The sequence below is a fragment of the Balaenoptera physalus genome, assembly GCF_965194825.1.
Source record: "Balaenoptera physalus genome assembly, chromosome: 5".
Classification (NCBI taxonomy): domain Eukaryota; kingdom Metazoa; phylum Chordata; class Mammalia; order Artiodactyla; family Balaenopteridae; genus Balaenoptera; species Balaenoptera physalus.
This window is the reverse complement of record NC_138884.1, coordinates 75839744-75983922: the sequence shown is the minus strand read 5'-3', so window position 1 is coordinate 75983922 and position 144179 is coordinate 75839744. Positions and strand designations below refer to the sequence as shown.

Here is a 144179-nt window from a genome sequence, read left to right as displayed (position 1 = left end):
TAGAGATTTGCTCTTCAGTGAATTGACCTGGAGTATAAGGGACTAATTAATCATTTCCTCTTCCCTCTTCAAGTCAGCCTTTGACATTCATCAGAACTGTGGGCGCCTGGATCAAAATGCTGGGGGTGGGATTGGGGGAGGGGCCATGAGATTGGCCCTAGATCAGCTCATCTTCAAGGACGGTCCTAACCACCACGTGCCAGAATTTCAATACATCCCCATCTCCCGGAACCTGACTGCAGGAAACCAAGGGGAAAAAATTAACCTTGGGCTGAATCCAGTCCGCTTGCAGCTGCAGCCCAAATGGCCTTTTTAAAAGCACATGTTTGATCATGCCACTCCCCAGCTTAAACCATTTCAAGGACTCAGGATCAAGTTCAACGGCATCTCAGGACTTACAAGGTCCCTCAAAGTGGGCCTGCCTCTCCAACCTAAGCTGAAGCCCCTTCCTCCTCCCCACTGTCCTGTTGCCTATGCTCGGGCTGTGCTTAGCTCTTAGTATTTCCTAGGCACTCCATGGCTGCTGGACTTTTCTTTACTCATGCTGTTCCCTCTGCCAGAAACACTCTCTTCCTATACCTCCCACCCCGATGTGCCTGCCTTGCTAATCTTCCATCCCCAAATGCCTGCTAGCTAACTTTTATGGCTCCTGTTAGACATGACTTTTTTCAGGAAGACTGAAATGAAGAAAACTGCAACCAGTACTACAGTACTGGGGTATAATTACATGTATGTACATCTTGTAAGCAGAAGCACTCATTGCCCTTTATTCCAGGCTCGCTTTTCAAGAATGTTTGTATAGCAAACAACCTAAGAAGATAGAGATAGTGACTCCCTGCAAATCAAAGAGCAGGTACACTTGTTGCCCATTTGAAAACATTCGAGGGACTTCCCTGGCCGTCCAGTGGTTAAGACTCTGCGCTTCCACTGCAGGGGTCACAGGTTCGATCCCTGATTGGGGAACTAAGATCCTGCAAGCTGCGTGGCGTGGCAAAAAAAATAAATAAATAAATAGAAATTTTAAAAAATAAATAAAACATTTGAGTCCCCTAAGTTCAGGGCTCCTCTCCTGTAAGGCAACCCACTATGCATGCCTGCAATGATCTGAGCTTAGCCATGTTGCCCCCATAGGACCTGGAGATAAGAAAAACTGACACAAACATGTTGTTCCTACAACTTGCTGCACAATGAGTAATTAAGTCCTTTGTCTCTGACCCAGGAGTCTTATGACTTCCGCCCATATCCGTGAAACTGACACGCTAACATGTTGACTTGCAAGGAGGATAAAAAGAAATCCCTTTTCAATTCTTGAAAGTAATATACCAATGTTAATAGCCTGATTTAGGTGATTGTACTGTAGTTTAATAGCATTATGTCCTTGTTTGTAGGAAATACTCACTAAAGTATTTAGGGGTGATGGGTCACCACATGGGAAAGTTACTATTAAGGAACAAAAAAAAAGCTTTATTTTTCTAACAGGTAAACAGTGGTAACTCATTGTTTTAATTTGCAATTTCCTAATGATGTATAATGTTGAGCATCTTTTCATATGCTTGTTTTCCATCTGTACATCTTTGATAAGGTATCTGTTCATTCTAAAAGCCACTCCATTTCCACAAATAGGTTGGCCAGATTCAACAAAACAGTTGTTTCTCTTCTTCTCAAGAAATTGACTTATATTTCTAATACTACAGAGTGAGAATTTATTGTTGTTAAGTTTGTCCACAGATGTTGCTCTTGCATACATGATGTAATTGCCATTTTCTTTTTGTCCTAAATTCTTAGATTCTCCTGGAGTGCCCTCTGTTCCAGAATCAGAACAGAGTCTTTTGCCCATTTTTTTAATCGAGTTGTTCATTATCAATAAGATAAGTTGAGTTTTAAGAGTTTAAGGGTAGAGTTTTGAGGTTTAAGTTGAGTTTTGAGGTTTAGGGTTCTTTGTATATTTTGGGTAACAGTCCTTTATTAGACATGTCTTTGCAAATATTTTCTCCTGGCCTGTGGCATATATTCTTATTCTCTTGACCATTAACTTTTTACTTAATGGTTTTGGCATCCATTGAAGATTATTGCCTAGACTCATTATTTCATTAAAGATTCCCCAAATGATGATTTTCTAATTCAGTTATCCCTTCTGAATTTATTAGCTGTAATTTTTACATAAGGAAGAATTTTTCCTCATCAGGTATTTGGTTGCTCTAAAATTAAATTTATACAGGAAAAGCAGAAAAACTGCCTGACTTTGTCCCTTTATTTTCAAAGTTCTGATTTGTTGCCTTAGGGAATGACCAAAGAAATTTGTTTTTGATTGTTTGTTTGCTTCAGATGGGCTCATAATTTTTATGCATTTAATGTTTTCAATTCATTGCAGTCATTTTTCCTTTTGATATTCAAATTTCCCATCTCACATCAGTGAAAGCCCCTTCAAGATTAATCAAGTGGGGTTCCCCTGGTGGCGCAGTGGTTAAGAATCCACCTGGCAATGCAGGGGACACTGGTTCTAGCCCTGGTCCGGGAAGATCCCACATGCCGCGGAGAAACTAAGCACATGTGCCACAACTACTGAGCCTGTGCTCTAGAGCCCGCGAGCCACAACTACTGAAGCCCGCACGCCTAGAGCCCGTGCTCCGCAACAGGAGAAGCCACCGCAATGAGAAGCCTGCACACCACAACGAAGAGTAGCCCCTGCTCGCCGCAACTAGAGAAAGCCCACACTCAGCAATGAAGATCCAATGCAGCCAAAAATAGATAAATATAAAAATAAATAAATTTATTAAAAAAAAGATTAATCATGTCTTTTTGTCATGATTTTATTCGTTTTTTATTGCTTCCTTGCTTTGGGCACAGTAACATATTACAGGTTCATCTTGGACATTTCTTGCCCAGCTCTGAAATCAGCCATTTCTCTAAGAAGCACTGATACATTTTAGTAGGGAACTGGTGTTTACAGGTGGAACTCTAAGAGCTACAGGTGTTTGTTGCTACTGAGTTGTCATTAATTCCTGCCTTTTCAGTGGGCAGAGCTAAGACATATGCATTAAATCATGAGTCCATGATGATACCTACAAGGTTTATATAACTTCTTTGATTTTATCCTTTTTCCTACATACTGAAAACCCTGGTTCCTAACAATCTTAATTTATGTATTTATTTATATATATTTTTTGGCTGTGTTGGGTCTTCGTTTCTGTGCGAGGGCTTTCTCTAGTCGCGGCGAGCGGGGGGCCGCTCCTCATCGCGGTGCGCGGGCCTCTCATTATCGCAGCCTCTCTTGTTGCGGAGCACAGGCTCCAGACGCGCAGGCTCAGCAGTCGTGGCTCACGGGCCCAGTTGCTCTGAGGCATGTGGGATCTTCCCAGACCAGGGCTCGAACCCGTGTCCCCTGCATTGGCAGGCAGATTCTCAACCACTGCGCCACCAGGGAAGCCCCCTAACAATCTTAATACAATTATTTATTTATCTTATACTACACAATACTTTACTTATACTACAAGTATACTACAATGGTTTCAGAATAACAATACTTTAGAAAACACTAGGTCTACAGATGCAGTTAAATATTTCTTCCTGATTCTTATTTGTCCTTAGAATAGATTTCACTAGGGATGTACAGTCAAAATATTGGATTTCATCATCACTTGTTATGGACATCAACAGCCTTGTTTTGCCCAGTACTGAGGGGTTTCCCCAGATCCATTCTAAAACCTGGTCACACCAGGAGGGCTGTTCACCTTACTTGGAGTAATTCTCTACTTTTCATGATTAGCCACCAACGTGACATAGAGTTAAGCTCATTTGTTTCAGATCGTTGTCAATTGTTGAAAAATTCTTTTTTTAATTTATTTTTTTAACATAAAACATTTACATTGTTCCAAACCCAAAATCATATGATGAGTCGCATTCAGAGAAGTGTTGTTTCCATGTCAATCTCCTTCATTTTATTCTCTCTCTCTGTCCCCTTAGAAGTATCATTTTCATTAGGTTTCTTGTTTATTTGTTTATTCTACCGTTATTTCTTTTTTGAAAATATAAGCAAGCACATAATATAGTGGTATCTCCCTTTCTTACACAAAAGATAACATTCTATAAACACTGTTTTCATATACCGTTTTTAAAAGTTTCCCCCAATTGGCATCGAATCTAGAACTGCAAAGCCATATACCTAAATAATCACACTTATCCTCAGAACGACCCTCAACCTAAGATTCCAGAATTGGGGAAGAAAATCCAAGCCAGGGACTGAATGATATAAATAAGGCAGGTTAACTGGGATAGAAAATGCCAAATTTTTTCTCCTCACCAGACCCCTAGCATTACCTACTCAACCCCAAATAGCTTTTTAAAATTATTGCTGAGCTCAGACCTAGGGCGTGTAGGAATTTAATATAATGATGAGTCTTAGATGGTGAGAGGAATTGCTTTCAGCTTCCAGCTGCTGGGGATGGTAAACAGGTGACGAGAGGGAAGCAGGGAGGGCCCTCTCGTGTGGTCCAGTGTTGGGGCACCAGCGCCCAAAGTCAAAGGCACAGGGACTGCTTAGCCTTCTGCTGTGACGGGGCCCACGAAAGCTGTCAGGAGCATGTGTGAGCTGCTTGCTTGGCTGTGTGAGATTCCACACTGGAGCTCTTTGTATGGTGTATGCACAAGAGCATCACAAGTGAAAGATTTTAGGGGCTGGAAGAGGAGTCATGGATGAGATCCAATGATTTCCTTGAGCGGAAAAGAAGAACAGGCTCCCATTTTTTGAATTTGTGAGGAGCCATGCTCACCTCTTTGCAAATTGGGCCCTGCCGCCTGCAGACTGAGCACAGGCCAACTATGGCTGCCAGTGTTCTAGGCAGGGCTGGCATGATCTGCGGGCCTAATTGGTGGCTGTTCTGGTGTAACTTAAGGACAGCCGCAAGCTCCTCCTGCCCTCTCAGCTTTCCTTCCTACCAAGGTCTTTGGAAAGGACACAGTCTTCTGAGCTCTTTTTGACAATAAAAGGAGGATATCATCTCTTGAAGGTCACTCTTTAAACGCACTTTTGCCAGTAGGGAGAAGGAGATATGGAAGCTCTCACCAAATCCAGTAGGAAATTCAGATTCATGTGTGGAGGTGGAGGAGCAAAATGGTTAGAGCCAAGCCCCTGGAGATTGACTGCATGGGTTTGAATCCTAGCTCCACAATCCTCTTTAGGGACCCTGGGCATCTTTTTTTTTTTTTTTTTTTTTCCTGTGCTTTGGTTTCTCACTTGCAAAAAAAGGAAAAAACAACGGCTTTTCCTAACTTACAAAGTTGCTATGCTCCTACAGCGGGTTGAAATGTGGCCCGCAAAAGATGTCCACTGAAACCTCAGAATGTGGTCTTATTTGGAATAAGGGTCTTTGCAGATGCAATTAAGTTAGGGACCTAGAGATGAGATCATCCAGATTTAGGGTTGGCCCTAAGTATAATGACCAGTGTCCTTATAAAAGGAAAGAGAGGGAGATTAGAGATACAGAGAGACAAAGGGAAAGCTCTGTGAAGACAGAATTAGAGACTCGACTGATGCATCTACAAGCCAAGGAATGAACGCTACGGATTGCCAGCAAACACCAGGAGCTAAGAGAGAAGCGTGGAAGGGAAACTTCCCCTGAGACTCCAGAAGAAAACAGCCCTGCCGACACCTTGATTACTGTCCTCCAGAGCTATGAAAAAGTAAATTTCTGTCATTTCAAGCCAAGCTGATGGTAATTTGTTATGGTAGCCCTAGGAAACCAATACAGAGCCTAAGAGCAACAAAGCCTGGGAAGCAGTTCACAGAGCAAGAGCTCAGTAAATGCTAGCAGGGATTACTTAGCTCAATTGAAACAAAGCAAAATCGGCTAATGGGATACATCAACTGGATGACAGCGGTGGGAACAAAACAAGGACCAGGCAGGGAGGAGACGCTTGGATCATCCATTCATTATCCACTGCTGCTCAAGTATGCGAAGGAGAATACGAGCTGATTCTGGGCTTTGACGCGCTTGTTATCGAATGGACAAAAAGTCTCACTATGGTGTGGCTTTCATCGACGTACTGGTGACTCTCAAATGTTTATCTCCAGTACAGACCTGTTGATTGATCAACTCCAGAGTTATGGGATCCTGTGAAGCTGGGTTGGAGCGTCCCATCCTCACTTTCCAGCTGGCAAGCTTGGGTAAATAATTCAACATCCATGAATCTCAGTCTCATCAGGTCTTAAAATAGGCTGAGGAATATCTGCTTCTCAGGTTTTTAAATGAGAACACCTATTCAGGGCACCCCGCTGGGTGCTTGACACGTGGAAGTGTTCAGAAACATTCATCCCTCTGACTATCCCTATGCAAATTCTTACAGGATACCCAATAGGAGCTTCAAACTCAACACAGCCCAAAGTGACCTCCTTTAGGAACTTCTCCCTTCAAAACCTGCCCTGGCCCTTAATTTCCTGATCCAATTAATGGCATTGTCACCCTACTGTCTTCCAAATCCAAACTTAGAAATTATCCTCTCCTCTCTTCTCTTTTCTTAGCCCTTGCATCCAGATAATCATAAGATCCTGCTGATTTTACCTTCCAACGAGCTCTCACATCTATCACTTTCTTGCCAGTTCTGCTGCCACTGCCTTCGTTTGGGTGTTTCTCAATGTCCTTCCAGGGGTCTCCTTGCTCTATTCTAACAACCAAATCCCAGCCCCCAGCCCCCGGGTCCTAGTCTTTCCTCTGCTTTACCATTGGACCTATGGTATAGCTATAGTCTTCACATCTGATCTTGTTATTCTGCTGTTTTTAATCTTCCCATTGTTCCTGTTAACCTAGATGGCAGAGGTCAGGACCAGCATGCACTCTGAGAACATGGGAACCCTGGGAGAATTAAGAGCTGATGTGTTAAATCCCAGACACTCAGATGCCCAATGAGACAGGAAATAAGGGACAAAGGTAAAGCAGGGCAGCCAGACTCAGACAGACTCACGGTCACACCTGTCTTCTGCTTGCAGGGCTGAGTCTTGAATTAGTTGTAAGGAACGGGGCTGCAGGAAAACTCAAGCAAGATTATCCTCTCTCTCTGAATCTGGGACTGAGAACCACAGAGTCAGGCTTAAATAAAATGAACAGGGGAATGTTCCAAAATTAGAAAGCTGCTGTGATTTTCCGGATTTTCTGAAGCCTTAGCCGCAACAGCTGTACATGCAATAAGAAGTAAGAAGATACTTTCCTGCCATTCTCCCACCTTCCCTGAGTAGGACACTCCAGCCACAATTCTTTCCAAATACATCACACTGTTCTATGCCTCAGGGCCTTTGCACATGCTACAGTAAGTCCCCCACATATGAACCTTCAAGTTGTGAACTTTCAAAGATGTGAACATGCGTTCCCATGTCCAATCATGTAAGTTAGTTCACATGTCTGGCATACATTGTCACATGCGTGCATCCTCTACAAGTGGTTGTGCTTTTGTGTACTTTACTGTACAGTACTGTATAGAGTACAGTAGTACAGTATCTTTATTTCAAGCCCAGGATGTCCGGAAGCAAGCGTAAAACAGCAGATGTAGCTGGTACTACTATACTTTTCAAGGTACTGTACTGTAAGATTAAAAATGTTTTCTTTATTTTGTGTGTTTGTTTTTTATGTATTATTTGTGTGAAAAGTATTATAAACCCATTACAGTACAGTACTATATAGACGATTGTGTTAGTTGGGTACCTAGGCTAACTTTGTTGAACTGGACTTACGAATACGCTCTCGGAACTGAACTCGTTCGTATGTAGAGGACTTAATGTATCCATATTTATTTCTTTAATTTGGGACTGTCTATCTCCATTAGAATGTAAGCTCCAATGAGACCAGGCCTAGAATAGCGCCTGGTACATAGCAGGTGCTCAGTAAACACACAGTGAAAAAATGATACTCTTCCTTCTTCTTGGAGTACCCACCCCCTTGTCTGCCTAGGGAACGGCCTACCTATCCTTCAAGACTCAGCTTCTACATGGCCTCGGACAAATCTCCCTGATCCTGCCTCACTCCCCCTCTCCTAATTCACTCCCTCTTGAGGACCCTTTGGGTTTCGTCAGTGATCTTTTAGAATTGCATTTGTCCTACTATTTACAACATCTAGGAGATCATAGACCACAGAAGGCAGGGACCAAGTCTTGCTGACAGAGGGCCCCAGTGCCCGCCCAGGGACAGCCATTGCGCACCGTTCAACATGGATGTTTGGGAAACCAGGAAGGGGAGTATCCAGCTCCGTCTGAAGGGTGTGGGGAGGTGAGGTAAGAGAAAGATTGCCAGGAGAGGGGAGGTTGGCAGAAGAGAGATGGGAGATGAGTCTTCAAGGGGGACAAAGGGACATTCCACGAGAGAAAAGACATCCCAAGGTCTACTCTAGGGAGTCTTTTGAGAAAAATGCTACTAAGGACTCCTGAGCTGTCCAACCTGAGTCCAAAGAAAGGGGGTTTAGTGGGTGACATCACTGCCTAAGAAGCAGCATTCTGTGTTTTCCCCCTGAGCCTACAGTCTCCTCAGCAGGCCCCTATTCCCAGCCTGGGTCAGGAGGCAGAACAAGAACTTGAAAATTGCTATTCCAGCGGCAGTTTTGCCTGCAAGCAATTTCGGAGACCACTCAATAGAAGTTTTCAAATAGGAGGTTTCAAGTAGCCACGGTGTAATGAGATCAAGACTGCCAGCATGTAGCATGACAGGAAAAATATCATTTATGGACGGCTTATGAATCCTATTTGCATAAAACTTATGAACCCGAGAGCGCACACTCCCTACGCAGGGAAAATCAACAAGAGCTCTCCTGGCTTTTGTTTTGTCTGGATGGTGGCAGCCTATCAGGTGAATAAGCCTTCGTGAGGAGAGATTTCTCCAAAGCTGAACAATGCTACTCATAATAGATTCCTAAATACACGAATGCATTCATTCAGACACTTCCTTTACTGCTGCATTGTAAAAATAAAGTTTTTCCGCTTAAACTGTTTTACAACTCTTAAATCCCTGCCCACCCACTGACACACCCTTCATACCCCACCTTCATATCCACCCACCCATCCAGGCACAGAGCGTCACACAGCCTGTACCCAGTGTATCCAGAGTATGTGCATATCTACAGAGGCTGGCCAGGGTGCTGAAAATTGTCTAAAGCCCTCATTCTCCTGGGCTGATCTTGAAGCTCACAAGGGCATAGTCCTTCAATCCTTTTAGAAGAAAAACACCCTTAACAGGCTCAGGTGAATTTTTTCCTAGGTAAATTGAAGCGGTTGAATTATATGAAGTTTGAAGTCCCTTCTCACCTTTTAGAATTCTCAATTCCCTTCGCTCCACACTTCTCAACCTCACAACACAGCATAATACAAGTTAGCAAAGAGTAGGCATAGCGTCTAACATGTAAGGACCTTCCTGTGCCTTGAGGGGGCATGAGCTTTTCTGCTAAGTCCCCCCAAACCTTGGTTTTCATTGGTCCCAGTTGCTACTGCACTCAAAGAGTCAAATAAATAAAAATGAATTGAAACCCTACTCTGGACACTTAAGATAATGCCCTTTATGAGTGTTTCTAGACCCAATGTGTCTTCAAAGCCCCTTGGTTTGACTGACTAATGGTGAGGACTAAAGGGAGCCAGTATTAAGATGGGGTAACATTTCTGGACCTCAGAGGTGGTTAGGACCACAGCCAACAGCATGGCTCTGGCGGGTGGATGGGGGCCAGGAGGGTAGACTGGAACCTGTAGAAGGCGGGAGGGTCTGCAGAGAGCTGAGCAGGGAGCCAGGGAAGATGCGTTAGGGCAGAGAGGAGAGTGAGGACCTGAACGTGGGCTCCTCCTGTGCAGGGCTTGCAGTACCCCCTGCCCACAGACAGCAGTATGGTTTAAAACTCCCTAGCCTAGTTGGGGCCAGAACAGGGATTGTAGATTCAAAAGCTTACCAAGGGATGGTGGCATAATCGTGGGAGACCTTGCTCCCCAGGGTGGGGAACAGAGCAGGGAGAGAAGGGGACTGTGTAGAGAGCAGGCACCTGGCTCTAGCCAATTGTTGATTTTAACACACAGGGACTCAGCATCCCAAGGTCCATCATTTGATGTGAAATTTGCACATTTCAAATATTAGCAACTAGAACAAATTTAGAATATTTTGTGTTCCAGACAAAACAACTCGGTGGGCCGATTTGGAACTCCAGTGGGATTTGTACACAGGCCAGAGTAATCAAAGACATTTCACCAGTGATGGGACATGAGGGCCTGGCCTGGGGAAGGGCTGTAGGGACCTCAGATAATCTGTGAAAGGAAGACAGGTCACCATTGCCAAAATAAACCTCAAAGTGAGGAAGACTAAGAATATTTGGAGTAATGGAAAGCTTGGCTTCCTCAGGAAAACTGTATAATCAGGGTCCGGGGACCCATGCTGTCCCAGGATATATATACCTGTGGTCAATACTGGTATCCCAGGAAACACTCAGGGGAAAAAAAAGAAAAAGAAAAAAGTAAACCTCACTTCTGGAATACATGAAGCTTAAAAGAAATTGCTTCCAATTTATACCAGAAGAGGGAAATGAGGTCAGAAAAAGGTGAGAATAAATCAAAATACTTACATTATAGAAAGAGCTACACCCACCTGTTTCCTGATTGCAGGAAACTGAGCAATGCTTTTGGGAGGCCGGACTGCAAAGCACAAACCTGTTTAGCTACGGCTTGATTACAGGCAATTCATGGCCCGAGATTCCCCTCTCACTATAGTTCAAAGTTTGCGTCCTTTAAACGGTGAGCTGATGATGTTGTATTACTGTGAGTGCAGATGGATGTTACAAATAAAGTGGGGTTGGGAAATCAATATTTTTTGAGCACCTACTATGTGCCAGGCCCTCCGGGGGTGCTTCAGATATGACAACCACTTTTGTTACTCACAGCATCTTTATGAGATAGGTCATTTTCATCATCCCCATTTTATAAATGAGCAAACTGAGGCACAGAATGGGAACATGACTTATTCAATGTCAGGGAGCAAATAGTAAGTGGAAGAACTGGAATCTAAGCCAATTCAGTATAATAATAACAGCAGCTAATACTTCTTCTTTCCTCTAAGGGATCTCTGAGCTACCTCTGACCTGTAACCTTCCATGATTAACTCCAGCCTGTCTTTAGAGGACTGTGAAGCTGAAATGAGATGGCACATGTAAGCACTTAACACACTGACCTGCCCAATAAATGCGATTAATAGTTGTTATTATTAATAGAAGTAACTGGATCTGGCATTCAGAAGGCTCTGGTGACTGCAAGGGAGAGAGACAGGAGGGACAGAGACAGATTCATGGACTGGGAGGTGGCTGGAGATGAAAAAGAGGAAGCAGCATGTATAGACCGCTCTATGGAAAAGTTTGGTGTTTGAAGTTTGTTTTCAAGAAAGTTGATTTACCACAACTGCTATGGACTGAATTGTGTACCCCCCAAATTCACGTGTTGAAGCCCTAACTGCCAATATGATAGTATTTGGAGATGGCCTTTGGGAGGTGATTAAGTCATGGGGTGGGGCCCCATGATGGGATTAGTGCCCTCATTGAGAGAAGATCTCTCTCTTTCCATGACCAGAGGACACAGCAAGCAGACGGCCACCTGCAAGCCAGGAAGAATGCTCTCACCAGACACTGAATCTGCTGACAACTTGATCTTGGACTTCTCAGCTTCCAGAACTGTGAGAAATAAATGTCTACTGTTTAAGCCACCCAGGCTATGGTATTTGGTGACAACAGCCTGAGTTGATTAAGACAATGACTGTAAGTGGAAGAAGAGAGGCTGATGCTGCAAAGGACAAAGGTGCTGGTAAATGAAGAACAGCCCCAGGGGCTGGAGGGAAGGGCACCAGGAGCCCAGACAAGGTCAGTCCTGGAAAGGGGGAAGGATGTATATTCCCCTGAAACAGGGGAAAGAAGAAAGTGGGTAGACGACCCTGATATATTTTGATGTGAAAGGAAGAAAATTGAGGCACTAAAGTTTGACCTAATTCCAATGGAAGTGGAGAAAATGCCTCTCTTCAGGGAGGAGAGAAGGAAAGTGCTGGGCGTGGAAGAGCTAGGAAAAGGTGGCATGGCTTCCATGGGGAACCGTAACCAGGGTTCCCTAGATTTTCCAGCACAGCCCTGATTTTAGGGTTCTCCCCCATTACCCTCTGTAAGTACATTCATATGGACACGCATACTTGCCAGACCTTATGCCCAATTTGAGATTCAAAAAAATAGTCCTATCAACCAAGGGTGAATAAAAGTAATGATGAGCAGCCTGAAACACACATGAGATTAGACTGAGCAAATGTGCACTGGATTCTATCAGTCAGGCTGGGGGACTCTAGCTCCACAGAACAGTCCAGAGAACCAGAGGCAGGGAAGGCTTTGCAAGGGGGACATGGTGGAAAACCAAAAATGATAGGATTCTATGGCAAAGATGAGAAGCAAGGCATTAGGATGGGAGCACCTCCTTCCCTGTCCTGACCCAAAGTAAAGAAAGCTTACCTTATACTCAAGATTTCTCAAAATGCATTCCCCTTGGTCAAACAAACTTAGGAAGCAGAGTGTATTTTCTCCACAGAGGATTTATATTACAAGTCACTGCGTTAAAGTCTCTGAGAAGTCCTGCAGTGAAGAAACTTTGTGTCTGATAATGAAACATGCATTTTAATGAAACTGATCTCTGGGAAAATACTAGAGGTACTTGGAAGGACTACTTTAATCATCTACTAAGGGTTGGGGTGGCATTGAGTCGGTAAGAAACCTGCTTAAGAAACAACAGATGGGCCCTAAATGCCTGCTATGGAGAGTGGGACCAGTGAACCACAGGAGTTTTGTTTTATTGAATGCAATATGCAGGTTTGGGGCCAAGACAAAAATTTTCTGGACAAAGAAGAAGAAGTTGGATTTGAGTGAGGAAAGGACAGGTAGAAGGACTTCCATGTGTGCCAGGAAAATGGAATCTTGGAAAAGAGGTACATCTAGTGAGGATATTTAAGATACCTTTCTATGAGTATGGAGGACAAAACTTCTTCTTCATTTTTTCCAAGAAAATTTCAGCAAAGGTTGAAAAATAAAATCACAAAATAGCTGCATGTAGTTGAAAGTCCCTTTGAAAATGGTAAGGGAGCTGAATGCCACATGGCATGGAGTTGAGATGGCAGCGTATGAAGATGGGGTAGGGGCGATGCCTGTCCAACTGGGTTCTCTCTGTTCAACCCAGTATTTCCCAAACTTATTTGTCCAAGAACCTGTTTTCTTTTCTTATAACACCTATTGACATCTCAGAACTGGCATTCCTCAGATCCAAATTTGGGAACACCTGGTCTTACTCATTCCACTTTCATATAATCTGACTAAAGTAGGGAGCTTGAGAAAGTTCTAAATTTGACTGCTGGCAGAAATAACCAAGGATAATATTCAAAATACCTAACAAGTCCAGCATGAGTTCCAATAAATGAGTGGGTAACTGTCAGACCTGAACATTCAGGCTGAATATCAGCCCTACAAAATCCTATTCTTTTCTTAGGCTACATTTAATTCTGGCCCTGGAATTTAGACTTATCTCTTAATAGAACTGGAAGGGACCTTGGACACATTATTCTTCAACTACCTCCTTGGATACAAGAGATAATAAATGGCAGGTTGGTGGCATAGTTGGGGCTGAAACCCCAACCCACTAATTATGGGGAACACTAGGAGTTACTCCATGAACTGCAGTGAATAAACCTCTACTAGAAATCCAAGACCAAAATCATCATATGCTGCCCTCTTCCTCTTCACCCACCCTCCTCACCTACCATCTGTTTCGGGGCTACAGTTATGCAGAAACCCTGCATTTAGGATCAAGACCACAGCAGTTGGGCTTTGCTTGGATGTGGAAGAAGGAACTCTTTGGACCTGTGTTAGGCTGCAGTCATAAATAGATCCATACAGGTTATGGCTCAGCACAACAGAAGCTTATTTCTTGCTCACATGATAGTCCAGAATGGTTCCAGATCCGGGGAGCTGAGGGATGGCGGTGGGAGCTCTTCAGTTATTCAGGAACCTAGGACGTAGGTTCCTACGTCACCTTCAGCATGTAGCTTCTGAGGTGGCTCAGGGGTTCTCCATCTCAGTCAGCAGGATGAAGGAGGACACATGGTAGCATGTGAACTAGATTGGAAGCAACACACATCACTTCTGCTCCGCTCCCATTGGCTGGAACTCAGTTACGTGGCCACAAGAGAGGATGGGATTGAACCGAGGAAAGCGAAGGAAGACATTTTGGTGAGTAGATCCTTTGACCTTCATTTTCCCATTAACTTATGAAGCATGAGGATTTAAGACATCAGCTTCTCCATCTGTAACTGTGAATAAAATAGAAAGAAATGACAATCAGCTTCACTGGTGTCCTTTTTCTTTTTAACTTCCTAATGTTTCCGGTAGCCTGGTTTATGTTTAGGACAAAAACTGGCAAATGCTGATAGTAATGTAGAGTTCTTCTCCGAATCCTTATATGTTCTGATCGCCCTCCTCCGTCTCCTCCATTCTATGAATGAAAGAGAAGTGCTGGATACTAGAAAGCCTATTGATCTAACAGACAGAAGATTTAGGTTCAAACCCTTCCACTTCCTAGCTGTATGACCTAGGGCAAGTCCATTAGCTTTTTGGAGCCCCAGTGTCCTTTAATTATAAATTAAAAATGTACATAGGCGCTCCACCAAGATATCTAGTCCCAGAAAGTGTAAGAGTCCCCTCCATCAGTTCCCGTATACATTCATATTAGGGTCCTTCTTGGAGGATTCATTTCATTGTTCACATAGGTTGACAAGTGCTCTATTTTGGGGCTGTGGGGGATGGAAGGCTAACCCAAAGATGCCATCGAAGTGTCACACTTGAATGGGGCTATTTTAGTGAGTCATCTGTCTCTCCTTGAAAGTAAAGAGAGAGACCAATTTTTCCATAAACTTGGTTTTGTTTTTTGGGTTTTTTTTTTTGCCATTTCCAAGCCACTGGTAGTCTGTCTAAATTTATAGTCATTTTGTGTTTGAGTCAGTCCTTAAATTAAGATACAATGCAGGGGACTTCCTTAGCGGTCCAGTGGTTAAGAATCCGTGCTCCCAATGCAGGGGGCCTGGGTTCAATCCCTGGTCAGGGAACTAGATCCTGCATGCATACCGCAACTAAGAGTCTGCATGCCGTAACTAAGACCCGGCCCAGCCAAATAGATAAATAAATAAATAAATATTTTTTAAAAAAAGATACAATGCAGAACATAGACTTGGAGAACTGGATTATGCACAGAAAAATCAGTGAAACTCATATCATGAACTTGGGGCACATTTTTATTTTCCAAGATACATCAAGGTTCAGGATAAATTTTTTTGTACTTGTAGTATCAGTGATGATGATGATAATGATGACAATGGTGATGATTTATGATGATGATGATGATTTTGCATTAAGGATATAGCACTGATTTAATAAGAATACAAATAAGGGGTGGTGGTTGGGTAGAGATGGTTGTGGTTAGACTTGTCAAAGGGGAAAATTATGAAAAGATACATGCACCCCAATGTTCAGAGCAGTACTAAGTACAATGGGCAAGACATGGAAGCAACCTAAATGTCCATCAACAGATGAATGGATAAAGAATATGTGGTACATATATGTACAATGGAATATTACTCAGCCATAAAAAAGAACAAAATAATGCCATTTGCAGCAACATGGATGGACTTGGAGAGCATTATGCTAAGTGAAATAAGGCAGACAGAGAAAGATAAATACTGTATGCTATTGCTTATGCATGGAATCTAAAAACTACAACGAACTAGTGAATATAACAAAAAAGAAGAAGACTCACAGATATAGAGAACAAACAAGTGGTTACCAGTGGGGAGGAGGGAGGGGCAATATGCAGGGTGGGAAGCACAAACTATTGGGTGTAAGATAGGCTCAAGGATGTAGTGTACAACACAGGGAATATAGCCAATATTTTCTAATAACTGTAAATGGAAAGTAACTTTAAAAATTGTATAAAAATTAAAAATTTTTTTAAAAAGAGGACAATTATGAACAAAATAGTAGAAAGGCAGAAATAGACATAGTTTACTAAAAGACAGTGGAAATTGATTTGGTTAATGAACACTTCTTTTTTTTAATTAATTAATTAATTAATTTTATTTTTGGCTGTGTTGTCTTCGTTGCTGCGCACGGGCTTTCTCTTGTTGCGGAGAGCGGGGGCTACTCTTCATTGTGGTGCATGGGTTTCTCATTGCAGTGGCTTCTCTTGTTGCAGAGCACGGGTTTCAGTAGTTGTGGCACGTGGGCTCAGTAGTTGTGGCGCACGGGCTTAGTTGCCCCGTGGCATGTGGGATCTTCCCGGACCAGGGCTCAAACCCGTGTCCCCTGCATTGGCAGGGAGATTCTTAACCACTGCGCCATCAGGGAAGTCCCTGACCACTACTTTGGTAGAAGGAGCAGACAAGAGGAGGGAGAGAAGGTCAAGAGAGGCAAAGAAGGAAAACCGACAAGGGCAGAGGAGACGAGGGTCAGCCGGCATTTAGAATCCATTTCTATTGCCTGCTGGTATATATGAGCACAGCAGAAGCTAGAAAACAAAACACGACATTCCTCAGACATTTTCCCTCCCTCCAAAAGTGGGGTTGTGGATGTTAGCTGGGTTCTACCAGCAAGGGCCAGCCTGCTCTGAGCATGCAAGCTGTGTGAGCAAGGGCCCCTTGCTCAGCAGGGCTCCAGGTTCAGTTTAATGCTCTGCTGTCAAGGTCTGGAAATCCTGAATAATTTTAGCTTTGAATTTGTGTTTTATAAGTGAAGTCCAATGGGACAACAGAGCACGTGTGTGAACAGAGGAGATACACACCGATGTGGGTGTCTGTTACTGTTCCTTGCTGCCCATTCCCATGTGGCTTTAGGGGGACCCCATGAACAAAGACTCTACGTAGGAGGACATTTCCCCCTCCTCCAAGCCCCTGGCAGCCACTAATCTACTTTCTACCTCTATGGACTTGCCTATTCTGGATAGTTCATATACAAAACTCAAAATGAGTACCCAGGAAGGACATTACCTACACAACTGAATAAGCAGGGCTTTCCACTTAGGCAGAACTTCCTTGAATACAGAAAGAAGGTAAAGACATTTTAAGATACATGAAGCACCAAGGTACCGTTATCATATCGTTTCTTATTTGCATATTTTTTACTTTCCTATAATTAGGCAACCACTTATGCTGAAAATGAGGGAAAGGGAAAGCTATGGTAACCCATAGTTCCTTTTCTTTCTGTCTGTCCTTTCTCACCAGTAAGCTGAAGGCACAGAGTATTGATGGAATGTGTACATGTCAAAAAGTGAAATAAAAACAGTTGAGTTAGGGAATTCCCTGGTGGTCCAGTGGTTAAGACTCCGTGCTTCCACTGCAAGGGCCATGGGTTCGATCCCTGGTCGGGGAACTAAGATCTCACATGTTGTGGCATGGCTTAAAAAAAAAAAAAACACTTGAGTTAGTTATGTGCAGTGTTTCCATTGCTCTGAGAAGAATAAAATATATATGCATATAGAAGCTATAAAATACAAATTGTGTGATTTTGGTGATTCTACATGCAAATTAAATGCTTTTATATTTGTATTTGAAACTGGCATTGCACAATGTAAAGATGAATGGTAAAACACATGCCAGTAAATTTTTAACTTTTTCTCTCTGAGAAAGACATGAAATAGCAAATAAAAAACACCACAATTCAAGAGAGAGACTGCAGAAGAAAGGGAAAAACTTTTTATTTTAGTACCCATAACAGTACTTTTTTTCCTTCTTTTTGAACAAAGGGCCCTGCGTTTTCAATTGCACTGGGCCCCATATATTATGGAGCAGGCCTTGTCTGTCAGTTTGATTTCCTTATGTGAGATCTGGGAGGCAAAATAGTGTGGAGGCCATCTTCCTTCATCGCCACTGCTTTCCACGCAATTGCCACTGCCTGACGCAGCCATGGCTCATGGTTTACGCTACTTTCATCACAAGATGAAAACAATAAGAATCCTAGAGTAAGGTTTAAATTAGGTAGGGTTCCTTCCCTATTTCAAAGGTAATTCAGGGTTTTGAGTCTAATACTATTTTTGAATTAATTTTCATTTTTATCGAGGTAATACTTTTAAATAATGGAACATTTCAAATAACATATGATTTAAAAAATTGAGTTGTAATTTGCATACCATAAAATTCACCTTTTCAAAGAGTACCATTCTGGAGTTTTTAGTATAGTCACAAGGTTATGCGACCATCACCACTATCTAATTCCATAATATTTTCATCACCCCCAAAAGAAACCCTGTACCTCCTGGCAGTCACTCCACATTGCTCCCTCCCTTAAGCCCCTGTCAACCACTCATCTCCTTTCTGCCTCTGTGGATTTGCCTATTCTGGATATTTCATGTAAATGAACTCATACACTATGGTCTTTTGGGTCTGACTTCTTTCACATAGCATAATGTGTTCAAGGCTCGTCTTAGTGTCAGCAGCTATCAATACTTCATTCCTTTTTATGGCTGAATAATATTCCATGACATGGATATGCCATGTTTTGATTATCTATTCATCCACCGAAGTATGAAGTTTAAATGAAAAGAGTAATCCCTTGCTCCAGTCTTTCCTTCTCCTCACTCTTACTCCCCAAAGGAAACCACTTTCTACTCTTGAGTCATTTCTCCTGGTCTGTACCTCCCTGTTTCCACATATCCTCTTTATACTGCTATTTATTTGTAATTTTTAGATATTTATTATATTCCTACTTGGGAAGATATGTCACTTTGACACCTCCACACAGACCTATTTTTTCTTCTTCCTTTTTCTTAATACAGTTACATGGACAATTTTTGGTTAAATCAGTATGTATTTAGTGGTCAGATTATCGTGACCATGTAAAATGCTGTTCACTGCTGAGCCAAGAATTATACCATTATTCCTTCTACTTTTCAGAGCCAAGAGAGTCATCTCGCTTCCTGATCTCCACGTGCTGGAGTGCCGCAGGCTCAGGCCTTGGACCGCTTCTTTTCTCTATTTATACTCACTTTCTAGCCACCCTCCTGGTTTTCAATATTATCCAAATGCTTATGACTCCCAAATTTATATTGTCAGGCTCATCCTCATTTGCATTCCAGACACATGTCATCCATTGCTGACTTGACATTTCTACTTGGATGTCCCACAGGTACCATATATTTAACTTATCCAAAACAGAATCCCTACCTCCTTTCCTCTGGAGCCACAAAATTCCCCATTTCAGGAAATGGCGCTTGCATTCTTCCAGTTGGTTAGGTTCCAAACCTTGGAATTATCGCTGTCTCTTTTTTTTCCCCTTTCATACCCTCTATCCAATCCACAGATAATTTAGTCAACTCTACATCAAAATATATAAAAAATCCAACCACTTCTCATCATTCCCTACTGTTACCATCCCAAGTCCAGGACACCGTCATCTCTCACCTACACTATGGCAACCACCTCCTGACTGGTCTCCCTACTGCAATCCTTGCCCCCCGACAGTTACTGTCTACACAGGAGCCGGAATCATCCCTTTAAGACGTGAGTCATGTCACGTCACTCCTCTGTTCAAATCTCTCCAATGGTTTTCCGTCTCACTCAGATAAAAGGTGCTGTAAGATCTGGCTCTGCTGTGTCTTTGACCTCATTTCCTTCCACTCTTCCCCAACTTACTCTGTTCCATCAACATCGGCTTCCTTGCCACACATGGAACACTTTAAGTGCATCTAGCCTCAAGGCCTTTGCACTTGCTGTTACCCCACCCAGAATGCTTTTCTCCCATATAGCAGCATGGCTGGCTTCCTTACTTCTCTAATGTCTTACCTGCTCAAATGTCACTTTATTGGGGTAGCTATTCCATTAGCCTGTATAAATCAACCCCCTACTGTGACTCTCTCTATACTCCTAACCTTGCTTTATTTCTCCTCCAATATTATCTCCAGTATTGTTATCACCTGACACATTATATATTTGTTTATTGTCTGCTGTCTTCCCCTGGAAGGCAGTCATTGTCTGTTACATGTACTACTGTATATCCAGTGTCTAGAATGTGCCTGGAATACAGCAAGCACTGGAATACAGTAAGTATTTGATGACTGAATGAATTAATTTAAAAGTGTTAATAAATGCATGTATTCAATCTACAGGTTGAATTCGGAAGCAGAATTTCATATTCTGCAATTAAAAATTCTATGTAGTTTCCCCTCATAAATGCCTCCCTAGTTTGTAGGACTCTGTGTTTATGTCTCATTCTCTTCCACAGCCTGAAGCTCCTCAGAGGCATTCTCAGTGCCTGGCACAGAAGAGACCCTCAAATGTCGGTGGGACTGGAACATCTCAGGGATTTAAAGAACTAATGGGTAGTTCTGCTCATAAAGGTAACATGTGGCTCATCCTTCAGATACATTTAAGGAGTGAACCCAATACATCTGAGATGGAGAATTCTCCAACCTCGTTCATCCATTCATCCATGTATTCATTCAAGCATTCAATCTGATATGTATTGAGCACCTTCTTTGTGAAAGTCTCTAGTTCCTAAACACTTTCTATCGTATCTAAATGACCTGCCCTCCCCCCTTACTGGTCTAAATGTTATTTCTTGTTCTGACCTCAGTGAAGCTGGGGAACAGCTGGGTACCAGCATCTGTCTAATCACCCTTCATCCCTTGGCAACTATTAAGACATGCCAGGATGCTCTTTGCTGAGACCTCTCAAATTTAAAATGGGGACACTTGGTATTCAAAATAGAGAGCCTTGACATTCGAATACTTGCCCCTCCTTTTTCCTGCCTGAGAGAAATATCTGGTTGTTGACATTCAGGGTCAGGCATAGGCAGCCCATCCTTCTGTAGGGCTGGTGTTTGGTTTGGTGGATTGACTTCATAGACAATGGGCACATTTTCATAAGTCGTCACAGCAGGAAGTACCCACCCTCTTGGAAGCAAAGATGTGGCAGCATGAGAGAAGAGGGGTCATACTTTCTGTATGGAACTTGAATTCTATTCAGCTGATATGGAGCAATTTGTTAAATGTGGGCATAGAGATGAGGCCAAATTGAAAACCAGACCCCCAAGTCTAGCAGGAGGGCTATTTTGTAGTCAGGTCTTTAGAAGTTCTCTGCAAAAGTCATTGGGGCTCGCTGTACATCCTTGCAAACTCCCTGCTTTAGTTGGAATGAAAAGGTGTCCTTGGAGTGAGTTTCCTGAAACTCTGCTGTGTTATGTAAATAAACTTGTTTTATAATCAAGTGGTGGGGGGGTTTTACTGTAGGGCCTTGTTTTTAGGTCAGAGGTCAAGAAAGCAGGGCAAGGACCAATCAACATTATTGTTTTGCAACAATTATTCACTGTTTATGTTATCTTCTAAAAGGAGACCATTTGCAGGGTAAAGTGATGTTTTACTGCAAGAAACAAGAGGCAAAAATTCATTCTTAAAAAAACCCAAAAGCTGAACCTAATTCTTTTATATTAAGAGGGGATTCTTTGAAGCTCTCCTGTTGTATTTTAAATGATTCAGTTTACACAGATAGCTACGCATATACATACAATTTGTTTTACAACCAGCTTTTGGATTTTGTTTTTTGCTGCCTGGATCAGAGCCATTGTGTAAAAGACTATCATTTGTACGTGAGACATTAGTAGGGGAAATGGGCTCATCTGCCTGGAAAGGTGAGGGGGGAGGTGGTGTCAGTATATAAAACTGACTCCAGATTCCTATCGAGTGCATTTGCCTGTGAAAGGACCTATTCAGCCGTAGTGAGGTGGAGTTACAGCCCTGGGCCACAGCTGTTGGGAAGTGTTCCTGGACCCGCAGGTGGGCTGGGCCTGGGGCCGGTTCCTGGTACAGCTCCTGGCTTAGACTAGGCTCCTTTTGTTTTCCTCTGGGAGGTTGGCTCCGCTCTCCAGGAACCTGCTTGTGGCTGGTTCTCCTGCCAGGTGCTTCCGTCCTTGGAAAGGTACAGGCCATGAACACAGGGGCAGCTCAGTTAGGACACACAGTTTGTAATTTAACCGATACATTTCTCTAGATATGCACAGCCTTCCTTCAGAAGTATTCTTTCCCCTTGACCTCATCCCTAGAAGTTACTTTCTTTTGCTCTAAGACATTTTCAGAATCCTGTGTTTATTAGCCTAACTTCCCAGCTCTTATTCTGTTCCGCATCTTACCCGAAAGTCCCAGATCAGAGCTTTCCACCCACCTGGTGCCCTCAGCCTCCGTGGGAGCTACATCCTCTTCACAAGGATGGAAGCAGGCTGGGGAGTCTTCTGGATTGAGTCCCTCAAAGCTCCTGTGCAGTCAAGTCACCCATTGATACCGGGCTAAATAAGCACTGTTTGTGATGGTAGATAAATGATCAGGAATAGATAGAAAAGAAGCAAGTTTCAGGGAGTTAAGTAACAGGCAGACGACTACAAATTTCTTTCTTAATTCTACCATCAACTCCCTGTGTGACCTTGAGTTTCTAAGATGTATCATAAATGCAGAGAACCTCAGATAACTTCCCAGGGCTATTTTGAGCAATACATATTAATTGGCTAAGGAGTGCGGTGATTACAAATGACTTTGTAAATGCAAAGCTTTATACATACTAAGTAATTTTTCTGCATGACTTACTAACGATTGGACTAAAAGCTACAGAGGGAAGTCCACATTGTCTCTATAATAATATATATACATATAAAATAAGATATATAATAATATCTTGTATAATAATAAGAGCTAACAAATATGAAGCCTTTATGTCCCAGGAGCTGAGCTTAGATTACCTCGTATAATTTCCCCAACAATGCTTACGGGTCAATATTTTCATTTTCCCCGTTTTAGAGATGAGGACACGGAGGCACAAAGAAGTTAAATAATTTCCCAAAGTCTTGCAGACAGAAAGGGCCAGAACTTCAACAATTCATTTTAATAATTGCTCTTCCCCACTCTGCTGTAACGCCCACCTAGATCTGGAAGTCTCTTAAACTACTGCAGAAAAGTTTGGTAATTCTGTTTCATTAAAATCTTCAGTCCATCAGAGGAAATAATGAATACCTGTTGAACGATTATTTTGGCAGTTACACATATTAAACCATTTAATTCTCACATCAACCCTAAGAAGTTGGTACTTATTCCCTGTTTATGGATTAAGCACAAAGATGTTAAGAAACTTATCCATGGTCACAGTTAGCAAGTGGCAGAGGCTGGCTTTGAACCTTGGGTAATCTGGATCCAGAGTTTGTGTTCTTTATCCATAAGTAACCCAACCAATGACCAAAAGTGTAGAGCAACATGTAGAATCCCATCCCTGTCTCAAGGAGTGGACTTGACCAATAAACTCACTGTGTGATTTTGGACCGCAGTTTCTTCATCTGTAAAATGGACATTCTCCAAAGACCCTGCCAGCTCTGTAATTCTGTACTTTAACAAGTCTGCATTTCTTTTTTCTTTTTTTTTTTTAGTATTTATTTATTCATTTATTTAGGCTATGCTGGGTCTTAGTAGCAGCACACGGGATCTTCATTGCAGCATGAAGGATCCTTTGTTGCAGCATGAGGGATCTTTAGTTGTGACATGCGGACTTCTTAGTTGCAGCATGCATGTGGGATCTAGTTCCCTGACCAGGGATCGAACCCAGGCCCCCTGCATTGGGAGCTCAGAGTCTTACCTACTGGACCACCAGGGAAGTCCCAAGTCTGCATTTCTTAACAGGAGTCTGGAGAGCAATCTTTGCAGCTTCAGGAACAAGTGGGTAGCAAACATCGCAATCGTAGGCATTTGAGAAGAGAAAGTCTACACAAGTTTGGTGCTTCATGCAGGAGCCGTGGGATGCTTGAAACCAGAGGTGTTAGTGAGACTTCCAGGAGGTAAAACCTCTTGGCAAGAGAACAGTGTTGCGTTCCCAGGGGAAGTAAGAGCTGGTGAGGGCTTTAGAGGTGTGGTACAGAGGGGCCGTGGAGGACTCACCTAGAGTAGAAGGTAGGAAAATGGTTAAAACAACAACAACAACAAGAAGTAAAAGTGTTTTGTGAATCTGGATGTGATATCGGGAAAGGAAGAGAAGTTGCAATGTTATCATTCATAAAATGCAAATCTTATAGTAAGGGCAGCACCTAAAGAAAGAGCATAAGGGCTTTGGAATGGGACAGACGTGGGTTTGATCCCACTTCTGCCACATTTTAGCTTGTGATCTAAGTGCCTTAATTTGCTCCTTGGTAGAATAGGGGTCACGTAACATGGAGCAAAGACTCAATAGATGCTGCTTTCCATCCAACCAGCCACGATTGCTTCTCTCCCGTCCCCACCCCCACCCCGGACCTAAGACAGTCAAAAGCCAATGAAGTCTTAGCGGTGATGAAAAGCTTTGATCTTAAAAGAGGAATGAAGACATCACATCCGCCCCTGTTTTTCCTTTCAAATTGCACTAGGCTCCCCAAAGAGCTTCACCCTGAGCTCCAAGAGGAAGGGATGGGAAGACCAGGATGAGCAGCAAAAAAGCAACCCGAGGCTAGAGGAGACCAGCTTGCACCAAAAAGGTAAACCTGGGGAGTCTACTAAGAAAAGTCGTAATCGAAGTTCCTCCCTCCTCGGTCCTGTTTCCCCACCGGCACCCGGGGTCGGGCCTGGAATACAGACGCTGGCCAGCAGCTGACTGGCTCCACTGGCGAGAGGGCTGTCAGAGCAGCGGCCTCCATCCTTCCTCTCAGGGGCCTCACAACAGAAGCAAGAGCAGCCTCGACGTTACTCAAAGGGAAGAGTGGGATGAGGCAAGAGTGTCACATACATAGATGCCAAAGGGCAAGTTGCAGAGAGTGGAAAGAGCCTCCCTGTATCAGTTTCCTGCTGCTGCTGTAACTAATCATCACAAACGATGGTTTAAAACAACACAGATAATTATCTTACAGTTCTGGAGGTCAGAAATCTAAAATGGCTGGGAAGGCCAGCTGTCCTTCTGGAAGCTCTAGGGGAAAACTCATTTCTTTGCCTTTTCCAGCTTCTAGAAGCTACCTGTGTTTCTTGACTTCTGGTTTTAGATTAGTCCCATCTCTGCTTCTATCTTCACATCTCCTTCTTGGACTCTGACCCTCCTGCCTCCCTCTTGTAAGGACCCCTGTGATGACATTGGGCCCCCCTGGATAATCCAGGATCTCGCCCCATCTCAAGAGCCTTAATGTAATCACATCTGCAAAGTCCCTTTTGCCTTGGAAGGTAGCATATTCACAGGATCCAGGGATTAGACATCTTTGGAGCAGGCCATTATTCAGCCCGCCACACTATCTAAAATTTGGTAACCAGAAATCGGATTTATCTCCTTATTAAATTTGTAATCTCAAAACAACTCACTTCACTCTAAACCTTGCTGTCTCCATCTGTAAAAAGGAAGTGACACTATTTTACTTGATTCCTTTTGGGCTCATAGGGGTCATCTACATAGGCTGTCCACTCCCGTGCCTCGTGTGGCGTAAGGGAATGGTAAATGTTGGATCGTCTCCCTCTTCTCTAGCACGCAACGGATAGGCATTATAGGGTTAGGGGCTGGGAGGAGGCACTGGGACCCTTGGGAGCTGTCACAGGTCGAATTCCTGGGAAAACAGACGTTGAGACTGAGATTTGTATGCAGGAAGTTTATTGGTGGGTGGTCTCAGGATCAGCACCTGTGGGGTGTGTGGGAAGTAGAACTGGGGACGTTGGGCTGTGATGACGATGCAACAAAGGTCTCAACCTACCCAACGGGGAGCTCAGAGTTGACTCAGGTTAGGCTGAGGGGCTGAGCTTCTATATCCCTGCAGGTAGTCATTATACGAGGGTTGCCTGGGGAGGGGCACGACATTGGCCTAGGGGGCTTTCTCCCACCGAGGGTACCCCGGGAGGAGAACACATCAGCAGCCAGTGCTTCCAGAAGCTGGAGGAATGTGTGCCCCAGTTCTGCAGTAGGGACCTGGGGAGTGTACCCTGGTATCCACTATAGCAGCTAACCTTTCTGTCTTATTGAGTGAAGACCAGAGAGAAAACAGACCGTAAGGGTCTTGACAGGCTCTATAGTGCACAGGCTCAGAGGCTCAGAGCTCGTGCTCTCAGGCATGGAAGTCTGACTTCATATCTCATTTCTACTTCTTCCTGATGTGTGATTTGGGGATGTCACTGTACCTCTCTGTGTCTCTGCTTCCTCATCTCTAAATTAGAGGGTAATAGTATTAATCTTAGAATTGTCGTAAGGATTAAACAGATGGTCAATGTAGAATTCTCAGCACAGTGCCTGACATCTGATGAGTCCCATACATGTTGGATTTTGTGGTTAATAATATTCTCACAACTCCTTTCCTACTTTGTCTTTTCAACCCAAACCCAAGTGTTTAACATGTGAGCTGGAAAGGAAAGGGAAGAATCCTACAAGAATACCCATCGTGACTTAAGACACATCTCACTAAAGCCGGGGGTGGAGGGCAGAGACTGGGGCTTAGAGAGTGGGAAGAGGGGCGTTAGGAGCACACACCTGGAGCCAGGCTGCCTAAATGAGACTCCATGCCACTAACGAACTGGCCGGATGACCTTGGAGGGTCATTGTGGGAATTAAATAACATCATGAAAGTAAAGCTCTTAGGACACTGCCTGACACATGGTAGGTAACATGTGTGTTTGCCATTATTATTCTTAGGCTACAATGTATCCACAAAGGCAATATCAAGGGAAGAAGCCCTTGATTTAGACCTTGCAGGTTTCCCAAGAAGTTTAAATCACTTGGATGTCCAGACTGAATTTCTGAAGTTGGCTACAAACTCTGTCTCTTCTGTTACTAGATTAAACCTCCAGTAGCACCAGTTCCCTGGCTTAAGTGTTTAATCATTTACAGCTGTCACCAGGTTGTCAAAGAGGGCGATGCTAGCTTTAGTTTGAGCTGGGACTGGATGAAGAAAAGGGGCTTAGGAAAAATTACTCCAGGGATCAGCTACAGGGATTGGTGTTCTTTGAGAATCCTGGACCTCCCTTCAAGGTAAAATAAGGGTTGGTAAGAGAGACTAAAACTTTTATGCATTTTATGTCTTTTTCTTAATTCCTTTTTTTTTTTTTCTTAAAGATTTATTGATTGATTGATTGATTGCTATGTTGGGTCTTCGTTTCTGTACTAGGGCTTTCTCTAGTTGCAGCAAGCGGGGGCCAATCTTCATCGCGGTGCGCGGGCCTCTCACTATCGCGGCCTCTCTTGTTGCGGAGCACAGGCTCCAGACGCGCAGGCTCAGTAGTTGTGGCTCACGGGTCTAGTTGCTCCGCGGCATGTGGGATCTTCCCAGACCAGGGCTCGAACCCGTGTCTCCTGCATTGGCAGGCAGATTCTCAAACACTGCGCCACCAGGGAAGCCCCTCTTAATTCCTTTTTTACCTGGAATGTTAAAACTTGAGGAACTTCAAACACCCCAACCCTTACGTATCTGCCACTTTCTCTTATGTTGACGTTCTCCAATTTTCTTTCTCCCCAGTCCAAACCCATGCTGGAAAGGGTTACAGAAGATGGGACTGATCAGAATAAAACTGGGACTACACTACTGAATTAGGAGACAGAGAGGGGGGCTTTACCTCCTTGCGGAGAGTCCAGGCTCCAGGCTGAGAGCTCCTGCCCCATCCTCCACTCTCCTCTCCTTGCTCCTCTCTCTGTATCAAAAATATCAGATATTTACTTTGATTTTCCCTTTCAAATGTGCTTGATTTTCAAGCCCACCTTGTTGGGTTCCTACCACACAGAGTAATGAAAATAAGCCACAGGAATCCCAAGTCATGGAGCCAGTTTGTTGGACCCATTTAATCTTTCTCCAAGACTAACTCATTAGTTTTATTTAGTTAAGATTCACAGGAATGTTTCTCCTGCAACTATGGTGTCAAATTTTTTTTAAGCAAGTTAAAAAAAAAAAAGCAAAGTACGTAATAAAACAAACATGCAAAATATTTTGATAAGGGGGCAATCATGCTGTCTGTAGCTTTCAGAATCTGAAGAACTCCTAGTGATCCAAGTTTTTGGCATTAAGGGAGATACTTAGCAGACAGGATCATGCCCCTGATTTTTAACTTTGTGGACTTAAACTCAGTGAAAGTCAGTTCACAGAGTTATAATTACTAGGCTGGAATGGACTGTCCATTTCCTGTACTGGCTTTTCATATCAGGAGGCAGAGTTGACCTTAAATCTTGTGATTTTTATTTCCCAGAAAGAAAAAATGAGAAGAATAGGCAAACAGAGAGAGTCATGGGACTTGAAGGGAAAGCCCCCAATCAAAATGTGTCTGAAATCTATGCCCTACTTTCTACCGCCAATGCTGCTCTCCTAGGGCAGTCTACTGTTACCTCTAACCGAGACTATTACTTACAATGGCCTCCTAATTTATTTCCCTGTATCAATGCTTGCCTGACTCCTGTGTGTTTTTCCCACACACAATGGCCAAGGTGATTTTCAAAAAGTTTAAATCAAATTATGTCACTCCCCTGACTAAAAGTCTACACTAATTTCCCTTGCACTTCAGGTAAACCCAAAATTCTTTCTGTGAATACATGGCCCTGCTTGTCCTTGTAGGCTCAACCCACTATTTTCTAGCCCCACTAGACTTCACTTCCTTAAGTAAGATCTTTCAGGCCTCAGGACCTTTGCACATGCTGTTTCCTTTATTTAGAAAGCTTCCCTCCATCCTATTCCCTTCTTTCAAGTGACTCTCTCTAATCCTCCTTAGACCTCACCTTAAATGTCACTTCTTCAGGCAGAAATTTCCAGACTATTCTATTTAAACTAGGCTTCTCATTCTGGTCATTAGTCTCTGTTTTAGTCTTTACATAGTATTTATCATGATTCGGCATTATTTATTATTATTAATTTTTCTTTTTTTCTGATTTATTTTCTGCTTCGTGCACTTGAGTGTAGAGGGCTAAAAGCATGTTTTTCTTATTCACCGTTGTATTCTTTCTGTCTAGCCGGGCAATTGGCACAAAGTAGGAACTCAACAAGTATCTGTTATATCAAGAAATACTTTATTCTGATCGGAGGTTTTTTAGAAGGTTGCATTTTCAGGACTTCCCTGGTGGTCCAGTGGAGGACTCCATGCTCTCTATGCAGGGGGCCCAGGTTTCAATCACTGGTCAGGGAACTAGATCCCACATGCTGCAACTAAGACCCAGCTCAGCCAAATAAATAAATAATTTTTTTTTTAAAGGCTGCATTTTCCATGAAGTAGTCTGCTTTTAAATTTTTAATTTTATTAAACTCTATATGACATGCTGAAGTGTCTGTTAAAATCATCTAGCTATAAATTTCACTGAGATTGTTTTCATCCCCTTGTTTCTCCTGTTTTCATCCCCTTGTTTCTCATGTTTTCTTGTCTTGTCCTTTGTGGATTTTATGAATATGAATGTTTGCTAGAATGTAAGCGTCACTTTGCCTGTTTTGTTCACTGCTGCATCTCCGGTATCTAGAACAGTGCATGGCACATAGTAGGCATTATATATATATTTATATATATATATATATATATATATATATATATATATATATATATATATATATTGCTGTTACATAAAAGCTATCCAGGGTGACAGTTCAAAACTGATTTAGCACTAAGACTGTAAACCCACAGAGCAATGGTTCTCACAATATAGAGTTTGCAAACTGGCAGAATATCAGCTAGAAGGGTCCCACAGAAGTGTCTTGTTTAACCTGGGTAGTATTTTAAATTGTTTTAAATAAGTTACCTTTATTTAAAAATTGGCATATCATATAAAAATCCCAACTCCAACTTTTCTTGAAAAGCCAAAAGATCGAGCCACACCAGAACCTCGGCCACATGGCACAATGGGCTGAGGCTGGGGAGTACCTGCCCCTTTTGGAGGCCCACGTCCCCTCCATTTGCTTTTTCTAACACTTTGTGTTGACCCAAGGATCCCACCCTATTGCAACTGTCCTTAAAATAAGTGTGGGATTTTTTAAAAATACATCTTTATTGGAGTATAATTGCTTCACAATACTGTGTTAGTTTCTGTTGTACAACAAAGAGAATCAGCTATATGCATACATATATCCCCATAGCCCCTCCCTCTTGAGCCTCCCTATCCCATGTCTCTAGGTCATCACAAAGCACCGAACTGATCTCCCTGTGCTATTCTGCTGCTTCCCACTAGCTATCTATTTTACATTCGGTAGAGTATATATGTCAATTCTACTGTCACTTCGCCCCAGCTTCCCCCTCCCCTCCACCTCCCATGTCCTCAAGTCCATTCTCTATGTCTACATCTTTATTCCTGCCTTGGCATTAGGTTCATCAGTACCATTTTTCTTTTTTATAGATTCCATATATATGTGTTAGCATATGGTATTTGTTTTCCTCTTTCTGACTTACTCCACTCTGTTTGACAGACTCTATGTCCATCCACCTCACTACAAATAGCTCAGTTTTGTTTCTTTGTATGGCTGAGTAATATTCCATTGTATATATGTGCCATATCTTCTTTATGCATTCATCTGTCAATGGACATTTAGGTTGCTTCCATGCCCTGGCTATTGTAAATAGTGCTGCAATGACATTGGGGTACATGTCTCTTTTTGAATTATGGTTTTCTCGGGGTATATGCCCAGTAGTGGGATTGCTGGGTCATATGGTAGTTCTAGTTTTAGTTATTTAAGGAAACTCCATACTGTTCTCTATAGTGGTTGTATCAATTTACATTCCCGCCAACAGTGCAGGAGGGTTCCTTTTTCACCACACCCTTTCCAGCATTTATTTTTTCTAGATTTTTTGATAATGGCCATTCTGACCAGTGCGATGTGATACCTCATTGTAGTTTTTAATTTGCATTTCTCTAATAATTAGTGATGTTGAGCATCTCTTCATGTGCCTCTTGGCCATCTGTATGTCAAAATTCAACACCCATTTATGATAAAAACTCTCCAGAAAATGGGCAAGAGGGAACCTACCTCAACATAATAAAGGCCATATATGACAAACCCACAACAAACATCATACTCAATGGTGAAAAACTGAAAGCATTTCCACTAAGATCAGGAACAAGACAAGGATGTCCACTCTTGCCACTCTTATTCAAGATAGTTTTGGAAGTCCTAGCCACAGATATCAGAGAAGAAAAAGAAATAAAAGGAATACAAATTGGAAAAGAAGAAGTAAATCTGTCACTGTTTGCAGATGACATGATACTATACATAGAAAATCCTAAAGATGCCACCAGAAAACTACTAGAGCTAATCAATGAATTTGGTAAGGTTGTAGGACACAAAATTAATGCACAGAAATCTCTGGCATTCCTCCACACTAACAACGAAAAATCAGAAAAAGAAATTAAGGAAACAATCCCATTTACCATTGCAAGAAAAAGAATAACATACCTAGGAATAAACCTACCTAAGGAGGCGAAAGACCTGTACTCCGAAAACTATAAAATGCTGATGAAAGAAATCAAAGATGACATAAACAGATGGAGAAATATACCATGTTCTTGGATTGGAAGAAATCAATATTGTAAAAATGACTATACTACCCAAAGCAGTCTACAGATTCAGTGCAATCCCTATCAAACTACCAATGGCATTCTTCACAGAATTAGAAAAAAAAAGTTTACAATTCATATGGAAACACAAAAGACACCAAATGGCCAAAGCAGTCTTGAGAAAGAAAAACAGAGCTGGAGGAATCAGGCTCCCCAGCTTCAAACTATACTACAAGACTACAGTAATCAAGACAGTATGGTACTGGTACAAAAACAGAAATATAGATCAATGGTACAGGATAGAAAGCCCAGAGATAAACCCATGCACATATGGTCACCTAATTTACGACAAAGGAGGCAAGAACATACAATGGAGAAAAGACAGTCTCTTCAGTAAGTGGTGCTGGGGAAACTGGACAGCTACATGTAAAAGAATGAAATTAGAACACTACCTAACACCATATACAAAAATAAACTCCAAATGGAGTAAAGACCTAAATGTAAGACCAGACACTATAAAACTCTTAGAGGAAAACATAGGAAAAACATTCTTTGACATAAACCACAGCAAGATCTCTTTTGACCCACCTCCTAGAGTAATAGAAATAAAAACAAAAATAAACAGATGGGACCTAGTTAACCTTCAAAGCTTTTGCACAGCGAAGGAAACCATACACAAGACAAAAAGACAACCCTCAGAATGGGAGAAAATATTTACAAATGAAAAAACAGACAAAGGATTAATCTCCAAAATACACAAACAGCTCATGGAGCTCAATATCAAGAAAACAAACAGTTCAATTAAAAAACGGGTGGACCTAAATAGACATTTCACCTAAGTGTGGGATTTTAAAACTAGGTAAGTACAGAATTTCACCAGAAAACCCATCAGGGATGAAGAATCAACACGGAATATTTGTACAAGATTGAGATGCGTTAGGCCTGATTGGTCCTTCAGAGATTCATTCAAGGCACTCTGCAAGTGGTGCAGTAGGTTAGTGGCTGGAATAGAAATCTATTACTATTCTTGAGATTTTCTTTGTTGTTAAATTCTGGGTATGGTATAAGAAGCTAGATGGATTTCTTCCTCTTAGGACCAAGGTAACTCAGCTTATAAAAATTATTCAAGGACACCATGTCCCCAAAGAAAGGAGGAGACAAGAATAGGCATTATTTATATCTTGCCTGGGCCATAAGCCTTGACAGTTGGCAAGCAGCCAGTGCCTGGACAAGTCAAAGTGCTTACTGTGTTGATAGATGATGAGTTAGCAACAGCAGAGGATCGCCATTACCGTCACCATCACCATCACCATCACCATCACCATCACCATCACCATCACCATCACGGTCAATAGCATCATCATCACCAATGATATCTGAGTTTTCAATCTAGGCATTTGAAAACAAGTGAAGCCTCCATACAATGTAAGCAATCGTCTGAGCTTGATATAAAGAGCTTCAAGTTGCATTTGATCAGGAAATACTTTGGCTCTGTCTGCAATCAGGGTCAAAAGAAAAGCGATTTACTAGATCTAGAAATGAGTTATTGGCCTAAGCAAATCTGGGCTGATTTCAAAATGATAATTTATGATAAGCATTTTGCTTTTAGAATTTTATTTTTTGCCTCTATTCCCTTATTGTTTTGGTCACTGTGGGGGAAAAAATAGGACTGATGAGGGTAAAAACATCTAAATACTGCAGAGTTTGATTTAGCCTAGCAATTAGATACATTTTTACGAGTGCTACTAATTGTCCCCTAAAATAAACTGTAATGCTATGAAAATGGACGTCACAGTCGAAAATTACTCATCTATTTTGAAATCTAATTCATAGCATCTACTTAAATATTTACAGAGTATAGTAAAAAAATAAGAACTATTAAAATTATAAAATGTGTAAGTATAATTTATGAGGAATTTATCATTTGTGATTTAATTAAGTAGTTCATTGCAGCTGTTCAGGTTCATTCTTGAGCAAAAATATCCTGCATCCAGCAATACTATTGAAAACCAAAAGTTTTACCACAACAGGGTTAGTTTTCTTGGAAGCTTTGTAAAACGTGGTAAAAATTAACGGAAGAGTAGCAGTGCTCCATGTTCAAGACCAGAGCCTTGGAATGGGATTCATCTGTAATTCCTGGTATGGCCCATGTTGGCTCCCCAGCTTAGAGCAGCTGAGCTTTAGAATCGTTGAGAATCACTGATGGGGCTTACTAAAAATATACATGTGCCTGGAACCTCAGATTGCTAAATTCTAGGTTAGAACCTGGAAATCTATAGTTCGTAATGTTCCTCAGGTATATCTGATGATCCGCCACATTAAGAAAGTGCTAGTCTAGTTCCAGGGGATTTGAGAGATAGTAGAGGGACCTGAAATGGATCCATTATCCTGTTATCCATCAAATTCAAGCGAGCTTGGAGCCTATGTTCTGAACCAGGCAAGAGCCCTCCAGGCTAGTTCGGTCCTTACATTCCAATGTCTCAGATTCCAATGCTGAATCCAAGGTGAATGATGATAAGGGGATTGGCAATTAGAGGGCTTGGGGTCTAGTCTTCTTTTTGCTTCCAACCAGCTGTGTGAAATCAATCTCACCTGCAGCATATCCATCTATAAAATGAAGGAGTTGGGCTAAATGGTCCCTAAGAGGAGGACTGCAAACCGGTGGCCTCAGGCCACATCCAGCCTGCAGATTGATTTCTCTAGGACCTACACGATGCTTGAAAATGAATGTCAATTCGTTTCCCAGTAGGGAAATCGCCTCCTCCCCCCGCCCAGATCTAGATTTTCAGTTTCTCTTGGAAAATCGGAAATTCTGGGCAACAATGGGCCCCTCATTCTTACCCAACAAGTGTTGCCTGGTAGGGTAGGTTTGTTCCTTTTAAAAGGACCATGAGGAACTTACCTGGTCGTCCAGTGGTAAAGAATTCACCTTACAACGTAGGGGATGCAGATTCGATCCCTGGTCAGGGAACTAAGATTCCACATGCTGCAGGGCAACTAAACTCACGTGCCACAACTACTGAGCTCGCACACCTCAACTAGAGTCTGCGTGCCGCAAACTACAGAGACCACGCGCTCTGGAACCTGCGCGCCACAAATAGAGAAGAGAAAACCCAAACGCCACAACTAGAGAGAAGCCTGCGCACAACAAAAGATCCCGCATGCCTCAACGAAGATCCTGTGTGCTGCAACTAGGACTCAACACAGCCAAAAATAAATAAAATAAATAAATAATAAATAAATCTTTAAAGAAAAAGAAAAAGGCCACGAGCTCTTATATTCCAACGGTAACCACACTTCCTACCCACCAGCCTACTCATACATTTATGTTTCTGCTTGGTGCCTGCAGAGTTTGGAGCTGTTGATTCTTGTCCCAAGGTCATTCTCAAGACTAACACCCTTTGTCTCTAGATAGCATCATAAGGGTGGGTCCTTTAACCAGGCCTGTGTCCAACTGGCACCACAGCAGCTGCTCAGTCCTCCTTAAATTTTGAGTAAGGAAAGCAACTTCTGCTGTTCCTTTTTCAGGGCCTAGGGAGTCTTTAAGAAAGAAGCAAGAGAGTAGGAGCTTGAAAGAATGTGGTGACTGCTTCTTCAGAAAGGATCCAAAAAGCTGAAGTTTCTATGTTTACAAGTTCCCAAGTACAGTATACCCAAGTGGGCCTTATTTAGGCCAAATGTTTGTATCACTGGTTATGTGCTGTTCCATCAATTGTTAAACTGCCAGGTTTTTGCAAATTATAATGAAAATTGTATGGCACTGAGTCCAAAATCCTTGTACCAATATAATAATTGCTGTATGACTAGGATTACTGAAAGGAAGTGGCTTTTCTGGGAAAACAAAAGTGGGAAAAGTTCTTTTTTGCTTTTTCAGAAGCATCTTCAGCCTAAAGGTGGGATAATTGGGGTTGAGGGACTTGGGAAATACTACTGAACTGATATAAACCTGATTGTGATTTAATCAGATCTCAGTTATTGGAGGGATTGACCTCTCATAGGATGACCTATTCAGGACATGTTTTTCACACCACTTCCTCTTAAACACCTTCAAAATACACCAAATGCAAAGAGTGGCCAGTGTAGATACTATTCTCAGCTTCCACAGGCAAATTAGTGCCAAAAGCACACTCCCTATGATCACTTCATTAAAATCAAACATTTCTTGGTTCCCAGTTATGGGCATAATTCTATGTTATAAAAGATGGATAAAATGTGAGCCCAGAAGCTAGGATATGTTACAAATATCTATGCAAGTGACAAAAATACCCATTAGATGTTTTGAAGGATTCTACTGTTGAGAAAGGAACAGCTATGGGAATGGGAGGAGGGTATCATTTAGGTTGGGCCTGGAAGGATGGGATGAATTGGATGGTGAAATGACAAGGAGCATTTAGGCAAAGGGCCTGACAATAGCACATGTGTTTGAGGAAACTTGCGCGGTCTGCTATGACTGGAATGAAAGCTTCTTGGGTGATGAGAGAAATAAAAAAGCATGAGAATTGGCAAGAAATAAGGCTAAATTACAGCCAGATTGAGAAGGGTTTGAATGTCATATTAAAGCATTGGAGCATTCTTTTTAGGTAAGAGTGATACTCATTGAAGGTTTTTGAGATAGACATTGAAATTAGCATATTTTTATTTTAGAAAAATAACTCTCCCTGCAGAGTGCAGCATGGATTGGAGAGGTGGGGCGGGGGAGAGACAAAGTTATTTTGAGGTTTCTAATTTAGATTTGTTATTATTATTTGTTATTATTTTCTTCCTGAAATGTAAAAGATAAAATATTTATTGATTTAGATTTTGTTCAATGATGCGGTTTAATGTTAGCTTAATATTAGAGTAAGAGACCTCCCTGGAAATTGAGTTGTTTTGTTAAAATAAAAGATATATATTATTTTATTCTAATATACTTTTTTTTATTGAAGTATAGTTGATTTACAATATTACATTAGTTTCAGGTATACAACATAATGATTCGGTATTTTTACAGATCATATTCCGTTAAAAGTTATTACACGAACATGCTTATAATTCCCTGTGCTATACAGTATATCCTTGCTGCTTATCTATTTTATACATAGTAACTTGTATCTCTTAATCCCATACCCCTAATTTGTCCCTCCCTGCTTCCCTCTCCCCTTTGGTAACTACTAGTCTGTTTTCTATGTCTGTGAGTCTGTTTCTGTTTTGCATATATGTTCATTTGTATTACTTTTTAGATTCCACATGTAAGTGATATCATACAGTATTTGTCTTTCTCTGTCTGACTTGTTTCACTAAGCATAATATTCTCCAGGTCCATCCATGCTGCTGCAAAGGGCAGAATTTCATTCTTTTTTATGGCTAGTATTCCATGGTATATATACACCGTATCTTCTTTATCCATTCATCTGTTGATGGACACTTAGGTTGCTTCCATATCTTGGCTACTGTAAATAGTGCTACTATGAACACTGGGGTGCATGTATCTTTTCAAATCAGTGTTTTTGTCTTTTTCTGGATATGTACCCAGACGTGGGATTGCTGGATCATATGATAGTTCTCTTTTTAGTTTTTTGAGGAATCTCCATGTTGTTTTCCATAATGGCTACATCAACTTACATATTCTAATATACTCTTTCATTAAAAAGTAGTGTAACTAAAAAAAAATAACCACAGTTCAATTATTTAAGGATTTCCCCCTCCTCTTTATGAATTTCCTAGGGTCTTTTCCTCTTCCTCCCCTTTTTCTTTTTCACCGATTCTAAGCAATTTTGCAGTACTTTGCAGTATAAAGTGTGGGCATTGAACCAGGGATGGTAATGTTTCAGATACAGGTTAGGGGTCTGAATGATCCTCTAGATCTCTGTTCTCTCCTGCCACAGATAGCTGAGAGTGTGATAAGACATATGGGATGGAAACTATCAAGTCAAATGTGGAAATAAGCCAATAAATAAGAGATCTGATCATGACAAGAAGTAGGAATGCAAAAGAAGCATAACCCACTGAGAAGGGGAAGAAACATAACACGCATACTAATATTTCTAGTATGTTTTACACTGGTCCATTAAATATGGAACCTGTTTCAGCCTCATGGAAAATGGGTGATTTTCAGTAGAGTCTGCCAATGAGAGGCCTTTGGGGATTTTGAAGGAAAAAGGAAGGCCTTACGTATAAAATACAATTACAACCGTGTGAAGTGTCTTCTTGCTGGGTCTGGCACTATTGCACTGCACTGAAACATAATTAAAAGTTCAATTCTTGTAAAATATGGAAAATGACAGCTGATAAGGACTATAATGCTGTTCCCTGAATTTCATATAACTTGGGATATATTCTGCCCACTGAGATGCAAGGCTGAAGAAAAATTCCATAGAATGAGGAAAGGCCGAACTTAATATTTCATTATGTTGCTATTACTTTTATTATTTTGGAGAACTATTCACAAACTGCTTTATGAGTATTTTCATTAAATATAATTATTGCTAATTATAAATCCATACTATCTTCATAAAAACAATACAATCTCAGACCGTTTTAATTGGAAAGAGGGCAAAGAACAGTAAGCACACTCACAGAGTTCACACTTTGAGCAAAGCGAAGTCACCTGCCTCCAAGTTCCTACAGGGTTCCAGTGATGGACACTAGGGTCCTATGCAATTCTCTGTTATGTAATCATAAAATCCACTGCTAATCCAAGATTATCTGCTCCCTTCCCACCAATACACCATGGCCAAGGTTAGGGCCTCCAAAGTCAGACAGGTTTGGGTTGCAAAGCTGCTCTGTTGCTTACTAGCTGCGTGGTCTAGAGTAAGCTAGCTAACTGTCCCATGCCTCAGTTTCCAAATCTGTAAAATGAAGACAATAATCTCTTAGGGTGGTTTTGAGTGTTAAATGAGAAAATTCATCTAAAGCAGGGTTTATCCACCTTTGCACTGTAGACATTTGGGGCTGGATAATTCTTTGTTGTGGGCCAGTGGTCCTGTGCACTTTCAAATGTTTAGCAGTATCCCTGGCCTCTGTCCACTAAAAGCCAGTATTCTCCCTGTGCTCCCCTCTCCCCCAGACGTGACAATTAAAAATATCTCCGGGCATTGCCAGTGTCCCCTGGTGGGCAAAACCACCTCCCTCCCCTGAACTGATGATTTGAATAGGATACTTGGCACATAGTGGGTGCTCAGAATACATTAGCTATTATTATCATTTTGTATTGTCGTTAAGAAGCAATCTCTTTGTTTCTTTCCTTGGCCTTGATGAGAAGGTGCAGACAAATGGTCAAATGCATGGCGTAGCAAAGGATGAGCCACAAACCGTACCATCAGTTTCTGACAGTTTTGTTAAACATTGTGATTTCTTCTTCTTCTTATTTTTTTCTGCCACTAAGGAGAAGATGGTGACCCAACCCTTGGATCCTTCCTGATATTTTCAGATTTTACCAGGCTCCGCAGATGCCCGAGTAAAGAGAATGTTGTCACGTTACCAAGCCTGCTGTGGAGAAAAGGGAAGATGATAATATGATTAAATCACTTGCCCGCTATTCTACAAGTTGCGCTCGGGTGAGCCAAGCCATCTGCAAATGTAATTTCCATGCATTTCTTCACCTCTCACCTTCCACCACCGCTATTACTTAACCCATTGACCCAGATAGCTGCTTATTAACATTTAACACATGTTGAAATGTTAGTGGGCTTTGAACAAAACGTGAACAAGTTTCTGACTTGCTTTTAGCTCTTTGCCCTTGAACCATTACATGAGTAATTCTTAACACTTCTGCTCTGCCATTGCTATAAACGTGGCTAGTATTTTTTTTTAAGATAAGAATGAACAATTTATGAAAAGAGTTGCCACCCCCCTGGCAAGCTTTCATTTGTTTAGTGAATGTTGATGAGCCCCTATTATGCTGGACATTGTGTGCTAAGGTCTCAATGAGCAGACATGGTGGTGGTTTTCTAGTTGTTGTGGTAGGGTAAGCAGGGGAGGGGGGTCCCGGGAGACACAGACAGGTAAATGGGCCATTATAATACATCATAATACAGAGTGAAAAGTCCTAAGACACAGAAGGTGTGTCACCCAACTGAAACACATAGTTGGACCCCTAACTTGGGGGCCTAACTTGGGCCCCTGGGACCACCAGGGAAGTCCCAGGACTCTATTTTTAATATTAGCACAATGCTATTACCTTAAAAATAACAATAATCTTATCAGCCTGTCAGTCTTCAGGGGTTAGACAAGTTGCCTCTCTTCAAACACAAATAAAAAGAAAATTATCCCCACTTCCCTCGTAAATAAATAAGTAAGTAAGTAAATCAATAAATTAATCAAGTAAGTAAGTAAGTCACACTGATGATAAAAATACAAAACTCTGGGGAATTTCCTGGCGGTCCAGTGGTTAAGACACCGCATTTTCACTGCCAGCCTGGGTTCAATCCCTGGTCGGGGGAACTAAGATCCCGCCAGCCTCACGGTGCAGCCAAAAAGAAAAAAAACAATACAAAAACTTTGTCTGACTTACTTCACTTAGTATCATAATCTCTAGGTCCATTCAGAAGCTAACACAACATTGTAAATCAACTATACTTAAAAAGAAAAAAAAACAAAAAAACCTCAATCAAGGGGGAACCTGAATGTTGGTGACATCTGAAGTGTGTAGCCCTGGGATATGCAAAATGCAAAAGTATTTGAGTATAGGAATATTTAATATTTATTAAACATAAATATTTCTTAATTCCTAAGTTCCTTCCAGAAAATATTTGATGCAGCTAAATTTGGCAAATAGCAACTTATATTTTATTTTTTACATGATAAAAGTAATACATGAATTTACTTGAATAAAAGTTCAAAGAGTACAGAAAGAAGCAAACTCCCCTACTTCCTTCCCCCTTCCCCAAATCTACCCTCCTTGCCTAAGATGAACAGTTAACAGTTTGATGTGTATCCTTTCAGAAATGTAGTTCCGTATTAGGTGGAACCATACAAAATTGCTGTTTTCGTTGGTCAAAAATGGTCAAATTACCAGTACCTTCGTAGGATTCCACCTAATATTTAACATGATTTGAGTCATCTTACACATATTACTCTGTGACTTCCCTTTTTCTTCAACAGCATATCTTTAAACTCTACGTCAATAAACAGAGATCAACCTTATTTCTTTGTCACATAACATCTCTAAAAGGATTATTTTTAAAAATAATCTTGAGATGACAGATTAAGGCTGATGATGGTAGAGCTGCTGGAAAAGTTACTCATCATTTGCTACCATTTGAAAAATAAACTGCTTGCCTGAGGTCAGCCTGACCAGAGCCCCAGTGCTTTCCAAGGGACCCAGTATGCATGGTTAAGAAGCTTTTCAGTTTGCAAACAAAAGAACGGCCCTTCCCCTCCCCTGTGCTGGGCTGGCTCTTGCTGCCTCATGTAATTTACCTTTCAGCCATCCAGCGTTCTCCGTCTGCACTGTGCTGGGCTCCGGGCTGTCTGGGAGAAAGGCTGGCTGGCTCCAAGACCCAGAGCCCGTAGTCTGCAACTCAGACTAAGTTTTTGTGTTAACAACAAATGTTAACTTGGTTTCTGATGACTGCCGGAGTCTTAGGCTAGTACCAGATCCTCCTAGTTTGTTGTCTAGTATGATTTTTCATAATTGCTATTTTTCATAATAATGCCCTCAGAGGGCAATTTGAGTGGAAGCAGCCTTGGATTTATGATCAGAAAACTTGCCTTTAAATGTCTGCTCCATTGTTTATTAAAATGGATAGACTTCGGCTAAATCACTTCTCCTCACTGAACCACAGTTCATTTTAATAGCTATAAAATTAAGATAGTAAAAAAGATCTCTCATTTATTGGGTGCTTACTATATGCCAGGCACTGCTTTTAGCACTTTGCATATATTAACTCACAGCCGTGTGAGGTGGCTCTGGCCCTATTTTTACCCCATTTTACAGATGAGGAGACTGAGGTGCCGAGCTTAAATAACTTGCCCAGAGTCACATAGCCAGGGAGTGACAAGAATGAAAGCCAGAGGTGCAATGCTTGAAGAAGCTGAAAGAATATGAGCGGTTTTACCATCTCTTCTTGGCCACCAGCACGAAGTGTTGGTGGGGTTTTTTTCCTTTCAGTTATTGCCCCCAAATCAGAGAATCATCAACATTTTGGAGCAGGATGGAACCTCAGAGACTGTCAAGGGCAAACCTCTCAGGTTAAGGGAGAAAGATGCTGGACCCAGAGCATTTAGGAGACTTGGGCTCAAGCTTGCTGATTAGCCTGTGGGGGCGTTGACCTTGCTGCCCACTGCCCTCAGCCGTTCCTCTGCTTTTTCCCATCTGGTGAAGTACTGCAAACAACTTAAAAAAAAAAACACTGTTTATTGTGGATAAAGTTAAACATCTACAATAGTATAATGGACCCCAGGGGTCCCACTACCCAGCTTCAACAATCATCAGAAAAAGAAAAAAAAAAAACAACAACAATCATCAACCACCTGGCCAATCTGGCTTTGTCTGTGTTCCCACCCACTCCCCACCTCCCAGCCTCCACTGGGTAATTTTGAAGGGAATCTCAGGCATCATACATTTCATCATAAATAGCTTAGTATATATCTAAACTATAAGGACTCAATTTTTAAAAATGGATATTTTTTTAAAACATTTATTTACTTATTTATTTATTTTTGGCTGCATTGGGTCTTTGTTGCTGCGCGCGGGCTTTCTCTAGTTGCGGCGAGCGGGGGCTACTCTTCGTTGCTGTGAGTGGGCTTCTCATCGCGGTGGCTTCTCTTGTTGCGGAGCACGGGCTCTAGGCGCGCGGGCTTCAGTAGCTGCGGCACATGGGCTCAGTAGTTGTGGCAGACAGGCTTAGTTGCTCCGTGGCATGTGGGATCTTCCCAGACCAAGACTGGAACCCGTGTTCCCTGCATTGGCAGGCGGATTCTTAACCACTGCGTCACCAGGGAAGTCCCAATTTAAAAAAATATTTATTGAAGTATAGTTGATTTACAATATTGTGTACAGCATAGTGATTTGGGGTTTCTTTTTTTTTTTTTTTTTTTGCAGTTATATTCCATTAAAGGTTGTTACAAGATGTTGGGTATAATTCCCTGTGCTATTCAATAAATCTTTGTTGCTCATCTATTTTATGTATAGTAGTTTGTATCTGTTACTCCCATATCCCTAATTTATCCCACTTCCTTTTCCCCTTTGGTAGCCATAAGTTTGTTTTCTATGTCTGTGAGTCCTTTTCTGTTTTGCATACAGATTTATTTGTATTATGTTTTAGATTTCAAATATAAGTGATATCATATAGTATTTGTCTTTCTCTGTCTGAGTTATTTCACCAAGCATAATATTCTCTAGGTCCATCCATGTTGCTGCAGATGGCAATATTTCATTCTCTTTTATGGCTGAGTAAGGACTCTATTTTTTTTAAAAATATGTATTTATTTATTTATTTGGCTGCATCGGGTCTTAGTTGCAGCATGCGAACTCTTAGTCGCGGCATGCATGCGGGATCTAGTTCCCTGACCAGGGATCGAACCCTGGGGCCTCTGCATTGGGAGAACGGAGTCTTAGCCACTGGACCACCGGGGAAGTCCCAGGACTCTATTTGTAATATTAGCACAATGCTATTACCTTAAAAATAACAATAATGTCATCAAACAGCCTGTCAGTGTTCAAATTGCTTGCCCCATTTAACCCACGTTTTTTTAATAGTTGATTTGCAGCAAGCAACTTTTGAACTTTCAACAAGTACAAGACACTGTGGAAGACACAGAGATGGTGAGAAACAATCCCCGCCCTTTGGTTCTGAACAGTTGAGGATGAAGTTGAAAACCTATTATCAAAGTGAAACAAACATGCACTGTGTGCCGAGGCAAGCAGCACAGGATGGATGTTTGCTCATTGGCTGCCTGGGTTCAAGCGTACCTCCACCACTTACTAATCAGGTGACTGTAACGAAGTCACTTGACCTATGGGTGCCTTCCTCTCCTTATCTGTAAAATGGGGCGAATGATAGACTGACCTCTAAGGGTTGTTTGGAAAAGAAATGTGTTAATACAGACAAACACTTCAATCAGCACATGAAACATCGTAATTACTCAATAAACATTATCTATTATTATTATATCCTGAAATGGTTATGACCCATTAATAAGTCTTAAAGGCATTTTATAGTAGAAAGGTGGGCAGTTCTGGTTATTATGGCATGAATAATTATAATACACAATAATAATTATTATGTATGAGGATGATGATGATGATTTTGGCCAGGACTGATTTTTTTTTTAAATGTGCAAGTCAATGAAAATTAATGGACTTTAGGGGCTTCCCTGGTGGTCCAGTGGTTAAGAATCCGCCTACCAATGCAGGGGACACAGGTTCGAGCCCTGGTCTGGGAAGATCCCGCATGTCGCGGAGCAACAAAGCCTGGGCGCCACAACTACTGAGCCTGCGCTCTAGAGCCCACGAGCCACAACTACTGAAGCCCGTGCGCCTAGAGCCCGTGCTCCACAACAAGAGAAGCCACTGCAATGAGAAGCCTATGCACCGCAATGAAGACCCAATGCAGCCAAAAATAAATAAATAAAATAAATAAATTTATTTAAAAAAATTAATTGACTTTGTCAGTCACAATTTGCAAGTGATTTTGCACTTGCATCCTCTCTCTCTCTCTCTCCCTTTCTCTGGGTTCACACCTCCTTCAAGCTGAGGGCAGAAAGACTCAATCCCTGCAGACACATGTCTAAGGCGTTTCTGTCTTAAAGGGCCCAAGGGATAGAAGAGATCTGATTCCTAATTGAAATGAGGTGGCTGCCGAGAGGTTGCTATCATCTTTATGCTCAGGATAACCATTCACCCCGGAGGGTTTGGTTTATGCCTGTTGTCCCCTTTCACTCCCCAGAGTGTCTCAGACCCCTTCCTCATTCCCGTCCCTACCCCTTCCTGCCCTGTATATACCCCCATCTCCACAGACACTTTAACCACTGAAGGCCTGAGGACAAGCCACGAGCAGAGCTACTTCTGTCCCTGGAAATGGTTTCTGCTACAGCACTGGTGTAACAAGGGCCATGCTCGCATTACTATCCCTTCAGTTGTGGAAATAGTTCCTATCAATCAAGAATGAGGGGACTTCCCTGGCGGTCCAGTGGTTAAGACTCTGTGCTTCCACTGCTGGGGGCACGGGTTCGATCCCTGGTCGGGAACTAAGATCCCGCATGCGGTGTGGCAGGGACAAAAAAAAAAAAAAAGGATGAGGGGAGTTTGGGATTAACACATACACACTGCTGTACATAAAATAGGTAAACAACAAGGACCTACTGTGTAGCACAGGGAACTATACTCAATATCTTGTAATAATATATAATGGAAAAGAATCTGAAAAAGAATATATATATGTATAACTGAATCACTTTGCTGTACACTTGAAACTAACACATTATAAATTAACTATACTTCAATTAAAAAAAAAAAGAATGAGGGGTGGGTCCCTAATCTGAGATTATTTAGTTGCAAATTTCAAGAACTGTTCAGTAGATTAAACAATTCTGCTCCCTCCCTCCCTCACCAATCAGGAGACCTGATTTACATGTACTCTTTTTTGTGCGTGTTAAATACGTTTTTCCTCCCAGTATTTTCTTGACCATTTAATACTTTTAATTGTAAAGCAAGTTCTTCTTCCTTCCTTACTCCTGCAATGTGACTTCTTTATCAGATCCTAAGGAAAATGTCAAAAGGTGAAAAGATCATGGCATTCAGTATGAGATTAAGACAGATTTGGATTATACAAATTTATGACAATAATAATTCCAGAAAAAGAAGCTGGATTTCATGGAGGCTGAATAAGCCCTGGTAAAATAAAAATTATAGGAAAAGGCACCCAGTTACATAGTTCATCCGTAATTCCATCTTGCAGACATTCGGTGACGACTGTGTGCATCGTGGCTTCGTTTTGGGCAAGCCCTTCAGCGAGACCCACAGCTGAATTACAGCACACTTTCCTCAAAGAATGTATTATTTAGTGGAGAGAGGCTGTGACAAGGTTACGAATAATTCTAATAAAAGGCAATGAAAGATATATGACTTTAAGAGATGCCTGAACAATGTGCTGTGGGGATTTATGGAACACAAATGTGACTCTGAAGTTTAGAAATACTCCTAATTCTGGGAAGTAGCATGGATTTAGATAAGAGGCCCTATTGAGTTGTTTTCTGTTTATTCTTTTTTTTTTTTTTAATAATTTTAGGAGATTTTTTTTTTTTTAATTTTATTTATTTATTTATTTATGGCTGTGTTGGGTCTTCGTTTCTGTGCGAGGGCTTTCTCCAGTTGTGGCAAGTGGGGGCCACTCTTCATCGCGGCGCGCAGGCCTCTCACCATCGCGGCCTCTCTTGTTGCGGAGAACAGGCTCCAGACGCACAGGCTCAGTAGTTGTGGCTCACGGGCCCAGTTGCTCCCGCGGCATGTGGGATCTTCCCAGACCAGGGCCCGAACCCATGTCCCCCGCATTGGCAGGCAGACTCTCAACCACTGCGCCACCAGGGAAGCCCCTGTTTATTCATTTTTGTACAGTGTCCCAGGAGGAGCAATTGCTGTTAAGTATGATAAAGTAATCTTTTAGTGTCATCTTTTAAGTACTAAAAATATATATATACATATTTAAGTATTAAATATTAAGTACTAAAAATATATATTTAAGTACTAAATATTAAGTACCAAAATATATGAATATGTATATATTTATGTATACATATAAATGACTCTAGGATTTTAAAATTGACACCTCCCACCCCCTGCAACTTTTCCCATTTCTCACTGGACTCCTCCCTTCTGTTTTCTAATGTTAATTCCTCCATCTTGACTTTAGATTTGTTTTGTTTTGTTTTGTTTTTTGTTTTTGCCACACTGCCCGGTTTCGGGATCTTAGTTCCCAACCGGGGATCTAACCCGGAAGACAGTGAAAGCACTGAGTCCTAACCACTGGACCACCAGGGAATTCCCTAGATTCTGTTTTCATCTCCCTTTCTCAATCATCCTCCCCCACCAGCTGGATCTTCCAAATCTCCCTCTTCTGGTGTTTTCACCTCAGCCTACAAACTGCTCAAGCCCTCCCAATCTCCCTTTGATCCCTTGCCCCATCCCCTCCTTTTTTTTTTTTTGTTTTTTTAAATTTTATTTATTTATTTAATTTATTTTATTTATGGCTGTGTTGGGCCTTCGTTTCTGTGCGAGGGCTTTCTCTAGTTGTGGCAAGCAGGGGCCACTCTTCATCGCGGTGCGCGGGCCTCTCACTTTCGCGGCCTCTCTTGTTGCAGAGCACAGGCTCCAGATGTGCAGGCTCAGTAATTGTGGCTCACGGGCCCAGCTGCTCCGCGGCATGTGGGATCTTCCCAGATCAGGGCTCGAACCCGTGTCCCCTGCATTGGCAGGCAGATTCTCAACCACTGCACCACCAGGGAAGCCCTGGCCTCCCCTCCTTTTTTATACCATTCGATTTCTTGAAAACGTACCAAGCAATAAATCTTGGATCCATCTCTTCACCTCTAATGTATTGCTCAACCCACTGCAGCCTGAATTCTGGCGTCACAAACTCTGTTTGTCTGTGTGTCTGAGTGTGAGAGTATAGATTTAGTCACCAATGACCTCTAGGTTAACTAGGGAGGTGAGTTATCACAGGAATTAAGTACAGGAGCTATGGAGTCAGCCTCCAAGGGTTCGAATCCTGGTGTAAGTTTATTGCAAGTTACTTAACTTCCTTGAGCCTCAGTTTCCTCAGCTATAAAGTAGGGGAGACCAAGAGTACCTACCTGGTAGAGTTATTGTGAGGATGAAATGGGCTAGTTTATGTAAATAATTTGGAACTGGCTAGGCGTTGCCAGTTCTTATTATGATTACAAACCAACTGATGCTTTTCTGTCTTTATCTTATTTAAATTCCCTAAGAGATAGGCAACACCTGAACACTCCCACTCTCCTGAAAACTTCTTGTGCCACAGTCCTCTCTGTGTTTGCCTTTCTGACCCTTGCTTATCGGGATCCTTTGTGGAATTCTCTTTTTCTGCTTGTCCCTTAAATGTGGGTGTTGCCCTAGGTGCTGACATCAGCCCTCTGTTTTCCTCAAGGGGGACACTCCATCTGGGGTGACCTCATCCAAACCCTCGGCTGCAGCCACCTCCCTATGGTCTGGCCTGTGCTGAGCTCCAGGCCTGGGTGTCTAGCTGTCACGACATCCACGAGCACCTCAAACCCACCAGGCTCAACTCCTTCACTTTCCATTAAAAACCTGCTTCTGTGTCTTGCTGAAGGGAAGCATGTTGGAGCTGACATCAGAAATCGGTCCCTCTTTCCACTCACCTTCCACAGTACTGTTGGGGATCAAGGCCTACAGGTCTGCTCAGCATCTCTCTTTTTCACCCCCTCTCACCACTCTCACCTCCACAAACTTAACCCAGTTTACCACTCCTCCTGTGGATCACCGCATTAGGCTCCTATTTTCTCAAGTTTTGGCCCCTTTCCGTACATCCTTCACTGCGTCTTCCCACTATCTTTTCAAAATGTTAACCTTATCACATCTGGCCCCAGAGTAAAGTCCTTTAGTGACTCTTCATAGCTTCACCCTTCATCAGAGGATGAAGGTCATGATTCCTGGCATGAATAGCTCTTGTTTATCTCTGTGGTCTCAATGCTTCCCTCCCTGTGAGGCCCCACTTCCTAGCTGTGCTGCACTACTTGTTGTTCACATGCCTCGCACTGGTTCTTGCCTCTAGCCCTTCGCATGCGTGCTTCCTGCCTCTCCTCTGGATGCCTCAGAATCTGCCATCTCTTTGGGGGAGCTTCATGAGGCCACTGTACATGATCGAGGTGCTCTTCTGTGTTCAAACATCACCCTGTGCAGAGCTCTGTTAGAGCACCTGTATAACCATTTCATCCTTGACCCCCTTATGTGTCTCTCTTCTTTCTCTGCAAATCCCATGAGGACAGCATCTCTGTCTTGTCTAACTCTGCATTCCCAGCACCAAATAGAGCACATCTGGCACATAGAAGGTGTTCAATCAATACCGAGTGAAAGCTTGAACTAAGAACATACATTATCTTTTTTCATCCTCACAAACTGTGAGGGTTATCATTAGTATAGAGTCTACCAATAAGGATCATATACTCATTTCTCCCATTTGATGGACAAAAGACTTTCAAATCGTTACTGGAAAAACAAGGTCTATTAAGGAGCAAACTTGAAAAGGATTATTCCCTCGATGTAGCAATTCCACCTCTAGGAATCTATCCTAAATAATTAATAGGAGGCAGGGAAGTTTTATTCACCAAGATCTTCATCACCAAGTTATTTATGATAGAAGAAAACTGGAAAAAAATAGAGAAATGATTAAACATCCAGAATTATGGTACATAAATAGGACTGACTGAACATTGTATTACCATTATATGGTATGTTTCCAAAGAATTTTTAATGATCTAGGACAATGCTTGTGTTATGATTAGTGAAAAAGCTAGAAAGAAAATTAGCAAATATTGTAAAATCAAATCATATAATGAAAAAAAAAACCCCTTAGAATAGGCAGAGAAAAAAGACTTGAAAGAAACATACCAAGGACTTCCCTGGTGGCGCAGTGGTTGGGAGTCTGCCTGCCAATGCAGGGACATGGGTTCGAGCCCTGGTCCGGGAGGATCCCACATGATGCACTCGTGCGCCACAACTACTGGAACTGCGCTCTGGAGCCCTTGAGCCACAGCTACTGAGCCCATGTGCCACAGCTGCTGAGGCCCGAGTGCCTAGAGCCCATGCTCCTGCGCACCGCAATGAAGAGTGGCCCTCGCTCGCCGCAACTAGAAAGGGCCCGCGAGCAGCAACGAAGACCCAACATAGCCAAAGAAAGAAAGAAAGAAAGAATTGCTTTGCTTGGCTCTGTAAAAAAAAAAAAACATACCAAAATGAACTCTTCAGTAATTATACCTTGGGTGATTTTTGTTTTGTTTTGTTCATTATAATTTTTGGTATTTTCTAAATTTTCTACAATAAGCATCTTTACTTTTACAATCAGAAATATAAAAAATCTTCAAATTACAGATTTGGGCTGTGTAAGACTATACTGAACATTTTTGGTTCTCTTTGTGCAGCATCATTCCTCCTTCTCCTGTTGAGAGGACCTCGCTTTTTCTTTGAGAACACAATCCTCCCCATTCCCTCGTGATGTGGATGAAGTGGGCCCCCAACCCTAGCTCCAGGGATGGGCATGTGACCCAGGCCTGGCCCATCCTCATGTTCCATCTGTTTGGCTTCAGTGACTGGTTCTAGATGGGCATGTGACTTAAACCAAATCAGTACTTCTGCAGGAAATGTTCCTGAGGGCAGAAAAGCTCTGCTTGCATTGGTACTAATGAGCTGTAAGTCTAGAGCTGCATATGAGGTCAGGGAAGCAACACAGGAAAGCATTGCTGAAGGATGGAGATGAAAAGGAATGCATGTGTGTTCACACACACACACACACACACACACACACACACACACCCCACCTTCAAGTTTGATGACTTTGAGCTCGTAGATCTAGGAAAGTCTGGGACATTATCACCCCTGGACTTTCCAGTTATCTGGGCTAATACATTTTAGGTTTCTTTGTTGCACAAACTAGTTTGCAACTTCTACAAGTTGCAATCAAGAGTTCTCATTAATACAATTACGAAAACAATAAAAATACATAAAGTATAATCCATAAAAGGGTCCAGGGCTAATCACAAAACAGACTACAGAACTGGTCCCACACATCCCACCTGAGATATAAAACATTTCCATTATTGTAAATGTTTCTACTGGACATGATCTAAAGTATAGTTCATTCCCCTGGAAGTGCACTCATAGCACCTTCTATATGCCTCCTTTTAGTACATAGCTGGCAGGGGGTATTATTAAAAATAGCTAATAACCTTAAAGGCACAAAGACTGGAAGCTCTCTGTTGTGCCTGGCATTAAAACTTTAATTGCTGGATCTGGGGAGATTTGGAGTATCTCAAGGGAGGAGTTGGAGTGAGAGGGTACTAAGGTGTTTAGGAAAGTAGATTTTTTTCCAATCAGTACAGAAAGATTTCAATATTCTACCAACCGATATGGTCAGCCTGAGTGTGTACAGGCTGAACACGAGCCCTGTTAACAGATATTATAGTTTCTTATTTGGGTATCTGTTTTTCCTCCTGGAACAAGAATCCCTCTAGGTAGAGACTCTGTCTTACTGATTTTTGTAGCGTGTGCCTACCTAGGTGCTCATAGGTGTTTTTGAATGGTGAACATGAATGATAGTTCAGCATTGTATAATTCCCTATTCTGTTTTTTATTTTTTTTTCTGATAGACGTTTCCTGCCTAGAATTAAATTGCAATATGGTCTCTTTTCAGCCACTCTTCTGAAGACTTGTTATCCTCTCCAGTATCAGTTGATTGAAGAAGAAAATTGTAAATTTTCTCTTTCAGGCAAAATGTTGATATTTTTAACACATAGTGATTTTTTTCCCCACTACAAATGATTTTAGAAACAAATCAAGATCCTAGAAACTTATGATTGCTTTGAGTGGTAGCTTTTATCTCTGTCATTTTAAGAAGAAGATGTGGTCTGATGGCCCTGAGCACAGAGCCCTTTGAATTTCAGTTCTCCCACAGCTGTGTCACTTGAACCATTTGCTAGGACATTGGGGTGTGGGTTCCCACACTCGACTGTAAGGATTGCGGCAGGACCCACACCTGTCTATGAACAATGGTCCTCCCAGTGCCTAGCCCCTCCTTGTTCACAGTAGACACTTAGATGCTTATTGAATGAATAAATAAAAACATTTAAAGAGAGGCGACCATATATATTGATGAAGTAATGATAATTTTAAGTGATTAGCTTTTTTAAAAACTTTTATTTAATTAATTTATCTATTTTTGGCTGCATTGGGTCTTCGTTGCTGTGCACGGGCTTCCTCTAGTTGCAGCAAGCAGAGCTACTCTTCTTGTGGTGCACAGGCTTCTCATTGTGGTGGCTTCTCTTATTGCAGAGCAGGGGCTCTAGGCACAGGTGCTTCAGTATTTGTGGCTAGTAGGCTCTAGAGCGCAGGCTCAGTAGTTGTTACTGAGCGCCTGGGCTTAGCTGCTCTGTAGCGTGTGGGATTTTCCCAGGCCAGGGCTCGAACCCCTACCTCCCCTAGAATTGGCAGGCGGATTCTTAACCACTGCGCCACCAGGGAAGTCAAAGTGATTAGCTTTAAAAGTCACTTTTCTTAAACCAATTTAGGTCCTATCAACATCGAACAGGTGAGCTTTCAATATTAAATAAAGGGGGTGGCAGAGAATTGGTTAATTATAAATTTTGGCTGCCACTTTAGAGAAGAGTCTAGGTGTATCTAAATTATTCCATAGCTTTTTCTTATGGGCACTTCCCATTTCTTTTCTATTCTGAAGCTTTCTGGAGAGGTGTTTACTGATTTATTAGAATGCACAGGGAAAGCTCATCATACCTGGGGTCAGTCTTATAATGACTGGGTCTCCCCTCTTTTAGCTGTGTGATCTTGGGCTACTTTTAGAATTGAAATAATATACATATCTGTTCCACGACCTCACAGGGCTGTTACTGTGAGCATGAAATAGCACTCAGCGTAAGGAGGAACTATAAAACCCTATACAGATACTGTTGTTTCCTTGGGTAAAGCACTTCCTAGGCCGTGAAACTTGGCTTAAGAGGATCATTTTACCATTGTTTTGCCTTGGTACAGGCTAGGGCAGCTAGGAGGAACACAAGAATCCCCACCCCTGTAACTGTCGTCTGATAGAGAGGCAGAGAAACCCTACGGGGGGGGAAAAAAAAAAAAAAAAAGGCGCCCAGAGGGCTTCTAGAACAACGACTTTGGCGCAAATGGGTTTAAAAACTCGGGCTCCCAGAGTAAACTTCTCAAGGCCCCTTCCCACCCCAAAGCCCCAGTCTCCAGAAAGGTCTCAGCAGGGGCTTGTTGGGCAGAGGCCACGCCCACCAATAGAAACCAACTGTGATCTTACAGGTTGAGGAGCAGGTGGAGAAACTGAGCATTAATAATTACCTACGCCTGGGCTCAGCTTTTTACCGCGGCGCCCGGCGCCACGCTTGGTCCCCCTCGAATAACAGGAATAGAGAAGAATGTCGGGGCCCAATCCCATCGCCCCCCGTCCCCCCGTTCCTGTCCCCCGCACACCTCCACCACTAGCGGCGTCCAGCCTCCTCCCTCGGGAGCGTGCTCGAGGGGCGGAGGCGGACCTTTATTGTCTGGGGAGCACCTGCCAGGTGGCGGGCCGGTCCCCTGATGTGCGCGTGGTGCCCAGCTTCACAAAGCGAGCGGGCAGCGCCACTCTCGTCCGGGAACCGCCTCTGGCAGCTCTACCATATCACAGGAGAGAAGAGGTGGAGAGATGAAGGGGCTCTGGGGTCAGGAGCGGGCGGCGAGGGCCGGCGTGCTCGCTCGCTACCCGCGGGCTCGGTCCCCCAGGATCAGCACGTCGAAGGAGCAGGGGTCATACGCCGCAGCCAGGGAACAAGACCCAGGAGTGGGGGAGGGAGGGAGGGGAAGCGAGGAGGGGCGCAGAGAAGGGGCGTGGCCGGCACGCAGTGGGAGGGCGCTGGGAGGAGGGGCCGCTGCTCGGCGCTCGCAGCTCTGGGGGCCCGGCTTTGCCGCGCTCCGTGCACTTGGGCGAGAGCAGGAACGTGGAACGGAGCTCTGCTCCCAGCGCAGCCACCGCGATGAGAGGCGCTCGCGGCGCCTGGGATTTCCTCTTCGTCCTGGTGCTCCTGCTCCGCGTCCAGACAGGTGGGAGGGCGCTGCGGGCACCCGGACCGCGTCCCTCGGCTCACCCTGTGCCCCCTTAGGGCCCGAACACGTTGGGGTGTGTCGGGAGAGGTGGCTGCCGGCCCTCTGGTGCCGGGGCATTTCAGCCTCCGGGAAGATTCGGGGCGGCCCTGGGACTCTCCTGCGCCCTGCCCTGCTCACCTGCGCAGGGAGCCCCCTGTCGCTGGTGGTGGGCGCGCTGAGCTGGGGGTCTTCCGGGAATGGGGGCGGCGAGGGGGGCTTAGGCTGAGCGAGGTGAGGCTGAGGAGCGGGTTGCGTGCGAGTTTGGGGATGCTTTTGTGCGGAGGGTGAGCGGGCGCAGAGGCGGGCGGCGAAGGGCTTCGCACCCAGCGCGTTAATCTCCGCCGGGCGAGGCGGGACCGCTGCTTCCTTTTGTTAAAAGTTGTGCGTGTGTGACCGGCGCACCGGAGGACCGGCCGGCAGGTTCTCAGCCGCGCGGAGGGCGAAGTTGGAGGAGAGCCTTTTCTTTGCTCTGCGGCGCCTGCTTTCCAAACCGCGGCGCTCTTTGTGCCCCAGAGCAGGAGACGGACCCGCTGCGTCTTCTGCTTCAGGCGCCATCCTGGACCCGAGTCGAAGACTGCGTTGTCCCCGGGTCCTCCGTTTATGCCTTTTGCACGGGGAGCGTACCGCGTGCGGCTCTGTGGCCGCGAACCTGGAGGTGCGGCTCCGGAGACAACTTGGGTAGGGCGTGTGGAAAACAGCCGCTAGGTTGCAGACTTTTTGCTTTTGTAGATTCCGTGCCCGAGGCTCGCCCCTTTCTGCCGGGTGCCGTTTCTTTCCTGCAACGCGCCTCGGAGCGGCTGAGGGCTGCGTTTGCTGCCTGCTCCCGGGGGAGGCGGGGACGGTGCGCCGGGACACTGCGGTCCCTGACCCCAGCCGCCACCCACTCACGGCCAGAGTGCCCGGCCAGCCTGGCAGGGCTCTGCAAGCCCCTCTACACGGTGTCTGCGACCTGTAATCGCAGGTCCTTGTTTTCTTTGGGAATTTTGAGATTCGCAACACCCCCTCCCATATGATATCTCTACTGAAGGGCTGCTTGAGGTGAGGGGTGGGAGATGGAGTGGAACTTTCTGCAAATCTTACTTACATATTAAAGCTGTTATGAAAATCGGTTATATCTGCGCGGGAACTGGGGTCTTCAGGTGGAGGAGGATTTGCAGGCTCCTGGAAGCCCTCAGATTCCTGCCCCTTCTCTTTTTTTCTGGGCGTCGCTGGTGCGCAAGCGAGTGCAGGTCGCCCGGCTAACCCCTGAAGCCCTGCTTTTTCCCAGGTCATTTTTTTTTTTTTTTTTTGACCTTTAAGGCTAACTTGATGATGTAAGGATAGAAAGTGAGTCTGAACTGGAATTCAAGGGCTCCAAAGGAAGCATCGCTATGAACTATTGTGGGACTCTATCTACTGCTGATCAGTTTTCTCATGAAGTCTTAAGATGCAGCCTTCCCCTTCCCAGTCTTAAAAGGCATTGTGAGGGCTTTCCTGTGGGGGAAGAGAGGTAGGAGGGATCATGAATCAGTGTCCGGATTCCCGTGGTGGATTTGACTGCCTAAGCGTTCAAATTAGACGTTTGGTCCTTTCCATCTTTGTGCCTTGACATTTTAATTTCAGTGAAGGGGTGTGCACTTGGACCCGACGGGGACACAAGAAAGGGAGACCACACATACTATTTCCCATTTTTAAAATTAAATGAGTCAATTGCTCCCTTATTCCTCATAATTAGCCCGCTCCATCCAACAGATTTTTTTGGCGAAGGGGATTTTAAGGTCTGGCTCCTGGGGGGCAGTGTGGTGTAGTGACAAAGGCTTGTGCTGCCTTTCTGGTTCTTCTTTTCTCAGCTTCTATTGGCTGTGTGCCGTTGTGCCAGCCCCTTAAATTTGGGGGAGCCCGGGGTCCTCAACAGGGCAGCAAGGGGTCTGCACCATGAAGGATCCTTTGGGTCCCAAATTCTCCTCTTCCAGCGTTATGAGCGTAGACCCTACACTTCCTCTGAACTCTTTCCCTGAATCCTTCCTGCCTCCTTGAAATTCCACTGCCTCCTGGTCACAGCGACCGCTTGGTGGTGTCCTACTGGTCTGCCTCTGGTTAAAGCAGGGAGATGTGTGTTCCCTCCGGTCCACACATGCTCGCCTACAGTTTCCCTTTGAGGCCTGGGAGGTGCCAACTCTGCAGGACCCTCCATCATCACCACCCCCGCCCCGCCCCAGTGTTTACAACTCCTGTGCCCAGCAGGATGAACCTGCAGTGAAGAGTGAATCATACCCTCCCCTCGTTCCTGCAGGTGTGAGGCTAGAGTCATCCCCAGCAGCTGGACACATAACGTTCCGAATTACCATCCTGCTGGAAATAACATGATGGTCTTATAAAAGGGAACCCAGACAATTCATTTATCCCCTTTCTGGTCTTTTCCCACCCATCCACACATTTTTTCTTAAGACTTTATAAACCATTCATGCTGTGCTATTGCAACACGTTTTCTAGGGTGCCTCCAATTTCACATTAGTGCCAGACCCAGTGCTGGGGCCTTTGCCTGCAATTTCCAGTCCTCTCAACAAGCCCTGGAGGTAGTCTTGTTACCATCCCTACCATCAAAGCTGGAGAAACTGGCTGAGGATAAGCCAGTTCCCAGAATAATCAGGGGTGAAGCCTGAGATTGGCCCCATATGCCCAGCTGTATATCCAATCACATGATTTCTCAGAATCAGTTGTAAAGTGAGATTTATTTGAAACTATTCTATATCATATGCCAGGCATTGTTGGAGGTTCTGGGAATATAGGATGGCCAAGATCATTACTTTCCCAGTGTTGGTGAAAAAGACCTAGATTGCCTGTCATACGCTGTCTGAGTTAGTGTTCTCAATTTGAGGGAAGTATTCATTGAAGGGGCAGTCATTCAGTGGTAGCTTCCCTGGGGGGTATGTTGGCATTCGACGCTGTGTATGAGGGCTTTAGGTGTTAGCTGTCCTATTCCAGTTAGAGTCCCTCCGAAATGAAGATGCACTGTCTCTAAAATGATGGTGCAAGTTAGTTGAAATTTTTTTCCATCCTCACTGCAAAAAACTAAAAGTGGTCTTAGCATTATATACTTGTGGCGTACTTGTGAGAGAGAAAACCCCCAGTGATGGGTAACATCATTGGCTGTTTACCCTGGACGAGTACAATGAGATATAATGGCAGCTCAGCACTCAAAGCCTTTCTTTTTCCAAAACAAATGCTTATCAGAAATGTGCCAAGTTATTTTGTGGGCTTCCCTTGGAGCACGTTTATGTACAGATGTTGTTGTGATGGATTTTGCTGCTGTTGTTGACGGCCGTTAGAAGTTGCCCTTAGGATTTTGACTCATTTCCTCAAGTCTCCCCCAGCTGATTAAAGAAAGACACCAGGAAATGAGCCGCGGTGTCCTGAGCGGGAATTCTTGAAGCTGGACTGCAGTGCAGGGACCCCTCAAAGGCAGCGGTCAAGGCTGCAGCGACGTTTTCTCCAGAATGAATTTAGTTTAACAGCTGATAGGCTAGGGAAGTGCTTAATGTTGCTGCATTCACATATGGTAACTTTTTTAAAAAGGGGACTGAAGGACATTTGAAGAAATCCTAAGCATGCAAAATTTCACCTGCAGTCTCTGTAACTTGAATAGATATTTTCGTGGCTGCAAATCCAGAGTGAAGAGGGCCTACAAGGGAGTCACCAGAGGTAAAAGTTTGAATCTGGGGCGAATCCAGTGTAAATCTTTGTTGAAAGCAGAGAGGACTTGTGAGGAAGCCTAGCCTGGCAGCTCTGGTCTCTGACATTTTGGAGCCGAGACAGACCATCTTTTGACTTCAGACTCTTAATTGCAAACTCATAGCCCTTGCTTGGATGTGTTTCGTTTGGCCCACATGATGCTTTTTTAGAAAACATTGGGGCAGTATTTAAAATATGGAGAGTTTATATCAAGATCTAGATTTCTTTATTCTCTCAAAGAATCGAAACCTCCCCCTCTTTAGATGGGACCTCTACTCTTTCCATTGCTCTAGACAATACCACTCTATACTGCAAGTCGGGCTTTTAGGCATTTAGCCTTGGGTCCCGGTGAGCACAGGTGGGACCACGCGGGTACCTAGTGGAAGGAGCACAGGCCTAAGGAATGAAAACAGCCTTGTGTTAGTCTGCTGGCTCCATGACTGACGGCTTTGTGACCTTGGAACAAATTGCTTACCCTTGCTGAGCTTCACTCTTTCATCCTAGTTTTAGCTGTGTGACTTTGGGAAAGTTACTTAACCTCTCTGTGCCAGTAAACGTGTGGCTACATATAAAGTTTTTAGAATGGTACTGCCTGGCACGCTCATGGTACAAGCTCAACACATGTCAAGCTCTGTACATATTTATTATCTGTAAATTAGGAATTATTGCTGTCCCTAAAATGGGAATAATGCCTTCTCTAATATGATTACTCTAAAGATTAGAAACAGATTCTTGTAAAGGTACTTGCCACAGGGTCTGGGATGGCATAGGCACCTAACAAATGAAGAAACTCCATGAATATGTAGAATCTGACTATTTCTCTTTATAATCCTTGCATGCAGATAGATACCAATAGGTACTAACTTGACAGCTTTTAAAATGAAATAAACTTTAATTTTTGTCTTGAGTTTTACATAGCTTTTGACAAAACGGTTGGGAATCCCTAGTGTTAAAGAGTGAACAGATCTTGGACTATTTTTTTCCCCAGGGGGGAAGAAAACCCAGAAGATTTTTTTTTTAACATCTTTCTTGGAGTATAATTGCTTTACAATGTTGTGTTAGTTTCTGCTTTATAACAAAGTGAACCAGCTATACATATACATATATCCCCCAGAAGATTTCTCCAGTGAAAACATTCATACCTTCTAATTTTTCCATTCATCTTATGCTTTAGCCTTAATGCTTACATTTTGGTTATGAAATGTGTTGGTTAGGTATTTTCCGCTGCATACCTTTCTGACAGTTAGGTTTTTAAGGCTTTTGCAAACTTTAAAGTTTAAGCTAAATTGTTATTCAGGGCATGTGGCATCAGAGTTAAGAGTTTGGGCTCTGAAGTTGACAAGTTTATCCAGCTTGGCCTCTTGCCAGCTCTGTGACCTGGGACGAGACCCTTCACCTCTGCTTAAGCTTCAATTCCTCATCTTTAAAATGGGGATGATGATACAGGCCTACTGAAAGGAGTAAATTAGATCATGCACGAAACACACTTTGCATAGCGTCCCTTACAGGGAAAGCACGGGGACTCCACCATCAGGCTGATTTTATATTTCTTTTTCAGCGTTTGTCTCTTAGAGAAATTTGGAAATGGTTTAAAACCAGATTGTATAGAGGGGTTTCTTTTAGTATTAAGATGAAGCTTATCCATTCAATGTCTAGTTTTTTAAAAGGTTCACAGTTAGTGTTAATGCATACTTCTCTCCCTGGTTCTTTGTTTAACCTTATTCACAGGCTGTTTTCCACTAAAGGGAATACAGCTTTCTGGATAAAAGTTTAGGAGGGGAAAGTTCTGTAAATGGCCCATTTCCTCAATGAATAAGTAAGTGTAGCTCACAGAGGGTCCATGAACCCTATTGCCTTGTAAAGTGGCATTGAAAGCACCTTGAGAGGGAGGAGCTTTTCCGTGACTATATGAGGCCCTTCCCTAGCTGTGAGGGACCAAGCTGAGCTTGTCCGTTGCCCTGGGCTGGACACACAGCAGTGCTCAGGCAATACTGGTTTAACTTCTCTCCTGTTCTCCAGCACTTGTACAGAGCTTTGAACATAGTGAATGCTCAGGCAACATTTCAGATTCAGTTTAACGAAGGATGATCAATCCCTATGCCTTGGTCCTTGGGACTATACGGGTAGGCTCTGGCGGTGGGGTGGGAACAGAGTAAGAGCAGAGCCAACAATTCAAAGACAGAATTGGTGTCATAAGAAGTGCAAAGGGCCCAGGCAATATTTCAAAGGAGAGGAGTTTACGTCTTGGTGGGCATGTGATAGAGATCAGGGATCAGTCCATGTGGGAAATAATATTTGACATTAATTTCTAAACTTTAAAAGAGGGTAGAGTGTCTATAGTGGAGGCTTGTGTTGGAAAAAGCTCCTGAAACAGGGAGCAAGAGACGAAGATGTTATTTGAAGATTTCCAAATCTTTCAATTGGTGTTAGGACTTGGGGTAGAGAATTGGAGGCGAAGAGGCTGGAAAGGTGGATTCTGATTAGCCTCAAGGAGCATTGGAGGGGGAGGGTATATTTAGTGTTGAGTTTGGTCCAGATTCTGAAAAAAACTTTGAAGTCAAGGCTGCGGTAGACTTGACCCAGTAGTGGCCCTCCCAGCTTTGCTTGCTAGTCCAGGGATGTTCGCTCTACTATTCTGTCCTGTTAAGTACACTCCCCAACCTGCTCCAAAAATTTGGACATCCCCTTGCTGTGGGCGGCCAGAACTAAGGGAGGGGTGTGAGTGTGTGTGTGTGTTTAAATTTTAGTAAAATGCACGTAACATAAAATTTACCAGCTTGACCATTTTTTTTTGGTGTACAGTTCAGTGGTGTTAATTACATTCACATTGTTGTGTAACCCATATCCAGAACACTTACATCTTGCAAAACCAAAACCCTCTACCCATGAAACACTCCCTGAGCCCCTGGCAACCATTATTCTACTTTCTGTCTGTATGAGTTTGACACTCTAGGGACCTCATTCAGTATTTGTCTTTGTGACTGGCTTATTTCATTTAGCATACTGTCTTCAAGGTTTATCTGTGTTATAGCGCATGTCAGAATTTCCTTCCTTTTTAAGGAAGGCAATGTATGCATATGTATATGTATGTACCGACCACATTTTTTTCTCCATTCATCCATCGATGAACACTTGTGTTGCTTGCCCCTTTGGGCTATTGTGACGAATGCTGTTATGAACATGAGTGTACAAATATCTAAGGGAAAATTTCAGAGGGGCCTCTGTTAGGATGGTTAGGCCCACGGCTGAGAGCTATGTGTTGGTGGGGAGCTGGGCAGAGGGACCATCGGTCATACTCTTTAGATGGTTAGGTGGTCTCTGGATGAAGGAGTGAGTGCTTGTGTGTTGGGGTGCATGCTCTGGAAAGAAGGGGGAACACTTAAGAGGCATGAGGAAGATAAAGGTGGCAGACTTAGTTACTTTGCTTGGCAAATTTGCAGGCATCTTGGATGTGCCAGGCACTGACGAGATTGTGGGGAAGGGGAGCAGGAGCTATTGTGGGTGTGGTAACGGAGATCTGGGGGTGCCATGGAGTTCACAGAAATAAAGCCAAGAAGAGGAGCCCATTTGAAAGAGGGCATATGATGCTGGACTCCGCTATGTTTGTTTATTGATTATTTACAGGCTGCATTTACTTGACACTTAATTTCACAGACACGATGACAGATATAAATGAAAATCTTCTTAGGGTCAGGTGCATGTAAAAAACTAAACCCCAAAGGTCACAGAACATGGCTCTATAATATTACAGTAGGATTTGGGGATTGTAGAGGATTGTGTGTTGTGTACCCATCGTATAACGAAAAGTAAATTTTCATGAAAAGAAATCGATGGAAGGAAGATAGTTTTTCATTTAGTCTCTGCATTAGACTATTTTAAAAGTATGTTTATTGGTTTTCTCAGAGAACAAAATGGATGTTTTAGGCACAGAAGAGGACGTAGAGTTGATTAAAGCTTTGGGAAATAGGCCCTTTGAAGGCAACTTAAAGAATTGGATTTATTAAGCCTGGAGAAGATAAGGTAAAGGAAGGTTTAGTGAATGACAGTCTTCAAATATTTGTAGTATGTGAGTGAAGAATGGGACAAAATGAGAATAGTTTAAATTGCCCCAGAAAAAAATTGAGTTTTTTTTTTTTTTTTTTTAGGGAATATTCTTTGATTGGAAGGGTTGGAAAAGACTTTATTGTGTTACCAGAGTTATAGGGCCTTGGCTACAGGTATGAGAAAAGCCAAAAGTAATTGTCATTCTGAAATGGTTAGGTCCTGCCCACCTCAGTTGGCTTGATGACCCTTTAAGGGCCCAGCTGAAATATTTCTAAATAAAATAACCAGCTGTTTTCTCTCTTCACTGCCTCGGCTGTGGGGTGGACAGTTTCTTATAAATTCTGGGTAGACTCTAACAGGATCCTCACAGTTTTTGGTTATATTGAAAATAGCCAATAAAGAACCCACACCTAAAAAGGGGTTATTGATCAATCTGTTGGAGTTGGGGACAGTGGATCTAACCACAGAATGAACGATAGCTTAAGCTGAGTGCCAAAATAAGAAAAACAAGGAAGTTCGGGGTCTAGAGAAATCAGTAATCGACCATCATTAGCTCTAACCTAAAAATGATTGTGCTCTGTGATCACCCGACCGACTGGTGATTTTGAGACACAGCCAGCCATGCTGCATGTAGGCTGACAGATCTGTAAGGGTGAAGGAAGTCCTTTTCCCTTGATTACTCAGGGATGGACTGTTCAGTCTGGGGTTTACCCAACACCCTCACTTCCCTTCCCACCTGTCCCTTCCCTTTGGTCATTTCGTGGTCATGGCTCAGTGGCACGTTTAGATCAGCCAGTGGTCCAGCAGGGGAAGGTGGTAGAAATGAAATTGCAATTGGGCAGTCTCTGGTTGATTACATCATTTCGCTCGTCATGTCAACATGCATGATGACTTCTGAGATGTGATCCCTGCCTTCAAGGAGCCTGGGGTCTGTGGAAACATAAGTGCTTGGTGTAGATGCTAACATAGTAAGATTTGTAATAAGATTTAAATACTAGTGCTGGTCCAGAAGCCAGGACACATATTCATTTGCATTGGGTGGGAGGAATGAGCATCATTTCTTGAGTAGAATGGCTGATTCCAAGGAAGATCTGGGACCTGAGTTAAATCTTGAAGAATGGGGCAGGAATTGGTCAAGGTGTGAACAGCAGAAGTAGCGGTTTACAGTTAGCTGAAAGACTCCCATAGAAAAAAATCTCTGTGGAGACTAGCAGAAGATGAATAGGATAATTTTTAGGGCACCTGGATTTTTCTTCAGTAACTGCAGTATTTCCTGCAGTACCATATGTGATGAGATTTTTGTATGTGTAATCTGGTCAAGTAGGTGCTTACTCAGATAAGTAACTTTAAGAAACGGAAGAGTGGGGCTTCCCTGGTGGCGCAGTGGTTGAGAGTCTGCCTGGCAATGCAGCGGACACGGGTTCGAGCCCTGGTCTGGGAAGATCCCACATGCCGCGGGGCAACTAGGCCCGTGAGCCACAACTACTGAGCCTGCGAGTCTGGAGCCTGTGCTCTGCAACAAGAGAGGCCGCGATAGTGAGAGGCCCGCGCACCGCGATGAAGAGTGGCCCCCGCTCGCTGCAACTAGAGAAAGCCCTCGCACAGAAACGAAGACCCAACACAGCCATAAATAAATAAATAAATAAATAAATAAATAAATAAATAAATAAAGTGTAAAATTAAAAAAGAAAAGAAACGGAAGAGTATATAGGTCTCACTTTTGCATGATATTACATATATTGTATGCACAGTGCAAATCCAGAGTAGGTCCATGCACGGATGTGTACTTGGAGTTGCTTTTAAGTCCAGGGCTAATTACCCTCCCCTACCTTCGTACTTCCCACCACCCCCCAGCCAAGATCACAGATTTTGTAGACTCAACATCTGTTAGTAGCAAGAGATGATCTTTGAGTCTCTGCTTCTTAACAAGTTTTAAATATTTATTAAAATGATAAGTCAGGAATGTAACAGTCTGCATAAATTCACTTGTTCAACCAACCAACCAACCCGGCAACAAATGAAACCCCCAAGCCTGATAAGAGTCCTGACTGGCTTAGGCCATCTTGGGATTCTGCTCTAGGTTCTCTAGCCCTGCATTTAGAAGGTAATTAAAAGGTCATGAGGGGTGCTGGTCACTGCCCTTCCCAAAGCAGTGAGCCTTGGGGTGGAGGTGGCTGTTTGCCGGGGGCAGAAATCTATCACTTAAGGAAAAAGTGTGAGTGATGGTACTTCCCAGGGAATGCCTTGTTCTTGACCTAATGGATTAAAAAATAATAGGGAAAATGAAAAGAGGAGAAATCCTTACTTTTTTCTTTGTGTCTCTAAGTTCTTCAGTGAGGCAAAACATCCCGCTTCGTTTGGGTTTATCCCAGGTGACTCACGTTATTTCAAAGGGTGTTATAAAATTCTTGAAAACAGTCAGGGCTGCCAGTGATTTAAATATGATGGCCTATGTAGACTCGTTAGCAGAGGAATTGCTTTGCAGGGTTAGAACAAAGGTGGCGTTGTCACAAAGAACTTTGGAAATTATTTGGTGTCTCTGTTTATTGGAAGGAAGTATTTATAGAAAGGGATCTAATGTAGATGTGGCTTCTGGGGAAAACATTTACTAGCGATTTTGTGTGGCATTTGGCTGTTATTCAACTTGGCTGGTGCATGCTTAAAAAAACCCAAAACTATTGTTTAAAAAATTGAAAATTATACTACTTGGAAAGACTATGGGTCTGTTATAAAGTGATAAGTTTTTAAGTTTGTAAATGTTAAAATGCATTTCCATCCTAATTTTCACAATGTAGATTTCTTTTTTAACGGCTGATGGAAGATTTTCATTTCAAGGAATGGTCTGGTAAAACTGCACAGACTGGTCTTTCGGCTTTTCGTCATTGTTAAGTCAAACCAGGATTCTTACTCCAAAAATATGTCATTAGAATCACCACTTGAAAACAGTTAATTGGGATGTTTAAAGGTTTTTCTCCTTATTTTAGTATAGTCAGTATATTTACTACAGGGAAATAGTAGACAAGTTTCTAGCTCAAGCAAAATGCATCACTTTCATGAAAAAGAACCTTCCTTTCCAGCTTTTTAAAATAAACTGGCATATGTAGAAGGGTTTATGAATTTTTTAGGAGATCTGAATGTGTAGCCTAATTTCCATTCCAGTCTTTTCAAGGGATAGTATTTTAAATGATCACCTTCGTTTCAGAATGACTGCCTTCTAAGAAGAAGCTGGCCAGGATGCCGAAAGAGCTCAGGTAGCGAGCGGCATGCCATCAGGTGAGGACAAGTCCGAGGCAGGTGCAGATGGCTTCTCTCTCCATTCGGAAAACTTGGAACAGCAACTCTGGGCATAAAGCTGTAGCGCTTAAGATTTACAGTTTCATTCTGTTAGTCCCTTCAGTATCTTTTAAACGGACCCTACACGTACCAGGAGTTTATAGATTTGTTCACAAATAATTATTGACGCAGTAGGGGGGGCGAGTGGTATAGTTGTAAACACACCAGGCAAAAATCCTTGTCCTCTTGGGGCTTATGTTCTAGTGAATTCTTTTTCTTTCATGAGTCCAGGTCCACAAAGAGCCCAGAAGGAAGAAAAAGTCTAGAGTGTCTCAGAGAAAGCGCCTTCTTTTAGATTTATTTCAGTTTCTTATTATGGTCAATTAAGGAAGGAAGCAGAGAAAGGCAAGGTTTCTCAGAGGGTTGGGGGGCGGGGTTCACAGGGAAGGAGGGACCAGAGGAGGCAAAAATGAAGTTAGGTAGGGGTGGGTTGGGGAAGGGCCTGGGTCGGGGCCGACTCAGGAGGAGCTTTGTGAGATGTTTGTCACTCGAGTCCTGTCTGCCCCGTCAGTGCCCTTGGAAGGGCTGAGCATCACATACCAGTCTTCCAGCTTGTCGCGGCTCCAGTCTTTGTAACTTCAGCCTCTCCAGCAGGTATGAGGATGTACTGATGAAGGACGTACCGAAGGGGGTGGCAGAAGTGTCTGCAACGCCGGGGGAACACAGATAGGTGTCTTCACTTTCAGGACTTTGTGGAGCCTTGAATGTGCCAAAGTGCATGGTCCATCTGTGGCTTTGGAACCGTTTTTCCCAGAATGGACCAGAATGCTTTTTCACAGCTGAGAGAGGATGCTTCAGGGTGGTCCAGGCTGAATGCACTCCAGTATGTCTCCAAGGACTGGAGGCTCTGCGCCTCCTTTTTCAATTCTTTCATCTTTTTCTTGTCGAAATCTGACCACCTTCAGTTTTTAATAATACCTGTATTTAACTAATGGCACTTTTGAGTCTGACAGAGCGCTGTTTAGCCACCGTCCGTCATACTGGGCATGGTGTGTCAACTGCCGTGTTGCTGCAGCCAGCCTGGGTGAGGTGACAGGGTGACTTCATCGGACTTTTTGCATTTTAGCCTTAGGGTGGCCTTTCAGAGTTCCATGAAGTGATATGCCCTCCAGCTTCAAATCGGGGACTCCCCCAGATGAGAATTGACACTGTTGGTGCCCAGAACTGGAAAGTTCCTTCTCTGTCAAGTCTTGGGCATGGAGTAGGATTTGTGCTGCCTTTGGTATTGTTAGTGTTGATCCTCAGGAAGGAATCCAAGATAAAGACTGTCCAGGGACAGAAAGTGGTACCCTCTTGAGTTATGGGCAGGAAGGCATCCACTGACCACAGCTGTGATTGAAGGCATTAATGTAGATACTCAGGTGCTTGGTACCATGTCAGTTAACAATTTCGATGAAACCAACAGCTTTAGGTATACAAGTGTGGATGCTTAAGGTGTTATGAAATCAGTTGCCTTAAAGCACTTGGTTTAGATTTGACAAAAGACTATAGTGTTTCTAAGCCAGAGAATTCTTTTTATCTGGTGTCATCATCATTGGTTAGCACCTATTGTTTTGGGTGAGAATTTCAGGGCCTAAATTTAAATAGACCCTGTTTAAGTTTGCTATCAGTTGACTAGGAAAGGATTTAAAGAAAAAGGGGGGTGTCCTATGACTTCTAGGCTGGGTTATTTGAAAACCTATTAGCAGCCATTTTATTTCAAGATGGAGGAATTGAATCTCACGTTAACTTTAAAAAATATGTAACTTTAAAATACATAGAAATGTAAGTATATGTATATTTATCATGGGACCATCTCACACACGGAGGATAGTGAACGAACCCTCATATACCTATCATCCAGCTTCAGCAGTTGGATCAACACCAGTCTTTCTGCTTTACATCTACCCACTTCATCCTCCCATTTTTTTTTGGCTGCCCCATGCGGCTTGTGGGATCTTAGTTCCCCGACCAGGAAACGAACCCGGGTCCACAGCAGTGAAGGCCCATGTCCTAACCACTGGACCGCCAGGGAATTCCCCCCATCCTCCCATTATTTTGAAGCATAAGCATCATAGAATTGCATCTGTGAACATTTTCAGTACGTAGCTCTAAAATAGAAAGGTTCCCTTCCCTAAACATAACGGTAATGCCAATGTCACGGCCTTCCAAAGCAATAAGATTCCACAGTGTCATTGAGTAACCAGGATTCACATTTCCCTTATTGAAAATAAATATTAACACATAGATGAATATATTAAATATTTGATAGACTCTAAGCAAGAGCCATATATGGCAGTTTGTTGATACGGCCTTTTAAGTCATTTCTTATTTGTAGGTTCTATTCCCCAATGTTTGTTGAAGAAAACTGAGGATTAGTCCTGTGCAGTTTTCCACAGTCCTAATGCTGCAGCCTGCTTTCCTGTGGTGCTGTTTAACATGTTCTCTGTTCCCTGAATTTCCTGTAAATTGGTCATTTAGAGGTTTGATTTCTTTTTTAGTAAGACGACTTAATAGATGGTGTGTTCCTCTATTATTCTATTTTCTTTCCCTTTTTTGGATATACCATTGGGTACTTACAAAGACGACTTAATAGATGGTGTGTTCCTCTATTATTCTATTTTCTTTCCCTTTTTTGGATATACCGTTGGGTACTTACAAAGATTGTGTTGGGTACTTAGAAAGATTTGTGTTCTAATGGTTGCCTTTATACTTATACCTTTATATGATACCCTTGGTTCGCTCTTTCTGGGGCCCTATTTTCTATTGGTTTCCTTCTGTGAGTAACAATTTAAATTAGCTAGTAGCCTATTCTTTCCTCTCCCTTTTCTCCCCTATTTGGGATTTGAAGTAATATCCTTTTACTATAAGGCAATCAGCAAGCATATTCTACTTTGCAGATACTCTCCCTCCCCTAATTTTTCTGATAACTGCACCAAAATTACTTTATCAGAATATACAGCAATCACATACTCTGCTGTCTCCTTTGTTACCACCATTTAATCTTAGTTCCACAAGTAAATATATGTTTAATGTTTGCCACTAGTTCTTATGTTATGTCTTTCCTGACATTTTGGTTTTCTGAAGCTCATCCTCTAACAGATACCTCAGGAAGCATTCATGGGAAGTGTTTCCTGAATTATGTTCACAACAGCTTGTCTGTAGCCTTCGCTTTTATACTTAAAAGCCAGGTTGTCTGTTATAAATCCTTGGCTCATCTTTTCTTCGCTCAAGGATCTTTAATATTTTACTATATTGTCTTTTGCCATAAAGTGTTGTCAAAGTCTGCTGGCAATCTGATTTTCTTTTCCTCATGTTTAACTTGGTATGTTTGCCTAGATACCCAAAGGCCTGTTTTTTGCCTTTATTCTTTGAAGTCCAGTAGTTCTGTAGTGTTAGATGCTCTGGGTTGATTTTTCCAGGGACATACTATGCTGCTTTAGTAAGTACAGTATCCTCCCATATCTGCAAGGGGTTGGTTCCAGGACCTCCACAGCTACCAAAATCCTGGATGCTCAAGTTCCTTATATAAAATGGCACAGTACAGCGGGCTCTCTGTATTGTTGTTGTGGAACCTGCAGACACAGAGCGCTGACTGTAATTTCAAACTTTCTTGTAGTGTAGCTTCTGCTGTTTGTTCTATTCTTCTTGGCTTTTGGAACTCCCATTGTGTGTATGTTAGATCTTCTTTGCCTATCTTTTATATTGATCATTTTCTCTCGAAGCCTTTTAATGTCTTCATAATGCATTTGAATTAAAAAATTTTTCTCCTTTCGATCTTCTCCTTCTTTTGAGACATTATTCATTTTATTTGCTCTTGTGTTCTTTTTATTTACCCTTTATTTCTGAAATGATTTTTTTTTTTCATTTCTAATTCTTAGTTCTTTATCTCCATTTTCAAATCTTCCTTTTCTCCAGTTCATTTCTTTTTTTTCCTTTTTTTTTTTTAATTGAAGTATAGTTGATTTACAAGGTTATGTGTGTTTCTGGTGTACAGCAAAGTGATTCAATTACATATATATATTCAATCAGCTCGTTTCTGAGTTTTAAAAATTCTGATTTAGGCTGTTCTTTATAGCTTCTTTTTATTTTCTTTTAGCTCATTTTTGAAATATTAGGTTATAGTTTTCATTTGTTTTGTGTCTTTCTGGCATGATTTTATTTTCTATACTAGGGATGTCATTCTGTTCCTTATTTTTTCTTTAAATAACGTATTTGGAATTCAACTGCTATTCTTTTCTGTTGTTCGCTATGAGTTTTCGTATACTCTTAGTAGAGCCATTATAGCTTTTCTAGTTTCACAGTTCTAGAGTACCCACTTAACATTGTTTTCACAAAGTGGTGAAAAAAATGGTCTTTACTTTTCTACACCTAAGGTCTTACTTTTTTTTGGTCTCCGTTCTCAGCCCCTACTTATCTGAACCTTTCCTTTCCTTTGCCCTATTTTACTCACCTTAGATTCATCCTTAGCAGTTTCTCCTCAGTGTGGGGCTTTGACCTAGTTTGTTAGTCCATAGGGATCAGACCTCTCCCACCCCAGAACATTCCAGCCCATTAGAAATACATGGGTCACAATCCCCTTTGTACTTCCTAGGGAAGTTGGAACCTGCAGAGTCCTCTGCCAGCTTCTGTGGGTGTCCCCAGAATGGCCCTCTGAGAATTGCAGTGCGTACCTAATGGCAGTTCTTGAAGCTGTTGTAGTTTGTCCCCACCTCCTTCATACATAGGGCTCGTGGGGATACCTTATCACCTGGTTTTGTTGTAGATGCTATCCATGGGGTTTTTGGTTCTGCTCTATTTGTCTGTTTTTATAGTTAAGGTGAGTTGGGGATATTCAATAATTATGCTTCCACCACCATCTTGCCAGAATCTATGCGGACTTTTTAACGTAAAATTTGTAGACCTTTGGGTCTACCAAGTCAGGACGAAAGTAGCAAAGTATTGAAACATTAAATCAGTAGTACCTGCCTTTAAAAATAATTTTCTTCCAAAATATAAGAAAGTAGAGAGAAAACTTAATGGTTTTAACTATCTGAAAACTGGCCACTTTATGGGCTACCTAAGCCATATTCTGAGCTTACTGTTTTGTTTTTGAATTTTATTTATTTTTTTATACAGCAGGTTCTTATTAGTTATCTATTTTATACATATTAGCGTATATATGTCAATCCCAATCTCCCAATTCATCCCACTCTAAGCTTATTGTTTATGACAAAATGTAATAGTTGAAATCATCTGAGTACCAGGAAGCCCATATCTGAGGAAAAGGTGTAAAGAGTGACACACTTTTGCCATTGTTTGTTTGGTTTGATATTCCTTGAGTTCTGAAGGAGATAATGCTATTTTATAGTTTTAAAAGGATTAAACCACACTTACACTTTTAATACCATCTAATAAAGATAAAATCATTGCTTAATTAGGTGCATTTTTCTCTTTCAGCCTTTTTTCCCCCATTGAAGAATTTGCATATCTCTAATTATAGTCATTTGAAAAAAAAATGCTGCCAGGACTTGACATAATATTAATTTAGATTTCCAAAAATACTAAATTTCCTTTCTCCAACTTGAGTTTCCTCCAGTTGGCCATTGATTTAAGTTACATACTAAAAGGTGACAATTTTAGAATTGGCCCTTTTTTCCTCCTGTATTTAGGGATAGCCATTATTCTAAAGCCGTAGAAGGAAGAAGTAAAGCTTTCTCAATGGGTATATTGGAAACTTTTTTTTTTTATTCTGGAAAATAGAGTAAGATCATTTTCAGACATTCCCTCTGGTTTTCTACAGAGATTGAGAAGAAATCATTTCAAAATGGGGCTGGTCATTAAGAATTCTTTGCAAACGGGTAGCAGGCTTAATGTATTGCTCTAAGTGAATGTCACCCAAGAAAAATTAAGGGAAAAGTCAACACTCATTAAGCAAATTGACCAGCCAAGTGTTTTGATGAATGTCGCAACAAATTTGAATAAACAAATTTTGTCCATTAGTGTGCTTTTAGACCAATGTGATTGTTTTGGTCTAATTATTTTTTATTTTGTGTATTCAAATGTAGAATGGCTGCAGAATTTACAATTGCAGCAATTATCTGATTAGCAATTTAGAAAATTGGTGAATAGTATCTGACTACTCACCAAGAAATGCCTGGCATTTGATAGGGCTGGTGCAGGACCACATACAGTCTAAGGAGAAGCCTGTGCTGCTTTCTGTTTCTCACCCACTGCAGATGAGAGCCCAGAGGCCGTCACTGGGTTAGCATGGGCTGTGGACATGGGCTCTGGGCCCTCGGATGTCATGCACCAGATTGAGGTCTGATGTGCTACAGAAGTTGTATTTGCCACCCAGTGTCACTATTCCAGAGTCCTGTAGCTGTGACTGGTGAATTCTGCAACATTTCCCACTTCTAAAGCTTGGGGATTCAAGAAATCTGTGCCCGAGTGGCTGCCAAAGCTTGTCAGGGGGACCCAGTGTGAGGCCGATTTCTAGGTGTAAAAGCCAAGCAGATTTGCTCACTCAAGAAAATCTGTTTTGCAGGTTTGCTTTGAATTCCAAGATACAGATTCTGGTAAAAAAAAATTTTTTTTTGCTGCATTAATGCCACGGGTTTCTCCTGATAGCTGCCTGCCTTGCGGGGGAGGGGATAACTGGTCCTCCACGTGTGGTCCTGGACCCGCAAGCAGCAGGATCACCTGGGGCTTGTCAGGAATGCAAACTCTGCCTTTCCACTCCAGACCAGGGGGCGAGGCCCAGCGGTCCGTTTTACCAAGCTCTCCAGGTGATCCTGGTACAGACTAAAGTTTGAGAACCACCAGTCTTCAAGGCAAAAATGATTGGGTTTTGTCACAGCGTTGGGCAGTGATCGTTAAAAAAATATTAAAGCTCGTGTGACCTCTTGAACGTCAGGCGAGGGTGCAGTTCTCAGTTCTCTTTCTGTGGCACTAAAAAGATAGATAGGAGTTTCAGTTGGTCCAGACAGGAAAGCAGACAATTGCAGTACTGTGGGACAGTGCCCCGCAGAGGCTGCAAGGGGCCTTCAGAAAACATGCCATGTACCAGGGGGAGGGGTGATGGGAAGGGCCCCTCTTGGTGATATTTTAAAGGAATAAATGTGATCGTGTCCCTCTCTGATTAAAACCTTTCAGAGACTTCCCAGTGTTCCTGGAATAAAGTCTGTCCTTGTAGATCCCATCCCACACCTCCAGTGGCTCCTCTTGATCTCCATTTTGCAGATTACCTGCCTCATCCTTTGCTGTCCATGCTTTCTTCACTCCTTAAAGATGTCCTTGTCCCTTGGAGCTGCAGGAGCCACCCTGCCCCTCTGCCCACTGCCAGGGGCACTGTGTTTCTCCCTGGTCTCCTAGTGCACCTCAGACCCCAGCTCGCATGTTTTCCTTTGCAGTCCTTTCTGACCCCCCAGGGTAGGTCAGGTCAGCACTCCTTGTGTACAGTGCACTTCTTCACACTCCGCACATTGTAATTATATAATTGTATAAATTATTGGTTTACAGCTCACCCGTGGAGCTAAATATAAATTCATATAAATTCCACGAGGGACCCTGCCTTGTTTCCCTGCTGCCCAAGGGCCCAGCCCATGGCAAGCATTCAAGAAAAATTTTTAGTTGAATGAATGAATGCGGGTGGGGGGGCAGTCCCATTTTTATCCCTAGGACATGCGGGCTGGTGAATGTATGCAATTTTGTTGGAGGTGTCACCTAATGAATTCTATTTACAAGAGCGTATTTGTCACCATCATCTAATCCCCCTGCTAGAAAGGTGAGTCCCTTGCACAGTGGCAGCAGAATCTCATGATTTGGTTCTAATTTGGGGTCTGGCCTGTGGACCACCCAGGAGAAGTTCTTGAGTATTATGCTTCCAGGGATATGGGAGAGGAGGGAAATCCTCTGACCTTGGAGATGTTCATAGTACCCAGGCCAGAAGCCAGCAGCCCGAGTGGTAAAGGTGGCACCTGCGAAGTTTCCAGGGAAATGACTGTTGTCCCCAGTCCCCTCAGGGCTTCCTGGAAGAGCTGCCCACTCTGCTCCTAGAAGTTGATTTTGGGGCAGCTTCTTTCTCCCCACTTTCAGATCTATCTGATGGAAGAACAGAGATGGCGCTCCTTTGCCTCATTTTGGTCAATTTGTCTTGACCTGGGTCAAGCCAGGAGTTTTCATTCCTATCCTAGAAGGTGACAGCATGGGAGTTACTCCCAGAGGCAGCAGCTTCAAGGTGGGGGGCATTTTGCCTCCAGTCGGAAACTAAGTAAGCCTTACATTGATAATTCATGGAAGGGCTGGCAATGGCACACATGGGTGTAATTTATAAAAGTACACGTACTGAGAGCAAGGGCTCAAATTCTTTTTAAAGATGGAGATTTAAGATCTAGAGTGGCTTGCGGGAATCTTGCTTTTGATAGAGGAACTGATAATCTGCTATTTGCCAATTAATTGATTGTTTTACATTTGGGGCTCAGCATACTCTCTTCCAATTTTTTTTTTTTATGTATTTATTTTTGGCTTTGTTGGGTCTTCGTTGCTGCACACGGGCTTTCTCTAGTTGCGGCGAGCAGGGGCTGCTCTTCGTTGCGGTGCGCGGGTTTCTCACTGCGGTGGCTTCTCGTTGCGGAGCACAGGCTCTAGGCGCGCGGGCTTCAGTAGTTGTGGCACGTGGGCTCAGTAGTGTGGCTCGCGGGCTCCAGTGCGCAGGCTCAGTAGTTGTGGCGCATGGGCTTAGTTGCTCAGTGGCATGTGGGATCTTCCCAGACCAGGGCTCGAACCTGTGTCCCCTGCACTGGCAGGCGGATTCTTAACCATTGTGCCACCAGGGAAGCCCCTCAGCATACTCTTTTATACCCAGTGTAAACTCCTGTTAGATTTAGTGAAACATAATAAACACAGTAAGTTTTGGAACAAACATAAACACTATTTCTCACTTGCGACCATTTATTGAACATAAGGTAGGTATAGGATTTGGAGATAATGTATGAATCCTGATGTATCTCACCCCCAATTTATAGATGTCAAAACTCTGAGGCTTGGAGAGGTCAGGTAACTTCCCCAAAGTTTCACATCGCTCAGCTTGGAATCTGCAAAACGCACACCTTTTCCATTATATTCCTGTTGCCTCCTGCGCCCATCCAAGCTCAGAAAAGCACCATCAATCTCCAGTCTCTGAGCTTGCTTCTAGACTTGAAAATATTGCTGAATAAAGTTACAGAAGTTGCAAGATGACTACAAAGAACTTCAGGATACCCTTCACTTAGACTCTCCGATTAACATTTCGCCACATTTACTTTGTCCATGTATATACATATTGGCTTTTCTGACCCATGTAAGAGTTAAGTTGCTAACATGCTCCCCTGAAAACCCATCTGAGCCTCAGCCTTGGGTTTGATGAGAACACTGAGGCCGCCCAGGCTGAGTTCCTTCTTCTGCCCCCCACCTGTGTGGTCTTCTCCCTGGCCTCTGGGCTGGGGCCTGGCTCCAAAGAGGGACCCTCAGCTCTCTTTTGCCCTCAGCCCTAGTCCCTAGTCCTTTAAATTTAATTCAGACCCTAAATAACCCATCCAACTCCCTTTCTGGAAATTGGCTGTCTCCAGCACCTAACAAACAGAACCTCTTCTCTGGCAGGGTAACACAGGCAAATAGCAGGGGGCTCCCTCTATGTTTCTACCTGTTTCGTGAAAAAGTGGGAGACCAGGGACTTGCCCCAGCTTGTTATCCAGGGCTGCAGCTAGACTGTTTGGCCCCTGCTAATTCAGGTCTCTTTTCAAGACAGTTACCAATGCTGGTAACTTTTTCTCTGTCAACTGCTTCAGATAAAATTGCTTTTTTTTTTTTTTTTTAAATTGATACTTTTGTTTTTACTTCCTTTGTTTTAAACCAACCCTGTGGCTATAAACCGACATTTTGAAAGTGGAACAGAAGGAAAAAACATTCTCTCTGCTCCATGTATGGGATGGAGGGGGAGGTACAATTTCCCTTATCTGACAGGTCTATTAAAAGCAGAATTTAGCATATAATCACTCATAAAATGTATTGATTTACCCATTATGGTGAAAATTAGCTTAAATATCTATTTAAGCCAAGTATTATTCCAAACATCTTTCAAAACTAGAAAAGCAGAGAGGCCTTTCAAAAATGTAGATCACATTTGAAGGCAGAGTTTAAAAACTGCCTCAGGAAAACACCTCAAATGTCAGGATAAATGGATAAGCTAAAATATGATATTTACATACAGTGGAATACTATTCAGCCTTAAAAAAGGAAATTCTGACCCATGCTAACAACACAGATGAACTTTGGAGACATTAGGCTGAGTTAAATAAGCGAGACACAAAAGGGTAAGTATTGTATGGTCCCACTTACATGTGGTCCCTAGAGCAGTCAGATTATTGAGGCAGAAGGTAGAATGGTGGTCACCAGGGGCTGAGGTGAGGAGGTGATGGTGGAATGGGGAGTTATTCTTGAATAGGTTCAGAGTTTCACTTTGGGATGATGGAAAAGCTCTGGGGATGGATAGTAGTGATGGTTGCGCTACATTGTGAATGTACTTATTGCCACTCAAAATTTGTATAATTAAAAATGGTTAACATGATTTTATGTTATGTATATTTTACCACCAAAAAATGTTTTTTAAATGCCCCAGTTGGCGTATATTTATGTTCGCGAGTGTAAAAACATTGACCAGACAATCCCTTGCTTATTGGTGTTACATTTGATGTCGTTAGAATGAAATGCTATAGAATTAGAACCAGAGCTTATGGATGTCACATATTTTTATTTCTTAAAAGTTTTCATTTGCTGCTAACACAAGCTCATTTCCCCTCCTGAGCCTGGGAATTGGCATGTTGAGGAATTGTCAATTTCTTGGTTGGAGGAAATGGCATAGTGATTGCAGGCCCACACTCCACCACACATGTCCAGTACAGAGCTAACACGAAGGCAGTTTACGCCTCACAGGTCCTTCTGCAGGTCCTTTCAAGGGTCTAGCTGTTGCCCTCTGTAGAGCGTGCAGCCAGGAGGTCTGCTTGGAGGTGAGACACACGCACACGTCTGTTTTCCTTGGTACGTGGTAGGTCTGGGGTGAAGCTGGCCTTTGACTAGCATGGTCGACTTTCCATGCTCTTCTTGCCGTGTTCTTTTCACTCGGCTCTTTCTTGTTCTTCAAGTCAAGGAAGTTAATGTTGCAAGCAGTCAGGAGCTGCCTCACCCCAGCTTCACAGATGGTAAGGGTCTTGTTCTGTTGTTTATTGGATTTGAGTTCTTCTGCTTCTTATCTGCTGCTTATTTCAGTAAGTGCTTTACAGAATTCAAGACGTGGAAATCTACGTATTTACAACAGGAGCTGCACTGGGCTATCAGGAAAAACCCACTGGAAATTAGGACGTTCCTCTTTTCTGCTGCAGGGATGGGTCCTAATACATTGTGCTTGTCAAATCCAGACCTCATCTGACTCCCCAGAGACCCACTTCATAATGGCCGTGCGTATCTTTGAGATCAAAAGGGGAAGTCCTGCTCCCTCAAACATCGGGTTGTATTTTTCTTAGGATGACTGAGTAGGAAATATATTAAGGAGCCCTATGTAAGCCTTTGCTGCTGGGGGTGTATGCGTGCCTAGAAGAAGTTTTACAATATAATAAGCTGAGAAGGATCTTCCTTTCATTGTCGAATGGGTGATAACGTGCATCTCCACACTTACTGCTCACTTTATAAGATGTGAGAGCCAGGAATCAAGTTCCATGTTTAGGCCCTTATTTAATTCTGTGTTCAAACAGTGCTTTAAAAACAAAGCAGGTGATTAGTTATATTATTTATATCATAAGAGAATCACTGCTACTCATTATTGCCGTAAATAGTTGAGTACTTTTTATGCCCAGCCAGTTTTGTTTTTTTTTTTAAATAAAGGGTTTCTTTATTTTGACCCCATTATGGCCTAACTATTTGATTACAGATCCTAGAGTCTTAGGGCTTTTGATGGCCTCTTTTTAGTTTTTCAGAAGAGGAAACAGACGCCTAGAACCTAAGGGACTTGCCCAAAATTTAGAATCCAGAATTTCTCTATGTCCCCACCATTACATTTTTCCTTCACTAACTGCTTCAGAGCAGAAATGCATAGTTACACATCTTATCTAAAACGTACAAATATTAAATATCTTAGCAGACACCAAACAGTAATTTTGCTCGTGCCTCCAACCTGAGAGAAGCTTTGACAGATGTCGTATCTTTAGAAGGCATTTATTGGAAGCCTGAATCCTTGCTTCTGAGTCCTCTTAGTAAATTTCCTTAGAAGAATGCAGAACATCTAACATCTCCTTGATCTTGGATATGCTTTTCAAACAGCAAAAGCAGCCTGAGGGCAGCTTCTCTTGCCCCCAGATGGCATGCTTGTGATTGGAGAATTGATGGAAAGAAGGAGTTGAGTGTTCAAGTACAAGGAAGCTCCCAGTTGGGCATCGTTGAGGGATCTGCGTGGGGACATGCTTTATAGCAGAGAACGAGGCCTGCGTGATTGGCCCAGGGATCACAGTAACAACCAGAAAAGCAGAAAATACACATGCTGCAGGAAAGGTGTGATCAACACAGGTGATTTATTAGTGCTGGGTTTGTCCATGTGGTTAAGGCAGAAAATAGAGGGGCTGACTCGGCCCCCAGGAGGAAACCGCTCTCAGGAGCAGAGGCCGGAAGGGCCCAAACCACAGGTGAATCCACCGCGGCTGAAAGCCTGCAGAAAGGTGAGCCAGTGTGTGTGTGGGGGGGGGAGTTGGGGTGATGTGGCCCAACCCTGCCTCTCCAGAGGAAGGCACCCCTGTTTGCACTGGGGCATCCCTTTCTAGCACCAGGGAGCCTGGTGAATCACTCTTGCTCAGACGTCCATGAGAGCGTGGGACCCACATCTGGTAGCACAGCTCCTTTGTGCCACAGATATTTTTCAGAAAAGAGCGTGTTCAAAGAAAGAGGCGCTTAAAAATAGTGTTTTTACCCCGCTTCAGTCACCTCATGGCCATGTTCATCAGCCCTTGAGGTCAGGCAGTAGCCGCCTAGGCCTCTCCAGCCAGTCTGTGTCGTGGTCTTCTCGGCTGGTCACTGCTCTGTGTCCCTGACTCCCATTCCTTCCTTCCTTTGCTGTCCTCCCTGGCTGCCTGCAGTCAAGGCTCCTCTTCTCCCACATCCCAGGCCTGCAGTACTGTCGGAGATTCTGGCAGGATTGGGTTCTGGTGTGCAGCCAGGGTTGCAAATGGGTGATATAGGTTCCATGTCTCTCCATCTCTCCTCCCTACTGCCAGTGACCAGTCCTTTGTGCTGAAGACTTTAGGGCTGGTTCTCTGTCCATTTCTGTTCCCCCGCCTGCTGCCATGTCCTCCAAGGTTCTAGCATCCTTCTAGAAGTCCCTCCGCACCCTCTAGCCTGGAATTTCCTGGTTCTCTCTTACCAGTCGAGTCACCACCATCTCCACCCTACTGTAGCCACCTCGGGCCTTGTCATTTCCTTCTCGGCCCCTCTGTTCTTTGCACTCTCCACTCCCTCCCTGGATGATTTTATGGGCACCCCGGGATACCACCCCCTGTGTGCTGGTGAATATGTCTGTGGCCCTGACCTCCCCTGCTGCCCCCGCCCCCATCAATTTGCAGAACCTTCCAGCTGCCACCTGCTGATCCAAATGCCTCTAAATCAGTTTTTCCCCCTCCAGTCTGTTGGCACCCCATCTTCTCATAGGTGTAAGCCAAAAACAGGGGTGTCTTCTTTCCTTCCTCTTGCTTCCTTACTGCCTAGATCCACCCATGCCGAGGCCCCATACTCACCCAGTAAACACCCACCTCTCCTGTCCGTCCCATATCTCTGGCTTATGTTCTCATCAGCTCCTGTCTGGACCTAGTCTCCTAGCTGTCCTTGTCTCTAGTCCTGTTCTGTCAGTACTATCCTTCACTGCTCCCAGAGGGGTCCCCCCAAAACACACACCAGTAGCTCCCCATCTGGGCAGGCTCACCTCCTTACCATGACAAAGACCCTACTGGGTCTCTGGCCTCACACCTTGATGCTGCAGGGATTTTGAGTGACACCTGACTTCTAAGCATGCGTCTTGCTAGTTCTGTGACATTTGCTCCTGTGGTTCCCCCACTCGATAGACCATCTGTGCCTGCAGTCTGGCCAGGTCACACCCAATTTTAATCTGAGCTCTAGGAATCCTTTCTGACCCCTCTTTTTTTTTTTTTTTTTTTTAATTTATTTATTTTTGGCTGCGTTGGGCCTTCATTGCTGCACGCAGGCTTTCTCTAATTGAGGTGAGCGGGGACTACTCTTTGTTGCGGTGCGCGGGCTTCTCATTGCGGTGGCTTCTCTTGTTGCGGAGCACGGGCTCTAGGCATGTGGGCTTCAGTAGTTGTGGCACAAGGGCTAAGTAGTTGTGGCTCATGGGCTCAGTAGTTGTGGCTCGTGGGCTCTAGAGCGCAAGCTCAGTAGTTGTGGCGCACGGGCTTAGTTGCTCCGTGGCATGTGGGATCTTCCCGGACCAGGGCTCCAACCCATGTCCCCTGCATTGGCAGGGGGATTCTTAACTACTGCACCACCAGGGAAGTCCCTTGACCCCTCTTCTTGCCCACACGCTCTGTTGCCCTTTCTGTCTGCTCTTGCTTCATTGTATGGTCACTGTGTGTGTGAGTTCAGCTTCCCCACTGGGCTGTCATGCCCTGCTCTGTATTCCTGGTCCTCAGCCCCACCCAGGCCAAATGGTAGGAGCTTAATTACCATTGCATCCGTGAAGACACGTTTCTGAAGTGCTGGCTTTGTTACTGAGCCCCCTCTCTTTGCCACTAATGACTAACGCTCCAGTTTTTCTTTCTCTGTCCTTCGGTTCCCTTCTGTCAGTTAGTTCATAATCTTTACACCAACATTGAAATATGCTTAAGGAGCTGCTTTTTTAAAAAAAGACTGTGCTGCAGGATGTCTTTGTTATTGATATTTTGTGATTTTAAACTGACTTTCAAATGGCTGATCATTTTATAATGGTCTGTTGCCATTGCTTGAAACCCTAAGCTGTCTCGAATATGGAAACAGATTTTGTATAATCACTAAATATCCTGGACCTAATGTAGTACCAAGACCTGGCATGCAGAGAGGAATTTTATTTTTAGAAGCTAAATACAAATTTGCATTGTACCAAGGAATTGTTTTTTTCAGGCCCCGAACATAGGGGTATTACAGTGGGAGACTTAAAGGATGGTGAGGAGACTGTGTCAATTACCTATTGTTTATCTCATGTCTAAACCTGAGTAGATTTTAGCAGTGAGTTCTATTCAGTTGAGTACTTTAAATCTCTATGTTATAAGATTAAAGATATATCTGAGCTTTTCTCTTGCCCAGAAAATCCTTTGGAAAGTGTTCAATTGTGAACTGGAATTCAAGTGATCCATTTAGGACTGTTCTCAAACTTGTCCGTGGAGGTGCTTTTAAAGGTTGGAGATGGTCGGGATTTGGGTGGTGTGTTTGTGAGTATGTAGTCGTGAGGCAGTTCAGTTTCTTTGAAAGCTCATGTTTTCCCCCTGAAAAAAATGCGTTTGATTTTTTTCTTTCTATTTTATGCTATGTATTATAATATAAAAGGATGTTTACTGTTATTTGTCACTGAGTGAAATTGACCTTCAAGAAGACTGTTAGCAAACACCCTAGATGAGGAAAGCACTGCTCTGTAAGATGATGTCTCAGATTATCTTCCCATATCCTGCACCTCTGCATTTCCTATACGTAGTCATTCCTTCGCTGTGCGCTTAGTGAGCACATGCTGTATTCCTGATGCCCTGTGAGGCCTTTGAGGCTAGTGATGGCTACAGACCTGGCTTTGGATTCTGAGAGCTCACAGTTTGGGGGGTGGGGGTGGGTGGGATGGGATCCTCATAGGATGAGCTTTTCCTCGAATACACATACAAACACGGGCACATGCAAACACACAGACAAAGACTTCCTGGCTTAGCTCTCAAGGCCCCTCCCCCTGGAGCTTTTCATGGTCCTTTTGGGCAGAATGATAGCTGCTTCCTTTGAGTCTTGGGACCTGTTTGTGACCTCTCAGTATTTTTGTTTCATTTGTATTAGATTTGTCTCCTACGCAAGGCTGAGTTCCTCATCAGCATCTGGTTCACTACCATGGTAATAATTATGCAATAGATGCATGTTGACATGAAAGATGTCTTAATGGTTCTGGTGGCGTGGCCTCACCACAGTGGAACGGGGGCCACGCTGGATCCTCCACGGCGTGGCTTCCTCCAATTTGCGTGGGGATCCGGAGTGGATTCACACTCTCCCTGTCGCTGGGCAAGAGCATTTTTAAGGACTTGTGTGGTTTTCACTGAGCTCATACCCCCAACCCCAGCTTTATTCTATTTGCAGTGTCATCTACTTGTTTTCAAAAGCCTCATGGGTGTTGTGGGCAATTACTACGATCCTTCCATCTTGATTTTTATCCAGTTTACTCCTATGGGAATATAAAAGTGTGTCAGAAACAGTAGTATATACAAATCATTAGCCCTTTTATTACGCATTGTGGTTGAACAGTATGTGAACCAGAGAGGAGCTGAACTACAGTGGAGCTTTGAGCTTTGCCTTATTCACAGCTCTACTTCCCCAAAACTAGAATAGGCCTCTCTCTGTGGGCTTTCTTCCCTGCCATTATTTTGCCTGGTTCCTTATATGTGTGTCCAAAGAGGAGAAGGTTTTGAAGTGACTTCCTTACTTTTAACCCCAGCTATAAATTCAGTCTTTGCAGCTTTAGACATTTGTGAAGGGTATAAAGACCTTAGGAGGACAAGTTGAGACTCCAGATTGATTAACAGTTGACATGGTCCAACCACTACTGAAGGTGGTTGGGGAGCAACCTGTGCTCAAGCCAGTCGCCCCGACTTACACAGGTCATTAAGAAGCTTGTACTGTAGAAGCCCACTCTGGACTCGAGTCTTTTAAGCCACAGGTCACAAAAAAATACAGGTCTACCTTGAATGGTTTATTTCACTTAAGAAAAGAAAGATGGATGGCTTTGTTCTTTTTGATGGAGAAGCAGAACTTTTTCTTTGAATTTGGGTTGACTTTGAGTTTGGGTTGACTGATGGGAGTTCTCAGGCAGTCTGAGCTGCTGTCTTCCCCATACACCACACCCACAGTATAAGGCCTGCAGTTTCTAATTTCAGTTTCTTTAAACGTAGTGCCTGTGAGACAGTCAGAATGCAGACTCCACCCCGTGTTTGTGAAGTGGAGACCCTCCCCCAATCTTCTAATGTTTCACCCACATTTAACTTGAAGAACCTGTAGGGTTTTTTCAGTTGAGCCACCTTATAGAGTGTTGCTTAGTTATCAGAGAATCAACAGCTTTCCCCAAACACACACACACACTCACACACGCTCATATCTCATCAATTTTCATAACATGTACTTATATATAATATAATATCAAGTCCAACTTCCATAAACAGGTTTGAGAATAAAACCAAAGGACTCAGATAGTGTGAGGAGAAGAGCAAAGATGTACAGGAGAAGAACTCTAGTAGCCTTGAGCGTTCAAGTCTCTTGGGCAGTAGTCAGTGTGGTTTAAAATTTCTAGCTTATTCAGCCCAGAGCGCTAAAAGAGGCTTCTGCTATGCATGACTACTCTGTATAAGGTAGTAGAGAGCTGGGAAGAAAGAGAGCTGGTGTTCAAGCCCTCAAACACAGCTGTGTGGAACAAATAAAACTAATAACAGTGATTAATTTTTTAACGCTGTGATTTAAGATAAACTTGGGGGGCCCACAGAGGCTACTACTAGAGGTCAGAGTGGTCAGATAAGAGAGCCCAGGTAGCTGAGAAAATTTGAGGCTTCCCCCGTGCCTTGAAGAATTACTGATTTTTAAAAAACTTTAGTTTTTAAAAAAAATTGTGGTAAAATATACATAATATAAAGCATACCATTTAAAAGTGTCTAATTCAGTGCCATTAAAGTACATTCACAATGTTGTGCAACCATCACCATATCCATTTCCAGGACTTTTTTTTTAATCATCCCGGACAGAAACCCATTAAGCAATAACCCTCCATTCCTCCCTCTCCCTAGCCCTTGGTAACCTCTATTCTACTTTCTGTCTCTATGAATTTGCCTATTCTTGATACCTCATATAAGTGGAATCATACAGTATTTATCCTTTTGTGTCTGGCTTATTTCACTTAACATAATGTTTTCAAAGTTCATCCATGTTGTAGCATATGTCAGAATTTCATTCCTTTTTATGGCTGAATAATATTTTGTTTTATGTATATACCACATTTTGTTTATCCATTCATCTGTCGATGGACAACTGGGTTTTTCCACCTTCTGGCTATTGTGAATAATGCAGCTATGAACGTTGGTGTGCAAGTATCTGTTTGCATCCTGATTTCAATTCTTTTGGATATGGTTGAATTTTACACTAGAAAGAGGTTACAGAGGGTATGTTGGTATTTATCTTGAACTATTGTTAAAATCTTGCATTGTTGACTGTTCATAAGTGCCCTTTTCCTCCCTTATTTGTGCTTCTTGAGAGCAAGGACTGTTTCCTAGGTCCAGCACTTAGCAAGGTACCTGGGATAAGTATTTGCTGAATAGGTCCTGGAGTTCCTAGCCCAGAGCCATGATTCATTATAGTACTTGGTCCCCAGAATGGTGGGTTTTGCCATCTATCATTTTTTGGGGGGCTTATTAATTAACATGTGTTCAGGAAACAGAAAGCAACTCTTGATATTATTATTAGCGAAACATAATTAGGGAAGTATATGTTCAAATGCAAAGGGTCCTGATATAGATAAAACCCAATTCAACAAACGTTTGTTGAGAACTTGCTATGTACCTGATATATTTCAAAATGTGTGATTCCAGAACAATTTCAAAGGTCAGTTGGAATAAATTATTGGTATTGCTTTTTAAATATAATAAAAGTATGTGTGTATATATGTCTGTGTGTTTGTATATATACGTATACACACACATATATATATGTTTTAACAGGAATCTCTAGTTTGTTTTTTTTTTCTTGTGAGAGCATTATAGTTTGGAGACAAGAGAATAATATCCACAGCCCCACTCTTATATAAGCTCTATTTTCATTTTATAGTATGAGTTTGAGGGTTGAACTTATCATTTATTTTGAAAATAAAACCCTGAATGTTTCTGGTGGGGAATATTTTAAAAATTTATTTTTTAAAACTCTAGAAGTAAAGTGCAAACTAATGATATCAAATTTGGAGGTATCCATAGTAGTTTTAATGGATGAATTAAGCCACTCCCTTTTCTTAGTGGAGCAACGGAATAGACAGTTGTGCTCTTTTGGGGATTGGTCGGAAGACTGTTAGCATCTGTTACAGGAGCTGGGTGTTTTGGAACCTGCCCTTCCTCCAATCTTTTATATGTTCAGGGATTGAAGGGAATCTTTTTTATGACTATACTAGGGGAAAAAGTACAATTTAGGATCCTTACCCTGAGGGCCCTAAGACCTTGCAGTAGGTAGAGAAGGTAAGATATAGATGTAGACCACTGTGGTAACAGCAGTAGAAGCCAAATGGGTGATGGGGCTGAACATGTTAGAGGGATTTAGTGGGGACAGGTGATCACGACCTGAAGTGGTTAGGGAACAACAGCCGTGAAGACAGGGCTTTCCGTATGACAAAGAGGTGAATTGGTAGAGTAGCTGTGCCCTGGGGACATGGGCAGAGAGATGGGCATAGCAAGGACTGAAGCGTGTTTGCAGCGTCCTTAGCCTAAGGGTCTGTCTGACTGGAGAGGCAGGTTGGGTCCAGAGGAAACAGCTAGAAATTAATCCCGTGAAAATGCTTTGTAAGCCGCACGTGATGTCAGTGTTAGCTGCTGCTGCCTCTGTTACGGGTTTTGAGGCTGGGAGTGGGGTTGTTGAAAAAGTGGTGTTTTAGGCTGATGGGTCTCAGGGTTATGAGGTTGGATGATTTGGGGGTGGGGTGAGTGGAGGCTGGAGGCATGGAGATCCTTCAGGAGAGGATGTTCTCTCCATGACACTGTAAATGGCTAGTCTGGGGTGGGACAGCAGGAGTGGAAAGGCATACAAGGATGTGTGGCAGAGGCTCTGCGGAAAGACTGCTATGATTTTACTGCCAAGGAGGGCGAAGTCAGGCAGAAATCTGCTTGGGAAATGATGGACCCATTCACATCCATAGGAAGTAAGTCAGGACTGATTGGAGGGAAGATAAGAGATTCTGTTTTTAGAATAATTGTGTCTCGTATTTATTATGTGTTTTCTATGTGCCTGAGCACAATTCTGAGTGCTTTACATAACAGCTTTATGAACAGGTGCTGTTACTGTCCCTACTTTCAAGATGAGGAAACCGAGGCGGAGATGATTGGTAACTTGCCTAAGGATCACACACTTAGTAAGTGGCAGAGCCAGGATGCAAATCTGTACAGTCTTATCTCTAGAGATTATCATACTAACTGAAGTAAGTCAGAACGAGAAAGGCAAATACCATATGATATCACTTATATGTGGAATCTAAAATATGACACAAATGAACTCATCTACGAAACAAAAACAGACTCACAGGCATAGAGAACAGACTTGTGGTTGCCAAGGGGAAGGGATGGAGTGGGAGTTTGGGATTAGCAGATGCAGCCTATTATATATAGGATGGATAAACAACAAGGTCTTACCATATAGCACAGGGAACTGTAATTTCAACATCCTGTGATAAACCATAATGGAAAAGAATATGAGAAAGAATATATATGTGTATAACTGAATCACTTATAGCAGAAATTAACACAACATTGTAAATCAACTATACTTCAATAAAATAAATTCAAAAAAATTTTAGAGACCTCAAAAAAAATGAGAGCTCTTACCTAGGATGCTTTATTGCTTCACTGTAATAACTAGCATTTATTACAAACTGCCCAGTCCTGTGTTAAGCTCCTTGCGTGTATTTATCGTATTTGATTTGCATTAGAACTCTGTGAAATGAGGGTATTTCTATCATCATTTTCCAGATGTGGAAACTTGGGCACAGAAAGCTCGAGTGGCCTGCCTTAGGTCACACAGCCAAGCCTTGCCTACGTTGGGGTGGCAGGTCTCCAGAAGTCAACAGTATTTATTCAGCCAGGTTGTAGTATCTGCATATGCCCTTAAGACCCACTCATGAGAAGATTGAATTGATTGAAATATATTGCAATATAAATCCTTGAGAATTTTTGGAATCAGTTTACTGTCAACGTTGCTCATATGGACTAGGAAGTACTCCTTTTTTTTTTTTTGGCCGTGCCACGTGGCTTGTGGGATCTTAGTTCCCCGACCAGGAATTGAACCCAGGCCCACAGCAGGGAAAGCACCAAGTCTTAACCACTGGACTGCCAGGGAATTCCCGGAAGTATTCCTTTTTTAAAGGGGATAAATAATTGAAATAATAGCGTCTCCATTTACCGCTGTGCCCATTTTCATTATTTAATGCACTGTATGACTTTAAAAATAATCCTAACCACTTCATTCCCACATTCTGGCTCCTTCATTTAGATACTCAGCCTAGTGGGCTCACAGTCTCGTCCATAGCACTTCTCATATTGTTGGTGCTCAGTAACATTTTTTTTTTTAAACATCTTTATTGGAGTATAGTTGCTTTACAGTGTTGTGTTTGTTTCTGCTGTATAACAAAGTGAATCAGCTAAACGTGTACATATATCCCCATATCTCCTCTCTCTTGCATCTCCCTTCCACCCTCCCTATCCCACCCCTCTAAGTGGTCACAAAGCACCGAGCTGATCTCCCTGTGCTATGTGGCTGCTTCCCACTAGCTATCTATTTTACATTTGGTAGTGTATATAAGTCCATGCCACTCTCACTTCGTCCCAGCTTACCCTTCCCCCTCCCCATGTCCTCAAGTCCATTCTCTATGTCTGCGTCTTTCTTCGTGTCCTGCCCCTAGGTTCTTCAGAATTTTTTTTTTTTTTTTAGATTCCATATACATGTGTTATTAGCATACGATATTTGTTCTTCTCTTTCTGACTTACTTCACCCTGTATGACAGACTCTAGGTCTGTCCACCTCACTACAAATAACTCAATTTTGTTTCTTTTCATGGCTGAGTAATATTCCATTATATATATATATATGTGCTACATCTTCTTTATCCATTCATCTGTCAATGGACACTGAGGTTGCTTCCATGTCCTGGCTATTGTAAATAGAACTGCAATGAACATTGTGGTACATGACTCTTTTTGAATTATGGTTTTCTCAGGGTATATGCCGGGTAGTGGGATTGCTGGGTCATATGGTAATTCTGTTTTTAGCTTTTTAAGGAACCTCCATACTGTTCTCCATAGTGGCTGTATCAATTTACATTCCCGCCAGCAGTGCAGGAGGGTTCCCTTTTCTCCACACCCTCTCCAGCATTTATTGTTTGTAGAGTTTTTGATGATGGCCATTCTGACCGGTGTGAGATGATATCTCATTGTAGTTTTGATTTGCATTTCTCTAATGATTAGTGATGCTGAGCATCCTTTCATGTGTCTGTTGGCCATCTGTATATCTTCTTTGGAGAAACGTCTATTTAGGTCTTCTGCCCAGTTTTGGATTGGGTTGTTCGTTTTTTTTGATATTGGGTGCTCAGTAACATTTGGTGATTATGGTTGAACTTACTGTTAATCTTCTGTGAATCAGGGCTGCTGAGCATCTTCTGATCTGGGGGTGTACTTTGCATGACATCATGGAGCTACAATTGATGCCGTGGTTGGAAGGTGCCCAGATGAAATATTTGTCTGGGTTAACAAAGTGGAACTGGGAATGGTCATTTATACACACCTTCAAGGGGCAACTTCTTCCCTTCTTTAGAGCACCTTTGGTCTGTCCCTCTCCATGGATTCTGTTTCTTCCATCTTCAAATGCCAGCAGGCCTCCTATTTTTTTTTTTTTTTTTAACTTTTAACCTTGTTTGACTACAGATCTGTTTCTTCTGTGCTTTCTCCTGCCACAGCTCTCTAAGAAGAGGTCTACACTTGCAGCCTTTAACCTTGAAGCCAACAGAAATTCCCACTCAACTGAAATTGGATTTCCTGTGGTGTCTTTCTAACCAAGTCTGGGGAGGCTTGGTTCATTCCCTTTGACCTTGCTCAGCCTCTGCCCTGGGACCCACCCACCTTCTCTTTGAAACCTTTTGTGTGTTGCCTGCCTTGCCTCTTTAGCCCCTCCCCTTCCTTTCTGGTGGTCTCATTTTCAAAAATCTCTTTTGACTCTTTCCTACCCACTCTTAGCTGGTAAGATCGGTACTCGTTGTGCTTCTCTTTTGTCTACAAACCCTTTCCTTGGATTATTTGTTCGTGTCTTTTAACTTCACAGGTATAACTCTTGCTCCACCATCGGAATTTCGGGTTGTCAGGTGAGAAGTCCATCTACCGCCCAGGTAGCACCTGGGAGCAGGTCTCTTGCTCCTCCCGTCCCTGTCCCTTTCTGACCCTCCCTTTCTATCTCCATCTCTGCCCTGAACTTGTGGAGAGGCTCCTGGTATGGCCTACTCCTGCTGCCACCCCTTCCTCTACCTGGCTTGGATGGCTTTTGCTCCTCCTTTATAACCCACATCAGTTCTGTCTCTGACCTTGTATGTGTGCAGGGGGCACAAATCCCAGGCACATGAACCAAGCCCCCCAGGGTGCTCTGTTCTCCTGGTGCCCCAGCCCATCTCACCCAGGTCATATATGAGTCAACCTTTTGTATTTTTCATGGCACTCTAGCCACTAATGTGCTCTTCCTCTGGCAGTATCAGATCTTCCTCTTTTCGTCTCAGATCCTTGCTGTGGGTTCTGTGGCTTCTGCCTACCTTAGGACCAGAGCTTTTCACTGGTTTCCCTGAATCTAGTTGACCTCTGGTATCTCACTGTGCATGAGTGTCTCGGTGGTATGTATCTCTGGTACATGTCTGTCTTTTCTTTCTCCTCTTCTGATATTGTGAAAATCCAGCCCACTTCTTTTTCTTTAGCCTAAAGCTAAACCTTGTATCTTTGTTTCCTTATTCTGACATTGAACACTGTGTACTTTAAGCTCCAGAAGTGTAAGGACTGTGTGTCCCATTTATGTGGATTTTCTCCCAGCACCTAACAATGCTTTTGTAGATCACAAGTAATGAACAGATACTTGCCTTCATGCTACAGATGCATGTGTGCACAAATGAATGAATGAATTGGCTGCTGTGAATTTTCTAAGGTTCAAGTTTCATATTCGGAGTCTATAGTTTATATCTTTAAACTAGTTTCCTATGTAGGAAACCTCTCTAGGCATTAGGTTGATCAGGCCGCAACCCAACGTAGGCCAGGAAATCTCATGATCTGACCATTAAAATAAGATTTTCATTTTCTGCCTTATTATTTGAAACTTACAGATAGTCCTTTTTTGATGACCATCACCATATAAGGAGAATTGCATAGAAATAACTGAATTCACAAAGTTTTAAGAAAAAGCCAAGTTAATCATGATCATGTACATTTTGCTTAAAGAGTGACAGCCCAGTAGTTTTTTTTTTTAATAGTGCAAGATTTTGTTTTTGTTGTTTCTAGACTGGGTGTCAGCATGTCAGTATCATTGCAATGGCCCATGTTCAGAGTGGAAACTTGACCCCGCTGTGTGTTTAACCCAGAGAAGGCCATGGCATCCAGCAAGTCTTGCCTTGCATACCAAGGGTGACCCTCAGGATTAATTGAGGGTTGCAGAAAATAACTTAATTTTCTAGATGAACTTGAGAAACTTTAAAAAGAACTCTCTCCCCATAAATAGCTGGGCAGCTTTGTCCTATTTTTATTGTCGAGTACACAGAAGATGGAAATCAATATTGGAAGAAATCCTTATTTCGCCTAAGAAAAAGATCACATTCAACACGATTTTCATTTTTCTTGGCAGGCTCTTCTCAACCATCTGTGAGTCCAGGGGAACTGTCTCCACCATCCATCCATCCAGCAAAATCAGAGTTAATTGTCAGTGTCGGCGATGAGATTAGGCTATTATGCACCGACCCAGGATTTGTCAAGTGGACTTTTGAGACTCTGGGTCAATTGAGAGAGAAAACATACCCAGAATGGATCACCAAGAAAGCAGAGGCCACAAATACAGGCAATTACACGTGCACCAATGAAGGCGGCTTGAGCGGTTCCATTTATGTGTTTGTTAGAGGTAAATGCTCAGCTTTCTTTGATGCTATACTTAGAGAACTTTATATCCTGTCCTTAATTAGGGATGACATATAGATGGCTGAGTCATGGATAAAATACTACTGGCTGGGTCTAGGAAGCATAAGACAAAAATTTTTTTTTGTTCGTTTCCCCCGTCTTTTGATACATAGTGGCTTTGGGTATGACTCCAGCTGAAGGTCTGCAAGGCTGTGATACTCTTCCTAATGAGATTACAATATGGTTTAGCCCATTTGTCCTGGTGATGTGAGTAAACCCTGAGAATAAATTAGGCCCTTTGGGAAGGCGGCATTTTAATGCCTTGAGATTCTAGATACTCCCACTTAGTAAAAACACTTCAGGGAACTAAAGGCCTAAACAGATCAAAGCTTCAAATGAATTGACCCACTTTTAGGGAGTAAATTCCAGAAAAATAACTCAGTTGGCTAAGCACCCCCTGTCCTTTCTAGGTTCTTAATAGAAGTCAGTTCATTCATTTAAAAAATTGTGACCTCTTAGAAACAAAAGGAAAATGTGATGGTTGGATTTCTGTACCTCATCTCATGTGATGAATGCAGTGATAAATCTGTGTTTGTGCTTTTAATATCCTTGTCAGGAGGAGATTTCCTGGGGGGCTAGGGGCAGGGATAAGGGAGGAGTCTCTTTTTGCTGATGTAAAAACTGAAGCACTTAAAGCTTAAGAGACATACCCACATTATAGGAGGAGAAATAGTTTCAGTTCTAGTCCTGGGTTTGTACCTGGCCTGGGGTTGTCCTTGCAACCTCATGCATGGTATTGTGGAAGAGGACCGAATAAATTTATCCTAGATTGTGGATCTGAGCCACCCCTAGAGTCACAGTTCCTCACGGCAACACTTGGATGAGATCGCCTGCTCTGTCTTCCTTATGTAATTGTTATCAGGGAGACAAAATTGTGCAAATTCTAGTTCTGTCAAGGGTTAGTAAAATTGCCTCTCATGTTCTCTGTATAGAAGGTTGCCGTGAAACTGACGCTGCCTCGCCTTAGTTTATCTTTTACTCTTTCCTGGGTGGGTAGCTGCAAAGGAAGACGCGTTGAAAAGCCACAGCTAGCCTCCGGGTATGGTTCCATAATTGTTGAGCCGACCATGTCCTGTTCTTTGACATTCAAGAAGGTACTCTGTAATTTCCAGGTGGTAATGAAGTATCATTCTGCTTATGAACAGGATGGGTAGACAGCTGAATAAATAGGGAAACTGCTGCATTAGCCAAATCAGTCTCACAGAGCTCACAGATTTTCTTGATGGGGGAAGTCATCCCCAATAACTTAGAACTGTACTTAATTATTACCGATTTAAGATGTTCGGATGCTTAAGTAATGTGTCTTAAACAGCAATGAAGGAAATTGGGACATTGCTGTAGGAACTATGACTCAAGTGACTGAGAAAGAATAGATGGAAAACTAACCAGCTATAGCCTCGAACTGTATTTCAGCCATTATGAGATAATTTGTTTGCAGAGTAACTTAGGAAGGCTGGGAGGTGCATAATTTGTTTTGGAAAACTCTTTGAAAATTGATCAAAATTATATGATAAGTATATTTCAATTATGTCATTGATTTTTGTGGGACACCCGATTTACAGATGGAAAGGACAATTAAAAAACATTTTAAGTGTAATCTGTTGGCCCAACCCTGTATCTGTATTATCTTTACACAGTAGAGGCGGCAGCATATTGTGTATACAGAATGAGGTTTGTATTTGCTTATATGAGGTCCCAGTCGACCGGAGGCTTTCCCAGTCCGTGCCTGGTGTCCTGGCATAATTATTAAGAGTGCCTCTTTCAGTCACAAGTATCCTGGTTTGGACGATCAAGTATTTGCCATAGCATTTCTGAAACTCATAAACTCCCCGTGTGCATATCAATTTATTTGATTTCTAGAAGTTCTATTTATACATATCTTTCAAGGAATATGAATAGAGTGAGACCCACATGTTACTTATACTGTGTGGCCTCCTGATAGTTTTCTAGATTCTATTCAGAAGCTGGAAGATCCTGGAGCCTGGGAACTCTGGAAAGAGGCCCACGCGGAGGGGTTAGGGTTTTGTAGGAATGAAAACACTAAACGACAATTTTATGATGATTCAGTTTTGTTCATTTTCAGTCTTAATTTTACTCTATCGTTACTTATAAGCTGATTGAAATTTATCTTAATGAAGAAAGAATTGTGTGGAATGTCCCTGTGCTCAGGGTGTTCACCGGGTTGTTCTTAGGAACTTTCTGAGACCCGTGTTGTCACAAACAATGGAGATGCTGGTAATTCTCTCACTTTATAAGGAAAAACATCTGGACCCCTCCAGCTCCTTCTCCACATTGGTGTACTCTGCACTGTTACTACTGATTATCATACAAGCTTCAGGCTGACCCATATTCCTTTCTTCTTAGCACATCTTGAGTACTGATAACACGGGTTAGTCCCCTTTTTAAACATTTCTTATTTTTTTCCCTTTCCTCTCATTGAATACCCTCACACGGCTCCTAGATCGTGGTCATTTTGCCTCCCTCTAAACCTCTGTGTTCTTCTTTTAATTCATAGACTCTTTCCCATGCTTCTCCCTTAGTCTTGGAGGTGTATAGTACATATTTGACTTTGAAGTCAAGCACACTTGGGGACAAATGAGGCAAGTTATTGTATCAGCAGAGGGAAATTATTTCACCTTTCTGAACTAAATAGGTCTTCTTACTTGTTAAATAGATTAAAAAAAAATATATATATATATGATTAATTCGGAAACTGGTACAACAAGGAAGTATATTTGGACACTTTTCAAAAAAGTGATAAAGGCTCACACAAAAGTAGAAGTTGTGTCAATTAGATAAGATCAAAACAAATTCCAGATTGGACAGTAAGTGGGAAAGTCCTGAACAAGGTATAATTCCACTTTTTCCCACCCTATTAGATACCATCAGGCTGGCTTATTCTTGGCCCAGTTTCTTTGGAGTGTTACCTGCTGTAGAAAAAAAGTAACTATTACAATAAAATATTCCCAGAGCTTTAAGAGTTCAAATTGTGGTATCAGTCAGACCTGGCTTTGAGTTCTATCTTGCCATTTCTGGGCTGTGTCACTTAAGGAGAGTTACTGTTTTTGAGACTTCAGTTTATCGATAAAATGGTGATAATGATAGCGCCTGTCACATAGGGGTGTATTGAGGATTAAATGAGAACAAGAAGTGTGTAATGGTCCAGGCTTAGTGCCTGACACATGGAAAGTGTTTACTAAGTGTTAACTCTTCCTTATTAGTATGATTCGGATAAATTCTACTTTTGTTTGCAAAGAATAAAGTCAGCAGCCATTTGGGCCACTAGGAATTGTTGTTATAAGCGGCAATATTTTAGATTTTTATAAAATGTTTTCAGTGTCTGTGACCAGCCATTCAAACTACTGATTGTTGATGTGCTGTAGATCCTGAGAAGCTTTTCCTGGTTGAGCTTCCCTTGTACGGGAAGGAAGGCAACGACACGCTGGTCCGCTGTCCTCTGACAGACCCAGAAGTGACCAATTACTCCCTCACGGGGTGCGAGGGGAAACCTCTTCCCAAGGACTTGACGTTTGTCGCTGACCCCAAGGCCGGCATCACGATCAGAAACGTGAAGCGCGAGTATCATCGGCTCTGTCTACACTGCTCGGCGAACCAGAAGGGCAAGTCCGTGCTGTCGAAGAAATTCACCCTGAAAGTGAGGGCAGGTACGGGCCCTTGTTTGCTTTCTTCTGGGAGTCGGAGCATCCTTTGATCTAAAAGAAGACTTCGCTCTTCTCACTGGTCCAACTTAGTATGTCACTCAGGTAGCTTCTCGGATCGTTTCCCCCAGCCTCAAAATAATGCCGGCTGCTTGTGATTACTTTATTTCACAGTCTCCATCCCATGTGTTGGGTCCACGACCACCTCCAGCTGGGTGTGTCTACCAGGGATGGGCATTCAGATGGTCCTGGGGACAGTCTTTAAACCTACTGACATCAGGACATCCCAAAGTTTCATAATTGCACAAAGTGTTCCTTCCAAGAGAAACTCATTGGGAAGCCTTAGTTACACTGAAAAGATGAGCACACAGATTATTCACTCCTTGATTTACTATTGATCTATGAATTGACTTCCTCCTCAGCTATTTAATTTTAATACCTTCTCAAACTATTCACAATCTGAGGAGGAAAGTACCAGCTGACTTTGGACCTTGTTATTAATGTGGCATTATGTAGAATATTTTGATAGCTGGAAGATACCCAGATTTTTGTATTTCAGAGATCATCTAACTCGACACCAGTTGGCATTTAGCTATTGAGTAGTTTTTATTAAGGCTTTTGAAAAAGGATGCTCTTTGGAATTAAGGAAAGTTTGATTATTTAAAAACCTGTGATTTTAAGAAATAAGACGTTATTTTTACAGCGCATGGGAAAGATGCCTGTTTGGTTAAAAGAATATAATTAGTTGTTGGTCACATTCTCATGAAGCCATCAAGTCAAATAAAGATGAAGGCAGCTTCACTATGCCAGGGCTTCTACCTGTTTCAAAATAGCATTGCTCAGGATTATTATAATCTCAAAGTAGACAGTCTATCTTTTTCACTCGGTGTTAATGAAGTTACTTGAGGGATGTACAGTTTAATTGCTGATGTCTTCAAATATACAAGTAATATAGATCGGTTAGTACCATACCTTATATCTTATTTAAAAGACCACAAAGTGAGCTGGGCACAGCTGAGGAAAAATGGTAAGTTAAAACGTTATGCTATACTACAGCCAGTTATTTGAGGGCCATGTTTCGTTTTATTCTAGCCATCAGAGCTGTGCCTGTTGTGTCTGTGTCCAAAGCCAGCTATCTTCTCAGGGAAGGGGAAGAATTTGCAGTGATGTGCTTGATAAAAGACGTATCTAGCTCTGTGGACTCAATGTGGATAAGGGAAAACAGCCAGGTGAGTGGATTGTTTTCTTCATTTGCCTCAATGTATCATTCTCTCTGTGTGGGAGAGTTGAAGGTTTTTCTTTAAAAGAGTCTTTTTTAAAAAATTTATTTTCTTGAAGTAGAGTTGAGTTACAATGTTGTGTTAATTTCTGCTGTACAGCAAAGTGATTCAGTTATACATACATGTACATTCTTTTACATATTCTAGAAAAGTCTGTTAACTGTCCTGGGGATGGCTCAGCTGGTGTGTCTGTCAGGGGTGGAACTGTCTAGAGTGTGTACAGACGTGTATTTACCCCTTTCATTGCACCATATGTAGATGTGTACATTCATTATGAGTAACAAAGAAATGTCATTTTGTAAATTTATTTTGAGAAAGTTGTAGAGAAAACTTCAGACTTGTTATTACTCCATGCTGTTTCTTTGAATGACTTTCGTGGGGGAAAAAAAAATTAATGGTTCAGTGAGTAACTACCTTGATTTTTAAAGCTACTATGGCAACTATTCAGGCCAGATTATTTAAAATATTGGGGAAAGTTGCCAATTTTTTTCCTTCCATATTAACAACATAAATCAATGGTCTCAGATGTTAGCCAAGAAGCCCTTCCCTCTGCCACAGAGAGGCCTATCGATTTGAGAGATTTCTTTTTGGATCTGATTTCCTCCTTTGAGGCTGCTTATCCGAGGTCAGGTTGCTAATGGTTTTCTATTTGTTTTAGTCGCTATTAATAAAATGGTTGTCATCAATCTGAAACATTTGGACACGTTTAGGTTATCATTCATTTAACAAATGCATATTGAATGTCTACTGTATGTCAGATACCGCGTTAGGCGTATCTTAAATAAATTTTAGCCAGTTATATTTGAAGGTTTTTCTCCCTGTCTAATACTCATATTAATAGCAAGGTCTTTAAAATGTCCAGTTTCCCTAATATTTTGCCTTAAGATTCCCATTGACTGAGTTTTTTTTTTTTTTTTTTTGTAATGTCTGAAACATTTATATTAACATATTTCCATACATATTTCCATACAAATACAAATATAAGATTTTTAGAAATTTCATGTAACGTCTGAAACATTTATATTAACATATTTCCATACATATTTCCATACAAATACAAATATAAGATTTTTAGAAATTTCATGTAATGTCTGAAACATTTATATTAACATATTTCCATACAAATAACCCAATGAAAGTTTAGTATTAGTTGTTTTGTTTGTTTTTTTATACTGCAGGTTCTTATTAGGCATCAATTTTATACACATCAGCGTATACATGTCAATCCCAATCGCCCAATTCAGCACACCACCATCCCCACCTCACTGCAGTTTTCCCCCCTTGGTGTCCATATGTCCATTCTCTACATCTGTGTCTCAACTTCTGCCCTGCAAACTGGCTCATCTGTACCATTTTTCTAGGTTCCACATACATGCATTAATATACGATATTTGTTTTTCTCTTTCTGACTTACTTCACTCTGTATGACAGTCTCTAGATCCATCCACGTCTCAACAAATGACTCAATTTCGTTCCTTTTTATGGCTGAGTAATATTCCATTGTATATATGTACCACATCTTCTTTATCCATTCGTCTGTTGATGGGCATTTAGGTTGCTTCCATGACCTGGCTATTGTAAATAGTGCTGCAATGAACATTCGGGTGCATGTGTCTTTTTGAATAATAATTTTTGTTTGAATGATCTTGGCCAACTAGTTAATTTGCTATCATGGTAGTTTTTCTTTAGTACACACGTGCGTATTACATTGGAAGAAAGGAAATACTGTCTTTTCGTCCTCCTCTTCCTCTTCTTCCACCTCATGCTCTGTATTCAACATTGGCTGTTTCATGCCTGTTTAGAGAATCCTTTGCTAAACAAGTAACTATGGTGATTAGCATAATGCAAACCATTATGATGGCATTCGTGTAGACCTGTGATGGATGATACCTTGCTAAGTGAAGCCTGCCATTAACAGGAGAGTGGAACCAATGAGTCAGAGAAACAAGTCCTATCATAAAACCAATAGCTTACACATGAATTTTTGACTAACCTTATAGAACACAGACCCATGTTAATTGCCTTTCTATGATCCTTGATTTCAGATGAGAGAACAATTTACGGTGTGTGTAACTGAGCCTCTACATAACTTGAAAATTAGCCTTTTTGAGATGAGAATTAAATTGCCCCAGGCAGTTTTGTTCTGAACCACTTTTTCCCAGGAGTCCTGCATGCCATTCCCAATTAATCCACTGGCGCTGTTAGATAAGCCTGCAGTGTTGGGAACTCTTTGGGGAAATCCCAGTGAGCACCTCCAAGGGTTAAGGAAAAGCAAATCACGTGCAAACAATATGTAATGTGTGACTTGCAGATGGGGCTCATGGCTGTATGCCAGGGTTCATCCATGAATCTTTTATTGATATCCTTTGGCTTAATTTGGAATACCTAGCACTGTTATAGCACTATCAAATTCTTTTAAAAATCCGTAGTATTTGATCTGGATCATTTAGAATAAGTTTAACTCACAATGAAATTTAGGGTAAAACAACTGTTGTAGTATTTTTGCAACTGTTTGTTTTAAAACGTAAGAGAGTCTTGGAGTTTATTCAACACTGTGAATCTTGGTTAGCTTTTCTAAGGCTTCTAAACCCTCATATTTTTGCTTGCTTTTATTATGATCTTTGACAGTATCCTAAATTATGGCCTTCGGGTTTGGGTGTTGATGTTGTATCAATTATTAACAAACTATTCCTTCTAGCACCAATGTATTCATTGTCCTGTTTAGCTCCCTAAACAGGGACTCCTGGGCTCTTGTAGGAACTAGAAGGAAGATACCAGGAATCTAGAATGTAGTCTTGTGACCTGTCCATTGTCACTCTGCCTTTGCCGAGGAGAAGTCTGTAATATGATGGACTGGAAAAGGCCAGAGAAAAATGTCACTTCCCCTTTGTCTCTTCTTAACAATTACTCTTAGGCAGGAAAATGCCAGCTTTCTGCCAATTATTAGAAGAATCTCTTAGAAGGGATTATCTTCAAATCGACATAGTGCTCCAAACCGGAAAGGCCTTTAAAGACCTTTATTCTCTCACTGCCTTTTAGAAACAAATGCTGAGACCATAGTGGCATCCTTGACTTGGCCAAGATCTCACAGTTAGTTAACCAAGCAGGTTTCTCTTCTTTTTAATTCCAAAACATTCAACTTTGGCAGTCAGCTTTTATGTATGCTTATCTTAGTGAAAAGAAATTTCCAAAAATATAATAACATGAGAAAAAAGAAATAGCTATAATTCTACCACTGTACATTAGCAGCGCTGTGCAATAGAAATAGAATGTGAGCCTCCTATGTAATTTAAAATTTTCTAGTAGGCACATGACAGAGTAAAAAAAAAAAAGTAAAATTGATTTTAATGTATTTTATTTAACCCAATATATCCAAAATATTTTATCATATAATTAACATTAAAAAATTTTTTTAAACATCTTTATTGGAGTATAATTCCTTTACAATGGTGTGTTAGTTTCTGCTTTATAACAAAGTGAATCAGTTATACATATACATATGTTCCTATATCTCTTCCCTCTTGCGTCTCCCTCCCTCCCACCCTCCCTATCCCACCCCTCTAGGTGGTCACAGAGCACCGAGCTGATCTCCCTGTGCTATGCGGCTGCTTCCCACTAGCTATCTATTTTACATTTGGTAGTGCATATATGTCCATGCCACTCTCTCACTTTGTCACAGCTTACCCTTCCCCCTCCCCATATCCTCAAGTCCACTCTCTAGTAGGTTTGCGTCTTTATTCCCGTCTTGCCCCTAGGTTCTTCATGACCATTTTTTTTTCTTAGATTCCATATATGTGTGTTAGCATATGGTATTTGTTTTTCTCTTTCTGACTTACTTCACTCTGTATGACAGACTCTAGGTCCATCTACCTCACTACAAATAATTCAATTTCGTTTCTTTTTATGGCTGAGTAATATTCCATTGTATGTATGTGCCACATCTTCTTTATCCATTCATCTGTTGATGGACACTTAGGTTGCTTCCATGTCCTGGCTATTGTAAATAGAGCTGCAATGAACATTTTGGTACATGTCTCTTTTTGAATTATGGTTTTCTCAGGGTATATGCCCAGTAGTGGGATTGCTGGGTCCTATGGTAGTTCTATTTTTAGTTTTTTAAGGAACCTCCATACTGTTCTCCATAGTGGCTGTATCAATTTACATTCCCACCAACAGTGCAAGAGGGTTCCCTTTTCTCCACACCCTCTCCAGCATTTATTGTTTGTAGATTTTTTGATGATGGCCATTCTGACCGGTGTGAGATGATATCTCATTGTAGTTTTGATTTGCATTTCTCTAATGATTAATGATGTTGAGCATCCTTTCATGTGTTTGTTGGCAATCTGTATATCTTCTTTGGAAAAATGTCTATTTAGGTCTTCTGCCCATTTTTGGATTGGGTTGTTTGTTTTTTTGATATTGAGCTGCATGAGTTGCTTGTAAATTTTGGAGATTAATCCTTTGTCAGTCGCTTCATTTGCAAATATTTTCTCCCATTCTGAGTGTTGTCATTTCGTCTTGTTTATGGTTTCCTTTGCTGTGCAAAAGCTTTGAAGTTTCATTAGGTCCCATTTGTTTATTTTTGTTCTTATTTCCATTTCTCTAGGAGGTGGGTCAAAAAGAATCTTGCTGTGATTTATGTCATAGAGTGTTCTGCCTATGTTTTCCTCTAGGAGTTTGATAGTGTCTGGCCTTACATTTAGGTCTTTAATCCATTTTGAGTTTATTTTTGTGTATGGTGTTAGGGAGTGTTCTAATTTCATTCTTTTACATGCAGCTGTCCAGTTTTCCCAGCACCACTTATTGAAGAGGCTGTCTTTCCTCCACTGTATATTCTTGCCTCCTTTATCAAAGATAAGGTGACCAAATGTGCGTGGGTTTATCTCTGGGCTTTCTATCTTGTTCCATTGATCTATATTTCTGTTTTTGTGCCAGTACCATACTGTCTTGATTACTGTAGCTTTGTAGTATATAGTCTGAAGTCAGGGAGCCTGATTCCTCCAGCTCCGTTTTTCTTTCTCAAGATTGCTTTGGCTATTCGGGGTCTTTCGTGTTTCCATACAAACTGTGAAATTTTTTGTTCTAGTTCTGTGAAAAATGCCAGTGGTAGTTTGATAGGGATTGCATTGAATCTGTAGATTGCTTTGGGTAGTAGAGTCATTTTCACAATGTTGATTCTTCCAATCCAAGAACATGGTATATCTCTCCATCTATTTGTATCATCTTTAATTTCTTTCATCAGTGTCTTATAATTTTCTGCATACAGGTCTTTTGTCTCCTTAGGTAGGTTTATTCCTAGATATTTTATCCTTTTTGTTGCAGTGGTAAATGGGAGTGTCTTCTTAATTTCACTTTCAGATTTTTCATCATTAGTGTATAGGAATGCTAGAGATTTCTGCATTAATTTTGTATCCTGCTACTTTACCAAATTCATAACATAAAAATTATTGATGGGATATTTTACACTACTTTTTTCATATTAAGTCTTTAAAATCTGGGGCATATTTTATATTTACAACACAACTCAATTTGGACCTACTACATTTCAAGTGCTCAGTAGTCTCAAGTGGTTAGTCCTTATAAATGCTATGTTGCCCACATTTTTTTTCGTGTTTATTTTCTCTCTCCCCTCATGCATATGTATTAACACATGGTTGCTGTCTTAAGGTACACTCATTTTATGCTTTTTACATAAAAGAAGCATTTTTCTTATTTTCACGTATTCATAATTTTGATACCTGGTATACATTTAGGTCATCTCCAATTTTTCACCGCAGTAAATATCTTGGAGCTTTTGTTTTCTATTGAGTTGTTTCCTTGAGATAAATTTGCTGGAGTTGCTCAGTCTGAACATGCTTCCAAGTTGCTTTCCAGAAGGACTGTTCGGATTTACATACTGTCAGAATGGTCTAATGCTAATAGGTTCACCATAGCCTGGCCAGGGAATCACCCTTGATCTTGTTCCATGTCAGTATCAGCTCCTGTTTATTTTCTTTTTTAGTTGCTTCCCTCCCCCCATTGTAATAGGAATGTGTTCATGTTACAGAAAATTTGGAAGATGCAGAAAGCTCTATGCTATTCCTTTTAATCTTTTCAGAGAGTGGTTATAGTTTATATTATGGTTGTTTCCCCATGACGTTTTCCATACAAGAAATCGCTCCATGTCTTATCTGCAGATAAATATTAACAGTGGGATGGTGATATCACAAGAGTAAATGCACAACCTTTTCTCTTCAGCTCATGTGTAAATAATTTGGGATTTTGTCTTATATGTCTTATATACTTTGGAACTCCCTTTAATACTTGCCAAAATTCTGCTGGGTAAGAACTATAGGATGAATTTTTGAGTTAGTCTTAGACGCTGTAAGTCTATTTTTATTCATGAAAATAATATAAATGTTAATAAAATAGAACGATTGTTACTAGTGATGTGTTTTCTTTCAATCACTGGGATGTAGAATAGAAAAAAATATATACAACAGGAAATATTGATAGGATATAAATATGCTGACTTGTAAAATATCAGTATCCTGTATTATTTCTTATATAAGAACTTTTAAAATTTGGCACTGTTAAAAAATATTTAGCACTGCAGAGAATTTGGAATTACATATGCTGTGGTTATTAAGAAATGAATTTTCATGTTTTTCCAATCATTAATAATGACTATCTTTCAATATAATCCTGTAATATGAAGTGTTCCAATGACAGACTTGTCATGATGTTTTATTATACTTACTTAAGTAGTGTATAATGAATGCTAATACGGAGAAGTTAATTGCTGCTATTTTTAACTTATCTAGGAAAGATCCTGAATATAAATTTTATGGTAATCTTTGATTTTTTTCCCTCCCCTTCTGAAACCAGCAGACTAAAGAACAGGTGAAGAGGAATAGCTGGCATCAGGGTGACTTCAATTTTCTCCGTCAGGAAAGATTGACTATCAGCTCAGCAAGAGTTAATGATTCTGGCGTGTTCATGTGTTATGCCAATAATACTTTTGGATCAGCAAATGTCACAACAACCTTAGAAGTAGTAGGTAAATATCTCTGGGAATGGATAAATTACTGGCATAGTGAATGAAGAAATTACTAGATAGTTTCCTTTTTACGTTAATGGAATGTTGAACAGATTCTTAGGGTTTTTATAATTACTGAATGAATGGATGAATATATGAAAGAAAATGATCTTTGTAGCCTCTTCCAACTAGAGCACAAAAGCAAATTCTACCAATTTAATAGAGGCAAGTGGAAAGTTGTAACCGTGAAGCTGTTTGAACATGTCATTCTCTGCTTACCTCCCCTACCTCAACAATTAAAATGTAGGTTGAGCCTTTCCAGAAACTCTAGTCCTTGCTGAATGACTTGAGTTTGGAAATGGATGGAGACTTTTGTCTGTGGAGGAAGGCATATGCTTAGAGCTTAATGTATTTCTCTGAATCTTTTGGTGAGGTTCCTCAGCCTTTTGGTTTATCGTTTTATGATTCATGGGCTCTAGTCACCCTTTGTAGCAGAAAGGACTAAATTGGCTTCTCCTCCTCAGTACACCCCTGACCTCACCCTGTCATCCAGCCTTATAGGCTGCAGCATAAACCTTCAGGAAGGCAGCCCACCAGGCATGGGTCATTGATTCTACAGAGCATAAACTGAAACGTGTAACCTGTGCCCTAACCCCATCATATCTGGTATACACAACTGGTTTAGTCTTCCGTGCTTTAGAAATCTTACTGAATATTTATTTCCCAAGCATCTACTTAATGAGATCAGAGTGTGGTATTTTGAATTACTGAAAATAATAGTAATTTAAAAATTACTTTGTTTACACTTTTCTTGTCTTTTGAGTACTGTTTGCATTTAATCTATTTTCTTGTCTTTTTAATGCAACCATATTCTCAGTGCTTGACTTTGATTAAGTACTTGTAGGGTGGTGAAATTCATCATGAGCAATAATAAAATGATGTGATACTTGTTTTCATTTCTCTCCTTTCCCCCATATTTCTTCAATAATTTATGTACCAATGTTAGAGGTCTGCGATTTATCCCACAATAATCTCATATGATTTTGGCGTTTCTGCCCATGTTGTAATGGAAAGTATCTCACCAGACTGAACGTGAAAAAGACACTTTACTTGCAATTACAGAGCCAGCCCAGAGAAAGGGTACTACTCTGTCCCTAAACGTGATTGTGAACCATTTATTAATTTGAATAAAAGACTATGCTTTTAAAATATTAAACTCCATAAGTGCTAATTTGCTAAGTTGATTAGGGAGCATGTTGATATATCAGCTTCAGCTCCAGAAAGCAATTAGTAGGGATGTTTGGAGCTTATTGTTGTATGTAATCAGATTTTTAAAATCCATTCATCAATTTCCAAGAATATAACTGTGTAACTGGAAAGACTTGAGGCCGTGAAACCTGAATCTGGTTTTGTACTGTTTCAGGAGTGGGTTGGGATAGGATGAACAGTAAGAGACAAAGAGAAAAGTAATTTCTTTAGGGCCTGGGAGTAGGATTTGGACACAAGGCTTCAGGGTGGCCCCAAGCTGGTTTTGAGTTGTAGCTCTGTCACTTAACTTTCAAATGCACCCCACTTTAACTCTGCCTGCATTTTCTCTTCCGAGAAACATAGCCTTTAACTCCCAAGGCTGTGGAGGGCGAAAGGCCATATATTTTGCAGATGTGCTTGGCACAGTGTTTGCACTTGATTAAATGTTAATGTCTCATCAATTTCTTAAATCATCCTCTGTAACAACCCAGGTGGGGTTCTTTGAGTCTAATACTTCTTACACTTCATGAATTTGAAGCTGTGTCCTATTATAGGACATAAAACTACATTGAGCAAACTGGACTATAGAAAACTCAGGAGAACTTTAGTATTTTGTACATGATGATAGGGAGAGAAATCAGTGGAAATATTCTTGTCTATGGTGTTTGAATAGTTTGCATTGTGTGATATCTTTGAATTTATGACCTTGAGTACCTGTAAATTTAATGTAACATTCAGACAAAACATTTATTTCCTCAAAATTAATCTAAATTAGCTTAAAGAATGGCAGGGGTGTACCATTTATGATTCCGGTATTAGAACAAGGTGGTGTTCTCATTTCATTTGGATGATTTTTGATTTTCACCTGAAAAATATTTTTTCCATTGATACGAAGGACAGTTTGACTCCATGTTTTTATTCTGAATCTGTAGGAAACTAAAGGAGAGTTAAATACTCTAATGTCAACCTCATGTGGGCCATCAATATATTTAACCAAACAGTGCCAAAGACAATGGCACTGTTTGGGTAAATGATAATATAAAATGCTATAATTAGTTTTCAAATTTTGAAAAATAAATAGAAGATTAAAGCTCTTCCATAATTCCACTAACTTGATATAACCATTTTTAGGATTTGGTATATGGTTATATTTTTATATGCAACAGGATTTTAACTATACATACAATTTTATGTTCTCTCTCTTTCTCACTTAAAGTACGTGGAGACTCTAGGCTGTGCTACAGTAAAGAGACCAGCCTTGGCTTCTTACAGACCTGTATTCACATGTAGGCTCTGCTTTGGGTAGCCAGCTATATGGCTTTCCAGGACTTGATTTCTTTTTCATCTATAATTAAGGGTTACAAGTATTCTCTTTCAGTATTGTTATAAGTTAAATGTTTGTCATAATTATTAAATAAAGTGTATGCTAAAGAACTTAAGGCAGTTCTTGGCACATAATAAGCATTCCATAAATGGACGCTATAAATATGATATTGGCAATTATTTTATGATGGTCTTTTTCAAGCTCTTCCTTGTATTATTATTATTATTATTATTATTATTATATAATAATTTATAAGGGCTGCTTTATTTAATCAGTTCTCTATTTTCTCATTTTTAAAATTATTATGACTAGTGTAAATAGCACTGCTTTTTGCACGTAGCCATCTACCTCACTAAGAAGAGTTCTTGGATTAAATTGAAAAATAGATAATTTTTAAAAATCTATATTGCTAAATGCTTTCCAAAAGAGTTGTGCCCATTTACAAAGTGTAATTCAGTGTGCTACTTTAATTACACTTGCAAAATTATTGAGTTTATTTCAGATTAGTTTTGCTATTTTTCCATAGAGTGGATATACATTATTTTTTAACAGCTTTATTGAAGTTTTGCTATTTTTAATATGTGAAAAGGGATACCTTATTTAAATTTGTAGTTTATTTTTCCTTCTATATTTTCATGTCCTCTTTTTCCTATTACCTTAATTAATTTTCCTATATATAGATATTTTTTGAAAATGTTTATGTATTCAGATTTGTCTTCTATGATTTTTATTTCTTTGGTTGCTTCTAAAAAGCCTAGAAAACTCCCCTCGCCCTCCCCTCCACAAAGTTTGATAGAAGTAAATTCTGTTGTTTAGTTAAAAATATGGTTTAATTATTAAAATGCTGTCCTTGATTCATTTGTGATATATATGATAAGATCTAAGTTTATTTTTCTCTAAATACTAAATGACATTCTTGCAACATTTTTATTAAATATTGGGGCTCTCTTCCCCTTCTTGTTTTATGACATCTTCTTATCACATATACAATTATATTGGATCTGGGTATGGGCTAACTATTTAGTCCAAATACTTTTTAGCCTAATAAACATCAGGACTGGTAGTTCTAGAAGATTTATAAGATGGTGATAGATGTTTAACAGACTTGCTTAAGAGACAGAGATAAGAGAATAAACATTTCCAACGTGTGTCCTTTCTCACTTTATGACCGTGATTCTCCAAGAGCAAAATAAAATGTAAAATGGCTAGTCAAAATTCTTACTTGTCATTGCCAATTAATACTGGAAATCAGTCAATATCTTTATAATCCAAAGATGAAGTTTTGTTATTTGTCAAGATTTTGGGGATAACAGTTTCTTTCTGTCTCATTCTGCTGTGATTAGATAAAGGATTCATTAATATCTTCCCTATGATGAATACAACAGTATTTGTAAACGATGGTGAGAATGTGGATCTGGTTGTTGAGTATGAGGCATATCCCAAACCTGAACACCGACAGTGGATATATATGAACAGAACTTCCACTGACAAGTGGGAAGATTACCCCAAGTCTGAGAATGAAAGTAACATCAGGTAAGAAAAGGGCCTTGTTTGGGGAATTACACGTTCCCCCCACCCCGTCCCCTTGGCTTACTGGATCCTATTTCTGTGACCCGTCAATGTATGAGAGGACAGCTGATACAGAAGGAAGTTTGGGGCTGCTTCCTGAGTCTTCATCATTTCATTTTGCTGTGTGTTGAGAGCACACAGAAAAGTCCATGCGTCAGTTTTCTTGTTTGTAAATTGGAGGATAGTTCTCTCCTAGAGTTCTGAGGATAGTTCAAAGCAGTGACTAGCATATACTAGGGGCACATTAAATAATTTTCTTCAGAGAAAGAGAAATGTTAGTGCCTTTAATCATTTTCTTAAAACTGTAAGAAAACTAAGAATCATTAAGCATCTTTGGGCCAGGCGGTGAACCCAAGTTTCTTTTACATCAGACCTCTCTCTCTCTTTTTTTTAAAAAATTTTTAGTTACTTACTTACTTATTTATTTATGGCTGTGTTGGGTCTTCGTTGCTGCGCACAGGCTTTCTCTAGTTGCCATGAGCGGGGGCTACTTTTTGTTGCAGTGCATGGGCTTCTCATTGTCGTGGCTTCTCTTGTTGAGGAGCACGGGCTCTAGGCGCACGGGCTTCACTAGTTGTGTCACATGGGCTCCGTAGTAGTGGCTCGCGGGCTGTAGAGTGCAGGCTCAGTAGTTGCGGTGCACGGGCTTAGTTGATCTGCGGCATGTGGGATCTTCCTGGACCAGGGCTCGAACCCGTGTCCCCTGCATTGGCAGGCGGAATTCTTAACCACTGCGCCACCAGGGAAGCCCCAGACCTCTCATTTGATCCTCAAAACATTTATAATAAAAACACTAGCAATAGTGACACTTCATGTAAGCTGTGTGTGCTTTTTTCCTGCCATGTGCTGTTCAAAGTCCCTCATGTACATTAACTCAATAATTTTGGTCCTCACAAATCCGATGAGGAGGCACTCTTACTTCCCTTCTTTCTATAGAAGAGGAATCTGAGACCTAGATGGGTTAATCTGACCAAGAGCCCACGGCTGATAAGAGGTAGGTGCCTAGATAGAGTTAGTATTTTTTCCTAGTCAGGAGCTCTTGGCTGTTGTAAGAGTGTGGATAAGAAAGGATGCTGTCCTGGGCCTCGGTCTAAGGGTGGGAGGGAAGAGGATGGGTTGGGAGGTGTCCGGGTTTCCTCCTTAAAGGTGATCGGAGGTGTAGGAAAGAGGCAGGAGCTGAAGATGCTCTCAGGAGTCTGGTTGTGGCAGCCAGGTTGGATGGTAAGAGGCAATAGTATTTGAGGGGGAGGGGAGAGGGAGGGGGCAAAGGCAGTGAGCTCAGCTTGGGGTTTGTTGAATTTGAGGTTGACTGTGGGATCTTGAGTGGGGATGTTCAGGTAGAATGTATCATAGGTCAGGTTCCCTGGATGCAGTGCCTACGGGAGGGATTCACAGGCAAGGTCTTCATTAAAGGAGAGAGAGCCCTGGCGGGGAGTTGGGGGGAACAGGGTAGAGAGGGGAAAGGAGAGAAGAAAGGGTGTGGGTGAGCCACAGTCCGGTCCCAGGGACACTCTGGACGGGGGTGGTGGTGGGACGTGAGCATAGGTCTGTAGAGGAAGAAGGCATAGGACAGGGAGGTCTGGACTAGAGGTCAGGATTTGAAAGTTGTGAGCAGACAGTAAGTAGTTCGGGGGAGTGTGGATTGCCCAGGGAGCACGTGCAGTGTGAGAGGAGAGACTGAACCAGCCACCACGTGTCGAGTCTGTTGTGGGGGTCAAGGGGCGCCCAGGGCGCTCCATCCACGCTGGAGCCCGTGTCAGTAACGCCCCCGATGGTGGTACTGCGTGCTCAGTTATCACAGCCATCTATGATGTCCTTGCTGTGAAACAGAAGGTCGAATAGCACATGCTGCAGAGGACACTGGGAAGAAGCAGAGGGGGGGAGGAGGAAAGCCAGGCGACGGTGGTGTCACAAGAAGGAAGGTGAGGGCAGCGGTATTGACCTTGCTGTGGGACCCTGAAGCATCTGCATGGAGACACCTACATGGAGATGCCTGCCAGCCTGGCGTTTTGCCAGGCAGGTGCTGCTAAAGCAGGGCGGGCGAGTTCAGGACACTGATGAGAGGGAGGTTGAACAGAGGACCAGGGCGGAGAAGGATGCGGCCGTGGGGACGGCTCAGGAAGAGGAAGAGGCTGCCATCTCTGTGAGGTTGGCTTTATGCCGAGAGAGCCTCTCCCCACTCTGTATTCTCACACACCAGGCATCTGTCCCAAATGAAGTATGTGTGTGAGTTCGTGTTTGTTCATGTGGATCTTGTTAATACTGAATTAAGTGGGGCATATTTTTCCAACATAAGCATGTATTTCCAGGTAGAAACTGATAAAGCCACACGCTCCGAGGCAGGCCGTCCACAGGTGACTGATGGGTTGTCTTTTCTTTGTAGATATGTAAGTGAACTTCATCTAACCAGATTAAAAGGGACCGAAGGAGGCACTTACACATTTCTCGTGTCCAATTCTGATGCGAATTCTTCCGTGACATTTAATGTTTACGTGAACAGTGAGTAGAACGAATGGCTCCTTATCTTTTTATTTTTTTATTCTTTTAAGTTGTGGCTAGTGTTTGTAACAGCTGCTGCACTGAGTTCATTGTGTACTGGGTCAATAACGTTTCATGATAATTTGACCTTAACAAAGACCTCGTGGTTTGGTGGTTGGAAGACTGTGTACAGAAACCAATTCCTTGTCCTACATCTCACTGACCACATGACCTTGTAGCTGGCGCTCAGATGCTGGGTGCTGCCTTTGAAGTCAACAGAGGAGCCATAGAAGTTAAAAATAGCAAACAGTTTGAGGGAGAATGTATTCTTACTGATTGTTGAAATGGGGAGGTGGAGGTTGAATAGGAGCTAGATGATGGTCTTAGGTGGGAAAGAAGTGCTATCAAGCCCTGACAAACAGTTTCTCGTTACAACGCTTTCTCTTTCGGGGTTGGGGTATTCTTTGTGTGAGGTGAATGCAGTATCGATCAGCCCAGTGGGTCCCTACTGCGTATCGTGTGGAGACTGTGGGAGAAGGGAGCAGGTGGTTTGGGGTGGGAGGATGGCAGTGGACCTGGGAACCTGAACACCTGAGCCCTGTGCCCACCAGCTGGGACTTCTGCCAAGTGTAGGGCCTGCTCTTGGCTCTGCTCTGGGGCCACCTGCATGTCCCAGGAAGGGTGGCAGGTGCCTGCCACACCACACCAGCCAGGGGACCAGAGGCAGGAGGCCTCCAAAGACACGGAATCCCAAGGGACAGGCCCACAAAATGACCATCGGGAATTAGCCATCCTGGGCATGGCGGGGGTGGGGGGGGAGGGCGTGAGGAGACAACCTGGAACAGTCCCTAGAGAACAGCTTAGTAACAGTTTGTGTGTGTTGGGCTGCCGGATGGGAGCCAATTCCCTGTCCTCCAGGAGCTTATCACTTGCTGCACAGTGATTTTCCATCGTTACCTCACTGATGCTGCCACTCACTAGCGTGGTGGCGAGCGTGATCCTTTTACAAATGAAGACAGGAAGCAGCTAGCAAGTGACACTCAAGACAGGTTTTTGATTGCTCATCTGGAGTCTTTTGTCAATTCCAGCATTTCCAAAATCGTATTTCCTGAACAAGGTGTTAACATGTATTTAGATAAAGAGCGTCACATCTGCATAACCATTTTTCTTAACTGCGGACCTTCTCAGCATCCTTCATATGCTAACGCGTATTTTGCCTGCCCAGGAGGAGGCATGGGAATGAGCATACACCTCACATTTGTATGACCACAGAACTCTCCTTTTCCAAGGGAAACATGTTAATTAACATCTCAGTTCCTGGGAACAGTTTTGATTATATGGTATCTCATTGGCCTGCAATTCAGATATCTCTAGATTAATTCAGATGTTCATCAGAAGAGTTTAGTGTATTACACATGGGCAAAACTACCTGCTTACCGTTCAAGTAGTTGAAGAGATGATTGCAGGTAAATCAATATCCTTGCGAGCATCGTATCTGTACTGTCCATACAAAACTTTATTTAGGGTGTTCTAGGGCAGTGCTGCTTAAACTGTCTGTGGTAAAGGACCTTTTGTATTTTTAATTTCCAGTTCCTTCTGGATCAATACTTCTTATAAAATACAGAAAGAACCAGTCACTAGGAAAGTGAGATGGAAAAGAACAAAGATATATAAAATCCCAAGAATGGATTTTTTTATTATTAGATTCAACAGATACAATTAAGTCAAATTGCTCCTTCTAAATGCTTAGTCTCGGTTTCTATGCTTAGGTCCTGTGGACCAGTACCAGTAGATCATGGACATGGCCTACTCGACAGGCCTCACTTTGAGAAGCTTAGTAGTTGGGAATTTTATAAAATTGTGTCATTTGCATTTCTCTTTCCCTGGCTTCAAGGTCCGGGGTGCATTAAGATCTGTCTCTTTCCTCCCTTTTCCTGCTTCCGTTTGCCCGTGTGTGTGGTCTGCCAGTCAGTCATGAATCACTGACCTTAGAAAGACATCTCTGAAGTCAGCCTTACTTTTCTCAGGGTGACAAAATTGCTACCTTTTTACTTACCAGCCTAATTTGCCATCCGATAGGATCGGTGTTAATGACCTCTGCTGGTGAATTCACGGCTGTTTGAAACTAGAGAGGAAATGGCCTGAACTGTCCCAAATGATCCTTTCTTGGATTCCCTGTTAGTGCAGGAGGCCTTTTCTGTTGTATATTCTGGGGCCCGGGTCGCAAATACCTCCCAGCACGTACTGAGCTCCTGCTTCATGGCACTGGGCACACGGATGAGGGTGTGTAGTGTCTGCCCTCGTAGGTTAAGCTCTTCAGGGAGTCTCTGCATTGATGTCAGTTTATTACAAACACTAAGCTGACTATAAAGGCATTTGTTTCACTTACCTAACACGCTGGATTTCTTGATCTCCAAATGCTTTGACAGAGGTAGCATTTTTGTGTGAATCTTTTATCTGTTTCTTATGAAGTATGTCCCAATTGCTCTTCACAGATATAGTTAGCTAATTTCTTTGTTAACTTTATTTTTTGGATTGAAAAAAAAATTCTAGTTGATGTATCATGGGGCAAGATTTTTTTTTTAATGTTAAATTTAAAATCAAAAGCTAAAAATAGTTTTAAAATTTAAACTTGGACCAGTTGTGTCTATTTTGACATACCATTTTAGCTGAGCCAAATACATATGCAGATCTGCTGCATGTTTTATTCTGTAAATAAGCTTAGCCCCAAGGGTGAAAGGAATTGTGCTCTGCAAAAACTAGAATGAATAAAAATCAGAATAATAAATGCATGCTATTAGTGTAGAAATTCAGGCTACTTTCACTCAGGACGGGAATGCATAATTGCTTAATAGATTCAGCTATGAGAAATGCTCAGGAAGATCCTTGATTTTGAATAGTTAAATGTTTGGTGGTTGAAGAATCCATTTGTTTTGAAAATTCCATGTGTAGATTTGAGGATATTGTGCGTGTGTGTGTGTGTGTGTGTGTGTGTGTGTGTGTGTGTGTGTTTGTGTTTTAATCACTTATGTGGGAGCCTTTAAGAGAAAAATATGTACATGTTAAACTTGAAAATGTTTTAATACTGTTTTTAACTTCTCTAACAAGCCATGATTTACGTGGGTCTGGTAAGTAGGCTCCCTGACATTAAAGGTGGTTTATAATGGCCAAAAAATGAAACAAAAAAATCAGTGATTCTTTGCATTGAACTTGCATTACTGTAATTACTCTTGACTTGCTTATTGAAGATGTATTCAGAAATCAGATTCTTAGTTCTAAAAAGAAGTTTGATATCTTCGGTGAAAATGACCATTTGTTTCCCTTTCAGATCAAAATTGGGAGGAAAATAGAGTTCTAAGAACTGTAAAACTACCCAAAAGTGCTTTCTTAATAGGCACTACTCTTTCCAAAATTCCTGCAAATGTTAGAAAAAGTGACACCACCAAGATTCTGTAGGTAGCCTGTGATAATGGATTAGAAACCTATGGTCTCTTTGGTTATGATAAATGTCATGCAGTAAAGGTTTTTATCAGATCCAGGACAAATAAAAGGCCGAACACGTATTTTAACCCTGATTTTCCACTTGGCTCCTCTCTCTCTCCTCTAACACACACACACACACACACACACACACACACACACACTCACAGACACATACCACATTTTCTTTCCTCATTCATCCACTGAAAGAAATTTAGGTTGTTTCCATACCTCGGCTGTTGTGAATGTTACTGCAGTGAACGTGGGAGTACTGATATCCTTCGAGATAATAGTTTTGTTTCCTTTGAATTTATACCCAGAAGTAGGATTGATGGATCACATGGTAGTTCTATTTCTCGAGAAACGTCCATACTGTTTTCCATAATGGTTATACCAATTTACGTTCCCACCAACAGGATACAAGAGTTCTCTTTCTCCACATCGTCGCCAACACTTGTTTTCTTTTGTCTTTTCGGTAATAGCCATGCCGTCAGGTGTGAGGAGATATCTCATTATGGTTTTGATTGGCCAGTAACTTAAAATGACACTAGTAGCATTATAAAATGTTATCTGGTAGCATTTCCAGATCAGTATTATGAATTTAAAATTTGTAACAAATGATAATCCGGGAGCCATAAATAGATCCCTCTCCAATCTCAAAGGTCTATCCTTTAATGACAGACCTATCAGTTGAGTGAAGAGTATGGTGGTACTCAGGTGGTGGTACAGGAAGGCCATCAGGGCAAGTAAGGTCTAGAGAATGAAAGGGCTTGCCTTTCATCTTTGGGATTACACGGAACACACGTAATGTTAAGCTCGATTGGATATCCAAACAACTGCTGAACTCTACACCAAATTAATTCTCAAAATCACCGATTTCCCTCCATTTATGGCAGAGTGTTAACGGGGTTGAAACAATTTAAGGAAATGCTAAATAATGTATTATTTCTAAACCACGGCATCATATAATTAACATCCTGTCTGGTGTAAGCGATTATTTATAGATCATACAATATACCCAAACAGTCAAAGTAATAAATCATCCAGAACGAGGCTTCTTCATGGGAATGTTTCCCTTTGACCACATCTACAGAATCTGAGCCGCTTTTTATGTATTTTTTATTTTTGGTCATAGTTAAATCCAGTTATGGATAGCTAAACTATCCTTCTTCCAGGGAGAAGCCATCCTAAGTGCAACACCGTGCAAATAAAGCACATGCGCAACCCACTATTTGCCGTAGGTGAGGGTAGACCTAACAGGACAGCCGTGTAGCTAGATGGCTTTGGACAGTCCGCCAGCCAGCCATCTGGGTCATCCACCTGGCTGGAAGTTTCAGTGACTTTATCCAGGGTAAAATAATACCCGTGGTGGCCGTGCCAGTTTGGGGGTTTGGGGCACCTTTCCAGATCCTCATGAGTCAAGAGAACAAAGTTACTAGGACTTCGCCTTTTGGGAAGGTGGAAATGTTTTCCTACCTCTTAACCTGTTAGCCTTTCTATTTCCATTTTTTAAAGATGATAGGGCCTTCCAAACATTTGGGTGTCCAAACCATACGTGCGTTAGAGGCTAAAATTTTAAGACTTAACTGCTAACACACTTATCAAGTTTTACTTGAGAAGCTTTGTTGTTCAGTGTTTTTCTGTTTCTTCTTTTCTTTTTTCCTACTCGGTGGATTCTATTAGACAGACCTACTCCTATACTAAATTACTGGAATTCTTCAACATTAAATAAAGCTAGTGCTAAATAGACCTCCTTTCTCTGATTTATTTACTTGCTTTTGAGAGTTTGCTGTAAGGCTGCCACAGTAACCAGAATGTAGCCTGGTTTGTGCAAACATTTGTATACATGTGTTTTTAGGTTAAAACAATTTTTTCTTATTATAAAAATGTTATGTGAAGGATAGGATAACTTGAAAATACAAATAGGCAAAAATAAGAATCAAACAAGTTTTAATTGTACCTTTTGAAGTTTATTTACATGTTATGGATTACCAGTGCTAATATATCTCATATATATCTTTACAGACCATTTTTAAAACCTTTTTTTTTTTTTTTTTGCGGGGCGGGGGAACAAGAATGAGGTTCTTTTGCTAACCTTGTGTGTTTTGGTGCTGAGCAGTGAATGCATTGTAAGCAACCTTCCATGCCATAATATTTCTTCTACAGTATTGCCTTGGTAATCTCATTGCATGGCTATTTCATAATTTCTTTAACCTGTATCTGATACCGTTTTGAGACATTGTGGTGTGTGAGGGTGGGACTCTGAAATGATGTGACTGAGTTTTTAAAGAAACCAACCAAATGGTTATTTAAAGTTTATAATTATCTTGTTTAATCTCAAATGAGCGACCTCAGCTAAGTGCCTGGAAGTTGATAAGGTTATCGTCTGTCATCTTTCGTGCTCCTATGTCTCGAACATATGTCACGGAAGATACACTGTGCTGGCTTGCAGGACAGTTCCAAATTAAGGAATAATTTTCAGATCTTCTTAGTAGTTAATCTATATAAAAATAGTTTCTTATCTTTCTACATTAATTTTTGTATAGGTAATTTGAGATACTTGACAGTATCTGAAGTCTGTTTTTATTTTCTTTTCCTGAACTTGAAATGAGTTTTTGTTCTTAAACTGCTTGGGAGTTATGAGTGTTGTTTTTGATGTGACACTTTAATATCTCCTTCTCCTTATGAAGAGGATCTCTGTGGATGCAAGAATTGCTATAGACATTTACATTGGAAGAAAAAAGGAATATCATGGCAACCTACTTTAGAGTTTGATTCTCTTATATTTTGACAAAATTTAGGAAATGTGTTGGTATCATTTTTCTTTCATGTCTCATTAGAAAGTTGGTCTGGTGGGGTCTGTTGGTAATTTGGAGATCTGTTGAAATGCTGAACCAGTTGGAGGACAGGGTAACCCATCTAGATCGTTAGGCCCCTTTTTGGTGTGGTCTGGCCATTATTTCATGTTTATGGTGGAAAAGCAGGAGAAGAGGTTTAGGTTTGGAACCATGTAAGCTTCAGCTAGAATTGACCCTGGACTTGGGATATACTTTTGTAAAAATAACATGAGTAGTCCCTTTCATATTAGTGGAACTTCTGCTCTATGGAAATTTCCTTCCCAGTTGAGCCACATGTGTTCTTACAACAAATTAGCCCCCTTCAGTTACAAATGTATACAGCGTCATCTATAATGTAGTGGAAATTTAAATTAATCCAAGAATAGGTACATAATCTTTCCATGGGCATTGTGTCAGTAACCCTTCTCTTCCACTTCTGAATTATGTGGCAAATTGAATTCACTACTCATACAGAGTAGAAAAATAACACTTTATCACATGCCTGCACTCCTTGGCAGCAGGGAGGGTTGCATTGTGATATGTGTACACATTCCCCCTCCCTGTCTAGGTCACCCAGCGATGGTGCTCCTGTAAATTGGGCGCAGTGATTCTGGCTGAGGAAGGCTTTCTCCAAGTAGTTTCATCATTTTTTTTAAAGCTAACTTTCAGGATAGGGAGATCTTTTTTGATGGCTGTTTAGAATAAGGATTGGCAAACTATAGCCCTCTGGCCAGATTTGACAAGTATCCTGTTTTTGAATGGCCCATAAGCTGAGAATTTCTTTCTTTCTTTCTTTGAGGTGACCGGTGGGTGGTAGGAATGGTTGGAAAAAAAAAAAACCAGAAGATTTGTGAGATGTGAAAATAAAAGTCAAATTTCAGTGTGCGTGAATAAAATCTTATTGGAACACAGCCTTGCACATTTGCTTACATGTCTATGGCTATGTTTGTGGCAGAATCGAGTATTTGTGAGAGACCTATGGCCTCTAAAATGTAAAATATTTACTGTTTCACCTTTTACATTAAAAGTTTGCATACCTTTCATTTAGGACATCACTTCAGTAGGAGAATGATTTTTTTTTTATTTTAAATGATAGACACTCTGCTAAACAGAACTGGATGTAGGACACTATAGTTGAAGTTTTGTTTCGTTTGTTAAACAAATTTCTATTAAAGTACCCATACGCCAGTTGCTGGATATCTTTAAGAATGTATAAAACAAAATGTATTTTCTTTAATTTTTTTTTTTATTGAAGTATAATTGATTTACAATGTTGTGTTTCTGGTGTACAGCAAAGTGATTGAGTTGTGCATACATATATAGTACGTATATTCTTCTTCGTATTCTTTTCCATTATGGTTTATTACAGGATATTGAATATAGTTCCCTTATAGGACCTTGTTGTTTATCCATTTTATATATAATAGTTTGTATTCAAAATGTATTTTCAAAATATCTGTTCTGGGGATTTTTTTTTTAAGTATTAAAAAAGTATGATATTCCTTTTATAAGTAAAAGTTAACCTGAGTTTTTTTAATACTTCTATTTTAGTTGATTGAAATTCCTTTATTATAACGATATTATGGCAGGAATGTAGATTTGACTCAGAGCCAAACCAGGAGAGTGACAAATTGTTACCAAGCATTGCTGTATTGCCATTAAATATCATGGGACCTACAATTGTAAAAACATACTCAACCATAAGATCCCTCTTCATTTTGTCTTTTGTTGTATGGACACTTAAGTCTGTGTTCTTTGCTGATTAGAGAGTGTGGGCAGATGCGCATTTGTAGCGGGAGTTGGTGGAGGTAGTTAAGTTGAGCCAAGAACTATACTCAGTGCTTCCCACCCCCCCATCCCACCTCTTGTTATCTGTGCTGTGTTCTTTAAAATTCGATTTGTTCTTGCCTTCCGTATGGACATGATGTTGGTGAAAAGGAATATTTTGTAAGATCACATATCTGTGGGGTAAGTCAGCAAATGGTTGGGATTTTTAATTGTGTGAGCAGTAAATTCTCAGAAGAGTTATAAGCACTCTGAAATCTGCCTACGAGCTGATCAGTGTTGTTGGAGACGCCAGATGACTGAGGTCCACAATGCTTTGAAAGGAGACAAGGCTAATTTTTATCTCCACGGGAAATACATAGCTTATACACCTCTTAGGCTTATCTAAACCTCCAACTTGGGAGGAATTAAGGAATGTGTCATTTGGTATACTGCTGATTGCAGAATATCTAAGAAAACACAGCTCAGATTTAACCTGGAGAATTGCAGGGAGTTATGTGTCTTTAAAAGCAAAATGTATATTTAATGCCTTAGACGGTGCGTTGAGGCACTTACAAAATGCAGATGAGCCCAGATTTTCATTTTTAGGAATCAGAATTATACCTAGCTCATTCTTTATGCATTAAACATTTTTTTGTAGGGCAACTTGCCATGTACAGCCCAAACTGTACTCATGTAATTTAGCCTTTTCAGAATGAGGTCTCTTGTCCCCAACATTAGGGACAGGGCTGGAATTAGGATGAGGCAGGAGAGATGCCTAGGTTGCCAAATTTAAGGAGGTGCTCACTCAGGGTGCCAACCTGTATTTGCAAGACCTAGAGGGTGAGAACCTTCTTAAATTCCTCGCCTTAGGTGCTTTTCTTGCCTCACTCTAGTCCCGGCCCTGATAGGGTCCCTTGAAGATTCTCTAAAAAAGCCCTTTGCTGGGTCAGATGCTCAACTTATTAAATCTCTGGAGGTGGGGCCCGGTAATGTGCATTTTAACCTCGTCTCCTCATGCTTCAAATACACACTGAAGTTTGAGGAGCCCTCTGAGCTTGGTTTGCCAGCCTAAGGTCCAACAGGACAAAAGCTGCTCTATTAGCCTTAGGTTAGGTTGGGATAATAGCTTAAAAATCTGCCTAATTAACCAGCACACAGGAACAAGTAGGTCAGCCAGACATACCTTTTGCCAGCCCTGGCCGTTGTATAACTGCTACCAGGTGTCATGCTGGAAGGCTTGGATCTCAGAGCACTTGTAACCAAAGCTAAATGCAATTGATTATGTAATTTTCAGCTGTTCCAATTTTTTTAATTAAAAAATGTCTTATAGGTTTGTTATTAACTATGTGTTCACTGTAAAAAAGAAAAAAAATTAGAAACTAAGTCAAAAGAATGAAATAGAAACTATCCATAACCCTGCTACTCAGAGATAACCACTGTGAACATCATGAGACATCCTTTCAGCCCTTTCCCCCATGCTGAGTAGTATTTAATTCCACTAAAAGTCCATCATGTAGCGTTAGGAAGACTGAATGACAAAAGGAAGGTTGGTATGAGGAGAATCTGTCTTATGAACTTGATTCCCATTTGAGTCCTATCCAGTTATCTTTACTGTCTATGTGCAGACTTTCCCCTCTCATCATTAATCTCAGTATGCAAAAAAAAAAATCACACAGCCAGGGATATGTGTGGATTTCTTATGTCATGGCCCACTATTGCAAAAATAGTGTAAATCCTGCCCCTACACAGGAAAATCACCATTAGGCTGTTCTTCCAGATCCCTTTTTGTGACTCTAATTGAATTCCTTTGGAATATGAGGGGCTTGTTCCTCTGGGGGGACTTAATCATTCAACAGCTCTTCCTGTATGTCTGCCATAGGTCAGACTCTGCTAGGAGTCAGAGGTACAGTCAGTGAGACGTGGTCCTTGCCCTTGAGAACATACAGTCTGACGGAGGAGGCACGCCAGGATATCGTGTAAGCGCGTCAGGTGCTCTAAAGGGCTTCAGGTGTAGGGAGGCGAGACTATCCAGCTTGGCTTTGGAGAGTTGAGGATGGCTTGGAAAAGAAGGTGACACTTGAATTGAGTCCAGAGAGACCTGCCGTATGGTGCCTGCAGTCTTCAGCAAATAGCATTCTCCTAAAGTTCCACTGCTTTCTGTGTTACGTCCTACTTTCCAGCCCGATCACACAGTTGCCCATGATAATTAAATGAAACTTGCCAGATGGATGCTTTCGCAAGACGATGGCTTGTCTTCTTGCTCTATTTGTGAAAGCTGGCAGTGGATCCAAACTCTCAAGGATGCCCCTACCTTGAGACTGCTTTTGGAGTGTTGCTCTTTTGTGTGTATTAGCCAAATGGCCTGCGCATCAGCAGGTTGAATGACAGGTGGGTGTGCCATGCATGCAGACACTGTGATCCCTGCCAGGCCATTTGCCTGCAAGGAGGTGAGGTGCTGAGAGGTTGTTCTACAAAGATGTCATTTCTCAGCTTATTTCCTTCCTTCGAGGAAATAAGCTTCTGATCTGTCAGTCTTTTCCTCTGACCACGTATATTTTTCCTGTCAGTTGCAACATAATCAATGTCAAATTCCCAGTGCATCGGGTTAAAACACACACGTTATCATGCTATCTTGAAGCAGTTTTTAGATATTGAAGAGAATATTTAGAGTGGCAAATACAGTTAACCTAATTGGTAGCAAACTTGATTAACCAAGGAGGATGGGTACTCTGAATAGAAAAGAATAACTGAATAAATGAATAACTAATAAATTAGTAATTAATACATTTATTGTTTCGTCTCTGTGAATCATTCTTGGTTCTTTGTGTGCGCCATCTCATTTAGTTGTCACAGCATCCCTATGAAATAGGTACTCTGGTTATTCCCACTGGACACCCGAGGAGACTTGGTGGAAGGCAGAGAATCTCTAAGTGTCGGAGCTGGGGTGCAGGTCTGTCTGCCGCACGCGGCCGCCTGTAGCTCTGTGCTCATGCTTGGCGTCGGCACACGCGATGCTGTACCAGGGATGCAGGATGAGCACATCACCATCCCTGCCCATCAGGTGCTTACGGTGGAGCTTACTCATTCTCAAAGGGTTAGAATCCTTCACATATATTACCAGTAGAACAACTGTATGTAAATTCATCTTCCGTTCCCTTTAGAAATAATCTCAAGAATTTGCAGTGCTTTAGGGCACCCTTGATTGAACATCAGTTGATTATTATAGTTACACAGAAATGTCAAATTAGAGCATTCCTGCTGATACAGTTTACTTTTTCAGTGATTATACTCAGGTTTAGACATATGTATAAATAAAACTCTTGAGCTGGTTTCCTCTTCTCATTTTCTGTTCCTGTTTTGTGTTTGAAGTTAAAAGCCCATCTTACGTTTTGGCTTCTCTGTAAAAGGGTGATTCAGCTCCTTATCTGCACTACCCCTTCCACACCCCTGCCCGAAAAAAAGGGGAAATTTCTGAGGGGAGGGGGTACTTCTCTTTTCCTGTAGCTCCTCCTAATTTCTTCTATGCTAGTTCCTGCAATAACTTGAAATTCCTATGAAAGTTTCAATAATTTGAAATCCTGATGGCAGGAAACCTTTAAACCGGATTTCTACCTTTAAGATAGTTGGGAATCCTGGAATCCTGATTAGAAGCCATCTTTCAGGTTCCCCCTCACTGGAATCAGAAACCCTGCTTGGTGGTCCTGCGACCTCAGCCATCCCCGGGACAGGGAGATCTCGGAGAGCCCGGCATCCGCAGGATGGACAGTCCACACGGGGTCTGGGTAGCTCTAACCAGGAAAGCCTTTCTTGGTCAGACCCTCACATCTGCCTTCCCTGTGCCTTCCACTCACTGGTTCAGATTCTCCCCTTTGAACAAGATGTTCCTCAGGGTCCCCTTCGGCCTCGAGAAAGTTTTTGAGGATTCAGAAAGAGTGGAGTGAGCGTTGGTGAGGTTTTCCGGCAGTCTGACATAAGGCCACTTCTCTCTTCCTGCAGCAAAGCCAGAAATCCTGACTCGTGACAGGCTCATGAATGGCATGCTGCAGTGTGTGGCAGCAGGATTCCCAGAGCCCACCATCGACTGGTATTTTTGTCCAGGAACCGAGCAGAGGTGAGATGATTATTTTGGGTACTACTTAACATGCATAAGGAAAGGACTGCAGTTCACTTGAATTTCAAATATGTTTTCAGATTTTAAAAAAACCAAACTTTGTTTTGATTAATTTTTTTCTATCCATGTGGCTTTTTAAAGGACATAATTGCTATAGTTTTCTTGGTAGACATGAATTTTGTTTGCTGAAACATGATTACCGAATGACTTCTCTATTTTGGTGGTTATCTTCTTGGATTTATCATGCAATTTCCACCCTGCAGGTAGATAAAGCAATTTTCCAGGACAGGGTAATTAGATTTCCAATCTATACACAGGAGGTAATATGTGTGGGAAATGTGGCTGTAGTTATCATGAAAAAAATTACCTCGGAAGTTAATTGCCAAGTTACCAAAAAGTAATGATCGCACAATTACCACATACATACGGCGTTTGGGAGCTATGTGTTTTAAAAAGGTTTTCTCCTTGATTGAGGTGCCCAGGCCCTGAGCAGAGCACATCTGGCATTGAACTTCCTCTCCCTCACAATCCACACTTAAACCTTAAATTGTCCTTTCACATTACCTGAAGATGAAAACGGGGTCAGCATTGCTGTTTTTATCCATCAAATGCTATTTTACACTCGGGCCAGTGTAACGTCACAATCGAATAGTCAGGATAATAATAGAAATTTCATTTTTCACAAAATAGACCTTTTTTTATCAACACCAAGTTGGAAGAGGTTACATAAGATTGTTGTTCTCAGCTGAGTTTTAGTGGAGTGTTTTCTTTGGGGAGTAATAGGGGGTTCAAGACCCCTGGGAAGTATGCCCACAGGGGAGGCAACCACAGTAGTTTTAGACATCTGTTGAGCAAATATTTATGGAGTGCCACCTCTAGGCCAGACATGGGTCTAGTGAACAAAACACCTGAGTCCCATTTGTGAGTTTATATTCTAATGGGCAGAGATGGACAGAAGATGAAATAAATAACGACCATATGCAGGTGTTAATAAGTGCTAAGGGGGAAAGTAAAGAGCAAGGTAAGGGAATAGAAAATTGCTAGGCATATGGGGGGGATAATTTAAAATAGGGTCATCTGAGTCTTTGCCACCTGGAGTCCAGCCCAGCGGCACGATCTCCATCTCCCTCCGTGGAACCTCGAGCTGGTAGGGTCCTCACTTCTGGTGTTTGGCGGCTGACCCTGTCTTCATCCTCATAGACTTGACTGCTTTCCTCCTCCACGCCCCTCCTTTTCAATCCTTCATACGTTCTTTCACCATTTATTTATAAAAGGCTACTGTGTGCCAGGATATGAACCAACCGTCTTATTGAATTCATCTCTGATCCTTTCGATAACCATCCAAGATGGGTATTACCACCCCAAGTTTACGGCTGTAGGAACTGAGCCTTGGAGAGTTTAAGTACTAGTCGGAAGTCAGCAGACTAGAATAGGATCTGTTTGAGTGCAGATTTCGAACGCACTTCTCACTCTGAAGCCTCTCTCTTCTTTTCCAAGCGCTTTTCTTGCTCACGGTGCCACAGGCGTGCTCATCCGTCATCACACTCTTCAGCTGTAAAAGGAAATGTCTGATTACAAACCTCTGACTTAGTTTTAAAAGTATGCCACATCCAATGTGTTTGATCGATTGAGTCTTTTTCCTAGAGTAAGTCTGCACTGCTGTTTTTTTCCCGCTAGATGTTCTGTCCCCGTTGGGCCAGTGGATGTGCAGATCCAAAACTCATCTGTGTCACCGTTTGGAAAACTAGTGGTTTACAGCTCCATTGATGACAGCGCCTTTAAGCACAATGGCACGGTGGAGTGCAGGGCTTACAACGATGTGGGCAAGAGTTCTGCCTATTTTAACTTTGCATTTAAAGGTAACAGCAAAGGTATATTTCTTTTTAATCCAATTTAAGGGGATGTTTAGGCTCTGCCTGCCATGTCAATCATGATTTTAAGTCCATTCCATCACTGGCCATGTCATTTCTGGTAATAGCCACATTGCACATTTGATTGTCATCAAACTTCCTCAGTTTCATTCTGTGCTAGTTTGTTAATAAAATGTGTGCAGTAACCATGTACTATCTGTATTTTATGTGTGTGTGCACGTATGGATGTGTGTGCATATGTATCAATATAAAATTAATTGTGTATTTCCAACGGTTTCCATTAGAAAGGGGTAGAGAAAGAAAATAGGAGAAGTAGACTTACTTTATATCCAAACAGAAACAGAATTAGGGCAATTTAAAGATTTAAATTCAATTAAAAATTATTTAAGTTGTGACTTAAAATCAGTTATTTTAACAGATTGCCAGACACCATATCAGAAAGTTAACATTACCTTTTATGAAATCATGTTAGTGAGCTATTTCTTTACCATCTTTAAAATTTGATTCATGAGTGACTAGCTCTCCTAACATAAGTTGAATGATCCATGTGGATGAATTGATGAATTGGTATGAAGTCAAAGACAAAGGAACTAGACACCTACATTGTTAGGGCTCGGTTTTTGTTTCTTGAGTTGGCAAAGACGAGTGCCAGAAAGTGGTGTTTGTTCAGTTTTTGAGTAACGAGGGGAAGAATCTTACGTTGTTCTTTATCATAGGTTTTTTTTCACGTAGTGCAATGAAAAGAACACTTTAAAAGTGTTTTTCTCGGTTGTGAAAGAAACTCAATGTGCAATGTAGAAAATTTGGAAAATCAGGAAAACATAAAGAAGAAACTATAAAATATCCATAAAGGAAACACCTTAAAGTTCAAGGCAGGAATTTGAAGTGCAAAGTTCATTGAGATGTTGCTTTTCACTGACAGTGTAACGTTATTCTTGTGCTATGGAAATTGCAACCTCTTTTCCACAGTCCTCTGGTTTAAAGCTGTTATTTTAAAAGATTGCTTTGAATAACAAGAATAAGATAATAATCAAGGCAAGGAGCTCAGATGCAACTGGTTTGACTTCTGCCGTGATGGGCAGTAAGGTGGGAGGTGGGTGAGTTGGGGGCAAGGTGGTCGTGGTGAAGATCTGACCCCACTAACAGGTTGTGATTCCACGTTCCTCCTTCATTTTAGAACAAATCCATGCGCATACCCTGTTCACGCCTTTGCTGATTGGTTTTGTGATCGCAGCTGGTATGATGTGTATCATCGTGATGATTCTTACATACAAATATTTGCAGGTAACCATTTATTTGTTCTCTGCCTTGAACGCTGTAATGGCTGAACCATTAACCATTAGAAGATGATGCCTCTTTCCCTTTCTCCCTCCACCAGAAACCCATGTATGAAGTACAGTGGAAGGTTGTTGAGGAGATAAATGGAAACAATTATGTTTACATAGACCCAACGCAACTTCCTTATGATCACAAATGGGAGTTTCCCAGAAACAGGCTGAGTTTTGGTCAGTATGCAACAGGGGCTTTTCACGTAACCTTTTTGTGTACACATAACAGTGACTTTAGGGAACCCCAGTAGCTTCCTTTGTTTTATTTCACCTGAAACAATAAGTGTTTTTTGTGAGATTTCACCACCTTTGACAGATTTGGCATCGAGCACACTTTAAGGAAGTGTATCTAGACAAATTTGTCGCAAATCCTTTGTTGGTTTTGAAATGACACAAATAGTCCTTCAGTCCCACCACACCATTGCCACTTACTTCCTTGTCTTCCTTTCTATAGGGAAAACCTTGGGTGCCGGCGCGTTCGGGAAAGTTGTTGAGGCCACTGCATACGGCCTAATTAAGTCAGATGCGGCCATGACTGTTGCTGTGAAGATGCTCAAACGTAAGTTCCTGCAAACTACTGTGCGTGCTAACCGTCAGTGTCTCAGATTTGTCTTTTTTTGGCTTTGTTTTTTGTTTTTTTGGGGGGAGGATATAGTTGTTTTACAATGTTGCGTTAGTTTCTACTGTACGGCGAAGAGAAGTAGAATTCCCTGTGCTATACAGCAGGTTCTCATTAGTTATCTATTTTATACATATTACTGTATATGTGTTAATCCCAATCTCCCAGTTCATCCCACGCCCCCACCCCCCAGATTTGTTTTTTGCTAAAATAAGATGTTTCTAATTTTAGCAAGTGCCCATTTAACGGAACGAGAAGCCCTAATGTCTGAACTCAAAGTCTTAAGCTACCTCGGTAATCATGTGAATATTGTGAATCTTCTTGGAGCATGCACCGTTGGAGGTAAGGCCATGGCCAACCTGACTCTTTTTTTTTTTTTTTTTTTTAAATTAATTAATTAATTTATTTATTTTTGGCTGTGTTGGGTCTTCGTTTCTGTGCGAGGGCTTTCTCTATTTGCGGCAAGCGGGGGCCGTTCTTCATCGCGGTGCGCGGGCCTCTCACTATCGTGGCCTCTCTTGTTGCGGAACACAGGCTCCCGATGCGCAGGCTCAGTAGTTGTGGCTCACAGGCGTAGTCGCTCCGCGGCATGTGGGATCTTCCCAGACCAGGGCTCGAACCCGTGTCCTCTGCATTAGCAGGCAGAGTCTCAACCACTGTGCCACTAGGGAAGCCCCAACCTGACTCTTGTTATGGGTCAAATTATCAAAAGATGGGAGATTCTGATATGATTTTTGACAGTGCTTGATTATAAGCTTCTTGCAAGATTTTGACCCAGGCGGCTAACCTCTTGCTGGATTCCTGCACCCCACCACCCAAGCTATTGTTCTTAAGAATGTATATTTCAGGTTTTATCATCATGGGGCGGAACAGCCCAGGACATACCCTAGTTACAGTCGTGTATGTCTCACTGACATTGACCTCTTGAATATCTCGAGAATGTCTCATCTCCTCCAGAAAGCTTTTCTTTTACCTTGTAAGCTTTTATATTTTGCTGGATGACATTTAGCCACTAAAGTGTTAATGTTCATGTACATACCATCATTAAAAATAGGCCTCTAAGCCTTCCAGCCCTCAAATATACACCAAATGAGCAAACACTTCAGTTCTATAAAAAAGAAATTTCCAATTCGGAAGCAGTCATTAGTCCTCTCATCAAGGCTTTCTGTGATGTTGCCAGAAGGCATTTTGGTCAAAAGGAACAAAGATGTGTAAAATGAGCCATTCCTCAAGGTCTGGAGAGATCCACTGTCAAGTTGACAGGTTTATATAATTTCTTAAAACAGCTGCCATAAATGTTGCTTCACCACATCACGAATTGTTCCTGAGAGATTTCTGCCCGAGTTAATTAGTTGCCTGTAAACTTCAGGGCTACAGTTTTTTAGGCGTTCACAACACCAAAAAAAAAAAAAAAAAAGTTCGACAGATAGGCCCTGGAACACAGGTGATGACCTGTCATTCCAGGGTTTCCCCCACCTCCCAGTCTCAGCTGGTGGTTCTGGTGGTTGGTTTTCCTATTATCCCACAGTTTTTTTGTGTAGTCATCATCATTTCCATAATAACATTACCAAGAGGCATGAAGCCCCCATTGTAAACAGAAATGAATCAAAGGATTCATATAGGAAGCTTGATAATAATATAACGGTGAAAGCTATAACTCCTGTCTAAAACCAGCAGTCACGCCTGGCCCCTAATCACTTAGAAATTCAGGCAAAAAGGTTACTCTGCTGCTTTTTGCTAAGCAGTGTTAATAGATAGGATTGTACTTGTACTAAGTAGGCTTAGCCTTGAACCTGAGTGTGAATGGCCATGATCACCCTTGGGTATTTTTATGGGAGGCTGGATGGTCTGTATATCTCACCTTTTTCTAACCTTTTCTTAAATGCTCATAGGGCCCACCCTGGTCATTACAGAATATTGTTGCTATGGTGATCTTCTGAATTTTTTGAGAAGAAAGCGTGATTCATTTATTTGCTCAAAGCAGGAAGATCACGCAGAAGCGGCGCTTTATAAAAACCTTCTCCATTCAAAGGAGTCTTCCTGGTAAGACTGATTTACATAAATAGCTGTTGACAGGCAGTTCATGGAGTCACGAGGGTTTACAATCAAGGTTGATTCTTTAAAAAAGTGAACCTGAGGTACTTTGAGGTACAAAATCAGAATTATTAAATCATTTAAATGTGATTAACGGTTTAGAAAGTTCAAATAGTGTTTTTAAAGATTCAAATAGTGTTGAACTTAAATTTTTGTTGATTCTTAAAAATGCATCTTTAGTGTTTTTCTAAGCTTTAGTTCTATTCAACTGAATGAATTCTGTACCTATTTCTGTTATCATCGTTCTGTTCTTGTGTGTCATTCTCTTTATACTGTTGAGTCGGGTACTATATGCATCTTTACAGTGAGACACTGTTTATAGGGAAAGTGGGAAAGGCTGCCAAGTTGTCACAGTGAATTCCTTTAAAACCTTTAACAGAATGGCAAAGAGCTCCAGACAGCTCTCTGCACATAGGTTTCTCACCATCTACCTCTGAATTATTTCTGTATACCTTACCCTTTCTTTTCTTAACTCATGCCCTCAAAAGACACAACTACTCCAGCACATTTAAAAAAATTGTGTGCCTTATTTTCATCTCTTTCATCCTTGACACCATTCTGAATTTGAATGATGTGTCAAGGGCTTCAAGTTCCTTTAAGGAGAATTGGTGTAGTTTACAACCAGAATAGAATTCCGTGCCATGTCTTGCCTTTTCTTTCCAAGTGTTGTTAAGATCCGCCATTTAAGATTTCCTAGATTCACCCTGCCCAACAGAAATCATAGTAATCATGCCCAATCCCTTATACTTTATATTTCTGCAGTTGTGGGGTGGGTTTCCTCTTTCCTTTTTATTTACTATATCCCCTACATTTTGAGAAGGCAAGACTTGTCTCCTAAACTTAACCCCAGGCCCTCAAGGAGACCTTGGTAAATATTGTTGATAGGCGGTTACCTCCTAAAGTGTTTTTCTATACCTCTGGCTAAAGTTTTAAATCCTTGGTGAAGCTTTTTAATTCTTTTTTCAATCCTGTAAACTTTGAGTAGTGACAAGTGGAAGTAAAATACAGTATAAACCAAACCATCTTTTGTTAGTTTCTGTAGCACACATCCTCTTTATATGAATAAATGAGCCACTTTGCCTTTTTTCTAAAACCTTGGCCCCTTATATATTTTTTAACTTTCTGAAGTAATGGCCTAAATTGTTCAGTCCTGTTTGTGTTTTTTGTGCTTTGGGATCCCATATGGGATTGGAACCACCAGCACACTCTGAAGGAGATTGTTGTCATGGTGTTTCTATGCTAATCAGAAGCAGGAAGTACTAGAAATCTTGAAGACTCTCCAGCCAAATGTTGCAGATTCAAGAGGTCCAGATGGTTCAGAAAATCATCCAAATTATTGGTGTTTATCTGAACCAAACTTGGTTTTTTTAAACCTTCTCCCATCAGTTGCTGTATGTTAGCGATCTCTGTCTTCCCCCACTAATAACACATCTCAGAAGCTCTGGTTCTTTGTCTCTTTCATCTTGTCTCTCTTGAGGCTAATTTAGAGAGTTGGAAGTAATGTGGGATAATGGTTTTGGTTCTCTGCTTCTCATTAAATCCCTGGTGTCAAGAGATGGGAAATTTCTGACCTGAGTTCCATCTACAGTTGAACACAAAAAAAGGCCATCTAATTCCTGGGGATTGGACCCGAATGTTGAATATTAAAAACTCATATCTTACTGAACAAGATTTTTCCTCATTGAAACTTGGCAACGCTTTCTTTAAATAAAAGCAGCCTCTTATGTTCAAAAAGGGATGGGGAGATAGAGCCTGGCCCTGTGTGCTCCCCCATTTCCCATTTTATTTAATCATGATTTGATGGATGTTTCATCTCTCCCAGCAGTGATAGTACAAATGAGTACATGGACATGAAACCCGGAGTTTCTTATGTTGTACCAACCAAGGCAGACAAAAGGAGATCTGCAAGAATAGGTGAGTACCTATCAAGCAATAAAAACAACTTCATTGACAGAGGGTTTCTCATACCACTGTGGAATCTAACACCATTCCTGTAGTGACCGGTTTTCCTTGAGGATAGGATCCATTGCCATAGGATCCAGTGGCAATGCCAGTGGTCAATGGCAGTTAAGGGTTGCAAGTGGATATTTGGGGTCAGGGCATGTGTTATTGTATCTGAGCATCTTACTGCATATATGATAACATGCATATCAAAATATATCACATACATATTTTGCATATAAAAAATATGAGACTTTTGTATTCATCCACTGTTCTTCTTCCCTGAAGATTTAGTAACTTAGCCCAGGATTGGGAATATTAGCTTTGTGATTCAGTACCTACCTGTCCTTAACACTGGGGAGGTGATTTGCCTGCAAGTTCACATCAGTTCCTTGATTCCCAGCCCTTGGAGGTATTGTTGTCACTGTCTTTTACTCTCCTTATCTTGAAGGTACTAATTGCTAGGAAAATCCCTTCTCCTCCTAACAGGTTCATACATAGAAAGAGACATGACTCCTGCCATCATGGAAGATGATGAGTTGGCCCTAGACCTGGAGGACTTGTTGAGCTTTTCTTACCAGGTGGCAAAGGGCATGGCATTCCTTGCCTCAAAGAATGTAAGTGGGGGTGATTCTCAGAAGAGTCTTCTCCTTGCCCCCATGGCCCCCAAGGGGCATTTTAGAGCCATAGTTAGAAGGCAGAGTGTCATTTGAAATGTGGTAACCAAAAGCAGAGGAAATACAGTTTCTTCATGTTCTAACTGCTGTCTCTTCGGAATTCATGTTCTCATTTATAAGCTTTAAAGTGCAAGCCTGTCTAAATGAGCTTTCTATGAATATATTTTTTTTATATGCAATGAATTCATTTAAAACTTGGCTTTTAGGATATAGGAGCTGCTCTTAGAAAATAAAGAGATAATTATTTTATCAGCCAAAGGAAGCGGTAACTCATGTAGTTGCAGTGCTCGGTGAAGCATATACTTGGGTCTTTTTGAAGTTAGACCTCAAATATTGCACGTATGGTTTACAAAGTGCAGGGGAGTAAGGAATCAAGAGAGAGCAATAAACATTTGATCAGAAGGTTGGGGGTGGGAAGAGAATGATGGAACCAAAACAAGGAACATGGTCTCTGGAAGGGTGAGAGGAATTCCTTAGGAAATGGGACAAGCAGAATAGAATGAGGTTACAGAACCTACCCTTAAGTATCATTGGTGACATTTCCAAACAATTACCAAACTAAAAGAGGATATAGAATGGCTGAAATAAAGAGCCTCTTCCCTTTGTCCTTAGGAGGTATCAAATTGAAGTTGTAGACATTTTAGAAACTCTTTAAAAGGACATTCAAAGAGAAGCATGTAAATTGAGTTTTCCGTTTAAAAAAATGATGCGACTATTTATAATGTATTTTCCTATGAATGAAAGTAGTCCTAAGGAAAAAAAGAAGCATTTATTCAAGTTGGTTTTGAAAGTGATTATAGTAATTAAGGTCCTAACAATGTGAAACACAAATTTGAACATCATTCAAAGTGTAATCTAGATATTTATTTTTGGTGCACTGAATAGTTTAAACGTAAAGCAAAAGTATTGGCACTGTATGACATAAGCAGCATTCTAGTATTAAACATAGCTTTCACTCTTTAAAAGTTTAAAATAAATGTAAATGGTTTTCTTTTGTCTCCCATTCTCCTAATAGTGTATTCATAGAGACCTGGCAGCCAGAAATATCCTCCTTACTCATGGTCGAATCACAAAGATTTGTGATTTTGGTCTAGCCAGAGACATCAAGAATGATTCTAATTATGTGGTCAAAGGAAACGTGAGTACCCACTCTCTCTTGACAGTCCAGTGAAGGAGTTTTGTTTCAAGTTTTCTTAAGTATTGCTTTTTATGATTTTCATAATGCAAATCCTACCTTTGCGGTACCATGCATTTTAGCAGTCAAATTAAGTGTACTTTAGCAAAATTCCAATAATAGAAATCCTAATTCTAATTGTGTAATTATGGAGCATGTGAAGGAAACAGAAATAGCCTTAATTTTCATTATAGCCTGAGAATAGCAATGAACTTGATTTTGTTCAAGTGAAACAAATGTGGACCTGAAGGTCACAGCAGGAGAATTTTATTTTGAGATTGACATGCTATGTGAAAAAGATAATGTTAAGTCTAACATAATGTTCAGAGTTAGGTATATAGAATGTTGAATCTTACAATCAAGAGAGCTTATTAAAGACATTCATAAGGAATAATTGGCTTACGGAACATAGTGATTTTATTTCAAAGTGCTTTCATTGCCAATTTTCATTGTATCGTCAGGACAAACCCTTGGCATTAGAATGCAAGTCTTCACATTTTAAAAGTTGGAGAAACTAAAAACACAGTGTATTTTAGTGATATTTGTCTGAGATGACACAGGTCAGTAGAGGCTGAAACTAGAGCCTATGATTTCTAGAGGAATATCCCATTAGTATGGGAAGCCAATAGTCTTGAACATATATTCTTCTACATCTGTTTTCCCAGGCCCATACCTATAGTCCAGAGCTATTTCTGGAGGTAGCTCTTGTGGGCCTTATGATGATGTAATATTTCCTTCTCCATCACTATGGCATCTCTGTGGGTGGGCTGTATTAGACTTGTTTTTTTGCAGAAACGTTCCTGGATTTACTTCCTGATGATAGCATGCGTTTCTAGTAACTCGCTAAGGCTACGAGTGTTAATAACACCAAGTCCTCTCCGTCCTGGTACACTATTGGAAGGAAGAATGAAAGGTGGTTCTCTATCCAGGCCTTTGAGTATTGACAAAAGGCTACTGGGTTCTGGACCCAGTCTTGCTGAGTTCGAACCTGGGTCTATCATTTAGTGGCTGTGTAATATTTGGCAAGGATTACCCCAGCACCTCTGAACCTTGGTTTTTCTCCTTTTGGTAATAATACTGTCACCTGCCTCATAAAGTTGTTGTGAGGATTAAATGAGTTAATATACATAGTAGGGTGTTTAGAATAGTGCCAGGCACACTGTGGCTAATATGAGGCACTTATTATTCTGGCTAGATGTCTTATTTGGAATCTAAATAATCATGACAGTGGTTATGCTGCAGCTTCTTAATAGCCCGTTCTTGGCTAGTGACCTTAGTTGGAATTAACAAGGATGGGTCAGGTGGTTTGGTCCCACCAGGCTTCAGATCGTGGACTCCAGCTAAGCCAGTTCAACTAACCAGTCACAGATATCACTCTTCACCAGACTACTGGGTAAGGGGACCTAATGGGACAAAATTAAAAGCAGGGAAACTCACACAACATGTTATTGGCCCCAAATTTACGTCATAGTCATTTGAGACCTCCTCGTTGTGTCAGTTCCTCTGAAAGTTCTTCACACACGTTCTTGGTCATTTTTGTGCTGTGGCCCCTATCATAGTCTGGTGACACCTGTGGATCCCTTGTCAGAACACTGTTTTAAATGCATAAAATACATAGGATACTGAGAAAAGCCGTTAAATGGAAATGAAGTTATTAAAATATTAAAAAGTACCTCTGTGATACTCATTACACGTGCTTCTTTGTTACACAGAATAACATGTTCTAACTGTGGGTCTAACAACTACTGTAATTTCTAAGTGATGAATATAAAACTGTAATATGAAGGTATCTATGTTACTGTTGGTGACAAAGTCACAGGCACTGCTAAGACCTGGTGCTTTATTGCCTGCATTCATAATTTAAGGAAATGCTCAACTTTAGTTAGTGAACACAAGAATGTAATTTTTTCCCTTCCAAGTTCACAAGCCCCTGAATTCAAGACACCTTGTAAATCTCAGGTTAAGGGCCTCTATAAGAGCTTTAGCACAAAATCTGGGAGGGGATACTGGAAAGCATATTTTTTTTCCTACTGACTGAAATAACTTTAAGACCAGAAAAAATTGTCTTCCCAGTTTTCAATCCTAAATGGATTAAGCGAAGGATTGATTCACCTTTTTATGGTAAATTAAGATCCAGGAATCCAGAAATGTCTCTAAGAGGAATAGTCACAGAAGGTTTGGCTCGAGGTTAGCGGGAGGAGTTCAGGATGTGAAGTTCGGCCATTGAATTTAAACCCCGAATCTGCCACTCACCACCTTGGAATAGTCATAGTCAGCATATCTGCTACTCTCTTATCACGTGCTTGCTTGTACAGGGCAATTTTTCAGACACTAGTGAGTCAGCAGTACCCGGCTAAGCACTGGTACCCGTATTATCTCATTGAACCCACAAGACAACTCATGGAATTTGAAGTAGTATTTTTGCTTTACAGAAGAATATCCTGAGGCTTAATTATAGATGCATAAGTGACTTTCCCACTGTATTAGTAAGGGATAGTTTTGGTTGCATATGACAGAACACCCCAAAAAAAGGAAAACAAGTATAGGAGTAGCAGGCCGGGCCTGGTATGGAGGTTCCATGATGTACTAGGGGAGCGAATTCCTCCACCTTTCTTTTTTTTTTTTTTTTCTTTTTACCATCCTTGGTGTAGCCCTTATCTTCATGGCCCGTGATATGGCCATGAGAGAGCCAGCCAACACATCCAGAAGGCAGGATAATGGAGGAAGAGACAAGAAGGAAAAGACCACAGGGCACATGCCAGCTTCATTTTAAGGAAGTTTTCCTAAAGCTGTCACACAACACTTATATACCTTAGTGGCCAAAACTGAGCCACGTGGCTGTGCGCAGCTGGGAAGGAGCTGGGTCACGCAGTCCTTACCGTGGGAGGCCATGTTTCTATTAAGGGAAAAGGGTAAACAGCGTTCAGTGGTAACTAACCTCTGTGTTACACAAGGCCAGTGGTGGAGCCAGGGTTAGAACCCATGTATCTGTGTCTGACATCTGTGCTCCTATCCACCACACTGTACAGACACAATGTCCCCATCTTGAAAATGGGGATAGTATACAGTTGAACAATGCAGGGGCGAATCTCAGTATAAATTAGAGCCAGCCCTCCGTATCCACGGTTCCTCTGCATCCTTGGATTCGACGCACCACAGACCGTGTAGCATTTATTATTGAAAAATATTCATGTGTAAGTGGACCCGTGCAGTTCAAACCCTCGTTGTTCAAGGGGCAGCTGTACCTGTGATCCGCCTATTTCAGAGGCATTCGGGGTCATCTGAGGTTATGTGGGTGGAAGGCCTTCGTGAGATGCCCGTCAAGTTCTCACCTCCACCTCTCAGCAGAAGCAACATTTATAGGAATATTTTCTGTTCCGTTTTTTTTTTGAGCTTCATAATTAACATTGTTGACTCTGTTATGCTTCCGTTGCAGGCTCGGCTACCTGTGAAGTGGATGGCACCAGAGAGCATTTTCAACTGTGTGTACACGTTTGAAAGTGATGTCTGGTCCTATGGGATTTTTCTGTGGGAGCTGTTCTCTTTAGGTAAAACGAGCCTTGCCAAAGGCTCCTTGATCAGACTCAGAGTATCTTCTTTAAGGTGTTGTCAGCGTCCCGCTTGCTTATTGTTACACTGATTTGCAAACTGTTTGTGCCTCAGGCAGCAGCCCCTACCCTGGAATGCCAGTCGATTCTAAATTCTACAAGATGATCAAGGAAGGTTTCCGAATGCTCAGCCCTGAGCACGCACCTGCGGAAATGTAAGGGCCCAGACATTCTTCCTTCAGATAATGTTTCCCCTTTTATTTTCCTTTTTAAAGACAAGCTCAGATGTTGAGGGTTTTCACTAGCACAGTTTGAAATGTCGCTTGGTTCCCTCTTTATGACATCCTGGTCTAATGTCATTTCTGTAGCTGATTTTCATAATTCTTGTCACCAAATAAACAAAGTTTTGGCAGCATCTCATAGACAGAGTTTTATTTTATGCCCATGTCATTCACTATGTCCAGTTGCGTAGCCCTGGAATTATTTTTGAAATTGCTGCATGGCATACACCTGAGGACCAGTTAAGGGCATTGAGGAGTGATAAGTGGCCCTCGTTTTGCAGGTATGACATCATGAAGACTTGCTGGGATGCTGATCCCCTGAAAAGGCCAACATTTCAGCAGATTGTGCAGCTGATTGAGAAGCAGATTTCAGAGAGCACCAATCATGTGAGTACGCTCTAGCCAGGCATAGGACCTCCGTTCTCTTGGTTCCAAGCGTGTCCTCCTTCTCAGGCTCTGGGGGTAAGGACTAAGCTACCCACCCCTTCTCTCCTTGGCTTAGGCTGTAAATTGGGCTTTGGGTAGGAAAGTAAAGCAATGGAAACAGTTTCTTTTTTTGCCCAACCCCCCATTCTGGGCCAAGGGCTATGAGATGAGGAGGTGAAAGAGTAGAGGGCTTGGCACTCGGAAGTGTGGACATAGATGTTTCCGTAAGGATTTGCCACATTTCCTCTTCCACCGCAAGTGCTGGTCATGGGGTCGGCATGCGCTCTGCCTCACGTGTCAGGCTATTCAGCCTTTGGAGGGTTGGGGTGATGTGCACTAGAATAAAATCAGAGAAAAGACAGCTTGTTGCTGCAGTAAAATAAACCTTCAGGTCAAGAAAGCATAACCAGAACGTGGCAGATAGCTGTCATGGCCACAAGCCATAGAGAATGAAGAGTTGTTTGAAGTTGGGAGATCCCTCCCAGTGATTTGAGGAGGGGGGAAATCTAAAACTCAAATCCATCATTTCTTAGGCTGTTAAGGAAGAATGAGTGATCCTTACTTTGACTCAGATTTTTTTTAAGCTGCTTTTTTTCCGGTTTGTGTTTGGAGCTGTCTTTTCTTCAGCATATACCACTGATACTTTTGGGTCGAAGCTTGTTCTCCCGGGTGTCAAAGCACATTTTTGAATTAAACAGCATTTCACACCCAAGAGCCTAGTTCTCAATGGAAGACCCCTGGAAGGACCACCAATTTCTTAGTGACTGACATCAGCCTTTGCATTGGAGTTGGCTGTAGAGATTTATACACCTTTTAAAAAAGTTAGGGCTTCCCTGGTGGCACAGTGGTTGAGAATCTGTCTGCCAATGCAGGGGACACGGGTTCGAGCCCTGGTCTGGGAAGATCCCACATGCCACGGAGCAACTGGGCCCGTGAGCCACAACTACTGAGCCTGCGCGTCTGGAGCCTGTGCTCCGCAACAAGAGAGGCCGTGATGGTGAGAGGCCCGCGCACCGCGATGAAGAGTGGTCCCCACTTGCCGCAACTAGAGAAAGCCCTCGCACAGAAACGAAGACCCAACACAGCCATAAATAAATAAATAAATAAATAAAAGAACGTGAATTTCTTTAAAAAAAAAAAAGTTAGATCGTTCTCTTTCCCAGATGTGTCCCAGCAGAAAAGCACATTTTGCACCATCGCTTCTTAGGTAATCAGACCTTGGGTGAAAATGAGGGCTAGAACAAAGCTTGTCTTTGGTCAGTATGATGTGCTTCTTGGCTGTAAGGTCTCGTCAACCCTCCTGGCTTTAGGAGTCTTCATAAGTTGTGCTTCTGAGGCCGCAGATGTGCCCCTTTGTTGCTGTGCTCGTTATGGAGACTGGCGTATTAACTGCGGACTTGTTTTCCTCAGATTTATTCCAACTTAGCGAAGTGCAGCCCGCATCGGGAGACCCCCGCGGTGGACCGTTCCGTGCGGATCAACTCGGTGGGCAGCAGCGCGTCCTCCACGCAGCCTCTGCTTGTGCACGAAGACGTCTGAAGCCGAATGCGCATCCGGGGGTGGGGGGGGGAACCCCCCCGACAAGAACTGCCCCCACTCCTTTGGTTTTCATAATGGTTATTTTGTTTTCCTTCGACTCAAATCCTACTCCAGGGTAGTGGACACCCCACTGTACTCCTGTCTTTATGAGCACACTTTAGTGGCCGATGATTTCTGTCATCAGCTACCATCGAGCTGCATATGTTCCCAATAGCAAGCTAGCCCCCGTTAATGGAATAACTTCAGACTTGGAGAAAGGGTGGGTGGGATGGGCTATAGACACCCTGAGTCCTTCCCAGGGCTTCTCCAATTTCTGCCTGAAAAGTAGAGTGGATAGTTTATTTGAATACATGGCAGTAGTCACCTTCATTCCTCATAATCATCTGTAATGATATGATGATGCAGCAAGATTAGAAGCCAAAAGCTCATCCCTTGATGTGGAAAATAGAATGTTGTTCAAAGGCAGAAGCCTATGAGTATCTGGGCTCAAGAAATCTAGTATTTCATGCTGGGAGTGAGACGTAGGATGTGGAAAAATGCTTTCCAGGCACGCATAGACTGCTGGGTGAGAGCCTTTGTGCTCCTGACCTGGTTTCTAAATAGAGTTCACAATTAGGGAGCTGAATTGGAGAGAAGGCCTCCCCAGCCTGCATTTTGTATATACTCATCTATAAATTGTACAGATTCACATATTTGAGGGGGGAAACCCACAAGGTGTAGTTTCTGGATACGATTCTGGCTTGAGTCTGCTGTGTGTAGGAATAGCTGAAGAGCCAGACAAGTTTGAAGGAAACAGTTAGTGCTTTTTTTTTTTTTTTCTTTTTTAAAGAAAATACATAATTGCCAAGCACAATCTTAACAGAGATCTCCTTTGTAGCCGATGAACTTGCTCTACAGATTGTCCAGAACAAGCTGACCAGCTTCAGAATGGCATTGTGTTCAGTGGATTTGATGCCGTTTGAAAAAGTGACCGATTTACTGCATGACTCCGGCAGAAGTGACAAAGCAGTACTGTCTTAGTTGGATTCTTCTGTAGCCGGAAATAAACTTTAGATTCAGCCTCCGTCGCAGGCATGTCCTAGACACTGGGCCAGTATCTATATAAGTGTGTATGTGTGCGCACGTGTGTATGCTTGTAGACAAATATTTTGGGAGTAGTCTTGCCTTGAGCCCAAGAGGGTCCTTCAGTACCCAGGAAGTCGCTTGGCTTTCTTCAGCACAGCTCTTGTTTCGCTCCACCTAGCTGTGTAGAGAAGCTTACCAAAAGCTTACGTAGAGGCATATAGGAAGTGGAGTGCTTAAGTACCTGTTTATTTGCAATCCACCTGCACTTAAGGCACTCTGTTATTTATACTCAACATACTCTACCTGTTCCTTAGACCTTATTAATGCTACTTTCCCACTGAAACATATTTAAATTTTACACTTTAGGCTGTAGCCTGGATATTACTCTTAGAGTTTACCTTTTTTTTTCCTGCCCAACTATGAGAGATCCATGGGTACATGGCAAGGTTTGTGTGTTATCTCGTGAGATTCAGGTATGCTGCCCTCACGGTTTTCTCCTCCTAGGTCCCTTAGCTTTCATTTAGAGAACTGTGGCCATTTATCTGGAAGTAACCATTTGCACTGGAGTTCTATGCTCTCGCACCTTTCCAAAGGTAACAGGTTGGGGCGTTTTGTTGTCACGTAAGAAGTTGTCGCTGTTTGCCATACTTTGAAAAATTTCCTTTGTGTTTCTATTGACCTTGGTTATAGTAAGAAAAATGGTTGTTAATTGTAGATGTCTAGGTACTTCAGGGGCACTTCACCGAGAGTTTTGTCTTGGATATTCTGAAAGTTTATATTTTTATAATTTTTTTTTTTTTTTACATCCCATGTTTCTTTGGCAGTGGCTTAATGTTTGAAATTATTTTGTGGCTTTTTTTGGTAAATATTGAAATGTAGCAATAATGTCTTTTGACTATTCCCAAGCCCATGAGTCCTTGAAAATATTTTTTATATATACAGTAAGTAACTTTATGTGTAAATATGTAAGCGGTGCAAGTTTAAAGGATGTTGATGTTCTCTATGTTTTTTCTCTGATATGTTGTCCAATTGTTCACAGTTCTGAAGAATTCTAATAAAAGTGTAAATATATAAATCAAGTGGAATTTTTAATTATTTCAGACTCAGGGAAATTAAACTTGAAAGTGTTAAAGTGCATTCACCCTGGCATTAGAATGGTTTGTACCTAGTATGCATAAGATACATGTGAGGCTACCAGATTGCTAGGATTTATATACTTAAAGATTCAACAGACATCTGTTAAGAATTTGTAAGTGCTGTATTTTCTCATTTTATCTCTACAACCCAAGGTCTCTATTTAAATTGAGAAATAAATATAGAACACATTGAGATTACTGCACATTGCGATGATGATTATTAGGTTGATTCATGTGAAATGACCATCCTGGTTAGCAGCAATTTTATGTGGTTCAATCTAATATAACTGGCATGTTTCTTCCTAAAAGAGATTGTCTAAAAATTAATATGAACAGTAAAGTAATTCACAAGGTTGACATGAGGAATCCCAAGAACGTGGTTTGTATTCTTGTTGGCTTGGATTTTTAACATCCCTCCTGAGATGTTCATGCCCCACCCTTTAATCTTTATTCTCACTTGCTTCTGGAACAAAGTGAAGTTCTATCGCTTGCTTGGAGGGAGGGGACTTGTGCCTTTTAATTCGGTACTGTCCTGTGGCTGGAGCAACCTTTGTGATCAGGAGGGACTGTCCAGACCATTGGAACCTGCATAGAGCCTGAGTGTTATTCCAGCTTAAAACAAAGAATCACCCCAAACCACAAAATTCTATTAAAAATGAGTTAAGCACACAAAACACCATCAGTTTTATTTTCTTTATTGACATGGCATCTACACCTGCAGAAGTAACTCCTGGAAGGAGAGGGAAAAGGGGTGAAAGGTGAACTGTAATGAAGAGGAATCCTTTTAAAATCAGGAGGGAATGGTGTGGCCAGAAACATCAATAATCAATGAAAAACAGACCCACATTTCAATCAAGCGTTTTCCGTTATATTATTACAGACAGGAATGAATGCTAACTGACCACAAAACAAAGAAATCCTTTGTGAATGGTTTCATTGTCATTTAGACTTTTTCATGTGTGTGCAATCAAGAGTTAGAAGCAGTCCCTGGCCCTTATATTATTAGTGTAGCTGTTACCTTCACTGGCCCAGCTTTTAATCACAAAGTAGATGCTTGGTGTGCAGTCTCTCACTGGGTTCAAAGGTGCCAGCCTTGTCTCGACCCCTTACTGCTCTGTGACATTGGCCAGATGAACTCCTCTCATTTTCCAAAACCGTGGTAACTGCCTCAATGTACTAAAATGAAGCTGTCAGACCACCTTGTTCATATGCCTATTACATAAATAGCATTCAAAAATGGTGACTTTTGGGGCTTCCCTGGTGGCGCAGTGGTTAAGAATCCGCTTGCCAATGCAGGGGACACGGGTTCGAGCCCTGGTCTGGGAAGATCCCACATGCCGCGGAGCAACTAAGCCCGTGCACCACAACTACTGAGCCTGCGCTCTAGAGCCTGTGAGCCACAACTACTGAGCCTGTGCACCGCAGCTACTCAAGCCCGCGCACCTAGAGCCCGTGCTCCGCAACAAGAGAAGCCACCGCAATGAGAAGCCCACGCACCACAAGGAAGAGTAGCCCCTGCTCGCGGCAACTAGAGAAAGCCCACGTGCAGCAATGAAGACCCAACGCAGCCAATAAATAAATTAATTAATTAATTAATAAAATAAAATAAAAAAGAATGCTTACTTTAAAAAAAAAAAGGTGACTTTTGTCATGGCTGATTAGGCTCATTAGGAAGGAAGAAGATGCTCCCGTACCAACGTAACCCAATGGTTACCCCGCATAGAACTCTACAGTAAAAAATGTGCTTCTAGCTGTTGTCTTTCTCTAAAATGCAAACAGTACCATACTAGTTTGCTGTGAAAATTGACTTTGCTATAGAGATTTCTGTTTTATTAAAATCCCAACTTTTTAGCCAGGAATTCAAGGCTCTCTATTCTTGCTCCAGCCTTCCCTCCACGCGTCTCTCATGTTACCCTCGACTCATAAATATGCCCCACTCTTCTGCTTCCATCCATTCTGACTTTATGTTGTCTCTTCTCTCCCAACAAGCCCCCCACCCTTCAAGACCAGGGAAATAATCTCAATTGGAAGTTGCCTTTGAATCCCCATGACATTTGGTACCCATCATTTTTATTGCTCTTAACAATCTATTCTGCCTGGTACTGTAATTATTTTGGTTTTTGTGTTATCTCCTCCCCACCGATACTATAGTCAGTGTTAAAATTAATTAACATAAAATACCTGTATGTGGTGGGTCACTAGTTTCTCTGGTTATCATTCACTTGTTAAAATTAGACACTCCAGAGGTTAAATTGCTCAAGAGTTTGCAGGAGGTAGACTTGCCCAAGTTCGCTTAGTGGTATGTGAAGTCCCTGCACCTCCGTGGTGGCAAGTACCTGGTCTTCCCATGCTGGCATCTCCCTATCCATGTCCGTGCAGACATCACTCATGTAGCACAGCACTCTTTCCCATGGAGATGCCTTAGAAGTCTCAGCTTTCTCCAGGAAGCCAGTACTTGTCAATTGGAGTTAGCCTAAGGAGAGACTTACCCGTCACCCTTAAATGATCACTACGTTTCGGATTTCTTGAGGCACAGGTGTTCTCAGATGCTGCTGAGACTTCTAGCGCAGTGGTTCGTGAGTGATTAATTAATACTTATGGAATGAATAATTAAACATTCCATCAGCATGGAGTAAGGGAGAGCCATCTGGGAGGAAATGGGTTCAGAAAAGACAGGAAACATACAACATTTACCCAGAGTGGGTGGGACCTTGGAATGCAGTTTCATTTCACAGTAGGGGTGAGGCTTTGGGGAGAAGAGAGAAGGGAACTAGGAAAGTTCTTTTGGGCAGCCTCACTGAGGCATGCAGAGCTGCTTTGTGGGAACAAGGAGAAAAGAAGTAGAGAAAAGGAGGGTTTGGGTGGCCGGGGAAGGCTAGAGAAGGGAAAGTGGCAGAAGTTCTCTTCTTCATGCAGCATGGAGAGAGGTGTGGGGGCTGCCAAGAGGCCCCTGGGGGCAGAGGGAACCAGCCAGTGGAGCACAGAGGGCGGACCTAGAGGAAACATTCCAGGTGTTTGGAGACAGCTGGAAGCTGTCCATGCTGATTTTCGTGGTTCTGAAGTCTAACTGAATGGTTAAAATTGCCTTTGCTTTGTTCTGCGTAACGCCTGCCACACTGTGGTTCGTCCGGCGAGGTGTGAGGACTTAAGTCCGAAGCACCTGAGGAGCCGTGGCAAGCAAGACACAGTAAAGACGTGATTTGGGGAAACTTAACAAACTAGAGATTTCTCATGATGCCACTCATTTCTGTAGCAGAACTATTTTTTGTTTCTATGTGTGGTATTAATATGTATGTGCTTCAGTGGTAGGAAAACTTGAAAATTCCAAAATCCTTATTAGTTCCCTATTTGAGAGGTTGGTGAAGTAGGATGTGTGTGCATGTGATGTATTTATTACATTATTTTGAGAGAGTAACCGTCTGTTATGTGGACGTACATTAGGTACAGCCAAGTTGAGTATTTCCATTTGGTGAGGAAGGTAGGATTCATGAAACTCAGGCCTTAACCAGTAGGTTGGATGACAAGACCAGCTGAAGCCTTATGAAATGTCTTTTTGTTGCTCCTTTTATTTTTGTCTTGGGTTCATTGTCTCATTCTTTAATGATTATTAAAATCTTGCACCTGAAAGTTTATTTTGCTTAATTATGAAGTAGACATGCATGTTTATATTTATGTAAAGTATTTTCTGTAAAGTTTTTTTGATTTATTTTCTTAAAAGATCACTATAGGTAAAAAATGAAGGTCAGCAATACAAAAAAGAAAAAGAAAAAAGACAGGAGACCTCCACCCCAGGCTTGACCTTGAGAGTGATCAGCCGGGCCAACCTCTCCATGAGGAAACCCCTCCCTGCTCCCAGGGACCAGCCTGGCTAGTACCAGCTGGGCAGCCTTCATGTGAACATTTGTAAAGGAAAGTGCATTAGTCTGCTAGAGCTGCCGCAATGAGGTACCACAAACTGGGAGGCTGAAACAACAGACCTTTGTTGTCTCACAGTTCTGGAGGCTAGAAGTCCAAGATCAGGGTGTTGGCAGGTTTAGTTCCTTCTGAGGGTTGTGAGAGAATCTGTTCCTTGCCTCTCTCCTAGCTTCTAGTGGTTTGCTGGCAATCTTTGGTGTTCCTTGGCTTGTAGATTTCTGCCTTCTTCACATGGTGTTCTCCCTCTGTGTGTGTGTCTGTGTCCAAATTCCCTCTTTTTATGAGGACAGCAGTCATGTTGGATTAAGGTCCCACCCTACTCTAGTATGACCTCATCTTAACTAATTATGTCTGCAAAGGTCTTATTTCCAATAAGGTCAATTCTGAGGTACTGGGGCTCACCATTATGACTTCAGTATAAATTGGTGGGACACTATTCAATCCGTAAAAGAAGTGTCTCAAAAATTCTCTGGGGAGGAGAGAAGATGGCGGAAGAGTAAGACGCGGAGATCACCTTCCTTCCCACAGATACAGTAGAAATACATCTACACGTGGAACTGCTCCTACAGAACACCCACTGAACGCTGGCAGAAAACGTCAGACCTCCCAAAAGGCAAGAAACTCCCCACGTACTTGGGTAGGGCAAAAGAAAAAAGAAATAACAGAGACAAAAGAATAGGGACGGGACCTGCACCAGTGGGAGGGAGCCGTGAAGGAGGAAAGATTTCCACGCACTAGGAAGCCCCTTCGCGGGCAGAGACTGCGGGTGGCAGAGGGGGGAAGCTTCGGAGCCACGGAGGAGAGCGCCGCCACAGGGGTGTGGAGGGCAAAGCAGAGAGACTCCCACACAGAGGCTCGGCGCCGAGCAGCACTCACCAGCCCGAGAGGCTTGTCTGATCACCTGCCGGGGCAGGCGGGGCTGGGAGCTGAGGCTCGGGCTTCGGTTGGATCGCAGGGAGAGGACTGGGGTTGGCGGCGTGAACACAGCCTGAAGGGGTTAGCACACCACAGCTAGCCGGGAGGGAGCCCGGGAAAAAGTCTGCAGCTGCCGAAGAGGCAAGAGACTTTTTCTTCCCTCTTTGTTTCCTGGTGAGCGAGGAGAGGGGATTCAGAGCGCCGCCTAAACGAGCTCCAGAGACGGGCGCGAGCCGCGGCTATCAACGCGGGCCCCAGAGACAGGCGTGAGACGCTAAGGCTGCTGCTGCCGCCACCAAAAAGCCTGTGTGCAAGCACAGGTCACTCTCCACACCGCCCCTCCCAGGAGCCGGTGCAGCCTGCCACTGCCAGGGTCCCATGATCCGGGGACAACTTTCCCGGGAGAACGCACGGCGCGCCTCGGGCTGGTGCAACGTCACGACGCCTCTGACGCCGCAGGCTCGCCCCGCCTCCTCTGTACCCTTCCCTCCCCCTGGCCTGAGTGAGCCAGAGCCCCCGAAGCAGCTGCTCCTTTAACCCCGTTCTGTCTGGGTGGGAAACAGACGCCCTCAGGCGACCTACACGCAGAGGCGGGTCCAAATCCAAAGCTGAACCCCAGGATCTGTGCGAACAAAGAAGAGGAAGGGAAAACTCTCCCAGCAGCCTCAGAAGCAGCGGATTAAAACTCCACAAACAACTTGATGTGCCTGCATCTGTTGAATACCTGAATAGACAACGAATCATCCCAAATTCAGGAGGTGGACTTTGGGAGCAGGATATATTAATTTTTCCCCTTTTCCTTTTTTTGTGAGTGTATATGTATATGCTTCTGGGTGAGATTTTTTCTGTATAGCTTTGCTATTATATAGCTTTATTTTACTTCACTATGTTATAGCCTCTTTCTTTCTTTCTTTCTATTTTTTCTCCCTTTTACTCTGAGCCGTGTGGATGAAAGGCTCTTGGTGCTCCAGCCAGGCATCAGGGCTGTGCCTCTGAGGTGGGAGAGCCAACTTCAGGACACTGGTCCACAAGAGACCTGCCAGCTCCACGTAATACCAAACAGCAAAAATCTCTCAGAGATCTCCATCTCAACATCAAGACCCAGCTTCACTCAATGACCAGCAAGCTACAGTGCCGGACACCCTATGCCAAACAACTAGCAAGACAGGAACACAGCCCCATCCATTAGCAGAGAGGCTGCCTAAAATCATAATAAGGCCACAGACACCCCAAAATACACCACAAGACGTGGATGTGCCCACCAGAAAGACAAGATCCAGCCTCATCCACCAGAACTCAGGCACTAGTTCCCTCC

General features: G+C 42.0%; 1 protein-coding gene across 4 annotated transcripts; it reads left to right on the top strand.

Moving 5' to 3' along the window:
• Positions 1–53079: 53079 nt before the first annotated feature.
• Positions 53080–137973, top strand: KIT (KIT proto-oncogene, receptor tyrosine kinase). 4 transcript variants are annotated; one of them, XM_082462238.1, is made up of 21 exons: positions 53080–53247; positions 89239–89508; positions 92948–93229; positions 94316–94452; positions 101374–101542; positions 105437–105626; positions 108046–108161; positions 120221–120335; positions 122013–122194; positions 123384–123490; positions 123585–123711; positions 123989–124093; positions 124385–124495; positions 126046–126196; positions 128070–128161; positions 128678–128805; positions 129881–130003; positions 133476–133587; positions 133703–133802; positions 134150–134255; positions 135705–137973. In XM_082462238.1, exons 1-21 carry the CDS (start codon positions 53181–53183, stop codon positions 135831–135833), a joined length of 2919 nt encoding a protein of 972 aa, XP_082318364.1. In that variant the 5' UTR covers positions 53080–53180; the 3' UTR covers positions 135834–137973. The 4 variants fall into 4 exon arrangements, with proteins under 4 accessions (XP_082318364.1, XP_082318362.1, XP_082318363.1 ...); XM_082462236.1 differs by having other exon boundaries at positions 122013–122206; XM_082462237.1 differs by having other exon boundaries at positions 101371–101542.
• The last annotated feature ends 6206 nt before the right edge of the window (positions 137974–144179 follow it).

Bases quoted from the DNA above. Each gene is read 5' to 3' on its own strand.
- KIT (XM_082462235.1), top strand. From the start codon at position 53,181: ATGAGAGGCGCTCGCGGCGCCTGGGATTTCCTCTTCGTCCTGGTGCTC. The intron at 93,230-94,315 runs GTACGGGCCCTT...GTTTTATTCTAG, and splicing joins CACCCTGAAAGTGAGGGCAG to CCATCAGAGCTGTGCCTGTT. The intron at 126,197-128,069 runs GTAAGACTGATT...CATCTCTCCCAG, and splicing joins CATTCAAAGGAGTCTTCCTG to CAGTGATAGTACAAATGAGT.